Source organism: Euleptes europaea, chromosome 5 (genome assembly GCF_029931775.1).
Source record: "Euleptes europaea isolate rEulEur1 chromosome 5, rEulEur1.hap1, whole genome shotgun sequence".
In the NCBI taxonomy this organism is placed as follows: Eukaryota; Metazoa; Chordata; class Lepidosauria; order Squamata; family Sphaerodactylidae; genus Euleptes; species Euleptes europaea.
Window position 1 is genome coordinate 53,350,148 of NC_079316.1, and position 143,886 is coordinate 53,494,033.

Genomic DNA, 143,886 nt, shown 5'->3' on the forward strand with positions numbered 1-143,886 from the left:
GCTGTCATAGTACATACCACTTTGCTAGTGCTTTAGAAATAATCAGGCTATTTTTAACAAAACGTTTGCTTTTTGCTTATGAATGGAGTTTTACAGGGGAGGGACAGAGTATCTTATCAGCAGACTGACTGGTGGGGAGAAATGCTTCCTAGACTGCCTATGTTTTGAATTATAAATACAAAGGATGCAAAAGGCATCTAGTCCAACCCTTGATTCTCCACATAATGAACCTCTAACAAATTTGCCCCAGTCAGAAAATATAAGGATCCAATGTACATTATGCCGGTTGTTTCTATAAGACATTTTAAAATGTATCAGAAAGTCATTACGGTAATTATAATTACAAGGTTAGGATGAAACCAAGGAGTCATCTAGATAATTTATGACTTGCAGAGATTGCTGGTGAGCCAGCGTAAAACTAAATAATGGTCCATGTTCAGTTCAGTATAGGATTGTTGGCAACTGTGCTCCTTCAATCCCTTATATTAGCAGTGGTTTATCCTTTCAGAATCTAGGGCTATCTCAAATTGCCACATAGAATCACCTTTTAATTTATTAATTCATATGTCCATCTTCTCTTTATAGGATGTCCAGAGCAAAAGAAAACAGGGATTTGATTATAGAATATATACATGTCAACACAGAACTACCACAAAGTCTGTTAGATTTCAGTACACCTTGATGTCTCATGAATTGAAATTGTATATTAACCACCTTCAACCCAGTACAGTTTGTAGAGTAGTAAGTTAGGGCGTATGAGGATTTCCAGTTGTGTACTGAGATAGAGTCCTGGCCTAGATGGCCCAGGCTAGCCCCATCCCACCAGACCTCAGAAGCTAAGCAAGGTCTTCCCTGGTTGGTACTTGGTTGGGAGACTACCAAGGAAGTCCAGGATTGCTATGCAGTCAGGCAATAGCAAACTCAAATAGCAGCTTTCCTTGCCATTTAGCAAATCACTTTTGAAATTTTCAAAATCAGTAAAGGGATATGTCATAGGAGTTTACTTTTCAAAGAAAAAGATAACAAATCCACTGGGCATGCTCATAATCTTGATGCTCCTATCATAGCTCTTTTTATTCTCCTATCCATGAATATATAATAGGATACCAGTAAAGACTAGGGTAGGGGCTGTGGCTCAGTTTGTAGAGCATCTGCTTGGCATGCAGAAGGTCCCAGGTTCAATCCCCGGCATCTCCAGCTAAAGGGACTAGGCTAGTAGGTGATGTGAAAGACCTCTACCTGAGACCCTGGAGAGCTGCTGCTGGTCTGAGTAGTAGACAATACTGACTTTGATGACCAAGGGTCTGATTCAGTATAAGGCAGTTTCATGTGTTCATGAGATATTAATGGCCCAACAGAAGTGTGCAAGTCAAGCATGAAGGTAGTCTATGTTGGAGAACAGTATATGACTTATATAGAAAACAAGCGGTATAGAAATATTTCTTTTATTGTTAAATGTATAACAACATTTAACCTTTCATTTTATTCTTAAGGTTCTTTTGTGACCTTCATTAACCGAGCTTCAGTTTTAAGAGCAAGCTGATTATCCAATACAATATGCCCTCCATGTAGCCTCATGTGAGCTGCAAATAACTTACCATATATCTAAATAGTGAACCTGGCTCCCATGCAGATCAAAAAACCCACAGAACAGGGCCCGGCACAGTTAGGGGGGATTTTTCCTACTCCCTGACAGGTTTGCAGAAAAATATAAAAAAACTTAAAAGATTTTCAAAAAGTTTAAGGTTTGGCAGAAAAGACTAAGATCTTGACCCAATATTGCAAGATCTCAGCAAAAACAAAAATAAAAGAGAGGTCTCCGTATTACAACAAAAAAGGAACTACAAAGTCAAGACTTCAACAAAACACACACACATTCATGTAATAAATACAAATACAAAATTAGTGTGTCAGTGTCAATTTTAATATCAACAACTTGATTACATGTATCTGGATTACAAGAATCTGAAGGTTACATCGCTGTACAAAAAGATGAACTCCTGAGTGTCACTTGTTTTGGGGAAAAATCTTCTTCAGTTTACTCTGACCTTTCTCATTATTTAGACAGAAAAGTGGTTCACATAAAGCTATGTAGTCTTGACCTGGAATTAATAAAGAGGCATATGCCCACGGAATCAATGATGATGACTCATCAGCTGAGTAGACGGCCCTGTCTCAAATTTGCCTTCAAAGTATGAAATGCGAACCAAGTAGGCTGGGGAGGAGAAGCAGGAGCCGCCCTGCCCCCACCTGTCGCTGTTGTGAGCGAGGTGGGCAGGTGAGCAGAGCCAAGCTGGGCAGGGAGGAGAGGGAGCCTCTGCCCCTTCTCTTGCTATCACTGCAGGCAGATGGGTGAGGAGGTGCTGGCACAGCAAACTGGTGGTAGGCAGGTGGGTAGTGGAAGCAGCTGGGCAATTAGGCCAAACAAGTGGAGGCTGTGGTGGTACAGGGGGCCTGGCTGGCCTGTGAAATACGTAGGGATCTAGAAAAGCTAAATAAACTCTGGACCATGCACTTGCTCTCTCCTTTGTCTTCTCCTGCCCACTGGTGCAACCTTTTCCCTGCCCCCTCCTGTGAGGGGCCTGCACAGTAAGATAATTAGCAAGTGGGGTAGAGAAGGTGGGTTGTGAGTTCCCCCCCCCCATGACTCTCACATGTTCCCCACTTGTACAATTCTAGTTATGTTGGGAATAAGTTCTGAAAAGGAAACATAGCAAACAAATCCTCCCCTTCTGTTCACAAGCACACCTCACACAGATAATTATCTGGCTTTGTTACCCTTTCTGGATGCCTGTTCTATATAATCTTTGTGGGTTTGGGCTTGTGCACTTGGAGCAGCATGTACAGTGCCATCCTAAGCAGTTACATGCTTCTGAGGCTAAGAAGGGTAGACCTCTGCTTAGGATGGCACTGTGGAGATCTATTTATCTATTTAAACCAAGTGACCAAGAAGTGACCACAGTGACCAAGAAACAAAACCCACACTGTAGCCATGCAGACAGAGCAGTCTGGGGTTACCTGGGGAAAGATTTAGCTTCTGCCCAGCTGGTGTCTGTGAGAGCCACCTGTTTACTCTCTCCAAAGCAGTGAATGATTGCCATTCACTATTGTGAAGAAAGGAAAAGCATTGCATTTGGGGACATGAGAGAGCAAAAACTGCTGTCCGTTTTTGACATTGACTGGCTCTCTCCATACTGACTGAGATCCCATGGGGGGGTGGAACAACGTCCTGTGCATGGGGCTCCTTACAATATGCAAATCCTCAAATACTGCCGGTTGTTATAACAAGATATAGGATATTATTGATTTTCATTAGTTATTCTTTGCCTCTTCTGGTATGTGAAAACTCAGGAAGAATTTTTATCTACATAGAGGGAAGCAGCATTCAACACCTGTAGTTCATACAGAGATGGTAGACAAGAGTTCGCTGAAGATACATATTAATTTAAATCACAATTTGTTTGTTGCATGTGGCAGCCTATGTGTGGCAGTATATATCCCAGCCAATCTGATATATACATGAGGGAAACATAATTTCCCACATTTTTGTTATTTATTTAGAAAATGTATATGTTGCCTCTCTGAAGATATGCCATAAAACAAGGAGCATAAAAACAGCATAAACAAGACTGATCAGCCTAAAGTGATATCCATAAAACTCTCAGCAGGCAACAATAAAAAAAGCTTAAATAGATGGAACCCCTCAGTTAAAAGGCTTGGTCAAAAACAAAAACGTTTTGGCCTGGTGCCTAAATGACAGCATGGCAGGTGCTAGATGAGGCTCAAGGAGCTTTCCAAAAGTGAGGTACCACTGCTGAAAGAGTCCTATCTAAATAATTATTTTCTACAATGTTGTGTGATTATGTCATGTGTGAGACAATGTTTCTAAATCAGGTGGGAACACAGCAATCCTTCCTTCATTGCCCAAGCAAAATCTCATGCTGTCTTCTAATTAAGATTACTGTTAAAATTTTGTTAGCAGACTGCATTGTTCCAATAGCCCAATGAAGGTGTAATGTAATAATATCATTTTCTTAAAATACTGTAATAAACTATGGATTTCTATTCTACATGGCCTCATGGACCAGATCTCTGGAGTTACAGGGTGTCTGATGCTCTGAGTTGTTTGAAGCTGTCAGATTACACAGTAGAACTGTATTGGTTTGAAACAAGGAACAATGCTTTTTTTAAAAAACAATATCAATTCATTGACACTTGGTCCGCCTCCAACTGGTCTGCTCCAGATTAAAACGTTTATTGATCATAATATTGTCGAAGGCTTTCACGGTCAGAGTTCATTGGTTCTTGTGGGTTATCCGGGCTGTGTGACCGTGGTCTTGGCATTTTCTTTCCTGACGTTTCGCCAGCAGCTGTGGCAGGCATCTTCAGAGGAGTAACACTGAAGGACAGTGTCTCTCAGTGTCAAGGGTGTAGGAAGAGTAATATATAGTCAAAAGGGGATTGGGTTTGAGCTGAATCATTGTCCTGCAAAAAGTATCAAAGCTAATGTGCTAACCATTGTCCTGTAATTATCAAGATAATGTGCTAATGATCACGATTTATTGATCATGATTTGCAACGATTTTCTCTGGTGAGGGAGAAATGTGGGTGCACGGGGAGGAGGGGAGGGGGAGAGGGCCGGTTCAGTTCCCGTCCTCTGTCCTGATCGCCCCAGAAAGGACCCGAACTTTTCGCCAAGCCGTTTAATTAATTCATTACCGGGGGCGGGACACGCCCATGTGACCGGCCGGCCGGCCAGGCGGGGAGGAACCGCCGCCCCCGACAAGCGGCGGCCTACCCGGGCCCAGCGGCGGCGGCAGCTCCGGTGTTGTCGCTGCCGGGCCCGGCCGAGCTGGGCCGCCACCCCATGGGGAGGCCAGGCAGCCCCCCGCAGGCCGAGACCCGCTGCCCGCTGTGGGGGCTGCCGGAGGAACTGCTGCTGCTCATCTGCTCGTACCTGGACGCGCGGGCCTTGGGCCGCCTGGGCCAGACCTGCCGCCGCCTTGGCCGCTTCACCTCCCGCGACGTGCTCTGGAGGCGCCTCGCCCGCTCCTGCCTCAACGCTGGCTTCAGCGCGCTCGGCGCCGACCTGTAAGCGCCGAGGCCCGGAAAGGCCCGCTGGGAAAATACGAGGCGACGCGGCCTAGCCGGTTGCTAAGGGGGGTGGGGGCGCGCGCCCCTGTAACGAAGGCTCCGCCCGCGTTGTCAGAGGAAAGGGGGGCGGTCCGAAACCTCGGCGGCCGCGGGAGGGAGAGGAGAAGAGAAGCCCCCCCCTCGAAGAACCCCACGAGGAGCTTGGATAGCCCCGCGCGTGGGAGGAGGGCCAGGGCGGAACTCGTTATGGGCCTGAAGACCCCCCCCCCCTCAAGCAGTTGAAGAGCCGAGTTATGCTGGGTCGCTCTCATAGGAGACTGGGGCCATTGATGCAGGGGGGGTTTTGCCTTGGATTCGCTGCCCTGTAAATGCACGTTTCCCCCACCCGAATTCTCCAAACTCCACAACAAGCCCCCATGCAGAGTTTTGAGAATTCAGATGGGGAAACTGTGGGTATAGAAAGCGGCAAATCCAAGGCAAAACCTCCCATGCATAAATGGCTTTAGTAGAAAAGAGCAAGAGTCCAGTAGTACCTTAAAGACTAACAAAAATATTTTCTAACAAACAAAAATGGTTCTCGTAGGTTATCCGGGCTGTGTGACCGTGGTCTTGGTATTTTCTTTCCTGACGTTTCGCCAGCAGCTGTGGCAGGCATCTTCAGAGGAATAACACTGAAGGACAGTGTCTCTCAGTGTCAGGTGTGTAGGAAGAGTAATATATAGTCAGAAGGGGGTTGGGTTTGAGCTGAATCATTGTCCTGCAAAAAGTATCAAAGGTAATGTGCTAACCATTGTCCTGTAAGTATCCAGATAATGTGCTAATGAGGGTGTGGTATGTTAATATGGAACCATTGTATCCTGAAGTGATCTGTTAATGTGTGAAATCCAAAGCTAATCTGCATGGCTATTGTTGACTGTGAAACGTCAGGAAAGAAAATACCAAGACCACGGTTACACAGCCCGGATAACCTACAAGAACCAATGAACTCTGACCGTGAAAGCCTTCGACAATATAAATGGCTTTGTTAGCTAGGGCCTGTGCCAGGCTTTCGCGGGCATCATGGTCAGCCTAGGGATTTCACCTGGCAGCACTGTAGCCAGCTTTATTGTCCTGGCCTCTCCTAAATGATAATGGGTAGATCTCATGCATTTTCCTCCAAGACCTCATGCATTTTCCACCAGTGATACCCTAACACGACTGTAGTCTCAAATGTATCGCTTCAGAATGTATAGAAAGTAGGAGGAAATACATTCAAATTTTAAATGATTTTCTGGTTGTTACTTTTTTCCACGGACCTTTGTACTTACGTATGAGGGAAATTCAAATGTTGGCTTTGGTCACTAAAATTATAGTGCCATTTGTACATGCGCCTTCAGCTAGGGTTGCCAGCCTCCAGGTACTAGCTGGAGATCTCCTGCTATTACAACTGATTTCCAGCCGATAGAGACCAGTTCCCCTGGAGAAAATGACCACTTTGGCAATGGGACTCTATGGCATTGAAGTCCCTCTCCTTCCCAAACCGTGCCCTCCTCAGGCTCCACCCCAAAAACCTCCCACCGGTTGTGAAGAGGGTCCTGGCAACCCTACCTTCAGCCATAGTAGCCATTGTGAGTCTGCTGTGACTTGTTTATTCAGTATGCTTGCATCCTGGCCTTCCCCAAAGAGATCAGGGTGGCATTCATGGCTCTCTTCTCCTGTGTTTTATCCTTGGAACAACCCTGTGAGGTAGGTTAGGTTGAAAGAGCCCAAGGTTACCAGGCAAGCTTCCTGGCAGAGTGAAGATCTGAACCTGGATGCGGGATTAAACTATCAACCACTACACCACACTGGTGGTTCTAGGGATATATAGAGCTCTGAGCTCTTCAGCTGAGTAAACCCCCTTTCTTGTGCTGTGGTTCTGATCTGGATTGGGAATATGCGTGCCTAGGAGGTGCACAGAAAACATTTCTCAACCTGACCTGGGGAAAACGTAAGGTGTTGTTAGGCCCTTAGAGAGTTACTGCAAGTCAAAACAGATTTTATTGGGCTAGATGAACAAATAGTATAAGGCAGGCGGTATATATGTTTATATATATAGTAGTGGACTTCTTCAAAGCAAATGATTCCCCAATTACCACTTTACAACATAAACCTCTTTCCAAAATCTCTAATTCTGCTAATCTGTTTTAAAATCCTCCTGAATGGGACAGTAAGGACTTTGGGTTGAGGTAGTATAGAAAAAGGTAGTGAAATTTGCTTTACGCTAGTGTTTCAGGTACCAGGTTCATTGAAATTGGCAGGGTGAGAGCGTTATGATAGTTGTACCTTGCAGGGTGAGAGCAGTATGATAGTTGTACCTTGCAACTCCTGGGATCCGCTTGCTGCACTACATTGTTTTCCTTCTGAGGAAATTAATTTTAATATTTTTCATTAAGAATAAGCTCTATACTAGATGCAGGAGGGGTCAGGTGTCGAACACGACAGGTGCTGTAGCTAGCTGGCAGGACCTCTGCTGTTGTGTCCAAAGTGAAAGGGAAAAGAATAAAGTTTCAGTCAGCTATGGGGAATGTACAATTATTGGAGAAAGCATAATCTCTAGAGAGAACTAAAACATTCATGGAAGTTGCTGGGAGACTTCGTCTGATTGAATTTTTTGGATTTTGATTCCTCTTGAAATATTGCTGGGTTATTAGTAATGTGATAGTGTGAGCAGTGGAAATGAACAGGGGTTCAGCATTTTGCATTCAATATGAGCTGCTCATTGAAGGGGTTGCTTGGTTTGAATGCGTGCCAGGGCAGTAGTACTCCTCTTCCACATGTGATCCTTACACTGTTTCCTCTTTCCCTCCTCCTGGGTATCTCCATATCCTTACCTTTCCCTGCTTCCTTCTCTCCTTCCTACCCACCAGCCTACCTACCTTTTATCTGCCCTCTATCTTCACCTATTTTTGTTTTTTATTTACCTGATTTAACACCCCAGCTTTCTCTACTACACTACTATGGCTTTCATGGCGTGGCTGCTGTTGAACAGTAGCAGGTAGCCAGTCCTGGGTGAATCATTCAGGAATTCCAGATTGGGAAATTCCTGGAGATTTGAGGGTTTGAAGCTGGGGAGGGCAGGGTTCGGGGAAAGGAAGGACTCATTAGGGTATAATACCATAGAATCCATCCTCCAAAGCAGCTATTTTCTCCAGGGGAACTGATATTTGTAGTCTAGAGATTCGTTGTAATTTTGGGAGATCTCCAGGCCTCACATGGAGGTTGGTAACCCAAATTCAAGTCACGTGGTATCAAGTTGTCATTTCATTGCTGTCTGATCTGGTCCCAGTGAATCCTTCCTCAAAGGCTAAAACAGCCCTGCCCCTCCACCTGCTTTTTACTGACAGAAACCAAGGCTCAAAGATTACCAATACTGTTGTGGTTTCCTAGCAATCTCCACAATGGCCACTGCAGAGGATGTTCTTTCTTAAAGCTATGGACACTGCATCTATTATTTTTAGGGGAGTTTCACCCCCATTAATTTTTTTATTTGAGATTTTTCTGCAAACCCAGAGCTTTTTTCAGGTTTGTAGAAAGAACTGTCTTGAGTGTTCGTGGCTCTAGTCTTTGGGTTTAAGTGTCCATAGGTTCGGCCATTTTTAGAATTAGATATATTGATGATTAATAGGTATCATAATGAAGATCGAAGCTTTGGCATTCTCTGTTTACAAGTGTGGACTCAAGACAGGGAGCTGCTTACTGTTAGTGTATATTGATTATACATTAAATTGGTTAAGACCTAATGGGATTTATGTCTGCTTTTGTTTGAAGATAATTGAAAAGAGAGAATACATGTTGAGGATACGTTGTGGTGGTCCTAATTATTGGTGTCATGTTGGGAAAATTCCAGTGGGTTTTTTTTTTTTTAGTTTTAGTTTTGTATTGTTTTTGGCCTTTGAGCTAACCCAGGGCAACTGTGTATTATACTAGGAATTTAAACTCTGTCTCAGCTAGGAACTTATTGATACTTTGCTCAGGTAGCTCCTTTTCAACCTGATTTCTCAGTCTTTTAAAATAGGAATTAACAGTGCAATCCTAAGGAGAATGATTCCCGTCTAAGCCCATACATTTCAAAGGCCTTAGACTGGAGTAACTCTGCATAGGATTGTGCTCTAATTTGCTTATCTTGTACAGTAGTTCTAAAGATGAATGAGACAAAGGTGTTCAAAGAGATCAAATGTATTAATGTTGTTCTTATGTAAATCACTATGAAATAAAAAGCCGCAAGCTTCCAAAGCATCCGATTAAAAAACAACTGGACCCAGTAAAAACAGTAACTTGGAAACTTGCCAAGGCTTGCTTCATTATTTTTATTTTATTTAACTATGTATTTACATTATTTATAGTCTGTCTTTCTCACAGGGACTCAAGGCATAGTGAGCCAGTACAGTCACAAAAATGGGACATTCAGTAACCAATGCATTAGGATTTTAGAAGTCTGGAACCACTAAAAGGAACTGAAGCATGGAATAAATATCCACAAGACACATTGAGCAGACAGAAATTACATAAATAGGATCCTACTTACAGTAAGCTATACAAAGCAGTATAGGCCACAGACCCTAACCATTTATCCAAGCAAGTTTGTAGAACCATTTCGTGCAGTGCAGAAAAGCCCTCTTGAATAATTCAGTTTTGCATAGTTTGTGGAAAGCCAGGAGAGTGGGAGCTTTCCTGACCTCCTCTGGTAAACCATTACACAAGAACATTGTTTCCAGAAGCAATCACTAGTTGATTTTTGGGGGGAAGTTTTTGAAGCTCATCCATTTTCCTGGAAGTAAACTCCACTGAATAAAATGGGTCTTACTTCTGAGTAGACTTGCTTAGATTTGCTCCCTAGATGTCTGGAACTTTCCTAGCCTTCTCTATTGCTATTGACACAAACTATTGTATTGGTGTTGTCCTATTTTAGAATAGTAGAATGGCATTTGTTGACTTTATGGCTACACATTAGTGACTAATGATTTTCTTATGACATAGACCAGAGGTTCTCAATGTAGTGCTCAGGGTGTCATGGTGCCTGTCAGTACCTTTCCTGGCTCTCATCAAGTGTTAGAAGGTAGGCCCAGATGGAGCTTTTGCTCAGCAGGCCTTCTGAATGGCCACTGGAGATCTGGTTGGTTGTTCAGATTTTTAAAAAGTTGCTTCAACGGTATCAGCCACCACAGCACAAGGATCTTCACTTGTAAGACTGAATGTGTGTGTATGCAAGAAAAATATTTTTAAATAATATGTTCCTTTTAATAGGCATCCTGTCAAACAGAGCTTCTGCCTGAAATGTAGAAGAGCTGTTGTTAGAGTTATGCATGACATCACTCCCTGACATTTTGGCAGTAATTGGCAGCAATTTTGTGGTTGTACCCATCACACTGTGTCAGAATTCTGAAGGTGTGTCAGTCTCAGAAAGGTTGGTGACCCCCTAACCTAGACAGTCCCCAGGAACCCTCCCAAACAAAGGAATGCAATATCCTTTTGCTTGCCACGGTGAGTTGGCTTTCTGCCCAAGGAACCTAGGCAAGATCCTGAGGTCCTGCAATACCACTGGAGCCAGCAGCATAGGAGAAAGTGGTGGTGTGGCTTATGCCCATCGTTATCTCATGGACCTGTGCAGTGGCCATGGGTCTGAGATTAGTCTGTGGCAGTGGCAATAAGGCATGCCTTGCTCCCAGTGTGGCTGGCTAAGTACAGCTCTCATCTTTTATCCACCCTTTGTTTTCTGACACATCTTCACATGTAGATGTCTGCTTTTTTTGTTGTTGCTTGGGACAAAAAAGTTTGTCCCTAAGATTCAGAAATCAGAAGAGCTTCACTCCTGTGTACAGCTTTGTGTAGAATGAAGACTAGGGTGGTCTGCCTCCAAAACAATTTAGCATAAATTGTGCAGTACTGATGGCCCAGACTAACCTGATCTCATCAGATCTCAGAAGCTAAGCAGAGTTGGTCATGGTTAGTATTTGGATAGGAGACCACCAAGGAAGTTCAGAGTCTCTACGCAGAGGCAGGCAATGGCAAACCACTTCTGAACATCTCTTGCCTAGAAAACCCTGCCGGGTTCCCATAAGCTGGCTGTGTCTTGATGGCACTTTCCACCACCACATAACAAACAGGGTAAAATCTGCTGCTTGGACTAGTACTTGAATTTAAATCAAATGCGGGATTTGCAGGGTGAAGCTCAAAATGCTTGCTCTCTTATAAGGACTAGGTCCTGAAGTATAAGTATGTTCTTCGGAATTTTGTAAAAGCAGAGGGAATACTTCTTTCAGAGACAGGGAAATGGTCATTAATAAAAGTGTAGTTTCATAGGTGTAACCTGCAGTAGGGGTTAGGTTATAAGAGCAGTTATACACACTGTGTGGCAAATGTGATCTTTCTGTGTACATCATGTTTTATACAAATGTTTTATGTAGTGGTATGGATGACATTTATGTGACTGGCCCAGAACTCCTAGATGCATATATGTGGGTGTTCAAAGACGTGTGCATGTTTTGTGCACACAGCAGTTGTCTGTGTTTAATGTGTATAGCTGCCTTAATTCCAGCAGCTGGAAAATGTTCTATAAAGAAACATTTTTGGATGCATTTATGAGGTTCAGAGAAGGAGGACGTAGTTTCAAGTGAACATATATTTAGTTTTTTAAAAGCAAGGAGAAAGCTAGACAAGTGGATCTTGGGAAAGTAACTTATTATAGTAGATTTGGTAACATTCTTCTACTTGTGAAGAGTAAGTTTTGGTTAACAATTCAATAATAACAATTTCAGAATTAACAGTAATAAATAGGTGTGGAAAGGAACATACCAGGTTTGGGGTGCTGGTGACAGCAGCATTATTTCACAGTAAATGACAAGGAGACTAATACATCTGGAGCAACAATTACAGTTATGAGTGCCCATGGACATGTACTTTGGTTTAGGAACACACTTAGAGAAGGCCTTGCAGACATTCTCTGAATAGGAATATTAACACTTCTGTGCATTAATATGTAGGATTGTGTGTTTCTGGAAATGTCCATACAGATCAGAAGGTGTGGGATGGGAAGTTTCAATAGACTCATATAAATCCTTAATGACCGCCCCCCAATGGTTTGAGTTAGCATCTGTGGAATCTTGGCAAAACTTTGAAATAGCAATACAAATTATATTTTAGGAATTATGTAAGGAACCCTTTCAGGTTAGAGTATACCAAATGTGCAAGAAAGGTGGTTTTGTTTCTGCAGGCTGATTTTCCTTGTTGGCTGGTTTTTGAAGTCATGGCTTCTGGAAGGTAATCTCCAATTTCCACTGGTTCTGGCTTGCTCTGTTTCTTGGATTTACAAATATATACATTTCCTGATTGGGCAGAGATTATGTAAATTGGCTGTATTGTTTCTGCTGTTTCTGTGTTTTATTGTAGTGGTTATTGATTATTGGAAACTGCTTCAAGTACAGCTGAAAGTGGGAAAGGTTTGTTTGTTTAAAAAAAAAATACTGATCCAAATAGCTGGAGGCTGTCCTGCAGTTGCAAATTTTTTTGGAGGGGTAGGATAATGTCTAGCTTGTCCCTAAATCATTAGACATAACGACGTCCTTGTGTCTGCCACTGGCCACCACTGCCGTTTTAGAATATCACGAGCGCCAGATTAGGCCTCCTCAGCCCCCTGAGCTGCTGTCCCGTCCCCCCCCCCAACACCTTTTAAAATGCTGAAGTAGCCGTTGGGGGACAAGAGCCCCTCAGCCTGACACACTGCGGGCTCAATCCTGATCAGGTACTTGTGGCATTTTAAAATCACTTTAAAATGGTGGCAGTGTCCTCAAGGCAACCGTGGCTAGTTTGGCTCTAAGATCAGATGCAGATGGCACTTTGTTTCTGTGCTTACAGGGAACTAATAGGGGGCTGACTGTGCAAAATTGTTCTATAGTCTGTATAATTTCTATTAATATGCAGAAGGGGATTGCTGGGATGTTTCACATTCATCAGGATTGTGGACCTCCTGGTAGGAGACTGCATACTAATACAGTTGCAGAAGGGCCAAATGAACCTGGCGAAATACGCCTTCTTATATTTTGTACGGAGTATTTTTAAACAAATGCCATGATTCCAAGTGTACCTATTTGGGAATAAATTCAATGGGACTTAATTCCAGGTAGCAAACAAATTGGAAGTGGTGCAACGAGGGGTATTTAATGCATAGGTGTGGGAGCTGCCCAAATGCCATTAAAAATGCCATTCATGGGCGACTGCAACAGACTAGCACAGCTAGACCTCTGGGCATTATACTGTGATTCGTGTAAAATAACAGCCCCAAGAAAGATTCTAGCTCCAGTCATTGTTGAAGATTCATTTCAAAATGTGATATTATGTGATGAATGGCCTGGAAATAAAGAGGAAGAAGGAAGTCCTCTTTTTCATTGGCTCTCAAAACTCGTACATATCAGAACTGCTGTAAATAACCCAAGTGGTTGATTAATTTTGTTTATAGTTGTGTCATGCAGGTAGCAATTTTGGTTTATAGCCATGTCATACAAGTAATATACTATTATGTTTATGTATATATACACACACACACTATCCTTAGATATATACACAAACCAACCCTGTCTGTCTGTCTGTTGTAAGCTTTAGAATAAATTGACCATAATTGCAAGCTGTAATGCACAAATTAAGAGATGAAGATTCAGGATGAATACGATGAAGGTATCTTCCTTCATAACATGTTTGGTTACTGCTTTGAGTCATTCCACAAGTAAGCTGTGGTCTGAAGGGAAAAACTGATTTCCCCCCTCTCTGTGTGCTATGTCCTCTGCATTGCCTTTTTGTAGAATCTTTCACTTTGGGACATCTGCACTGTGTTGCTGCTTAAATATGGACCTTTAGAAAATCAAGAAATAGTTTTGAGCTACGTTGAAACTCAGCAGAACAGAGAGCTCTTTGGAGTGACAGGGTGGATAAATGATAGATAAGAAAAGCCTCTGCCTCTTCCTAATGGGGATAGCAGAATGCCTGAGGGCATGATAGGCCAGCACTCTTATTTGGTTCAAGTGCAATCCTGTGTCTGTAAACATCCTAACATGGTGCTTTGCTAGATTTAGGCTTATTTGTTGTCTTAGTATCAGCTTTTGGAGGAGGCGATGTGAGGAAAACATTTTTGCTGGTGAGAGAGTGCACAGGGTGCTTATGAAGCTCGAAAGCTTGTACAGTAGAAAAGTCTCATGGGATATTTGTGTGCTTGCTCAATTGGAGATAAAGGGGAAGAAAAGGAGGTCCCACCTGGGAAGGAGTTACCTCTCTTGTAGCTGTGTAAATGAACTGTTGCAGAAAACGGGGGTTCGGGGGGGGGGGAAGAGACCCAGAGATCGTTATCAAGAAAAACAGTTTTACTCCAGCTGGTCACCCAGTCGCTCTAACAAGCAAAAATAACTGGGCCCTGATTATACTGGGGCAAGAACTTTTATTCCATTTCCATGCTCTGACAGGACGTGTCAACATTCCACGCCTATCGGGTTGTTTTACATAGTCTGGAGCCTAAGAGCTTCAGCGGTCTCAGAACAAAAACTTCTAAAACATTTCAGGCATGAGGTGCCACCTTCAAAAAAGCCTATCTCTGGTTCCTTGCTGCAGACAGGCAGGAGCACGAGAAGAAGGTTTAGGAAGATGGATCAACTGGTGAGCTGTACAATATGAGAAGAGAAAGTTCTTCAAGTGACCTTCAAGTGTATCCTGTCCTGGTAAGACCAGCAGTTTGAATTCTGCCCCCAAACATATGGGCAGTTAGTGTAGCGCTTTCAGTATAGGGTGATAAAAATCCCTGTATCCAATTCTTGACAACAGCCTGGTCACCACATTTTGGACCAGATGAAATTTCTGGACAGTTTCCAAAGGCAGCTCCACATGAAATGCATTACAGTAATATTAACTTGGATGTAATCAGAGCGTGGATTACCATAGTCAGATATGCTTGTGGAGGAATGCTCATAGTTGCGTATCACCTGAAGCTGATAAAAGGATTATGTGCTCAAGAGGAGACCTGAGCCTCTATCAGTAAACCAGAATTCAGCAGCATCCCAACGCTACAAATCTGCTCCTTTAGAGAGAGTGCAATGTCGTTCAGGGCAGACTGACTTCTCAATCCTTGAGCAGTTTTGTCTTTGACCAAGAGTACCACAGCCTTGTCCTGGATTGAGCTTCATTCTATTGGCCCTGATTCAATCTATTGCCTCCTCTTGGCTTTTGTTCACAATCTCTTTAAACCCACCTGACTTCTCAGTTAGAGAGAAATAGGTAAAAGGTAAAGGTAGTCCCCTGTGCAAGCACCGGGTCATTCCTGACCCATGGGGTGACGTCACATCCTGACGTTTACTAGGCAGACTTTGTTTTATGGGGTGGTTTCACGACCTGAGTTTGATCCCGACGGAAGTCAGTTTCAGGTAGCCGGCTCAAGGTTGACTCAGCCTTCCATCCTTCCGAGGTCGGCAAAATGAGTACCCAGCTTGCTGGGGGTAAAGGGAAGATGACTGGGGAAGCCACTGGCAAACCACCCTATAAACAATGTGTGCCTAGTAAACGTCGGGATGTGACGTCACCCCATGGGTCAGGAATGACCCGGTGCTTGCACAGGGGACCTTTACCTTTAGTTAAAGCATTACTCCCAGCACAGTTAAGGAGAAAGAGCATGCAGGGTTTGAGAGCATGGGAAGTGGGATGGCTTGCAAGTGGGTGTGGGAAGGATGCACAGGTGGGGGACATGTGGGTAGGTGGATGGGAAGGGAAGCACAAGTGGGTGTGGGGGCAGAGGACACTAGGTGCCCAGGGCCCCCCAAAACTTGGAACCAGCACTGACAGAATGGACCATTGTGTGGGACCCAATCACATAAATGCCATGGGGTCTAGCAGCACCCGCTCGTAGTCCCAGGTAACTGTGAATAGGACTGCAGCTTTATTCTGCAGATGTGGGGCACGTTTTAAATTGTGACTTAATCATAATATATATGCAGAGTCTGATTTCTTGGAGTGAATGTAGGTAAGGAGCAAGTTATTGCACTATGCATGACTCTTCAGGGCTTTGTATTCTCCAACTCATTTGAAAGGTTGGGTATCCCTTTTGAATCCCTAATTTAGTTTCTGGCTGCTGAACAGTTGTCTGAAATGAAGGGTAGAGCCTTTGCAGAAATGTGTAAGATAAATAAGATCACATCCTTCCTTCTCACCTGACACCATTAAGAGGTGAAGTTGGGGATTCATATTTGGCCCAAAATATTCTCTTGTGAAATTCATGTTGAAAGCTGATATTCTTCCTTTAATTTTCACTAGACATAATGTTTGCCATTTTGGGTAAGAACAGGAGGTAAAGCACAGAGACTGCAAACAGGTCCCCTGTCTTTTCCTGATGGTAAACTTGTAGGCGAGTTTTTAAGAGATGAATATCTCTGTGTGTTTTTGTTTAAAGTGGGTCACATGCCCAGGAATGCAGTCAAATTATAATGGTGACAAAGTACCGGAAAGGGGTGGGAGAATTGAGGGGAGAGAGAGAGACAGCGCTCCAGGCAATAGAAGGAGAGCTGGGAACCTAGTCTGGCCAGGCCTCAGGGCCATGTTAAAGATTCCTCCATGCACTAACAGCTGCAAAGATGTTTGTTCAAGGGGGCTCGTCCCCCCCCCCTTGGGTGCTTTGTCATTTTTAAACAATGCTATTCCTTGGGAAAGAGAGGGATAGGTGAGAAGAGTAGCTACATTCCTTGGTGCACTTGTTCTTGTTTCTTAGGCTTCTACTATGCACCGTATCAGGCTTCTTCATGTTGTAGAGTTACAAACAATTGTCTTGAAAAAGAAATTTCGAGTTCCACTCTATTTGTCACTGTTAGCTGATTTTCTGAAGGAAAGCAAAAAATGTACCTTTTATTTTTGTGCCTGAAAAAGGATGCTTAAGACAATGGGAAGGGAATAGTTGCTTTAAAATCCTAGAGGAAAAGGTAGTAGGCATGCTTCATGTGCTCCTGAAAATTAATGGAGTATCGGGTTGTAAGCATCACTACTTTGTTTTAAAAACCTGTATCGTAGAACACTGATATTAAAAAGTACTGCATATCTAAGAAGTTGTTGTGTGGCAACTGTTCTGGTTTGAGTTGCATGGAACGTCAAGTTCCCTCACGGACAGTGATTAATACCTCTTTAGTATAATTTGGTGTAGCATGGCTTGTTTGTATAGGAAAAGAAATTGTTGAAAAGCAGCACCTTACTGTGCATTTCTGCCCATTGTTTTTAATCTATTCTGTGCCCCTCTGGTTTTTGAGTTCTCTCCACTGATGCATGAAAAGAGCTTTCTTCCTTGTTAGCCCCCACAGCTAATGGAGAACCAGACATCTTCTATTCAGTCTGTTGCTTGATGGATGGAATGGCTAGCAAATCTCAGATTGCAGACTTTTGTAGTTGTTGTTTGGGGGGCAGCACCCAGTTCATGTTTCTACTGCTAACTATAAGAATTAACTTACAATGTGGTCAACTGTGATTTGGTTGAGACAGAGCAAGATATAGTCTTCCATTTTCAGTAAAGGCCTTCAACCTTTTTGAGTCTTCAGGCACCTTTAGAATTCTGACATAAGGTATAGGGTGCTACTGCAAAATGGCTGCCAAAGGAGGCGGAGCCAACCACAAAATGTCAGGGAGTGAGGTTATACATATATCTAACAGTAGCTCTTCAACATTTCAGCCAGAAGCTCTGCTTAACAGGAGGCCTTTTAAAATTAACGTATTATTTAAGAACATTTTCTTGCGTGTATACACAGCTTTCCTTCAGTCACACAATGCTGTGCAGATTTTTTTTTAAAAAAACATTGTTTCAACAGCAGCTGCCACTGTGTGCTCCTTGTGCTGTGGTGGCAGCTGCTGTTGAAACAATTTTTTTAAAAAATCTACACAGTCAATCAAATCTCCAGTGTCCAATGAGAAGCCTTGCTGGGTAAATGTACCACCTCTCCCTGCTTATTTTCTAAAAACACTTGGTGGGCACTAGGAAAGTGGTGCCCATGTAGGGTTGCCAACCTCCAGGTACTAGCTGGAGATCTCCTGCTATAACAACTGATTTCCAGCCAGTAAAGATCAGTTCACCTGGAGAAAATGGCCACTTTGGCAATTGAACCCTATGGCATTGAAGTCCCTCCCCTCCCCAAACCACGCCCTCCTCAGGCTCCGCCCCCAAAACCATCCGCTGGTGGCGAAGAGGGACCTGGCAACACTATGCTCATGGGCACTATGTTGGGGACCACTAACTTTTAGTATGAGATTGAATTAAGGGTAGTAGTTGATCTCTCTTTGTCCTTTAGGAGGTAAAGAAAATCTTACTCAATTCAGCACATGTCCCATTGACTTCGGTGAGACTTTGATACAAATAGCAGTGCATTATATATTGATCTCTGTAAGCCAGTGAGAGTATCTTCTCTTAGAAGAGACTAAAGGTAGGTTGCTTCTATGTGCTTGTGAGCCCTTGCTTCCTGGAAGAACAGGACTATGAGGGCTTTGATGGAGATTGAATTCCCTATGTATTGACTTTCATCTGTACTAGAAATGAACTAGACTAGCTACTACTACTTTTTAGCAGCCTAGAAGACCTCTATAACCTTTAATATAATATATAAACAATATAATGTATAAAATTGGAGGTACTGTGGCTGAGTTACTATGAGAGAAATACAGTATGTTATCACAGTAGCAAAGAGTACTCGAGGGTCCACCCAAGATGGTGTTAGAGGTCACAATATTGTTGTTTATATATTGTTCCAGCAAATGTCTTTGAGAAGTCTTTGCCACAACAAGTTTATACTTCTAAAAAATTATCAATTGGGGAACAACAGGTGGGAGGGGGGAGGGATGAATGTGACCAAATACACTGATACATGTTTAGGCTACCACCACTGAAGTGGGCATTAGTTAATTAGCCTAAATTCACCTTTCTAGCTCCATGAGAACAAAAAGCTATTCCAAATTTGTGTTAATAATAAACAGCCACAATAGCTCCAATGCTGTAACCTGCCGTGCATTTGAAGGGTTGATGCCCATGAGCCTGATGCTGGAATTCACAGAGTCCAGACAAAAGCATTCCTTCAGTTTTATTCCTCCCACTGTTGCACATGCCTATTTTAAAGTAGCTTTCTTTCATGGAGAGTTCTTAAGGGATTCTCTTTCTGTGCTTTATCATTCCACTGGATACTAAATGTAGACTCTGGTTACTCTCTTGTTTTCAGAAATTAAATTTTTATGCCCCCATACTGCTTTGAGTAGCTACTATCTTGCTACCTTTATATCTGAGCCAGGTGGTGGTAGTTTTTGCCTCTGAGAGTTTGTTCTGGTCTTCTGCTTCTATATTAGGATTTGGTGCAAGTCTTACACATTGAGATGACAGCTGTTATATGCGATTTGAAACTGGTCTTTTCCTTGAATGAGGAAAAAAACAGATTTATATTTATTTGGGAAATGAACATTAAAAATTAGGAACAGCAGGATGTGCGTCAAAGCTGCTTAGGGCTATCATATTGAAACAGCTTCTGTATTTGAACAGAACAGTGTAGTTCTTTAATAAATGAGATGGAATAAGGACAGGTTTTCTGTATTTCACCAGAGCGCTTGATGCAGTATCTCATGGGGAATCATTAGATAGTAAAAGATGTGGTTTAATATCTTTATTTTGAGGTAACAGTCTTATTTTAAAAATAGTCCTATTTTTAAAAAGTTGTAAAAGGTGAAGGTCCCCTGTGCAAGCACTGGGTCATTCCTGACCCATGGGGTGACGTCACATCCTGACGTTTCCAAGGCAGACTTTGTTTACTGGTGGTTTGCCAGTGCCTTCCCCAGTCATCTTCCCTTTACCCCCAGCAAGCTGGGTACTCATTTTACTGACCTCGGAAGGATGGAAGGCTGAGTCAACCTTGAGCCGGCTACCTGAAACCGACTTCCGTCAGGATCGAACTCAGGTCGTGAGCAGAGCTTTTGAATGCAGTACTGTCCTATTTTTAAAAAGTTGACAATGGGTAAAAGGTGTTTTTCAAGGTAGAGGATAAATTTTCGCAGGATCCATCTAAACTTGTATAGTTCTTTGCCCTGGAGAGCTCCCCCAGCAACCTTGTGAGGTGGGTTAGCCTGAGAGATCATGACTTGTAGGCACTACAGCTGAATGAGTACATGAACTGGACTTTCCCATCTCTTAATCTAACTCTTCAGTTAGACCCAGTAGACCATACTGGTCAGCATGTGTTAGTGAACTGAGCAGTGGAAATGTGTTAATGGCTTATTTGCATAACCCTCCCGTCCATATTAGTAGTCTACTTGTACCTGGCAATGATATTTATGGAAGCCCCGGTGACAGTTTCATGAGTGGGAAATTCTATTATCTGAATGTACTGTGCTCACAAAAGTGACTGCATGGATTTTTTAAAAGACTATTCTGCTCGTATTATTTTTGTTCTTTTGTGCAAAAATGTGCTAGTAAAAATCTCTAAAATGGCCCTGAAATCATTTATATAAGTTGAGGATCATGAGCTCTCCGTTATTCTGGACATTCTTTTTCTTTTATTGGCACCGTTATTGTCTGGGTCAGGTCATAGCTCAGTTGTAGAGTATGTGCTTCATATGCAGAAGGTCACAGGTTCAGTCCCTGACACTTTCCAGTTAATAAATTTTAGGTAGCAGGTGTTGGGAAAGACACCTTTCTGCCTGAGACTGAGCAGTTGCATACTGTACTGTATGGACCAGTGGTATGATGTAAGGTAGCTCCATATATGTTCATTATGCTGTTGCCTGCTAGAAAGTTGTAGTAAAATTAACTTGTGTCTCTTTGATGACCTGCTGGGTAATTCTCACATATGAAGCTGTCTTATACTTCCCCCCCCCTTTATTTTCTATATAAAGGGGATACAGAAGGAAAAAAGGGGCAAAAGGGATATCAGCAATACAATTAAAAAGAAAACAAGTAGAAAGCAAATCAAACAGATTACATTGACATGATATTCAACACTATTGTGCAATTGAAATAGCTACCCAACTTACAGAAAACAATTTTAACGTTACTAATCATACAACCGAAAGCTAATTGTCTTATCAAACATATCGAGCATATTTAGTGTCAAAATAATTATCCAAATATGAAATTGAAAGGGGTTTGACTACAGTTGATTAGCATCTACTCTCTTATTTTGTTATAATTGTAATTAAACCTCAACATACTGATAAAATAATTTCCATTTTTCATGAAACTGCTCATATCACTGTTTACCATGTTAGTCATTTTAGCCATAATAGCATATTCTATTAATTTTTCTTTGCATTCTACGTCCGGAAGAAGTGCCTGTTTCCATTTCCTCGCCAGAACCATTCTAGCAGCCGTTGTAGTATATTTAAATAGATCTTCTGATGGTATAATACTTAACAACATATTCTTAGGATCTAGAGGAAATTTATGTTGGAGCATCTTTCAAAGTTCATGATGTATGTCTTTCCAATACGACTGCAACTTCAGACAGAAGCCTTCTTATACTGAATCAGACCGTTTGTCCGTCAAGATCAGTATTGTCTACTCATACTGGCAGTGGCTCTCCAGAGTCTTTCACATCATATACTCTCTAAGTTAGAATTATAGAATCATAGAGTTGGAAGGGACCACCAGGGTCATCAAGTCCAACCCCCTGCACAATTCCGGAAATTCACAACTACCTCCCCCCCACACCTAGTGACCAGAAGATGGCCAAGATGCCCTCCCTCTCATCATCTGCCTAAGGTCACAGAATCAGCATTGCTGACAGATGGCCATCTAACCTTAAAAACCTCCAGGGAAGGAGACCTTACCACCTCCCGAGGAAGCCTGTTCCATTGAGGAATCACTCTAACTGTTAGAAAATTCTTCCTAATGTCTAGATGGAAACTCTTTTGGTTGAATTTCAACCCGTTGGTTCTGGTCCGACCTTCTTGGGCAACAGAAAACAACTCGGCACCATCCTCAATATGACAGCCCCTCAAGTACTTGAACATGGTTATCAATCCTCTCTGTCTTCTCTTCAGGCTAAACATACCCAGCTCCTTCAACCTTTTCTCATAGGACTTGGTCTCCAGACCCCTCACCATTTTTGTTGCCCTCCTCTAGACACATTCCAGCTTGTCTACATCTTTTTTAAATTGTGGTGCCCAAAACTGAACACAGTACTCTAGTTGAGGTCTAACCAGAGCAGAGTAAAGCGATACCATCACTTCGCGTGATCTGGTGTCAAGGTTTCAGTAAACCCACGGCGTCTCAGGCAATAGAAGCTCGAATCCAGACAGAGCAGTGATTCAAAGATTTTATTCTGGAAGTCAGTGGTTTCAGCAAGACGAAGAAGGTTAGAATGCAGATCATTGGGAATTTGCTACATTTATAGAACGGACACAATGGTTACAGCAATACAAGGGAAACAATAGATTTCTTTCTCCTGGTAACGACTTCAGTGGGTCAAGTACCGGGTACTTAAGGGCAATCAGAGGTGAGGTTGGTGGAGTTCCTGGCATTGTGAGCGAGACCCGGTATCTGATGGAAGATTTACACGGGCGGGTCTCCATACAAGTGTAGATCTCTGACCAGAGCTAGTGGTTCATGTGCAAAACAGGAGGGAGGGGGGGAGTGCACGGAAGGATCATATTGTCTAGCCCGTGTTGCCAGAAATCCTATCTGACATCTGGACACTATACTTCTGTTGATGCAGCCCAAGACTGCATTTGCCTTTCTAGCTACCACATCACACTGCTGACTCATGTTCAGTGTTTGGTCTACTAAAACCCCAAGCTCCTTTTCACACACACTACTGCTCAAACAAGTCTCCCCCATCCTATAATTATGCATTTGATTTTTCCTACCTAAATGCAGAACTTTACATTTGTCTTTGTTGAAGTGCATTTTATTAGTTCTAGCCCACTTCTCCAGCCTGTCAAGATCATCCTGCATCTTGGCTCTGTCTTCTACCGTATTTGCTACCCCTCCCAATTTAGTATCATCTGCAAATTTAATAAGCATCCCCTCTATTCCTACATCCAAATAATTTATAAAGATGTTGAACAACACAGGGCCCAGCACAGATCCGAGGAACTCCACTAGTCACTTCTCTCCAAGTGGATGAGAAACCATTAATTAGCATTCTTTGGGTACGATCTGTCAACCAGTTGCAGATCCACCTAACAATAATAGGATCTAAACCACATTTTCCCAATTTGTCAACTAGAATACTATGTGGAACCTTATCAAAAGCCTTACTGAAATCTAGATAAACTATGTCTACGGCATTCCCCTGATCCAGCAAGGTAGTAACTTTCTCAAAAAAGGAGATAAGATTAGTCTGACATGACTTATTCTTGAGAAACCCGTGCTAGCTCTTAGTGATCAGATCCATCCTTTCTAAATGCTCAAGGACGGAGTGTTTGATGATTTGTTCGAACACTTTTCCTGGTATAGAAGTCAAGCTGATGGGTTGGTAGTTACCCGGATCCTCCTTTTTCCCCTTCTTGAAGATGGGGACAACATTTGCCTGCCTCCAATCTTCTGGCACCTCACCTGTGCCAGGGATTGAACCACTGAGCCATAGCCTTTCCCTAAATTACTAAACTATGGGTTGTGCTCCATTGTGTTAATGTTTTCAGATGGCACAAACGTGATGAAACTAAGTAGTAGTAAAGTGATAGAGAACTAGTAATACTTGGTATAGGCTAGATGCATTCACCTACCTATTTCCTGCCTTTGGCATCCTTCCTAAGCTATAAATTTTTACTATAAATGCTGGCCTCTCTACCTTACCTGCCGTTGCTGAACATCTGCCTGCAGGTCATGCTGTGGCCTTATATTGCAACCCTATGTGCTATTAGAATTAGAAACTGTGATTTTAATCTGTTAGGGCTGTTTTTAACTTATTGTTTTATGCAATTTTATGGTTTTATGGTATGTTTCGTAGTTTATGTGAGTTGCTCTGAGCCCGACTTGCTGGGGTAGAGTGGGTTATAAGATTGAAAAATAAACATTATTGTGGTATTAGGTGGCAAATGTGTCCCTGCTGTTCGAGCACCTGAACACAGTCATCAGATGCTCTTATACAGTGCCAGTATACTGATGGATTCCTACCTAGATCTGACTTTTCTCTTTTTCTCTCTCTCTGTCTGCAGAGTGCAATGTGTCCCGGTGAAGGAGAGAGTAAAAGTTTCTCAGAACTGGAGACATGGGCGCTGTCAGAGGAGCCTGCCCCTCAAATGGAAGCGCAAGCAAGTGACTCCTTTCTATTTCCTCTTACCCCATTCTAGCAGTATCTGAAGAAGTGAGCTGTAGCTCACAAAAGCTCATGCCCTGCCAGAAATTTTGTTAGTCTTTAAGGTGCTACTGGACACTTGCTCTTTTGTACTGCTATTGACAGACTAACACGGCTATCCATCATGATCTGTCTCTTATCCCAGGATCAGCCACCAGAATTGGCTTTGTATCTTTGGAGTCCATTACATTTTTGGTCTTCATTAAGCTTTAGCGTTTGTTAGCTTACAAATGCCCTGACCTGGATGGCCCAGGCTAGCCTGATCTCGTCAGATCTCAGAAGCTAAGCAGGGCCAGCCCTGGTTAGTATTTGGATGGGAGACCACCAAGGAATACCAGGGTTGCTGTGCAGAGGAAGGCACTGGCAAGCCACCTCTGTTAGTCTCCTGCCATGAAAACCCCAAAAGGGGTCGCTAGAGACCTTTAGTCTCGAGACAGAATTAGTTCAGGTGATGTTGCTCTGTCTATGCATTTATCTTTTCTGCTAGTACTGTAACATTCCAACTGTATTTAAGTTCTTTTTGTCCAGTTCTTTTTCATCTTCCCATCTTCTCTAATTTCTTTTATGGCAGTTGTTTGCTGCTGGCACAGAAGATCTGCATACAGAATGGATGGGATCTGGTTTAAATGGAAATGATTTAGGGGCATTGGGAAGCCTCTTCACTCCTCAAGCGTTCCCCCCTCCCATTTTTTAAAAAAGTAAACTTTGGCTAGGCTAGGCTCCTAACTCCCCTGCAGCAGTACTTGTCATTACATGGATAATTTGTTTGTACAATATTTTCAAATAATACTTTGAAGACCTCTCTAGCTCTGGAGGCCACATTTCCCCCTCCCCAAAATTTTATTTTAGATGTACCAAGCAGGCATATATCTGTCTACCCACAGCAAGGCTAGCCTCCTTCCCTATGACTCAGTGATTGGATCACCATTAGCATGGGATTTTTAAGTAGTTGGAAATGCCCTAAATTCAAAGGCAATCAAGAATTCCAGTGCATGATGTTTGTTACAACCAGCATATTTTCTAATATTAAAATATTTTTCCCCTCCAGTTTAATGCCCTGGATGCAGCTAGATAGCGAGTATCTTTACCTGTCCCAGGCAGAAGATATTCAGGCTTATTGGCTTCGTCCCAGTCGCACTGGCTTGCAACGCTGTCCTCAGGCAGTCTTCTCTGGGCACCAGGAGGACGTGTGCCGCTTTGTGCTTGCTAATGGTCACATTGTCAGCGGAGGAGGGTAAGTTCTTTGTTGGAGGGAAAAAGGGGAGGAGAGTAATGGTGGCTGAATGTCTAGCATTTGTTTATGGGTATACTTGAATTAGAGCTGGAAGAACTTTCTTCAAGAGCTTCTGTGCTGTGTGTCTGGCTTCTTTCAGAGAAGCTGTTTTGTCTAGTACATTTTTATCCTGCCCTTCCTCCAAGGAGCACAGAGTGGCATACCTGGTTCTCGCTTCCTCCTCATGATAACCCTATGAGGAAGCCATGGCCTTGATTTTGCAAGACCTGAGCAAGGCTGTCAAAGATAGCACATTTTGGAGGTCATTAATTTATAGGGTCACCATAAGTTGTAAGTGACTTGACGGCATGTAACACACACACAACCTTGTGAGGTGATTAATTCTGGGAGAAGACGATTGGCCCAAAATCTGTCATAAAACAGATTAATGACTGAGGCGAGGGCAGGAAATTGTGTAGTTTTGATATGCTTGCACAATTTTATGGGTAGTAGAATTTCATTTCTATTGTTCCAAAATTCAGATTGTCTGGGCACATTTTTAAACTTTTTAATGGGGGGTGTCTGTACAACCCTGATCAGGGTCACTGCCAAGATGATGATTGAGACTGCTTGTACATATGCAATGTTAGATTGCCTAAATGTGAGCCTTGGTTTTAGTATTTTTAAAGTTTCCTCCCCCTGAAACAGACATTTTAAGGCACATCTGCAGGAGCTGTACTCTACATACAGATGTCACTGACAAAGTAGGCCTTTAATATGTGTTTAGAGGAACGAAGGCACCAAATACCTGTAGAATACAGATCCTTGAAATAAACTGGAAGAGGCAAGCATAATTTGTGTATTAATTTCTGTTATTGTGGCTGTGGCAATGGTTTCTCTTTCCCTGTTCAGTTTCAGAGGTGAGCGCTTTCCCAGTCATATAACGTTGTCCTAGATTGAATGTAGGCAGATGAGGCCTAAAGCAGTTATGAAGTAAATTAATTTTGAGGAAAAGAGATTGGTATACATACTGTAGCTTGTGTTCTGTTTTCTGGAGCCCTTTCAAATCTAGTTTGTACATCTTTACTGATGGTAATCAAGAATAAGCTGAAGTGAAGTTTAGCAGGATAGTCTCCAGTGTAGAAGTAGTGCCATGTACCAGAGGCATGCACGCCTTGTGATGTTGGTGTGAGGAGATGGAACTTCTCATTTTTCTTTTTTGCTAGAGATGGCAATATTGCCCTTCATAAGCTGAACAGCTCCTTTAACTTCAAGTTCTTGGCACATGAGCAGGAAGTGAACTGTGTGGACGCTCAAGGGGGCATCATTGTCAGTGGCTCCCGGGACAGAACAGCAAAGGTGAGCTCTTATGCCTTCCTCTATACCTAACAATATGCGTTGGGAAAGAAAGTTGGAAGATAGTTCAGAGAAGTTCCTGTTCTCATTCCATGCTTCATGCTTTAAAAGGGTGACTTTCTCAAACCCCTTTCAATTTCATCTCTTTCAAAATCCAAGCTCTGAACTAAAGAACAATAAGTAATGCTGCATTTACAGGACAGAGCAGAAAGGTGTTACTTAGCATGGAGAATAAGTAGCGTGTACCATAATTAATAAAATATTCTTTATGAACACTAACAGAATACGTTCCAGAGTCAACACTTTTTAAGGCAAAGAATAACACCTTTATGGAAGGAATCAGTGCAAAGCATTGGTCAGGGCAGACAGTGGTAGCTTAAAGGGAGGATCATTGTGGTTCCAGAACTCAGCAAACTTAGGGTCTCAGTTCTGGTTGCTCCTGATTAGCATTTACCTTCATTGCATTGTTTGTAATAATCAGTGCATGATCTCTCAACTTGCTTTACTACCACAAGGGGAGAATGGCACTTCTGTTTCTTAACATCAGATCTAGCATGGCCATAGCTATCTACATAATGATAGTACATACTCAATGGGAGAGGCTCAGAAGGGGCAAATGAGCTTTGAAATTAAGCTATGTGAGGACTAAACTGAAGGTGTAAGCATGCTTAGCTTAGATATTTAGCATGTCTCCATAGAAAGGCATGAGAAGCTGTAAAGGGAAGAGCAAGATTCTCATAGATATGTGTTCATTTGTGATTTGGCTGGGAGGTAGAGTGCTGGCTTATCCCCTCCCCAAAATGATTGTGTGTGCATGCCAGCTGTGCTAAGGGACAATGAAGCAACATCTTTTTTTATGAGAATTTTTTTTATTGAGCCTGGGATATTAGACAAGAAAAATGGCAGAGAGGGGTTTGGTGTCTATAAACCTTTGCTATTAGGATTGGGGTTATTAGGATTGGGATTATTAGGACTGAACTGTATGAGTTGGTAAGTGGAATTTGTCCAGCTATAGATAATTATTCTAGTTTCTCCCATATTTTACTTCATAGCCTTTCCAAATCTTGGTTTAGGAATAGGGACATCTGTAGGGCCATTTTCCTAGAGCAGTAGACCCATTTCCATTCAACAATTCCTTCCCACCCAGCCAACAGAATATTGTCATAACTGATGGGGCACTGACCAAAGGGGTCTAGCCATTTGGAGAGCATGTTGGGGAAGATGCAGTTCATTCATCAGTAACTGGCTTGGAGTATTTGTTAATAGCGAGAGAAGCCTCATGGTATTTTTGATTCTCAAGTGAACAATAAGGTCTTCGGGCTATATTTTTTGAGGTACTCAAGCAGCAGCAAATGCATTTGGTTACAGAGTTTGTAAAGGAAAATAAAGGATTGAACACAAACAGAAGAGTCAGAAGGGTTTTAAAGTACAAGCTTATAGCAGAAATTCCCTGTTTGCATGAGCTGTATTTATTTATTGTAAATTATTTTGAATATATCTGAGAAAGGCAAGGTGGTAAACTTTCTTAATAATTGGGGAATTTGACCATGTCTGCCCATTGAGAGAAAATGATATTGCTGCAGATACTCTAGAAGATGCTATAGATGAAATATGTGAAGTGGTGGTTAGGTTTGTGGAGGCCATGAAGTGGGCAGATTTCTTTACTTTTGGCAGCTTGTCAAATTTTAGCAGGAGGCTCTGAACACATCAGGATGACAGACACTTCAGCAGTTTGACGGTCTCCTTTTTTGATAGCTACTGCTTCACATACTTTCTCCTGATGCCCCTCAATAGATCACTACAGAAGCCTGTTTCTGGGGCAGGTGTTAGGAATTCATGTAGCCTCTACCAATTAGCAAAATTCAAGTGATCTAAAGGGCTTGAAACTACTTCAGCTGACTTGAGCTGAAAGCAGTTAGATAGGCTACCCCTGGCAGAAATTCATTCATGGATGGGATGTATCAGCAAAGGTCCTTATTCTGAAGGTAGTGGGAGTAAATGAGATGAGGGGGTCTTCCACATGGTGACAATTCCCCTGTAGTTTTCCTGTTGCAGCTGCTAATTTATTGCAGCTGCAGTGGGTCTCCCAGGTAGTTCCTGTGCAACTACCAACCTCCTTGCACCATCAAGGGCCTTTAAAAAATAAAATGCAATAGCTAGATCATTATAGTGGTGTAATGTTATAATGATTATGTCCTCTGAACTCCCAGATTTCATCTTTAAAAAAAAAAGGTAGCCCCTTTTGTTGTAACATAAATCTCACCAATTAAGAGTTAGAAACTTAAAAAAAAGAATGCTGAGAATTCCGAGGACCCAATGGATAGATTGTTATATATTCTAATGTTATGGCAATCAAGCTATTGCTGATTTTTAAAAAAGCCCCCAGTGGTGCAGCGAGATGGAGGAATGTGGCAGGAGAAAACGTACCTTCTACATGGAAACAAAATATGCTTTGCCTGCAGGAAGCATAAGATCAAAGGTGGTTTGAGAAGGCACATGGAAACCATGGAAGGACAGCGGATGAGCAACAATGTTGTGTGGAAGCTTGGAAATAATTTGCTGCATTTGGGAGTCCAAAACAGAGCAAAAAACCCATATGGGAGCCACCTAGGGAAAAAACATCTGAAAGGGAGTAGTTAAAATGATACCAGATTCATTCAAAAGCAAAAATCTGGACATAGGATTTAAAGATGAGTGTGTTTTTTTAGCTCCCTGGAGGAAAAGAGATTGTTAATTTTTTTCTTTCTAATTAAAATGGTGACAGTAAGTGTTAATTTAAAGAGTTATTTCAGTATTAATGTAGTTCTTAACTGCAGGAACAATCAGATGATGGAACTTCTAAAGCAATTTCCTAGGCAATTCTGTAGAAGTTCCATCATCTGATTTTTTCTGCATTCTTCACAGTGAAGTATGTAAGTATCTGTTGTAATAATTTGGGTTTATTTACTTATTCCTTTACTTTATTTATATCCCATTTTTGTCCCCAACGGGAACCCGAATCAGCTTACACTATTCTCTTCTCCTCTGTTTTATTCTCACAACAACCCTGTGAGGTAGGTTAGGCTGAGAGTGTGTGACTGGTCCAAAGTCACCCAGCAAACTCCCATGGCATGAGTGGAGATTTGAACCTGGGTTTCCAAATCCTAGTCTGACACTGTAACCACTACACCACACTGATTTAGGAATTTGTGCCATCAGCCTCATGATGGCGAACCACAGGGAACTGGACTGAATGATCTCTGTTGCACTTCCTAGTTAATGGACTATAGGATTGTTTTCTCCTTATCCTTCCTTGTGGTGCCTTGAGGACAAATCCAGTTAAGTTACCTGGCAAAGAAGCTACTAGGGTTCTCTAGACAGCTTTTGATATATCCTGACATGTATGTTATTTGGGATTTTGCATAAACTGGTGGAAATATGGTAGTTTTGTTTGTCTTATATGTTTCATGGCCTACACTTGCTATTGAAATATTTATTTGTCATGAAGCAAAGCTGGCACCTTAATCTAAAATGCATTATGAGAAGATATGCCCCACTGAGTTAAATTGTGCTTTTTCCATTGAAGTGTGTTTTGAATTGGGTCCTAAATTATTTTCTAGTCTTGAGTGTGTGGGGTGCGGTTTTTATGTTTTAGGTTAGTGTTTGAATAAAGTAAACACAACTCTTAATTTCTCATCTGAATGAGAGTGTAACTCCTATACTTCAGCCTTCCACATTGCAGGAGGTTTTTTTTTGTGTGTGTGTTTTTGTGATGGCCAAGTGTGTCCGCCTTCCTGCAGCCGAAACTTTGAAGCATCTCATGACCTTGAGGGCAAAATCCTCAAAGTCGAAGGGAATTCAGCTTTAATTGTACTCCTTTTTTAAAAGCAGAAATAGAACCTGGCTCACCTAACACTCTTCCATCCTGATCCTTTTGAATAGAGAATTGCTTTTATTTTTACCAAGTGACATTTTCCTTGTGTTGACTCCTAGCTGGAAGGGAATCCCTAGTAGGTCTCTAATGGGAGTTGTAAGTGCATTGGGTGCTTTGGAGGGATAGTGAGTGTTGATTAGGGCTGAGCTTTGAGTAGCTGCTAATGCACATTCCTCATTGATAGGCACCAGATAGCATGCTCCCAGCAATATTTTTAACCTGTATGAGATAGGGGTGCATTAAAAGAGCTCAGCTTTTCTGCTCCTTTTTCTGACACTAGGTGCCAAATTCCCTACTGACACTGAATAGCCTACAATCCTGAGCATTATCAACAAACAAACAAATACAACACTCCCAGCTTTGAAGCTCCTTTAAGAGTTTTTTTTTTTTTTTTTTTTTTGCTTGGTGGGGTGGGGGCGAGAAGAGTTAGGTGGAAAGGAAGCCAGAGTCTATATTTTAGGATCCAGAAAATGAGATTGTTTGTTTGGCAGAGTTGGGAGAAGCACTGGAATCAGAAGGGTTTCAAGAACACAAGGTTATTTACTCGCCTGTAACAAGTTTCTGAAAGCTGATAAACTTCTTAAAGGAGTTACTTGGGTCTGTTCCTAAACATGGATTGTTGTAGAGCAAGTGCTGTCAAAATATAAATTAAGGAGTTCGTGAATTTTTTAGCAGAGAGTAGAACAAAAGCGTAGTGAGAACAAGACTACCCCGTTCAAGTGTTTCTGATGTTTTCAAAATATTTGGGAAGAAGGCTTTAAAAGTTTGTCTGTAGAAAGACCCACAAAGATGACAGATAAAATCTAAATTTATGCTTCAGTAGCATTTGATCAGACACATTTCAGATGACAATCCCTCTGCCTGTCTACAGCCTTAAATGAAACTGATTTGAACAGGTCTTGCTGCTAGTCTGTTCTGTAATTTCTTTGCTTAGAATAATGTATTGGCCCAGAACTTGTAATCAAAATGAGGTGGTGATGGGGAAGATTTCTGATGCTATGGTGGGGTTGATGGAAAGAGATTGTGCTCAGAAAATTATATCAGGAGGAAATAATTTTTGAACACTGAGGCCATTTATGCATGGGGGTTGCCTTGGATTTGCCGCTCTGTAGGTGCACATTTTCCCCATCGGAATTCTCAAAATTCTGCATGGGGGCTTATGTTTGAGTTTTGAGAATTTGGATGGGAAAAATGTGCATCTAGAGAGTGGCAAATCCAAGGCAAAATCTCCCATGCATAAATGGCCTAACAGTATTTACACCTGAACTTTGCACCTTTTATTGTCTAATTCTCTTTCTAGGTATGGTCTCTATCACCAGGCAGAGCTGGGAAATGTTTGCACACCATACAGACTGAAGATCGGGTCTGGTCTATTGCTATTAGTCCATTGTCAAGGTAAAAGAATGAATTTTAATACAAGATTGCTTCATGTTTAAATATGGTTTTCTTTATTTGCCAAGCTGCCTGTCACCATCCAAACATCTTATTGTTCTAAGAAACGTTATGAATTATGCAGGTTAAGAATTTATTGAGAATATATTTTGTGTGTTGATTGAAGACTATCTATTTTATGGCACTTGGAGGGTTTACATAAAAAGAGATGTGAGGAATAGAAATTATACATGTAGAACTCCATCGTTGCTCTCATTGGACGCCGTTCCCATTCTGCCTCTTGTTTATAAACCTATTTCAGAAGCTTCCTTATGTGTTCTCTCTCTGAGCTTTGAGGACATCTGATGATTGGGTTATTCTGTTCCTATACTCAGGGAGAGGCAGGATTCACAGATCTTTACTTCCTGTCCCTGTGCTAGGACGGCTCCCCAACTTCCAGTTCTAGTCCTGCCTCAGAGGGAGAAGCAGCTTTAGAGCGAGCTTCATAGCTAGGCCTTATCTTTGTCTTCTCTTTGCTTGCCTTTTTTCCTTACAGTTTTTCCCCACCTTAACAATCTAATCCCTCTCATCTAAGGATCTCCTTTTTCGCTTTTTCCTCCATTTTCCTGCCGGTCTTGTCTTTTCCCCTTCCTCCTCCCACCCCTTTACCTTACTCTTTGAGTGGTATGGTGGAGAGTAGAGACCAGATGGGGGAAGAGCTTATGTCCGGGGACGAGGAGCAAGTCTCAGGGTTCCTGCCCCGCCACAAAAACATTGCGGCGGGGAAGCCGTCTTCAAAGCCAGCGGGACAAGCGAAGTGGCACGAGCGCCTTGCCGCTGAGGCAGCGGCGCAGAAAAGAAAGCACAGAGACGACAAGAAAAATGGCTCCAAAAAGGTGCGCGCTGCGGAGAAAACGGAGGACGCGGCTCCCACCCCCCATTCGGCCCCTGGGAGTAACGAGGGTGCGGTGGAAGAAGAAACCTGTAATGCCGGCTCCACGGGAGAATCTGCTACAGGCGAAGCATGTGGTAATGTACAGAGTTCTTTTCCCCTTGCCCCTGGGGGGGAGGGGGCGGATGATCGAAGCATGCTTGACTTAATGAGAAGAGTTCTCAGGGAAGAAATGGCTCTACTTGCCGGCCCCTCGGGCAGGGGTCCCTTGAGTTCCAGAGCCTCCTCTCCCTCTAGAGACTCTATTCGGTCAGAGGCTATAGACAGGCCGTCCTGCAGCCGCTCCTACAACCCCTGGCCAACCAAGGCCGCCAGAAAGGCTCCTCTCTCTAGCAAAGTTGGGGCACAGCATGCTAATCTCTCCACGGAAACGGAAGAGAAAGAGGAGGGAGAGTTCTCTTCTGAAGAAGAGAGGGAAGAAGGGGAGGAAGGGGCCCCAGACCAAGACCACCAGTCACGCCTCTTCGCCAGTGAGGACTACCAGTGAGGACTACCTCTTAAGCAAAGCTGTGGCTGCCCTCGACCTCCACGAGGATGAGGACACAGAAGCCATTAAAAACTAAACTATATTTAGGGACACTAAGGAGTTCTTTGCCAGGGTTAAAACTAAGTCTAGTACTGTTCCCTTCCCTGAGTATTTTGAGGACCTCATTCGATCAGAGTGGGAGAAACCCATGTCACACAAACAGGTCCCCATTTCAATAAAGAAAATGTATACCTTAGAACCCAGAGCAATGGCCCTCTTGCAGGTTCCTTTGGTTGAGGCCCCTGTCACAGCCCTTCAATCGCCCAGTCTGATTTCAGAGGACGGTGCAGACAATATTAAAGACTCTCTGGACAGAAAGGCTGAGTATGCCACAAAAAGAGTGCATGAAGCAGCTGCCATGTCCATTCAGGCATCAGCCACCACCGCCCTGTTCGCAAGAGCTGGCATTATGTGGACAAGGAAAATAATTGATTTAGTTCCTCAGGACAACAGAAGAGTTCTGGATGGCCTCAAGAGGTTGCTGAAAGCCATTAACTTCATGGCTGATGCATCGCTAGATTCCATGTCCTTCTCAGCCAGGTCTCTGGTGGCAGCCTCCGCAGCCAGAAGGGCACTCTGGATACATCCCTGGTCAGCTGACAACGGCTCCAAAGCACTACTCCTGGGCTACCCCTTTGAGGGAGGCCACCACCTTTTTGGTCCTAAACTTGACGACATATTGGTTGAGACAAAGGATAAAAAGAAGGCCCTCCCTAAGTATACCAAATTAAAGAGGGACGGAAAAGCCTCTTTTTCTTCTTCCTTTCATCCCTTCAGAACTTCCCATTCCATGGCAAGACCTAGACAGGACGGCAGACGAAACGCCTGGAATTCCGGCTGTGGCTCCTTCAGGAGAGGAGCCAGATTCGGAAAAGGCTCTCAATTCCAGGGACAAGGTGACAAAAACAACAGGTTTGGTGACAAGCAGGCCAAACAATGACCACCCGTCCGGCCCAGTGGGGGGGGAGACTACAAGCCTTCGAGAACATCTGGAGATCGTCAAACCCCGATGTCTGGGTGTTCAGAGTCATCCAAGAAGGCTACAGAATAGAACTTGTCAGCACTCCTCCAGACCACTTCATACTCTCTCCCACATCTCAAAAACCAGAAAAGCGTCTTCACACTCACTTGGCAGTCCAGCATCTTCTCGACATCCAAGCCTTAGAACTGGTACCACGCACGGAGCAACACACAGGGGTCTACTCCGTGTTTTTTCACGGTCCCAAAGCGCAACAAGGACTGGCATGCCATCTTGGATTTAAAATTTTTAAATCGCTATGTCATTTACAAGCGATTCAGGATGGAGACTCTGAGGTCCATCATCGAAGCCCTAACACCACGGACTTATCTAACATCGATAGACCTCACGGAAGCATACATGCACATCTTAATTCATCCATCGCACCGAATATTTCTGCGCTTCGCACACGGTCCGTGTCACTACCAGTTTTGAGCCTTACCATTCGGCCTCTCGTCAGCCCTACAGACATTTACCAAGGTCCTCATCACCCTCGTGGCTCTGCTGAGAGAACAGGGAATCCACATATTCCCCTACCTGGACGACATACTGGTGAGCGCACCCTCTCAGTCCATAGCAATTCAACATACTCAGACTGTGATGCAGACATTGTCTCAACACAGATTTCTAATAAACTTGGAAAAGAGCAAGGTTTTACCATCCCAAACTCTTCACCACCTGGGAGCAATCATAAATACAAAGCGGAATATGGTTTTCCTCCCACCAGACAAGATAACGACCATAACAAACTTAGCAAGAACCTCCTTAGTCACAAGGTCGATAGGGCTCTCCATTCTGGTCAGACTTCAAGGACTCACGGTTTCATGCATTCCTATGGCTCCCTGGGCCCGACTACACATGCGAGATCTTCAATGGTTTCTAAAACCATATCAAGTGCAAATTGCTCGGAAGAAGAAGCCACGCCTGGCACTTATGTCCCACGTCAAAACCAGTCTGCGGTGGTGGACCAAGAGTTCCAACCTATCAAAGGGACTCGCTTACATTCAGGGCCCTTCGACTCAGATCTTCGCCGATGCGAGTCTAGAAGGGTGGGGAGCCACCCTTTACCACCATCTAGCCCAGGGGTCGTGGTCATCAACAGAACATCTCCTTCACATCAACAGATTGGAGTTGAGGGCGATCAAAAGAGCACTCCTGCAGTTTCTTCCGATGATCAAAAACCAACACATTCTGGTCAGAACGGACAATGTATCTGCAAAAGACCACCTCAGCAAGCAGGGAGGGTCTCGTTCCTCCTCCCTGCACGCCGAAGCAGTGGTAATTCTAAATTGGGCAGAAAGACACCTTGCCTCACTCTGGGCGGAGCACATCAAGGGCACCCTAAACACTGGCTAAGCAGGCAACAAGTGGACGAGGGAGAATGGACCCTCGACAAGAACATCTTTGTCCAGATTCAAGAACGGTTCGTTCCGCTGGCAGTAGATCTGTTTGCCTCGGGGCAGAATCATCAAGTCCCAAGGTTCTTCTCCAGGTTCATTCACCCAAGAGCAGAGAGAGTGGACCCCCTGGAATCTCCGTGGCCAAGAGGACGACTTTACACCTTCCCTCCCTTGCCAATCATTCCAAAGGTGCTACGGAAGTTGAGGAAGGAACAAGCACATGTTATCATGATAGCTCCACATTGACCCCGCCGTCAGTGGTTCCCAACGCTCAGAGAACTCTCAGTACAGGAACCATGGGAGCTTCCGGTATGCCAAAACCTATTGTATCAAGGTCCCATTCTGCACCCAGATCCGGCGTGGCTGAGACTGACCGCTTGGGACTTGAGAGGCAACGGCTGTTAGACAGGGACTACTCTTCGGATGTAGTATCCACCATGCTGGAGGTGAGAAGAGAGTCAACCAAACATATTTACAGCTTCACATGGAAAGCTTTCGCTAGATGGTGTAACAGAAAACATCTGGACCCACTCGACATGACTACAGCCGGCCTCCTTAGCTTCCTTCAAGATGGGCTAGACCAGAAGCTTAAGTCTTCAACTCTTCGACGACAGGTTGCTGCTATCGCCACCGTCATCCCTCTCCTGGATGGCTACCCCATCACTACTCATCCTCACATCGCCAGTTTCCTGAAAGGAGCCTCCACCTTGTCTACTCCTGTAATCCACCGATTTCCAACGTGGTGTCTACACCTTGTCCTGAACGCGTTAACCAAACCTCCCTTCTAACCACTACGGGAAGCATCACTGACCCTTTTACGTATGAAAACACTTTTTCTAACAGCAGTGACTTCCGCAAGAAGAGTATCTGAAATAGGTGCTCTCTCTTCCAGGAAAAGCCTCTGCATATTCCATTCAGACAAGGTAGTCTTACCTCCCGACCCGTCTTTCATTCCCAAAGTCAATTCTAAATTTCATTGGCTACAAGAGCTCCACTTGCCATCTTTCTGTCCTCACCCATCTCATCCGACAGAAAGAAACTGGCACACCACTGGACGTTAAAAGAGCACTTCATGTCTATTTGAATAGGACAAAATCCTTTCAGAAAACTGAAGCTCTTTTCATCTTGGTTACACCTCCTAACAAGGGATTTCGTATGTCGACCGCCTCCATCAGCAAGTGTATTCGTCAGTGCATACAACTCTGCTACAAACACTCTGGTATCCACATCCCATCGGGGATTACGGCCCACTCTGTTCGTAGTGCTGCCACCTCGGCGGCCTTCGATAAACAAGCCTCAGTAGAAGAGATCTGCAAGGTGGCAACGTGGTCCAGCCTGTCCACTGTCGTGAGATATTACAAAATTAATACCTACTCTTCAGCGGATGCGGCTTTCAGAAGAAGGGTACTTCAACACGTGGCAACCGTGACCTGAGCCCACCCGAGATTAAAACGGCTTTTGAAAATCCCAATCATCAGATGTCCTCGAAGCTCAGAGAGAGAACGGAGCCTTGGCTTACCTGTGAGGGCTCCTTCTTCTCTGAGCGGAGAGGACATCTGGCCCGCCCAGGGCGAAGATCCGCAGAAGAACTATAAAACCATACCACAAATACTCTCAGAGTATGGAAAGTTAGAGGGCATATTCTTACCCTTTGTTTTTTCAATTGTTGCCTTACTGTTGGCACTGTTATTAGCCTGTAGTTTTTTGACTAACTTCATGTTCTTCACTTTGTGTAGCTACCGTTGATTGTATTGTTTTTTCTTGCATGTTATCTTACTCCTGTCTTCAATTTCTGCTTGGGAAGTCCTCGAACTGGAAGTTGGGGGGCTGTCCTAGCACAGGGACAGGAAGTAAAGATCTGTGAATCCTGCCTCTCCCTGAGTATAGGAACAGAATAACCCAATCATCAGATGTCCTCGAAGCTCAGAGAAGAAGGAGCCCTCACAGGTAAGCCAAGGCTCCGTTTACCTTTTTCATTGTGCAGTTGTAGGAGTTAGGAATTTGGTTATTGTGTTGAAATTAAAACTGAAGGCCTTTTTATATGTTTACTTAAAGCTTGCTCCTGCCACATTTTAGCCCATCTACAATATTATCGTAACAAGTATTCTTTAGACAACTGTGGCATGATAGTCAATTGGCTTGTAGTGGATACAAGAATAACAGGTGAGGGGCAAAGAAGGTAAGATGGTGCAAGATCCATAAAAAGATCTCTAGCATGTTTTTCTTAGTAAATATCAGAAGTAGAGCCATCCTACTCAATTTGGATTAGAACCACAACATGGGAGGAAAGGTGTTAACTCCTGTGCTATTTTCTAGGTCTCCAATGGTCCAATTGCTATTTATCTTTGGAGGAAATAGACTGGCAACCTGTATGCATCGTCCATAAATAGGAGCTTGGGGGTGATGGAAGAGGCACTTGTGGTTAAAAAAAAACCCACTACATGGAAAAAGCTAAACCTTCTCCTCATGGTACCATGACCCCAGTTTGAATCTGTCCTCCCCAGACTGGCACTGTTTTTAAGAAAAGGAATTGTAGATCCGATGAAGGATCTCCTAGCATCTTGTTTAGTTTAATCTTGTATCTGTTTGGTCAGGGCAGGACAGTTTTGCTGCTGTTCACTTACCTTTTTAAAAACAAAATTGGACTGCAAAATTTTGTTTCTGCATACAAATTATGTAATGAGAAACTACACATATTCAAGCACCCCCTCCCAAAGATTGGCAGAAATGACATGATATGTTAGTAGAGTATGTATGAGTGTGAAAGGAGTATGAATGCTATCATTTATCACTGATTACATCACACACTATATTTGAGATTGATGCCACATGCCAATCTGCAAAGCTGTGGTTTTTCTTATGTATAAAATATAGTGCTTCACAGAGGCGATGCAAATCAAATAGGGCTTACAGTGAGGAACGAGATGGCCACTAGGAATTTTAAAAAAGTGCTTTGAGCGGGAACTAGAGGCACAGTAACAAGTCAGTTATTTGAAAGATCAGGTAACAAGGAAGGTGTTAAGGAATGCTGATTGTCACATAACTGCATGCTTTAAAAACAAACAAGCAAGTGTGATGTTTTAATATGCCCATTTGTTTCGTGGCTCAGCTGAAGGGAAGAATCGTGTAGCAGACTGAGGCAGCGGAAAGCTACAGCAAAGACAAACTGCCTATGCAGCCATCACACAGTTCATTACAGAAATTTTCTGTGTACAGTTGGAAGACAGGTGGAGTGAAGGTCTAGGGACACCAAGTCCATGGAAGGATAACAAAATGGAATGGAGGAACTCTGTCTTCTCCTAAGTGTGGCGCCCGCATATCTTGCTACTATTGTGAGACAGAGAACCAAATTTTTGCGAGTGTGTTTAATAGCTCAGCACTTTAGCTCAGAATATTGTGGTTTCTGTTGATACAGATAACTTAAAAGCCATTCCACCCTTTATGCAAATAATCCCTGTGTGAGATTTATTCAGGTAATAGAACTAAGATTGCAGTTCTGGCAACTTCTGAAAGAAAAATGAAAGATTTGGGAAGCAATCCTAAACAGGTCTACTCAGTAGTAAGTCATTATATTCAGTAGGGCCCAGGAAAGTGTTCTTAGTATTGCAGCCTCAGTTGTACGTACTATATTATAAAGGCTTGCAAGTTGGGTTCTCTTTCAGACTGCTTTTCTTGCTCATAATGCAAAATGAACATCTCTGCATTCCCAGAAGCTACAGTGTACTGCTGAACCATTTCATTTCATTTAGCTTTAAAATTAAACTAAATGAAATTAAATAGTTCAACAGTACACTGTAGCTTCTGAGAATGTACAGAGATGTTTTGAAATTAAACTACTGTTGTAATGACTGGAGGAGCACTCATTTTCTGTGAGAATTCTGGATAACATTAAAATTAATAGCGCCATCCTAAGCAGTTACACTAAGTTCATTGAGTCCAGTTCAGTGGACTTGGAAGGATATAACTCTGCTTGTGATAGCACCATCAGTCACTAAAACACACGGAGATATATATTGGCAGCTGTTATGATCATAAATAGGCACCTGTAAATGCAGTCTGATGTGTTAAGACTATGTTTATTGGGAAGATATGCATAGCAGAAATTGAACTGCCCTGATGAGTGATTTTTGGTAATCTCACAGCCATTATTCTGATGACTATTAAGAACTGAAGACTGATAAAGGACTGCCACACTCATACAAAAACAAAAAGGGAACTACCTAATGCCCATGCAATGTCTTGTATCATGAAGGATTCTGACAATTCTGTACTCTGGCTCAAGTTTTATTTTGAGGCCTGGTATTATTCACAAAGCACGTTGTAACAAAGCAATTCTATTCTGAATTAAACCAATTTTCTGTTTGGAATTGTAATTGATCTCTGAATTATGACCTGTCCCATGCTGCTGCTGTTGCATTTGGAGCAAGGCTTAACTTTTTAAAAGTTTTTGGAATCCTTGCAATAGATTGATAAGTATAAGAATTCCTGTATTTATTTTATTTTATTTTTTATTCATTTTTTAAACTTTTAGCCTGCCCTCCCTGGCCAAGGCCAGGTTCAGGGCAGATAACAACAATAAAACAATAAAATATAACAAATTCCAAACATTAAAACCAGATGGTGCACAGTACTTACAAACTGGCGGACAGGCCAACCCCTCCAGCGTAATTGTACTAACTACCAGGAAAAAAAGGGGGGTGGGAGGTAGATTTAAATTTAAGTGAATATTTGGCTTCATGGTAACTGTTCTACCTGTTCTGTATTCTGTCCTCCCTTTGCTGCTTATATTGCTTGAATTCATGAACACAGACAAGAGTCTCATTGATCTTCAATCTGTTGCGTGGGCACCCTTTGAACTTAAGAGCTGTGCAGTGGCTCAGTACAGCCAGCACTAACCACTACAGTGGCTCAGTACAGCCAGCACTAACCAGAGCTCTTCCCATTGAACGACACTGACTGTGCTGCAGTGGCTGGGAGAATCCTTTCATAGCACACTGCTTTATCCTCCTAAGCGATGACCTGCAGGGCTGGCCTCTTGTCAGAACACTGACTTCTCTCCCTGCAGCGAACACACACACTCTGTCACAATATTTACTTAGCGTATTTCCCCCCCCACTGGGTGATAAATGGAAGTGTGCAGAGTGGCTTCTCCATCAGCAACCAGGTTTGGATCACTAGCTTGTTTTATGAGACTGCTGATCCCACCGCACTTCTCTTCCTTCCCCCCTTTCCACCCCCAAGTATTAGAGCCGATTAGCCACGTCATTAATTCTTCAATTTGACGGCTGATATAGCAAGAGCTAGAACACACTGCTGACCCCATATAATAGAACCCTTGCCCCTTAATATATTGATGATGGGAGAAGTTAATTAAAATTCCTCAGAGCGAGGGTGTCAGCTAACCCATATACTTGTCCCTTCCAAGAAAATGTTGCTGCCAACCTAAAAGAAAGTGAGCTTGGGGGTAAAAAGGGGCTTTGCTAGCACAGGGTGAGAGTCAAATCCCGCTTCCATCCTTCTTTAATGCTTTGTATAGTCTTACTGAACAGAGTTAGTTTTGAAGTGGCTCAGGAGCCTTTAGGATCCTTCTTTCCTTTGCTGGTATGCGTAAATTTAGGAGGCTGCTTTGGTGCCTTTCTGATGGAGCAGAGCATTACTGTTCATTGGCAATTGTTGACAAAGCCATTTTTGTTTCACTCTAAAAAAATATTGATTGGTTCTCCCAGGGTTCACTGATGATCTAGATTAAGAGTAGGTTTGTGGGTTGTGTTAGCCTGACCCTGCTTGGTTAGAACATAGTACTGAAATCAATCAAATTTTATTTTGATACAATATCATCTCTGAATAAAAATCAAAGTTAGGTTCAAATAATAAAAAGTTGATGGTTCTGGGAGGAAAAATCTTCTATGGGGAAAGGCTTTCAATCAGCCATTTACGAATCCCACAAGACCAGAGGCAAAATTTGGCTACTTGAGTGGTTATTTCCTGAGAGGAGTCTGCTAAGAGAAGGGAAACTTTAGCTTCTTCAGATCTCCCAGGAAAGGATGACAATACCGAGAGAATGTACTGTGATCTTATATCATTGTAGAATGGATATTGCAGCAGAACATGTTCTATTATTTCCACTTTCTCTGTTTTGCATGGGCGTAATCACTGATAAAAGGCACTATGGAGATACCTGATCACAAGAAGGAGGAAAGATGGCGGCTGGCTTCTAGTACTGAGATAACAGCTGCAAAAGCATATTATCTGCAAGGCAGCAAGTGTTGCCCCTCACCTTTGGTACAGATGAATAGGGGGCTGGAGCAAGCTGAAGATCTACACACTGTACAACATAGATAGGAGGATGCGTCTGACTTTTGTCCCAAAAAAGCAGCGCTCTCCCTATTCACTGAGTAGAACTAGATATTTAAAATTCCTTATAGCCCTATGGTTGTATACTGTTAACTCCATAAAGGCAATATAGTGATAGGAGCATTTGTGCTTCTTCTCTAATGTGCACCTCTTCTCAAATGAAGAAACTGAAGCAATGTGTGTTATCTTAAGAAAGGTTTAACATGTCACTGATAGTGGCAAATCACCGTCAAGATCCCACCCGGATTTGCAGAGCTTGGGCTGAATTTCTAGAACAGGCTGCTCCATAAAATGGACCATAAATAGAATGATACCATTAATCTCACAGGGATGTCCCTTGCAGAAAGTTCTTCAGATATTTTCTTTATGATAATGAAATGGAAGAATTTTTCCAGCTTGGTTTTTCTCTTTTTTCCTTATGAAGGAAGGTAGTTGCATCCTTGACCCTGCTCTTCTGGTTGCTTGAAGCAATAGCTTTAGGTTTTTGGCATGACTGAGTCTTATGCAGTCTTAAATACTTAATTATATTGATTTTGCATTTTGGAGTGCATGCAGATGTGTGTGTGTGTTAAGTGCCGTCAAGTTGCTTCCGACTCATGGCGACCCCATGAATGAAAGTCCTCCAAAATGTCCTATCCTTGACAGCCTTGCTCAGATCATGCAAATTGAGGGCATGCAGATACATGTTCTTTTACCAAATCAACAAATTCAACTTGTTTGGAGAAAAGTATTGATTTAATTTTACTTTCTTTTCTCTGGTGAGATTATGAGTATTGTAAAAAGAAACTATGTTCTTTTACCATAATTTTTATTTATTTACAGAATTTATACACCGCCTTTCTGTCCTCATCAGGGCCACTATCAGCAAATTAGCTACTGTACCAACTTTTCCTTTAATTCAGTGCTACTTGTGTTATGACAGCTGCTGTGATTTAATTTCTTACTTTTGAGGGCAAGGAATCATGCTGAGGGCAGGGAAGAAGCCCATCTCTTGTACAATTTTGTGCAGGCAAGGAGAAAATGCCTGTGTTGGTTTCTCCTGTCACATTGATTACAGCTCAGGGGGCCAGCAGTCATAGGACTGCAGGTTTCCATTTCCAGTCAGTGATCTTTCTCCTCAATTTTTCAAACTTCCAAGGGGAGGGATGGAGAAGGTAATTTTCCTGGGCCATAGCTGCTGTTTACTTTTGCTTGGCTGTGCAGTGTGCCTTTGTTTTTCCACCTTTGATCAGTGTTTTGCTAGCAGATAATTTAGCAATTGCATCCCAGGGTGGAAGTGTGGAGTTAAAGTTAAAATTAGTTTTTTTTTTTTTTTTAACTTCACCGGCTGATGAAGCAGGGATAGCAAGAGGGGAGGCAGCGGGGGCCATAAATCGTACTGCTGGTGTATCTGCTTCTTGCAGAAAATGTAACCCTCTGATGTCTCCACAGCACTTTCATTAACATTTAAATTAAGGGTTTGTTTTTCAGTGACTGGGCTTTTCATGGCCTGACTCGTGCAAGGCTGCCTTACCAGCCAGTTACAATAGCAATCATTGCTTCATTTATTTTTTTCCCATCTTTCTTTGGGGAGGGCAGCGACCTGACAAATGTTCAAAGAGAATCCACAGCAGACCTGTGCAGGTACCCAGGCAGCAGGATGAAGCTTCTTTCCTTCAATTAGAGAGTTGTCCATGTTTCTCTCCTTTTTTCCCCCTTTTCCCCTCCCTTCCCCTTCAAAGACTTGTTTGGGGCCTGTTTGGAATGTGATTGCCCCAGGTGCAACCAGCTCTGGACACTTCTTACTCTTTAAACAAGAACTTCAGATGAAGGATGTGTGTGGAAGGTGGAAAGCAAGCCAGTAATAGACTATGTTGTTGAAGACTATCTCCATTCCCCTTCCCTCAGCAATGCTGGCAACGTCCAGTTTCATGTAGTAAAACTGTGGGGTCCATGACCTTTAATGAGAAGTGAATTTTGGAATCGTGTATGAGAGAACTGAGGAAATTAAAGAGCGGACTTTAATTTTGGTGCTTTAGTTAATGACCAATGAAGTGATTGAATTATGGCATATTCAACAGAGCATCTGTGGAGAGTTCCTCAGAGGTTCAAGAGTACATGACCCTTGATATAGTCTAGAAGAGAGTGTGTAAAACATAAACTGAGTGCCTCAGGGAGCTCAGTATGAAGTAGTACTACATGGCTGCATATTTAATATCTGAAAACAAAGGGCTGTTCTATCAAAAAGACCTTAATTTTGTGTTAGTTACTTGCCTTTAAGGGCAGCTTCACATATTGCAATAGGTGCATGTTAAAAATTTAGCGCATACTCTTATTTCTTGTCAGCTGCACCTCTTTTTTAGAAACAGGTACATGCCGAACTTTAAATGTGTAGCTGTTTCCAATGTAATGTGTGAAGCAACTCTAAAAGGTAGGCAAGAATATGGCTAAGGCCAATCGTACACTTTTCTTTTCTTTGGCCTTTGTGGCCCTATGATGCCAGTTGCCCTCTAAAGCAGCATCATTTAGTGAGCAGTATCATGTGGCTGAACTGTTTGAGGAGCCCACATGTTGCATCAGTTCTAGGAAACCCGATCACAAGTGCAGGCACTTACAGTAACAAGGAGGTGAAAGCTGCCAGGCTGTTTCTCTGCAGGTGCTAGCAGGATCAAGTTGCAGAGCTGCCATTAAAACTATCCTGGCTGGTGATTAATGTAGGACACGGGGCATACACATTCTTATTCTGGCACTGTGAAGACCTGCCCTGAAAACTAAGTTGGTCTCTGAATTTCAGTGGTTCCCTACCCTTTTCAGACTGTCAACTACTTGTCTGTGATGAGTGAGTCTCGGTGAAGATCTTTGTCTTCACTGGCTTGTTACACTTGCTGCAGAGATGATTTTGCAGTGGTTAACTAGTGGCTGGGGCATGTGAACAGCTTGCTCACATGGTATGTTTTCCATGCAACAAGTTACCATTGCTGTGTAGTATTCAGTGACTTTGAAGCAAGATAGTGATTCAAACGTTTCTAGAAGCTGCTGGTTTGTTATGAGATGGAACAGTTGATTCTGATTTCCTTTCTTGGAAAAATTCAGAGCGGGAGCTGTGGTAGTCTGCTATAACAAAACAAAAGTCTTGTGTCACCTTCAGGGTTAAGATTTACTGTGGCAGGAACTTGCAAAAACTAAAGCATACCCCATCCAATCCACAAAACATGTCCAGTTCAGGTATGCCTGCACAAGACATGACTCAATGGCCAAATGCAGCTCCATTTTTTATCAGATGGTAACTTGCCAGGTGTTGCACACAAGGTGGTTATATGTGGCCCCTCTATTACAAAGTGGCTGAGGGAAGCAGTTGATTAAAAACTTACTGTTCTGTATAAGATACATGGGGGCTACAGTGTGCAGATAGTGCTGGTATATACGTCCTACTATAGCAGTCACTACCATGAAATATACCCCAGACGCCTGTAACCAAAGCCTGGTGAGATGCTTCCTTCAGCCATTTTAGTAGTCATGTTTGGAGAGGAAAGCATGTTGCAACTATCTCTGCCTCTGGTCATATAATACCTCAGAGCAGAAATGTACTTGCCAGCAAGCAGCAGGTATGAGTAGAGCATGTTTGTCAGAAGTATCTCATGTGCCTTTTTCATTGAGACTCAAGGCAGAGACTTACAGTAAGTTACCTTCTGCTCACTGTAGGTCTATCTAGCTCAGTACTGTATACTCTGGCAGTGGTTCTACAGAGTTTCAGGCAGAGAAAGGGGTTTCCTAACAGCCACTACCCAAGGTCCTTTAACTGGAGATACCAGGGATTGAACCTGGAATCTTCTGCTAGCAATCCAGCCACTATTTCTCTTTCACTGCTTTTAATTACTTCCGCTTTGAGTTGATGTGGTAGGAAAAATAAAAAGGCATGGATCGTATAGTCCAGGAAATAGTAAAGAAAATAGTGTACTATTCATAGTTGCTGGGGCCATCCTTGGAATGCATCTTGAAGGGAGGTTCAGGAGTGGATTTTGGGACAATTCTGTATATGTAGTGGGTTATACTATAGCCCTGTTCTGTTCAATCATTACAATTCTGGCACTCGAGAGCATGCTACCCACAATCCTCCTGATATGTATGGTTGCCACTTCGTGTGAAGAGATCAACACAGGTATGATCCAGTTTTGGTATATGTGATCAGAAACCCAGATTTTTGGACGTATGCATTTGTGTATGCTGAAGCTGGAAAATAATATTTTGCCCTATTCACACAGGATGGTGATCGCATATGTCAAAAGGATTGCACACAGCACAATTTTCCCTTGCATTCTGCTGGATCACCAAAACTGTACTGACTGAAGAGGCTTAAAATGCCTACTTTTGTTCCTGATCCATTAGTGTAGTGATAGTCACTCAGTGGCTCTGGGAGCCACATGTGGCTCTTTGAGATGCTGCCGGTGGCTCTTCTGAGCACTGTTCTCCTATGTGGCACTTGCTATGTGTTTCAGGAAAGTGGTCAAGGCCCTTGCCTGGTGGGGGCTTGTGGTTGGCAGGTGGTTCCCACTTTGAAACCTCTTACGCCAAAGGAACAGGTAATGTGCAGGCCTCCCTGAGGTGCATGTATCATGGTAGGGATGGAAGTAAATGTGGCTTTTTTGGTTCTTGATAGTTGCACATATTGCTCTCTGAAAGCTTTGCAGTGAGTACCACTGCATTAGTGGATGCAACGTATGTATCAGTTACAACTGCTGAAACTTGTTCAACACCTCATATCCCTTTTGCTCAGTTGGCCAAGCGAGCAGTTGCCATGGATTTATTTCTGAACGAACCTCCCTGTTTTGGGGGGAGATGCTCTTTTTTCTGTTGATTGAACTCTCTGGTCACTCACCTTGGCGCAACTCAGATGACTGCAGCTGAGTGACTTCTGGAGAAGTAAGTAGAGTAAGGTTTTTCCCACTGCATTTGTGGGTGGGGGGAGAGATACACTTCCCCCACTGCTGATAAAACACCAATGAATCTTTGACGAGATGTAGGTCAAAATTTTCTACACTGTGACCTTAATAAGTGGGGTTGATTGGCAGGCAGCCTTGGCTGAAAGAGCGGCCAGTCCCTTTCATCTCCTTTAGTGTCGCTTGAGACAATGGACTCAGCATATTTTCCTTGTTGCTTCCCCTTTGAAAAGGGCCTGGTATCTCTACTAGATACCTGTGACATGGGGGTCTTGATTGGGGTCTCATGAAGGGTTTTGCCAGTGTGTCCAAAGGCCAAGAAGACAAAAGCGATCAGTAGGTGGAGGTCTCAGCTGACTGCTGAAGAAGGGAGGGGAGGGTTCTGGAGGCAGTGAAGGGAGAAGCGACTCCTGTTGGGAGTTCTTCAAGAGAGGAGGGGGCGCAGAGTGGCCCATTTTTGTCCCAAACTCAATCAAGCACATCTGCAGAATTGTCCCAGCTGCTGCCTCCCAGTTTCAAAAGAAAATGATCGTTTGATAAACCGGCCTGATTTACCGCTTTCTCACAAGGGAGGGAGGCCCACCTTTGACCTCTATGATTTCACATCAGACTCAGCTTTTCTTTTCCCTTCCAGTTCTTGGAGAAACTTTGAAATGCATCCCTTGCTTTCGCTCTGTCCCTTTACTATTCAACCCCCCCCCCTTTTCTCTTGTTTTGTTGAGGGGAGGAGGAGAACAGGCGCACGGCTTTGGATTTTAAGCAAGTAATTAGTAAAGTCGTCCTTCAGCATAATAAACCAACGGCACCCTTCCTGTGTATTCCCATCATTTACATGCTTGTGGGCATCGAGGGAAACAGGTGGCATTCTTATTGCAGCATATCTTGTACCAGCACCCTCCGCGCCTCTTTGCCTGCTAACTATAGGAATGCACATGAATATATTAAAATATTTTCACACAATGCATGTATTTTTCTAGTGGGAAGGGGCATCTCCTAGATGAAAGACGGCAGTCCCATTGGAACGCTTGTTTCCACTCAGGCACTTGTTCACATGGACTAGATAGAGATGGGGGAAGGGAAAATAGAGAAGAGTGAAGCTTTGTGTTCTGTTTCTTTCTGGAGGGGAGGAGTGTGCTGAGATTTAATGGGGATTTGGACACTGGAAACTTTTAGTTATTTTACCCAGGTTTTTTTTTTTTTTGGTGGAGTGGGGCAGCAAATTGAAATACTTTCATAATATAGCAGGTAATCATTTGGTGAGCAGAACTGGCTGGCAGTTGGAATAGCAAAATATATCAGGATGTCTTGGGGGCCTCTTAACAGTTTGTTGCCCTAGTAGTTTGGCACCCATGATAGAAGAGGAAATCCACAGAGGTTTTCATTCACATGGTTAGTAAGCATATAAACATACTTGTAATTCTGCATGTCATATCCAAGGACATGCAACTGTTCTTAAGTTCCCATTGTTTCATGTGTCCTGAAATCTGTTGCCAAGGTTGCCTAATGTAGGGCCAGGATGGTTTGGTTTCATTTAAAACTATTCAAATAACTAATTTGAATAATCAAAAGAAGTGCTAATTGTAAATGACTAATTCAAATCAAGTTTCCAACTTTCATCTTTATTGAACAAACATTCATGTAAGCTGCACATTACGATTAAAACATATCCACTGTTTGCAACTAAATAAACCAGAGATTAACCCCAAACCTCTAATTAGGCAGCCTGATTCGTGCTACAGAATTTATACTTATAAGCAATTTTGATTTCATTCCAGCTCTCTCTATATATATAAGGCAGGGCGTTTTCCAAGAAATTATAACTGGGTGTCCATTTCCAAGCTCTAACTTGGCACCTTTCTACTTCATGGAGTTTAATTTTTATATCATTAACATATCAAAATCATATATCTTTTAAATGGAGAAAAGATGAGACTGTATAAAAATACATACATTTGAGGAAGGGGAAAGTAATTATTGGTGGCACTACACCCCGTAGTGTTCCTATGGAACAAAAAAAATAGAGTTGAACAAAAATGCTTGAGCAGACTCTGATAGTTCCATCCGGTGCACCATGCTTCAATAGAAGCCACCTCCAAGATACTTACATGAAAGTAAGTTCCACTTAAGTCTATGGGAATTTTTCAAAAGTAAAAAAAGTTTTATGGTCTGCTTGCAAGCTTGCTCTGCCTTCGGGGAGGAATCTGATCCTGTTGTTTCAGTTTGTCAGATGCCTGCTTAAGAGAGAAATCTGCCCTAAATTTGCAATCGAAAGGCTAACCCTTGTATACAGTTAAGCCAAAGAGGGAGGTAAAAGATTTTGTTCACAAGCTTTAAGGAAGACTGGTGCTTTGTAAGAACCTTGGAAATTTGTGTAGTAGGCCTCTGTGTTCTACAGTTTTTGTTCAGTTTCATAAAATGTTACAATTCTAGTGTTCAGACTTTCAAAGCCATCTAATCTCAGTTCATTATGTGTGGACACTGGATTGTGTTCATGGTTAGGCTTGACTGTCAGTGTGGATACAGAACCACTGCTTTAAAATGCCCTGGCATAAGTATGCTAAGCGAGATCATTTACGTGGAAATTTGCAGAAGCAAGTTCTGGCAGTTAATGGGCTCAGAATAGAGCTTCTCCATTTTATGGAAGTAATGTCAATTTATTTATTATTTAAATTTATATCCTGTCCTCCCCTTGCATAGCAGGGCTCAGGGCGGCTCACAGCATAAATATAATACAAGTAATTTTAAAACTGTTAAAAATTTAAAACAGTGATGTTTTAAGGAGCGGTTTAAATAAAAATATCTGATTTTGATGTCTGTTTTAAAACATAGATGATGTGTGGGTGTCCATTCTATGTAGAACATCCTAAAAGGAAATTTTAAAAATGAACATCATGTATTCTAACACTGGGGAGGTCTACCATTAGCTCCAGAAAACTCCTGAAGGAATTCAGCCACTTACCTCGGCTAAGGATTTCCCTATTCATCCAGTAACAGAGCAAGAATTGGAACTAAGCATGACTTGCCTGTTCTAAGCTTAAATTTTCTTTTCCACTATGAATGGCTTTTGAAGCTTTGCTGGAAATTGTATGGGGAAATTAATGATATGTGTGTGTGTGTGTTAAGTACCATCAGATCGCTTCCGACTTATGGCAACACTGAATTAATGACCTCCCAAACATGCTGTCATTAACAGCCTTGCTCAGGTCTTGCAAACTGAGGGCAGTGGCTTCCTTGATAGAGTCAATCCGTCTCATGTTGGTCTTCCTCTTTTCCTGCTGCCTCCAACTTTTCCTAGCTTTATTGTCTTTTCACAATGTGACCAAAGTATGATAGCCTCAGGTTGTTCATTATAGCCTTTAGGGAAAGTTCAGGCATGAGTTCATCTAGAACCCACTTTTTGCGGGGTGGGGGGATGGTCCATAGTATCTGTAAAACTCTCCTCTAACACCACATTTCAAATGAATCAACTTTCTTCCTGTCAGTTTTCTTCATTGTCTAACTTTTACACACATACATAGTAATGGGGAATACTGTGGCATGAATTAACTTGATCTTGGTCTCGAGTGACGTATCCTTACACTTAATAATCTTCTCTACTCCTTCATGGCTGCCCTTCCCAATCTCAATCTCCTTTTGATTTCTTGGTTGCAGTCTCCCTTTTGGTTGATGATGGAGCCAAGGAATAGAAAATCTTTAATTAAGGGTACAGGATCCCTGATTTCTCCTCCCAGGTCTTGAAGAAGCACACTTGCACAGAAAGCGGAAAGGCCTACATCGAAGAAAGTAACAGTGTATAGATGCGTGTCTCCTTTTCACTGTTATTTTTACAGACTCCAAAAAAATGACATAGGAAGCTAACAGTCAGGTATCCAGTGATCAAATAAGCCAAAGCCGATGACCCACAGCTTGTGTTTTTCAAAACAGGGAACTATTTTGAGGAAACATTTTTAATGTTCTTTTGCACTCTTCTGGGTTGTAGTTGCAGCGCTGTCATGGTAGTCCTGTATACCCCAATAAAAACTGCCCAACTAAAAAAATTGCTGTCCTTATTTCATGCTTATTGGCAAATTCAAGAGCATTAGATCTGTCAGTGTTCCCCCCCCCAAATTATTATTGATTTATTTTTGCTTTATATTTTCCTGTCTTCTCTCTTCCTTGACCCTCCACCATGCAAGAGGAAAATAGCTTTGATTTTTGTTTAGGACAGGGGTTAGAAAGGTTGCAAGGGGCACATAGCCCTCTCATAGGGGTGTCTTGTCAGGGCGCAGCATGAAGGGCACAAACAGATCATAACCTTTAAATGAAAATGCAATGGAGGGGAGAGATGAAAGCATTGAAACAAATTAGATACATCTATAGGGGGTGCTCAACTGGAGAAAATTAGCATTTCTTCCTAATTGGAGTGCAGGGCATTCCATTACAGGGATTCATTACCAAGGGGAGAGGGTGCTGGGCCTCTTTACAGAATTCCTGTTTTATTTTTTAAACCTTACTGGTTTGTATTTATAAAAATTGAATTGGTGCCAGCTTGTATGTATCTACGGATATACATCATTAGTGGTGTGTTTGAATGGAAGAAGGACATTGGAATATTTCTCAGTTTTCACTGTTTATTTCTTTGTGCCTGGAAGAACCCACAGTAGAAGCTCATTTCTGTGACAAGTGAATATAAGGTAAAAGGCACTTTACCATGTAGCAAGTATTAAGCTTGCTAGCCATCTACCACATGTTTAGAAAACTGTAAGACTTTTGCCATGCAACTGGAGCCCAGTATGGTGATTACAGCCACTAGCCATACAAGATAATTATTAAAAGCTGCAGCTGATCAGTAAATGAAGTAGTGGAGTCTTCAGATTTTCCTACATCAGGGCTGTGTTGCATTGAGGGAAACAGCTATAGGTGGTCTGTTCCATCTGGTAGGTTATATCAGCAACACAAAAAAGGGGAACATGAACATCTAGACGACTTTCTGTCGTCACATTGAGTACTGTATCCTGGTTTTGTTGATGTGCCACCGTAAATTTAAAAAGGATTCTGAGAAATATCTACTTTTCTTCCTCTGTCCAAGAGTGACAATTCTTCCCTCTGTTCTTCTACACTCCCTTTTCCTGCCATCTTTTCTCATTCCTGTACCTTTGCTATATTTTTAATAGAAGCAGTCTAGTAGTGTGTGCCATAGAGGAGAGAATTTTGCGGTATTATGCAGAAATTATGATGATCAAACTTTTCCTGAAGTGTGGATAAGCTTATCTCTAATTTGCAAATCTGTTGATTTCTTCCTGTTTCATAAGATGGCAGTGTCTGCTTTTTTCGAGCTTTTCTACCTGTCAGAGGAGAGTTCAATGAGGACTATTCCATGGTTGGCAGGCACAGGCTGCTAATGGGGGTGGGGGGAGAGCCCATTTCCTCAAAGGAGCACAGACTGTGCAAAGGTGACGGTTGAGTTAGAGATTTATTAGCATATGGTTGGGGGCTTAAAAATTACCAGCAGCAGCTTGTTTCCTTCAGAAAAGAAGGCAGAAACCCTGCCTGTTGCTCCTCCCATACTCTAGAAAGAGGGATGAAGAAAGAAAACCAGATAATTGGAAGGGGCAGTTTGTTTGAACATAACTGCAAGGTTGCTTTTTAATTCTTGGGTCTGTTTTAGAGACTCATTTTGAAATTTCAAAGTAAAGGGCAGCTATTTAGCATCACACCTGTTCTTTGCATTATAATGTGTTTCCATGTGGTAGTGTTGGAAAAGCAATCTGCTTTCATTCTCTGTCTGTATTCTGTAAATTGACCTGCTACTATATAGTCCTAGTGCCCGGATAGCATTGTACTACTAGATTCCTTGAACAGTGGCTGGAAGAGTTTGTTACAGAAATGAAGGGAATATAGGTGACTTTCATATGTGTGTTTCCAAGTTCTCTGTTAGTGTGGGACAACCACAGGCATGGTAAACTGCGCTGGGAACACTGATATCTGTGTTCAGAAATGGGGGGCCCATGAGGACACACAGGAGAGGGGAAGTTCCATTCTCCTCACTGGCACCCCTCTCTAAGCTGCCTCAATTTCTCCCGCCTTTGCTCTGGTTCCTGCTTTCCCCCTTCTTTGCTGCCCCCTGCTTTGCGTCTTCCCAATTTTACATTTACCCTATGCTATGCAGAGGAAGGCACTGGCAAACCACCTCTGTTAGTCTCTTGCCATGAAAACCCCAAAAAGGGGTCGTCCTACCTACCTTTTTACCACTCAATTTTCACTCCTCTTGGCTTCTGCTTTTCTCCTATCTCTTCTCCCCACTTGCAGCCCTTGATGCTCTATCCCTCCCCTTTCCTATCCCCAATATGTTCCTCTTCATTTCTCATGGGGCCATGCAATATTGGGTGGCATTTTGGGTTGCTGATCTGAAGGTGAAAGAGTTTATAGTGCATCCTCACTGTCATGGCCAGATCATTACCTGGGTGTTTACTCTAAATGGTGCTCAGATCACTGGTAGGGTGGGATCTAATTAAAATGCTCTGCCACCAAAGAAGGACTTCTCGTCGGCTGTCCACTATCCGCATATATAACACCACTTGGAAGGTATTCCATTCCTGGTGTAGAGACAGGTCCATAGACCCCCTTAATCCAAAGGTGTCAGGTATCCTAGCCTTTCTTGAGGAAGGCCATAAGCTCGGCCTCAAGTGCTCTACCATGAGGAGGCAACGAGCAGCCATCGCTAACCTGGTCCCTCAGGTAGCGGGATACCCACTTTTAAACCATCCTTACATAAAAGCCTTCCTTCGGGGAGTCAGATCCACCTCGCCTCCAGTGACACATAGATTTCCGACATGGAATATACACACAGTCCTTACGGCTCTTACAAGGCCACCATTCGATCCTCTCAGGACTGTGGACCTGAAGTGGCTCAGACAAAAAGTTATCTTCCTGACAGCTATAACTTCGGCTCGAAGGGTTTCTGAACTGGGGGCACTCTCCATCGCTCCCGGCTTATGCGTATTTCATAAAAATAGGGTAATTCTACGACCAGATCCTTCCTTCATCCCGAAGGTGAACACGCGATTCCACAGGGAACAGGAGATTGTCCTCCCAACCTTCCACCCAGATCCGTCCTCTCCAAGAGAGAAATCGTGGCATTCCTTAGACCTAAGAAGGGCCTTAAAAATTTACATCAAGCGTACTCAGCCCCTTAGACTTTCGGATGCATTATTTGTTACCTTAATGGCTCCTAATAAGGGAAAGGCAATGTCCAGGCCTGCCATTAGCTGCAACATCAAACGCTGCATAGTTCAGGCCTATCAGGCTTCCGGCCTGCCAGTTCCCGTGGCCCTCACAGCCCATTCCGTCAGAAGTGCGGCCACCTTGGCGGCCTTCGCCTGGAGGGTTTCGGTGGAAGATTTGCAGGGCTGCCACCTGGTCGTCAATCTCTACCTTCGTCCGCCACTATAAGTTAGACCTTCTGTCCTCCGTGGACGCTACCTTTGGCAAAAAGGTACTGCAGTGCGTGAAGGAATCTTAATGCAAAGGTACCGCAATGCGTGAAGGAATCTTAATCTGACCCACCCAGGTTAATAAGCTCTTGTACGTCCTGAGCTGAAGATGCCCTTGTCTCTCAGGGCAAGAACAAGCCTTGATTACTTATCATGAAGGCTCCTTCTGCTCTGGGAGACGAAGGACATCTTCCCCTCCTGATTAGGAGCACTACTACCTTCCTTCACCACAAATTTACCTGGCACAGTACCAGTTGGCTCTCTATTGTTCTGTTATTAGGTCTACAAGTTGTAGTATTCCTCCTCTTGTCTTGCGACAGGAGGTGTTTCCACCTGTTATGTGGTTGACTTCGTTGCCCTGTTTGTTGTTCTATTTTTTTTCATAGTTCGGTCTTTCTGTATAAAAATGTTATTATGGTCAAAGCTCTAGAAATACTGGAGGAATAGGAGAGGGGAGGGGTTATTTCCTCCAGGAGACAGGAAGGTCCACAAGATTTTTTTTCCTGCCTCCCAGACAAGCAAGCACAAGAACCCGAGCTGAAGATGCCCTTTGTCTCCCAGAGCAGAAGGAACCTTCACAGTAAGTAATCAAGGCTCGTTTCCTTTAGTCACCATGGCTAGTTGCCACTGATAGACCTATCCTCCATGACTCTGTCTAATCCCCTTTTAAAGTTGTCTGTGCCTGTGCCCATCACTACATCCTCTGGCAGCAAATTCTACATTGTAATCACTTGTCGTGTAAAGTAATATTTCCTTTTGTTTGTCTTGAGTCTGCTACCCATCAACTTCATTGGATGTCCTCAACTTCTAGCATTTTGCGAGATGAAGAAAAAGTTCTCTGTCCACTCTTGTTTCCCTGTGTATAATTTTATAAACCACTGTCATGCCCCCCACCCACCCCCAGTCATCTCTTTTCTAAACTGAAAAGTCCCAAATTCAGCCTTTACTTGTAGGAAATTTTTTCTTACCTCTTAATCATCTTGGTTGCCTTTCTTTATATTTTCCCAGCTCTGCAAAGCCCTTTCTGAGATAGGGTGACCAGAACTTCACACAGTATTTATTCCAAGTGAGGCTGCACCATATATCTATGCAGGGGCAGTATAGCACTGACTGTTTTATTTTCAGTTTTCCTAATAATCTCCAGTATATAGTTTTCCTTTGTCGCTGCTGTAGCATACTGGTTTGACATTTTCATTGCACTATCCACTATGACCCCAAGGTCTCTTTCCCTTTTTGGTTTTGGCAAGGTCAGACCCCATTAGCCTATACTTGGTTGGAATGTTTTGTTCCAGTGTGCACCATCTTATACTTACCTATATTCAACTTCATTCGCTACATGGTTGCTAAATGACCCAATTTGTGGAGATCCTCCTGGAGCTCCACACAGTTGGCCTTGGTTTTCATCATCCTAAATAATTTTGTGTCATCTGCAAACTTGGCCAATACACAGCTCACCCCAGTTCCAGATCATTTATGAACAAATTCAATAGCACCAGCCCCAACACTGATCTTTGTGTGACCGACTGCTTACTTCCTTCCATTGTGAGAATTGTCTATTTCTACTCTTTTCCCCTTCATGTTTAACCAATTTTTAATCCATAAGAGGTCCCATCCTCTTATCCAGTGACTGCTAAGCTTACTCAGGAGTCTTTGGTGAGATACCTTGTCAAACGCCTTTTGAAAGTCCAAGTATATAATGTCTGCCAGGTCACCAGTATCTACATGTTTGTTCTCTTTCTCAAAGAACTCCAAAAGGTTGGTTAGGGAGGACTTCCCTTTGCAGTAGCCATGCTGATTTTCTCGCAGCAGGCTTTTTTTTTTTTAAATTTCTTTTTATACAAATTTCAAATATAAATTTCTTATTCTGCATACATTGTTTATATGTCATATTTTTCTCATTCCCTTCTCATTCGCAGCAGGCTTTTTTATCTTTCTGTGCCTAATAATTATATATTTCATTACAGTTTCTACTAATTTGCCAGACTACTAATTCTACTAATTGGACAGAAGTTAGGCTACCTTGTTTGTAACTTCCTGGTTCCCCTGTGGAACCCTTTTGAAAATTGGCATAACATTTGCTACTCTGCTGTCTTCTGGTACAGTGGTTGATTTTAGTGACAAGTTTCACATACAAGTTAGTAGATCACCAATCTCACATTTGAGTTCCCTGAGAATTCTTGGGTCTAAGCCATCAGGTCCTGGAGACTTATTGTTTTGAATTTAAATTTCCCCAGTAGGTCTAGAACTTCATCTCTTTAAATTTCCCCAGTAGGTCTAGAACTTCATCTCTTTAAATTTCCCCAGTAGGTCTAGAATTTCATCTCTTATCACCTCAATTTGACATTTTCTAAACAAATAAATTGGTGCATACGCTTCTTTGTTTTAATTGTTGCATCAAGGTTTTTGTTTCAGGAAAGAAGATCCAAAGTAGGTTAGTACAGATTTACTAGTAGAAAAGAGCAAGAATCCAGTAGCACCTTAAAGACTAACAAAATTTCTGGCAGGGTATGAGCTTTCGTGAGTCACAGCTCACTTTTTCAGAGCTGTGACTCATGAAAGCTCATACCCTGCCAGACATTTTGTTAGTCTTTAAGGTGCTACTGGACGCTTGCTGTTTTCTACTGCTACAGACAGACTAACACGGCTACCCATCGTGATCTATCTCCACAGATGTACTAGTTCTGCATAATATATTTTGCTGCCAAGAGTCAGGCATGCATAATTTTTTTGCTGCTTGGGGCCTAGGCTGTTTCCAGTCTAGCTGCACTCATGGTTGTCTTAGTGTGCCCATCTCAGATGAGCTGCAAACAGTTTCTGCCCCTCTTGCCTGTTGAAGGGTATCAGGTTGCCAAGCCTGGAGAGAGATTCCAGGACAGTAAGGAAATCTTGGCCAATCAATGGGCTGGATTCAGTGATGTGTGTGAGAGGAAAGTAGTGCAACAGCTGCAGCAAGACTAGTGCTTCAGTGTAATTTTTAATGAAATAATGTGCGTATGGAACCAACAGGTGCACAGTTTGGAATCAGTCGTGTTGCTGACCCAACATGCATGCCTATGTGATTGTATCAGAGCACTACTCAAAGTAACAATACCACTAAGTGATTACTAGTTTCAAGGGCTGAACTGAATGGTGTAGCACATCTCATCTGCCATTAGCGACTATCTTATTGAGGGAATGGCCCCAAACTATGAAGAAATCACTATCTGAATACCATGTGAAGTATGGAATGCATTTGCCAATTGAAGTTGGGGATTTGTTTCTGTGCATTATCTTGTTGGTACAGGATGGTGTTTTGCACTAAGGAACGCAAACTCAGAATAAATGGTACAAATTACATTAAATGCATGTATTTACATATTTTGTGTGGTTCTGATTTTGATTTTTCAAAGAACTTTTTATTAGGGCTAGCATGAAAGAAGGAGAGAAGATAGGGAGGAATAGGAATGGGGAGAGAAAAGTGGAAATTATGACTAGATGGCTATTAAAGAGTAGAGAGACAAGACCGTAGACCCATAAGAGAAGGACACACCGCTGTGCAGGGCACTAGACATCCAGAAACATGTTCTGACTTTTGAATTTCCCCCAAGCTTCTTTCCACATATTTCTTAGCTTTTTCTGCCATGGGTGACAAAAAAAATATCAAAACTAGGGTGTCAGGAGATCCAGTTACCGTATCATATGAGCATTTGCATGACAAATCATTACACACACAGGAAGAGTAATGCCACTCATACATTAGATATAGATCTACAGTACATGCATGTCAGAAATAGTGAGAGGCGGCAGGGAGAGTGCGCTTTATACCCTCAAATCTGTGCAGAGGTTCCATGGTGGTGGTGCATTGCTCTCCTCACAAGATGGTAATTGCTTGTTTGACATGAAGGCACTGGCATCATATCCTGCATATAGACATCTCACATGTCAAGATAAAAACTATAAATTAAAAAAAAAAAACCCTACTTGAATCATCTTGATTCACAGCTGAGGAGTACTGACTTTGCAAGCTCCGTTGCTCCAGCCTAATAGTACTTTATCCTAAATGCTGCCTTGGTAAGGATCAGGTAATTAATACATCCCCATGGGGGAGCACAACCATAATTTCTTCCTTTTAATCTTCTTTATTTTGGGAGTGGAGGGGGGTGGATTAAAGCCAGGACAAAAAACTAAGAGGGGGTGCATTTCTGAAGTAGTACCTGTGCTTTGGTTTTTGCAGAGAGCTTTTTGGATGGAGGTGCTGCTTTTCTTCGCTGCCCCCTCCCGAACAGGTTTGGACCCCCAAGAAGCTTTTGTCTGCATATTGCATGCATATCTGGTCCTGCCAGTCCCACATGACACACCCTCCCTTGGCAAAGTCCCACCATTCCGTGATGGTGGCTGAAAGAACCTTGGCTAATTATGCTGGACTGGAAATTACCACTTTGCTGTGTGCTCCTGCTGCTGGGGCTATTTGTTCAGGGACTGTATTTAGTGTGAACAAAGCACCCCTGCAGAGGGAGTCCAGCCCTAAGTGTGAAGCTACAGGTAGGAGCTTAAAATAAAGGGGGTAATTACCAGTGTCTCCAGGTGAAAGCCCACTAAAGTTCAATAAACCAATTTAGTCTTGGGGGTGAAGAGAGGGGAGAATCCCCCTTCCCCAAATAAATGATTCCCACCAGGCAATTAAGGGAACATAATTTCACCCAGGGAAGGGGGTAGTGAACTGTGGCTTAGAAATTGTGGCTTTTTTTTCCTTGCCCTTGTTTGGCATTGGGTGGGGAAGCAAAATGCCTTCATTGAGGAGGGAGGGATGATTCCCACATATACACGGCAACCTCCCTGCTCGTTAAGCGCCTTGAATGTACCTAGTGGGGAGCAGGGGAGGGAGAGAACAAATAAGTCTCCAAAAGGAATCGCTGGAGCTTTACACCTGAGCAAGCTTTGAAAAATTGAACAATGCCATTCAGAGCCTCTTTAAGGTGCTTGTGTGTGGGGGCTTTGGGGACCCATCTGAGCAGTGGAATGGGAATTGTGTCCTTTGTCCACAGTTCTATAGGACTCTTAGTTCAACCCACATTCCCTCTACTGTCCCGTCTCTGGGTAGCTGCTGGAGGAGAAGGCATTTCTGTGAAAGATATATTGAGGCTTACCCAAGGGCCTGAAGGTTGACGTGACATATTGGGAACTGAAGGGATTCTTCCTCTTCTGTGCATTCGGCCGATGAGGGGAGAACATAGCAAGGTCCTTCATGTTTTATCCAGGCAGTTCGACGCTGCATACGTTTCATATGCGAGCTCTTATTTTATGTCAGAACCTAGACATTAGGAAAATAATTACAACACAGCTTTATAAATAAGAGCGCAACTGAACTTTCTCGTTATGGGAGACTGAATGCTTTGGGAGTGCCATATTTCAGTCACTCCAGTATAAGAAGTCGAGTGGCACCTGGCTCCTCCCATCTTGGCTTTTGGGACAGTCAGATCTTTAGCTCTGGTACAAAGTGGCTAAGGGTATACTGGCCAAGTGACTGCCATTTCAAACGTAGCAATGGATGCTAGGAAGAAAAGTTAATATTACATTTTTAAGATTTTGTAAGTCACTTTGAGGACCTTATGTCAAAAAGTGGGAGGTATATAGATCCAATAATATTATTTTGCAAATTATAGTAGACAGTTACAGAAACAGTATTTTGGAAAGCTGTGAAACAGCTTTATTTTCTTTATAAGATATAAGGAAATATTAGGTCCTATACCTAGTTTCTTGAAAATTAAAAAAAAAAAAAATATTTCAGAGTCATAACTTTAGCAGGCATTTGCAGAGCAAAAGTCAAGGTAGTTTTTAAGTACCGTATTTTTCGCTCCATAAGACGCACCTGACCATAAGACGGATCGGGGAACGCCGGCTCGCGCTGTCCTGACGCGCCCAGCGGGCTCTGTGCGGCCCCGCCCGCCTCCCAGCGGTCCGTCCCGACGCACCCAGCTCTGTGCGCCCCGCCCGCCTCCCAACTGGCCGTCGGGGCGAGGAACGCCGGCTTGCGCCGTCCCGATGCGCCCAGCTCTGTGCGCCCCGCCCGCCTCCCAGCGTGCTGTCCCAATGTGCCCAGCTCTGTGCGCCCCGCCTGCCTCCCAGCGCACTGTCTCTTTGTCTCCCTCCGTCCTTTTCTTTCTTTCTCCCCCTCTCTCTATTTCTTTCTCCCTTTCTCTCTCTTTCTCCCTCTCTCCCTTTCCCTCTTTCTCTGTTTTCCTTCCTCCCTTCCTCCCTTCCTCCCTTGCCGATCGACTGTGGGCTGCGCCCCCCTGGCACCTCGTTTACTCGGGCCCACCGCTGGCTGCCCTCCCGCCTGGGAGGGGGGAGCGGGGGTGCCCTGCAGGCCTTCTCTGTGTGGCCTCCCCTGGGGTTGCCAACCTCCAGGTGGTGGCTGGCGAACTGGCAACCCTAGCCTCTCCCCCCTCCCCCCTCCCCCCTCCCGGAGATCTACACCTGGTATGGCCCCTGAATGATGTTATAAATGTGCAAATGGCCCTTGGCAGGAAAAAGGTTCCCCACCCCTGGACTAGGAGCTGGGAAACTCAGGTTCAAATCCCCACTCACACCATGGAAGCTTGCTGGGTGACCTTGGGCCAGTCACACATTTTCAGCCCTGACCCTGGCAAGTATTTGGAGGGGACACCTCCAAGGAATACCAGGGTGATGCGGAGGCAGGCAGTGGCAAATGGCAGTTGACCACAAGCAGGATTTTTAGTACTTGTGTTTGATGTTGGAATTTGAAAGCTAAACTTTGGTACCATAATTTCTCTGCAATGTTAAAAGTTTGAAATGCTTTCAGAAATTAAAGTTGTGACACAAAATTCTCACAAGACTGTGGGCTGCCAAAAAACCCAGCCTTGAAGAAGATCATAAATTGGTTATCCATGAACTGTAGGAATCACCAAGGAATGCTATGCTTGTGGGTAGAAGTTTTGACCCTGGCGAAACAGTTTAATATTTTCATAGGACTAGAAAAATATTTCATATTCGTAATGAAGGCTTGCACTGAATAAAAATTTCAGATTCCTAGGAGGTGCCGAGTCTTTTAGACACTTGGACAGTGGTGCCCCTGAGACTTTGGGGATTAACGCATGGGCAGAATGTTCTTGGTTCGCTCCTCCCTTATCTCACAATATTTTATTCCGAGACAGGATAGTCAAACGCATGACGCTCGTCCATCCCACTATAAGTCCGAAGCAAGTAGCTGCTGGAGGCTCCCCGTGCGTTTGAGCCACCCATATAATGTGGGATAGTAGTGGAGTGACCGCCGTGTCATTGCCCAAGGATTGGCTGAGGGGTTATCCAATCAAAGGCCGATTCTCCCCCTTTTTTTCCTTGGGACACCAGCGTTCCGGTATACCATCGTGACAGTGTGAAGCACCCCCCCTACAGGGCTGGTCAGGGGGGGGGGTGTCTGTCTGGCCTGGAGAGGGTCGGGGCTTGAGGCGCCTCTTCAGCCTCAGACCAGTCCGAGGGAGAGTCTGAGCTTTCCTCTCCCTCGGAGACCTTTTCTGGGAATGACAGCTCATATTCCTGTTTGGAGATACCAGTAAGCTGGTCTGCACAGCAGCATTACGTTTGCTTAGCCAGTGGATGCTTTGTTGCCACTGAGAATGTTCTGGCATTTGCAGCGACAACAAAAGGAAGGTGGAAAATTGTTACTGTGTGGAAGCAGAGTAGGAGAATGAGACAGTAAAATGGAGTGTACCCGTTCAGGCGGTAGGGGCTTTTCTGCAGAACAAAATTCTCTGTAAATAAAGGACCAGCAAATCAGAGAACCTTTTGCCCCTTATCACCTTTTTTTAAATTTTCAGGGAGTATTTTTTTAGGTAGAGGGCATTAAAACAAATAGCATCCTGTAACTGCAGTTGTAAGTAGTGCAGTCCATTCTACCATCACCTTATGCTGTTGCATGTATAGACCAGACACTGATTTTGGCTGGGTCCAAAGTAGTTGTTGCTTGTTACAGCATCCAAATGTAGTATTTTGTTTTGTTTTTGTGAAAGATTCTGACCTTTCAGAGCATATCTCAATCAGAAGAAGAGTTGGTTGTTATACCCTGCTTTTCTCTTCCGTAAGGAGTCTTATATCAGCTTACTATTGCCTTCCCTTTCCCTCCCCACAACAGACACCTTGTGAGGTAGGTGGGGCTGAGAGAGTTCTGAGACAACTGTGACTGGCTCAAGGTTACCCAGAAAGCTTCATGTGGAGGAGTTGGGCAACTAACCCAGTTCTTCAGATTAGAGTCCACCACTCTTAACCACTATACCATCCTGTCTTGATGCCTTTTTTTAAAAGTAATGCCCTTTCATAAATAGAGGCAGTTTAGAATCAGTCCATTAAAACTAAACTGATGATAGCTCCAGTTGTCCCAAGTGTTGGGTGATAGTTCCTGGGAATGCTCTCTTTTTATCACGTTGTCTCTGGGTGTGCTTGCACAGTTGGAAACTCTCCATAGTGAGTGAGTTCTGCTGGGGGCCATCCACTGAGCTGTGCCTACCTGTACTATTTTTGCAGTTTTGCTACTGTTGGGGCCCGTCCCCGTCACTCTCCAACAAGGGAGACGCAGAAAGTTTATGTGACCTTAGCACTAAATTTGGAAGGCTGGAGTTATCTTCTGTAAATGATGTCAACTGATTAGGTTAGTAGGGCTGGTGGCAGGCCCAATAAGATATGACATGTTCTAATGATTCACTTCAGCAGGGGCATAAGAGCGGTGAGGAGGAAGAGGCTGGATAGGCAGGGGGCCCCACAGGTGCCGACAAAGACTTTGACCTTTGCTGCTATAATATCAGTGTTTCACAGGCCAGGCGGTTCGGTAACCCACTTCCAGGCCATCAAAAATTGATTTAATTGCAATTTCCCCCCCAATTCAGAGCACTGGAGCTTAACTAATTGGAGTAATAGAGAGTAATAAGGCTCTGATTTTTTAAAAAAGCTTTCCTCTGCCTCCTTTTGTATCCTGTGTCATTGCCTGTCAGAGGTCAGGGAGCCTGCATATTCTATTAGGCTGAGTTGCCTTCATTTGGACAAATTAGTTTACCCAACAGTAATTAAAATGCCAGTGCGGCTCTGGAAGAACTGAATGCAATTGATGGGCACGTTGGTGAAGGATTTGACAGCTTTGGTGGCCGCCCTTACCAGAGCGTGTTGACGTGGACTCAAAGGTTGCACAAGTTTGGACCTATGTGGCTGATGTAGCTCTGTAGTTGAAAGAGACGCAAGCGAAATATCCTTCTCTTTGGTCTCCTCTTTCTGTACTCAGCTCCTCCCCTTGTTCTTTTATGACACTTTGGTTCATTTTTCCCCCACGCCCAGGGTCTTTGTTCCGACAAGACCACTCTCAGCCCCCTCTGGTGTACCCCCCATTTCCCAGCTGCAGGACTCTGCTAAGTAATAGCTTCTTTGTTTCTTGGTTCGACGATTCTTCATATAGAATAATTTCCAAAATGGGATAATAACATCCAGTTTAAAGAGTATAGGGATGGGAGTGGGGTGGGGTGGGGGTTGAGGAGGACCAAGAATGAAGCTTGGTTGTATTGAACCAAGTAAAGTAGGCCTGGCTGTGTGTGGGGGAGAGGCATTAGTCAACAGAATAGGATAGGGTAAACTGGATGGAATGGAGAAATGGTTAATGGATATGTCTGAAAAATGGGGTTGTGCATTCAACAAGTTCAGAATTTAAAAAACGCCCTGGTCCTGGAGCAAATGATAGCTGGTCTTGGCCTATGTGTTTTGGAAATGAAGCATGATATCTGTTCACATTTTAGAACACTTGTAGCGGGGAAGGTGGTGTTTAAATCCATTCTATTATTTGTGTGTGTTTTTTTAATTACCGTGTGTTTTGCTGTGCATTGGGTCTTGTTTTTTCAGGACTCCATTCTCTTCGGCCTCAACAATAAAAACTTTCTGATTATGAGAACTACATAACTTCTTCTGTAGCAATATAGCAGGGTGTATTGAAAAACTATGGGTCATGATTGGCATAGCTGGAGGGAAGTGACCCTATGGAGCAATTTGGAAGCAGGCTGCTGAGAAATTTCTAATCCCTACCACAGACTGGCTTGGAGGTTGTACCTGCAGAGAGTTAGGGATTAGCACTGGTGGTCTCCACCCACTTCTTCTTTCCTATTGACATACCTTGATGCTAATTTAGACCTGTTCAGTCTTTGGAGGGATGCTGCATACCTTCTTCTGAAAGCAAAGGAGAGAGCCAAGGGGGGAAAAAAGAGAGTAAAAACCCAATTGCCCACTTCAGTGATTTCCAAGCAGCTATTATGTTTCTAACCACGGTAATTGGCTTTACAATTTCCTAATGGCTTATGATAAAGAGAACGAAGAGACAAAACTCAGCACCTAGCTTTGTAGTTCCAAGCGCCATTGACCACAGTGCTGCTTGCTGACTTGGAGGTCAATTAATGTGCCGCTCTATACTTAGGAACGTATTGGTGTACTGACATCTCCATCCTTGATAACCAGCTTGGGCCTCCAGTCTGTGGGTCAAGAGAATGTGCTGTAGGCCTACACACAAAAAAAGCAAACTCTTTGTTCTGGGTTTTAAACTGGCACCTGGCTGATGTACATAAATGTTATATTAAAGAGGCTTCCCTTGAGCCCACCCGAAGTAACTCTTTGAATTCCATTTGTAAAGCTTCCTTTATATCTTGGAGCTGGTCCATGAATGAATTTGCTTCAGTCATTTTTCTAAATGGATAACTGCCACAGAACTGTACAGAAACTTGTCCTGTTGGACCTGGAGCCTCTTCACACTTTATTTTTGCACTTCTGTATGGAAAAGGAGCTTAATTTGTAACGTCTTTTAAAAATGTGAAATGTAGATACATTATGAAGCCAGTACAATAGTTGGCCTTGTGATTCATATACCTGTGCTTGCTCTACCATGCAAACACTACAAAATTGATATTTTTTTTACACAATAGAGTTGGAAAAACTTGGCTCATGAAGCAGTCCTTAGCAACATCAGTTTAAGATAAGGAGGTTGAGGGAGCAATATGATGGTTCCATTTCTCTTTGTTTAGATATTAATACCCCACTTTTCTCCCCAATGGGACCCCAAAGCTACTTACAACATTGTTCTCCCCTCATCCATTTTATTCTCACAACAACAAAAACAACAACAGCAGCAACCTGTGTGGTAGGTTAGATTAGTCACTCTGTCTCAGTGGAGATTCGAACCTGAGTCTCCCAGATCCTAGTCCAGTACTCTAACCACGACAGCATGTTGGCTTTTACCATGCTGGTAAATTATTGTGTGCTTGTGTAAAACTTCCCATCTAAACTAATGAGAATCAACATGAACGATGCTGCAACTCAGAAGAAAGGTCCAGCTATTGTGTGGGGGTTGTGGGTTCCAGACTGTTCATCTTTAAATGGATTTTGCAGATCTGCATTTCTGTCATCTAAAGGAAAAGGCCTGGGTAGGCTGGGAGTTGTTGGTTTACACTGGCATTGTCATGATGATACTAGGCACATAATTTCTCACTGTTTTGCTGCCATGACTGATATACTTCCAGGATTTCAGTGTCATGTTGAAGCTGGTGTTACTTTTCTGTATTCCCAGTCATAAAGGTACCAGTGTGTTGGCGTGTATCTGCATCCCTGTTTAGGTTGGTATGCTTTTGCCTTTGATGGTCAGGATGTGGAGGTTGAGTGTATGGTCCGCTTTGCACCTCTGAAATGTCTTGGCAAATGCCCTTTGTAATGTTCATCAAATATTTACTGTTGGTGCAAGAAAGATGTGCCTAACCTCGTTTTGTTTTCTTCCTTTACTGATAGTTCATTTGTGACGGGAACAGCTTGCTGTGGACATACTTCACCTTTGAGAATCTGGGACTTGGGGAGGTAAGAATCTCCTCTAACTTTGGATATGACTGAACAGGAAAATCTGTCTGTGGTATGAATGCCTTGAGAAACCATGTGAGCTGACAGTAGTGCAGAGATAATGCTTACTAATGACATTGAAATATATGGACAATAAGCCATTTAGTTTATCTCTGAGCATTGAACCCCAGACCTGAATCCTAATGTAAAGGTTCAACTTGTTCTTGAAAGTGTATACACACGTGCACACACAGACACTCACATACATAAAATGTCACAGTTTGCTTGTGCATTTTTTTCTGCTGTCCAGCTATTCTTACCATTAGGACATGTTTCCTGGTTGTTGTCCCCCCCATCCCCGATCTGTCTTCCTGCAGTTTAAACCCATTTCATCACCTGTTGTAGTAACAAAGATAGGCATTTGACCTTACCTCTGAATTTTCATTCTCAACAGAGAGCAGCCATCTAATCCTGGATGGTTTCTCTTCGTGATTATTTCCCCATTAATGTCTGTGAGAATTTTAGATCTGATCCAGTCCTTTACAGTTAACTGAACCACATTGGTCATAGCTGCCATTCGCCTGGTCCCTTTGTGCAGAATTATCTGGGCATAAAACAGATGGGGCAGTCCCTTGTTGCAACTGGCTTGTGATCTGCTGAATATGCTTTATTTTAAGGCTGCTGCCCAGTGATATAATTAGAACAATTCCTTCCCTATCAGCATGCAACCAATACAGCTTACTTCTGTCAGAAGTGGGACCTTTTCTGTGTGTGTATATATGTTTTGTTATATTTATTTATTTATTTTTACGCCCCAGTGGGGATCCAAAGCAGCTTGCCCTCCTCCATTTCCCCCCTCATAACAGCCCTGTGTAGTAGGCTCATCTGGGAGTGACTGGCCCAAGGTCACCCAGCACGCTTCCATGGCTGAATGGGGGATTCAAACCAGGGCCTCCCAGATGGTAGCAGCTGTTTAACCACAGCAGTCAGGCAATGGCTCAGGACCTAGTCTACAGCATCACCAGGCAGTTTAGATAAAGAAATATAGAGCAGGGTCCCGTCAGCAAATTAATGACAACCTACTCCAAAACCAGATTAAATAGCATGGGGGATAATACTGAGCCCTGTGGTGCCCCATAGGATAAGTCCTACAGTGATGAAAACTGTTGTGGGGAGAGGAAGGGATTGTAAGCTGCTTTGTGTGTGTGTGTTAAGTGCCGTCAAGTCGCTTCCGACTCATGACGACCCTATGAATGAAAGTCCTCCAAAATGTCCTATCTTTGACAGCCTTGCTCAGATCTTGCAAATTGAAGGCTGTGGCTTCCTTTATTGAGTCAATCCATCTCTTGTTGGGTCTTCCTCTTTTCCTGCTGCCCTCAACTTTTCCTATCATGACGGTCTTTTCCAGTGACTCTTGTCGTCTCATGACGTGACCAAAATACAACAGCCTCAGTTTAGTCATTTTAGCTTCTAGTAAGCTGCTTTAAGATGCCTTAAAAGGTAGAGAAAAGCGGGGTAGAAAAACCAAATCTTCTCTTCTTATATCCTTTTCCCCTTGTACCCAGCCAAATTGTTGAACTCTGAGTATAGTTTCCTTAGCTAGTGGTTCAAATAGGCAGAGCTATAAAATTTAGATGCCCCAATATATAAGCATGATCTAGTGGCTTGTGTATTAGACTACAGTCTATGAGACCCAGGTCCAAATCCCCACCCTTCAAAGAAGCTCACTGGCCGCTTTGGGCCAGTCACTATCTCTTAGCCTAACTCTACCTCACAGGGTGGTTGTGAGGATGAGATGGGGAGGATGGTGCACACCACCCTGAACACATTGGACAAAGAGTGGGATAAAAAATATGCCAAATCACATACCCCTCACTACATTTGGTGTTCTTATCATACGTTGTAGCATATCAATTGGGCTTTTTCATTCTATCAGATGTATGATTCAGGGGATAATTGGGCAGCAATTTGAATCGTTTCCCAGCCATGAAAAGTCACTTGTGTGGCTCTGGGCAAGATACTGTATCTTTGCCACATTTCCTAATCTGTAATCTGTAACACAGGACTACATCAGTGTTGTGAGAATTAACAGTATTTTCACTCCTTCCTGCCTTTGTGGACTAAATTGTTGGATATAACACTTTGGTGCAGAGGTGTATGGTCAGAGGAAGCTTCCTGTAGCTTGGTGTCCAAGTAGAATTTGTTTAGCAACATGTCTTACTAATTTAACATTTTTTAAAAAATCCTTAATGATTGTATGCACTTTGTGTTTAGATTGAAGAATAAATGACATTCAGCTTGGCCTCTACTCTTTCCCCCCTCCTCCCCTGCCTGCTTTGCTCATGAACTTGTCCAGGGTTACCTCAAATACAAACAGCTCTTAGGAGTAGGTAAGGAGTGGCCATGTCACCTTCTCCGACTTTCTCAAGGAAGCTTCCACAGATAATAAAGCTGGGCAGAAAATAGGATTACGGTAATGAACAGGGAAGATAGAGTTTGATCTTTCAATAAGGCAAAAGCCTGACTGACAGGCAAAGCTAAAGCCGGGAACAATCCAACCAATCAGATGCTACCTACAAGGGCTGCTGAGTGTCACGGATTCCTCCCTTTTTGCTTGTTGTAGTGGAATGTGGTGTGCCACTGGGATGCCCCTCTCAGGCCTCACATGGGGAGGAGCGGAAGTCTACATAGCTTAGGTGTCTCAAATACACATATTAATTGGAAATTGGGGCACCTTCCGTGGGAATTGATTGATGGTGGCCAGCTACAAAGGGAAAGTATCAGAAGTTCGACTCTCTACACTAGTCCCCACAGAGCGGAGTTTTTTTATATGCAAAAACTGTGGGAGTTTTTGATTTTTTTCCTCATTGTTCTTACATTGCATCTTCCAGTCAAAGGCTGGAGATTTCTTCTGAGCTCATCTGTGTTGTCATTGCTGAATAGCTGCAGACATTCACCCATGTAGGCTTTTGTTCACTTACTGTGCTCTGGAGTTGTAATGCATCAACTGGTGATTTTGATACCGAACCCTTCTCATTTCATATAACATGAATGGACTACATGTTAACTGATTCCACAATCCCAAAAGTTCTTGTTCCTAGAAACAAAGGAGCATGCTATCGGGTGGTTTCCTTGCATTGGAACATTTAAGTCAAAGTGTGTGGTAGGCATTAATACTGGCTTATGACATTGTATGTTTTTTTTCCATGCCATGAAGCCTTGTCAGCGTGATTCAGCTGCAGAACTCAAGAAGAGATCCAGGGACAATCGGCAAAGTAACAGGCATCCTAACCAAAATGTTTAATCTTACCTCCTTATTCTCCTCCTTTACCCTATGAAGACAAACAGTAGCCTTAATTTCTGCTATCTTACTTTGTCCTTCCTAGGCAACGTTGCTGCTAGTCTTTCAACTGAATTATCCTTTGGTGCTATTTTCCCTGGATATGGTAGTGTCCCTCTCTTTCTGACCCATTGCTTCAGGAAGTTAGAATATCCTACAGAATTATACCAAATTTGTAGCTTCTGTTTGTGGCTTGTTTGGTGATGAGATGACCTTTGCTTTTCTCTGACCCTGTGTTTCCGACACTTCTAATGTGTGAAAAGCTATGCTGTGCTGTTTGGACACCAAACACCATCATGTCTTATGGGAATTTAGGAGGCTCCCACCCTCAGGGAATTGGGAAGCATGCTGCTTCTGAAAGTTACTATTTAATGCTCTGTGTGCTCCATTACCCTTTGAGGTAAACATGCAATGATTGTACATTGGGCTAAGCATTCTTTTTAGTTCTCTGTCACTGATAACCTGTATAAGACCTTTGCCATTACTGTTTTTCCAGTAAAAGTATGGGGTAAGGATATTTTCCCGGGAAAAAAAGTTCATAGATATGTTTGGATAGCCATTTGTGCAATTTACATAAAATGGTGTAGTTATGATCAGCCGATGGCTGTGAGATACTCAGGTACTGTACCATGTCAGATTTAAAATGTTCTGGTTTGCATAATATAATATTTTAGGCTGCTGAGAAACTGAACATTGAATGATGCAGATTATATAGCCCTTAGCTATATCCACAGCACTATGAATGTTTGGGCCCTTTTTTTAACAGGTGATATTTGAAATGGGATAGTCCTTAGAAGAGTGTGCATAAGTATTAGGCGTACAAAATTTCTTCCACTAGAAAACAGGGTTAAAAGATTAGTACTTGTCAGCTTAAGAAATACGTGTTTAATAGACAAATGTGTACAAGCCTTGTATGACTAAAAGAGTGAAGATTCCCCCCCCAGAGGTTTAAAGTTGTCGTGCAAACAACTCTCTTGTACTATGACATGAAACAGTAAACAGCAAGGTTTTTGTTCCTTTTTTTTTTTTTACACTTCCCAGATTTATTTTCCTGGATTATATCAGACTCCAAAAATATCCAGACAAGTTCATGAATGCTAGGAACAGTAGCAATGTATCCTCTTGCAAGAGTCTAAATTTAAACTTTCAGAGGTGTTGAAGGTTAATTAGAGAAAGCTATGTGAAGTGTGTGTATATGTATGCATACTTTAAAAAACACTACATGTAATTAGAATATGAAATATCTAGGTTACTGTTGAAGACTGAATACTAGGCTAGATGGAGCACCAATGTGATCGAGGGATTTTCTTGTATTCTAAAGCGCACCTGTGTTCCGTAACTCAGTAAGAGACCTGTGAACGCAAATCAAGAGTTCGTTTTATTCTCTCCAAACAGACATTTTCTCTCTCTCTTCTAAATAATCTTTTTCTTAAAAGTACTTGTGACAGCTTTTATTTTTTAAAGAACCCTCTAATTTTTCCTCCTCAGTTCTCAATCTTTTTAACTCTTTGAAATTGACTTCATGCCATCTCTGACACCAAATCGACACCTTTGCCTTTCCCCAGTTCTTATCCCTTTATAGCAACAGATGTTGAAATTTTGTATCCCTTTTATCTGCCCCTCTTTAACCTCTTCCTGTAATTAGGTTCCCCTTGTTAGCAGTACAAAGTGGGCTGGCCCGCTACCTACCCTGCCTTTTGAGTCATTGTGTCTGAGCACATGTGGTTTTGGGTTGTTTGGAAATGTCCCTTCCCCCTTAGGTAATAGCGGTGGGCGGATGGACAAAGGTTGTTGAGGCTTTTTTTTTGTTTTTCATTTATCTTTGCCAAGGAAAGGAGAAAAAAGGAGGAGGTGTGTGGAGCACATGTGAAGGGAAATCTTCATTTCTCATCTAGTTGGGCTTTCCTGTTCCTTGGCTCTTTGGTGTCTATTTTTTTCTCTCCTTCAGGTTCTTAGGGCAGGTCCTTTTCATATCTACAGGGAGCTGATAATAGTACTCACAGTCGGTTAAAAGGTGGTGTTTGCGTGTGCATGCCACGAGTATATGCAGGTGTGGATTGAATAAAGCTACAAGGAGAAATTCAGGATGGCTTTTTGTACATACTTTATGTACTACAGTTGAGCAGCAAAGGTACAAAAAAACCTCAAGATATTTAAATAAATACAGAATATTTTATGTATTTTAAATAGTTATATATATACCACCTTTCTCCCAATACTGTCAGGACGCAAGGTGGGTAACAACAATAGATACTATACCAAAAAAATCTACTTTAATAAATCTAAATATTAAAATTAATATGTTAAATAATTAAAACACATCATAAACAACAGTGGTGACAGATGAGGTCCTGCAAGGTTCCATCACGTCTCCTATGCTCTTTGACATCTACAGGAAGCCACTGGGTGAGGTCAGACAAAGATTCGGCCTAGGTTGCCACCAATATGCAGATGACACACAGCTCTATCTTGTGCTTCCTGCTGATCTCAGAGAGGCTGTAGAAACCATGAAACAGTCAGTGCCTGGAGGCAGTTTTGGAGTAGATGGGGGCTAATAAAATGAAGCTTACTCCCAAAAAAAAACTATGCTACTGGTAGGTGGAAAGTCTAACCCAGAATTTAAGATGTCACCCATTCTGGATGGGGTGGTACTCCCCTTGAAGGAACAGGTCCATAGTCTGGGGGTGTTCTTGGACCCAGGCCTACTGCTGGGTAAGCAGGAGGCAGCTGTGGCCAAGAGTGCCTTTTATCAGCTTTGACTGGTTAGCCAGCTGCAGCCTTTCCTGGACAGAAAAGATCTGGCCACTGTGGTGCATGCCCTGGTTACATATCAATTACTGCAATGCACTTAATATAGGCCTGCCCTTGAAAAGTGTTTGGAAACTTCAACCGGCATAGAATGCTGCAGCCAGTATGTTGACTGGAGTGAGTTGTTAAGGCCATATCACTGCAGTCTTGGCCCATCTACACTGGCTCCCAATCTGTTTACAGGAACAATTCAAGGTCCTGGTGTTGACCTTTAAAGCTCTATATGGTTTGGGACAAGCATACATGAAGGACCACCTAGTCCCTTATGAACTTACCCGATCACTACTGTCATTTTCCAAGACACTGCTTCAGGTGCTCCCTCCTTCTGAGATCAGAAGGGTGGTAACCCAGGAGAAGGCCTTCTCAGTTGTGGTACTCAGACTCTGGAACACTCTCCCCAGGAAGACTCCTCTGTCCCCTTCTGTTGCCATCTTGCTTCATTTGGCATTCTCTCAGTGATCCCTCCTTTCTCAGCATTTTAATTGCTGATTTTATGTTTTTGTATGTATTTAAGCTCTTATTTTAATTGTTTTAATGATGTGTTTTTGTTGGCTTTGAAGATGTGAGAGCCAGCGTGATTTAGTGGTTAAGAGCGGTGGACTCTAATCTGGTGAATCGGGTTTGATTCCCCACTCCTACACCTGAAGCCTGCTGGGTGACCTTGGGCTAGTCACAGCTCTCTGAACTCTCTCAGCCCCACCTACCTCACAAGGTGTGGGGAGAGGAAGGGAAGGAGATTATAAGCTGGTTTGATTCTCCTTAAAAATGGTAGAGAAAGTCAGCGTATAAAAACCAACTTGTCTCATTTTCTTCTTCTTTGTACGTTTTTAATATATTAGCCACCTTGGTGGCCCTTATATGGGCAGAAAAGTGGGGCATCAATTTTGTAAAATAAATAAGCCAGGGTCCATTCAAGCTGCTCCATAAACACTTTCAAATATTTCTGTCTTACACTGTGCTGAGGTGAGGTTTGCATGTGATGGAAGTAGGAGAGGAAGATGCACAAGTGTTTCTTGCATTCACTTTTCATGCTTTTGGTATATGTCTGTGAAGAGGTAACATTTGTATCTTCCATGTGGAAAGATCAGTGGTGCATTTGTACATACATCTGAAGTAAAGAGATGTGCAAATTCACCCTTTACATGCTATATCAAAAGCATGAAAAGAAATGCCCAAGTCCTTGTTGCATTCTCTGTTGCTCATGCTTACAGTATGCAACATTGCTCTTAAACAGACCTTCGAGTATGAATTGCAGGAGAATCTGCTATATGCATAATCAGGCACAGGCTTCGTTATGTCTTTTCATGGCATTGGGATATAGCATTTTTGCAAATTGGGGCAGGAGACCTTGGTTCCTCAGAAGTTTATTTTTATCATGTTGCTTGTTCTTGATTTCTAATTGTTTAGTTTAGTATTCTTTAGTTTAGTTTAGTATTATTCAAGTTTAGTATTATCTCTTAAATATGGCTCACTGTTCTTCAGAGGAGTTAGGACTGCCACTTCCTTCTCTTCTGACACACTATGTGGTAGTGTGTAATGAACAGTATTTGAATTTGCTGAGTTTTCAAACTTAATACATTTTGAAGATAAAAGACAGAACAAAAGCTTTGATTTGTGGTGTCCATTGTATTGAGGATTTTTTAGGATCTCTAAATATAACATTAATTAAACGTTTAACTGATTTTCATTTTGGTAATACTAGTTGAAGCTTATTCTGATTTTGTTTGTTATAATGGAAAGCATAAGTCTCTCAACCCTAGCTGTACAGTGGACAAATTCTTTAAATGTGTAGGTGCCATCAAGTCACAACTGATTCATGGCAACCCTAGCAAGAGGCTTTCAAGGTAAGTGAGTAGCAGAGGTGGTTTGCTATTACTTTTATCTGCTGAGTCTGCCTCGGTGGTCTCTCACCCAAGAAATGACCCCTGCTTAGTGTCTGAGATCTGACGAAATTGGGCTACACCATGCCAGTCAATATCTTAAATCTTTAAATAGTTGACTGTAGTTGCACACACAGGTGTTGAGTACTGTGTATGTTCATGCTTTTTCAGAAGATGCATATACGGACTCCCAAGTTTGCTTTAGAGTAGGGGTAGGCCACAGGGGCTGAATCTCCATGTTAGGTCCAAGGTAAGAGAGAGTGTAATTTGCTGTGGCATTAATGTATCCTGCATGCCAGGACATGTATGAAAAGTTTTTCTAAAAAATGGATGTACCTGCATTGTTGTTGTTGATGTCAGTGTTCATGTTAATGGGTGAAGAATCTTGACAAGAGTTTATGTACATTCTTCTTTGTGACTAAATCTGATTCAAGGACCCCTTGACCTTTGGATTGGTTTTGTGCTGGTTTGTAACCCCATTTGATGCTTTAGATATTAGGTATTAACCGGGCCTGGATGGCCCAGAAGCTAAGCAGGGTCATCCCTGGTTAGTATTTGGATGGGAGACCACCAAGGAAGTCCAGGGTTGCTGTGCAGAGGAAGGCACTGGCAAACCACCTCTGTTAGTCTCTTGCCATGAAAACCCCCAAAAGGGGTCGCCATAAGTCGGCTGCGACTTGACTGCACTTTACACACACACATTAACCGGGCAGGGTACTGGGGTTTAGCCAGTAGATATCTGAATCCAGTCAAGAGGACTCTCAGGCAAGCGCTTTCTCAACGTATGTTATTCGGAAATGTTGAACAAACTTTGCTGAAGTTGGTGAATCATCAGTTAGTACCATATCTGCATTCTAAGGACATTATGTGAATATATGATTTAAGTAGACTGCATCTGCAATAATCGTATAGGCTCCTTGAATATCATCAATATTGATGTCCAGGACGTAATACAATATATGCCAAACCCCACCCCCAGAAATTAATTATATCCTTAAAACAAAGTGTTCACATGTGCATAAGCGTCTCTTTTTGCAAGCTTATTTGGATTGAGTTATTTATATTGCCAAAATATTTAGAAACTTTTGACAAGATCTGGTATCAGAGAGGGGGAAAATGTAGAAGGATTAATTGAGAGTAGGAGTCAGGGGAAAGGAGGCAATGGAGGGAAACTGAGAATTGTAAGATGCACAAGCCATATTCCCTGACCAATAGAAACTCTGCCTAAAGCCTCCTTTAGAGCCGTTTTCTCTATAACCGTGAGGAATAGAAACAGCATCTCTCGGGTACATAAAACTGAGGAGGCGTGATTGTGCTAAGGTCATCCTGTTTGCTTCATGGATCAAGCAGGGAATCAAATCGAGGTCTCCTGGTTTCAGTCCAGCACTCTAATCACTGCACCACACTACTTCTCTGTGCCTCAGTCCTCATCACCCCTTCATCTTTTATTTGATTTTTTGTAAATTGCTTGGAATCTCAGTTTTAGTGAGTTAAATGTGGACTGAGCTACTTGAGCTGTTCTTTGCAGCCTTGGAAGTTTCTGCTGAATCTGACTTGGACTTTTGATTTCTGGCCCTTTTATGCATCTCTTAACAGCATCTTTGCAATACTTGCAACAGAACCTTCCAGTATCTGTTGGTCAAAATTCTCAGCTCCAGTCTGTTTTGTGCTTATGAATCCAAGACAATCTTTCTCCCCCTTTAGGCTGCAAAAGAATTGACAGTCTGTAAAGAATAAGATCCCTTAAATGTGACACACATAAACACCCCAACACCCCCCCACACACCTTTAGTTTGGGCTGGCTCATTTAAACAGATGGCTTTGTTTTGATTTCGAATCTCCATTTTTCTTTTTCTTTCCTTTTTTTTTGTCTGCCAGCCGAAGGAGACCTCCAAAGTGCTGCCTGTTCAAAAAGAAGCTATACAGTGGCTTATTCCCACACAACTCCCCGCCGGTTCTTCATGCTGCCCCCTCCCAATCTGAGAGAATTTCCCCCACCTTCAAGACATTCTTCACATTCTTTGCAGAGAAAAGGGGTTAAACGTCTGAATTTGGGGGTCACCATGTTATACAAATTGCAATCTAATCGTTTTTACAAGAACACACGTGTGCTCAGAAAAAGAACCCTGGGCAAGAAAGACAAGGAGACAGACAGCTTGCTTTGTCCGTTTCTCCCCTGAATGTTTCGTGCTATTGTCATATTGCCGTGTCTCTCTCCCCTCCTTGCCTCTGGGAGGGAGAGAGTTAGTTTGATAGTTAAATTGGCCCGTAAAGCAGAAGGGCTTGGTGCCATTTCTGTTTGTTTTCCCAAATAAAAGCCCCAGAGGGGTCTCTTTTGCATCGTTGTGGCTTTATTTGAGGAAACTGGCTTTTTCCCATAGCTAGCATGTCAGTTTATCCTCTGAACTTAACCTTATGACAACCCGGACAACAAAAAACGTCCAGGGTCCCAGAGCCAGGAAAGGTAAAGAAATTGTATCTCTTTATTGGACCCTTTAAAGTGTGTGTGGGCCAATTCAGAGTCACCAGAAGAAAAGAGGGGAAAGCTTTCTCTGTCCCCACCGCCGCCACTATCATTGCCACCCCTGCTGAAGCTGAAGGCACACATGCCTCCAGCTGCCTCAGGGAGTGTTATGGGCAAGGTGCTCTCCAGAGTTAACTTTTAAAAAAAAAAGCTTCTCACAGGCAGCTAGTTATTCTTACACCCCAGAGTGCTTTTCACACTGGTTCATTTATAAAGACAACTTTTTGTCACTGATGGTGTTAGTTGGCTTGTGCACATGATTTGTGTCTCACTGGTGCACTGTAAAACTTTCCCCCCTCAATATATTGGAATGTGTCGAGGTAGAGAGATTCCCCTAAGAGTAAGTGAAATGTGGCTAAAGGTGGTGATGCATACAGACTCTTGTTAGAATCCTAAGAAACCCAGTTTAATTTTTATTTAATAATTTGGGGCATCACTGTTTCTAAATTTGGTGGCTTCCTTCCTTCCTTCCTTCCTTCCTTCCTTCCTTCCTTCCTTCCTTCCTTCCTTCCTTCCTTCCTTCCTTCCTTCCTTCCTTCCTTCCTTCCTTCCTTCCTTCCTTCCTTCCTTCCTTGTAAAAAAAGCCATTAATTAAATTATGCTTTATTAGTACAGTTGTTCCCTGCCTATTTTAAACCACTGTTGACATGTAAAGTGGTTTTTAGAGCTTTTACAAGCTATCTTAAGACCAAAATAATACATCTTTAAACAAAAGTTGAAGTTACAACATACCCAAACTGTTCTTCTTTTTCTTTGTTATGCTGCTTGAAAACTTGAGGAACAAGGATAACAATATCCTCACTCCAGGGTCTGTGTTGCTGTTGTGCTTCATTTGCCTTTGTTATCACAACTAGGTACCAAAACACCTGTGCCTAATGACACAATGGGGAAGGCCTACAGGTCTAGCTCATGTAAACTAGAATGAGTTGTCCAACTGACTCCCCATTTGTCTCCAAGCATCAATGTTATTTAAAGGTTATCTTTTCAAATAAACCATCAGTTTAATCATGCAAAATGTATCTTTTTTATTTGGATAAGAATTTTTCTTCCAGTGTCTGACAGACAATACAAGCAGTTGTCGAAGGCTTTCACGGTCAGAGTTCATTGGTTCTTGTAGGTTATCCGGGCTGTGTAACCGTACTCTTCAGAGTAGTAACACTCCTATTTTCAGGAGAGACACTGTCCTTCAGTGTTACTACTCTGAAGATGCCTGCCACAGTTGCTGGCGAAACGTCAGGAAAGAAAATTCCAAGACCACGGTTACACAGCCCGGATAACCTACAAGAACCAATACAAGCAGTTGTTATTCCATATAGGACCAGTTCTTGAAGAGAAGATGGGATATAGATAGCAAAGTTTAACAATCACAGTTCTGGTGTGCAAGTGATTATATCCTCTATCTGTTGAAATCCTTGCTACTCTTACTTTCCAATATTTTACAGCTCGCAAAAACTCCCACCACGTGTGAAAAAAGTAGCATTATCTTTGCCACAAACTGAACAATTATTTGTTGTATTATAAATTTTGGAGAATCTATTTGGTGACAGGTACCATCCCTTTTTAATGACATTCTTTCTCAAAGACAGATTCACTAAAAAAAAAAGTTGACCCTCTTGTAAACAAGTGATTTCATGAGACTGGATTTACTTGATGGCCTAAATTAGTCTGCCATTTTTTTAATAGACTCGTTTTCTAAGAAGGAAAAAGGCTACCAGCACATGATAGATGCTGGAAACCAGCTTTGTTTTTCGTTGTAAAGCCAACTCTTCAAATCTTGTCAGCCCTCTCAAGAAAATTCCTCTCCTTAGAAATATGGAAATATTTGTCCTCCTATTTTCAGCACTACTTCAAAGGGATCAACTCTGTTATTCACTATTAGTGTGTGGTGTCTGGCACATCAAGAGTATTCCCAATGCTTAAAGGCACTAGGGTCATGGTCAGATATAATTTTTATTAATTTCTAATAACTGAAGAAATGAAATTTTCGGTTTTGACTAGATATCTATTTTTGCCTTAATTTCAGAAATTAATGGAGTAAAGTTATATTTGAAGAGATCTTTATTTTCTGTAGAGATGTTAACTTTTAAGTATTTAATCATCCCCCCCACTTAATTTGGCTGCATAGTGTGTCTGCCTTCAAGTCTTATTAAAAAGAGCTTCTGTCATATCTACATTAAGTTTATAACCAGATACTGACCCATATTCATAAAGTATTTGTTTTAATCCTTGTTCAGATACTAGTGGGTCAGTTAGAAATATGACAACATTGTCTGCATATAAATTGATGTTATAATGATACCTCTTCTGACTGCTTCACCATCAAAGCAAAAGGTTCTGTTGCTAATGCAAATAGCAAAGTAGATAGGGGGCAGCCTTGTCTAATCCCCCTTGGGCAAATCTCAGTTGTTTTGGGATAGAGTATTGTGAATTGCTGTTTTAGAGACTGAGTAGGAGTTATTTTACTCCATCCAATGAATGAAGTAGTTATTAAAACCAAATTTTCTTAAACATATTAATAAATAATTATTTTCCACTGGTCAAATGCTTCATTTTATTATTAGGTATATTATTTACTGTGTAAACTAGGGGTGGGAATCATATTCCTCATTGCTTACAAATATTTTTAAAATACAGAATTTCATTAGTGGAAACATTTCATATGATAACTAAACAGTAGATCCCTGCTATGTAACTTTGAAGAAGCTGTACTTGAGGCAAAGGCCTTTGATATGTTAGATCTAATTTGTTACACCTGTGTCTTTGTTTTGTATCTTTACCTATCTCCCCTTGTGGTTCAGTGGTAGAACACCTGTTTGCCATACATAAAAGTCCCAGGTTCAATCCCCAGCATCTCCAGTTAAAGGGACCAGGTAGTAGGTGATGTGGAAGAGCGTTGCCTGAGACCCTGGGGAGCCACTGCCAGTCTGGGTAGACAGTACTGACCTTGCTGGACCAGCGGTTTGATTCAGTAAAAGGCAGCTTTATGTGGGTTCATTTGTTCTGTCTGAGAGTTCTCTTTCCTTCCAGTACTTGGAGGTAGTGACTATATTGATGATTGCTTTAGCTATAGTGACTGTGACAACTGCTTGACACAAAACTTTTTTTAGAGAGAGTTTCCATGAAGCAAAAGAGATGCTTGCTTTTGTGTTTGATGGCTGTGCTAGTATATTTGGGAAGTGAATGTGGAATGGTAAGCTGTTTGCATGCCTTTATTCACCACACACACACATTTCCACTCATTTCCATGTATCTGGGAGAGTGGTGACACACAGAAATGGATCATTAACTGTATGTTCCCATAGCAGTTATCATACAATTGCCTCTGAGTGAAACTGCCTGTAAAAGGGGCCCAGAAAGTGTAAAGATTTGAAGTCACTGGGTTCCATTCCTTCAAGTGGTTAAAGAATGTGCAGGTCTTATGAATTTGTGACAGAAGTGCCCTCTTTTTACCATGAGCCTACATGGTTTAGTTGCCCTGGCACAGTATTTGGGAGAGCAGTCCTAGACAGTCTGTTCTCGCCCATTAATTGACTAGTTATATAGGCAGTGAAAGGTAAAACCTTCTGCAAATTGGGAAGGCCTGACAGTGTCCATTTGTACCATGTTTTCAAGTGAGGAATCACACCAGCTCTCAGGAGACACTGCTTTTATGAGATTTCATTTCTGATGTGGGGCCATCCATAAGTGTGTCACACTTCTAAAGCCACCCTTTGTTTACCCCATGTTAACTAGTTCTAAATCTTTCCTTTGTTACAGCCTGGGTACAATACTAGTACCCTTGCCCATTTGATATACTTTATGGGTGGTTCCAGTGAGGAACACTTCCAGCTGGAAAATGTGATTGTATTGAGTAGAAACTTGTAGAGACTTGTCGAGAAGCTTCTAGAAACAAGCTTACTCTTGACCAGGTAGCATTTGCTCAGCTACCTCCTCAGACTTCCTGATGTCCCAGTTTTCAAGTGCCTCCATTGGTCAAGTAGCTGCCAGGTCTGCGATTAGCATTTGTCAGCAGTGTTTGCAGCTTGGGAAATTACTGAGTAGACAGGGGCAGGAAGCTAATATACAATCCAGCCAGATAAGGGAATTAAATTTTTTGGGAAAGCACCATTGCTTGAGCAATTGCTGCTTTGCAAGCATTTTTAGACAACTTTCTCAGACTGACAGCAGCAGCATAACTGCTGTATTTTGGTCAGTGCGAACAAGCAGGAAAACATCCTCACCTTATCTGAATGTCTGAACTACTTTGTCCCGCAGTTTAAGAATCACCCTCTCAAGTATTCCTCCTTTTTAAGGAAGGATGCACTCACAATAGGAAACTGAGGTTTAATAGTTCAGTTATTTGGCTGAGGAATGTTGCAAAACCAGGGGTTAAGTCTACATCACACTTCTCACAAGAACCACAACTCCAATGATGAGTTTGTGCTGATATAGACAGTCATCTTCTGTGTGTATTAATGAATATATAATCCTGACATAACTGAGGTGATAGTCATCTTCTGTGTGCATTAATAAACATATAATCCTGACATAACTGAGGTACTTCTGGTGGGCGGGGTGTTACCCCAAGTAGGCAGTCTCCACTTTAGTTGGGGGAATTAGCTGGAGACAGAGAGTGAAAGGGGTTAATTGGGATCCATCACCTATGTATACCAGGATAGTCCTTGGTAAAAACTCTCAAATGAGCAGGCAGTTGTATAATTAAAATATGGTTTTATTACATAATAAAAATAGTAAAACAAGAAATATATTTTAAGCAATGACTATATGCACACAAAGAATACAAGAGCTGACTAAAAGAAAAGAGAGGAAGTTGGATAGGGTTTCAGGGATGGGTGATAGATACTAGTCATGAAGGCACATCCAGGGAAAGCAGCGCTGAAGAGAAAAACTACCAGAGTTTCCAGGAGCAAAGAGCCTACATGCAAGTGGGGGTGTGCGCACGGATCCAGAACACAATGCCCAAAGGACCAATATATATACCTCAAAATGGGTCTTAAGGTGTTATGAGGTGAGCTGACAGGAAAGCCAGAGACAAAGAATTGATTGCTTTTCTGGGGTTCAAACAAAAAGATAGGAGAGGTTTGATGAGTTGTCGGGACCCAAGAGAATGCCTGGGCTATTCTCTTGAATACTGATTGATTACTGGGATGGGTTCAGGTAGGGTCTGCTTGGAGTGCTGATTGAATCACCTTAGGGTGACACAATGGGAATTAGCTATCCCCATTGTCCAGCCAGGCACACCTTAGGGCCAGGTTGGGGGGGGGGGGAGAAGTTCAGCAGTCATCCTTCCTGCTCAGGCTTGACACACAACATAGATCCCAAAACTCTCTGAGGCATCCATTTTGTGGAGAGCAGTGACAGACAAGTTTTTATTGCGGCATTGCCATTCTAATAAATAAATAAACTTAGTAAAACTATTTACATTTCACAATTATAAATTAATTTAAAAAACAAGTACAAAATACAGTACAAATCCATCAATTTGAGTTTTACTTTTCTCCCTAATTTAAAATTGAACTCATCTTTGCGGAAACCTTTGAAGGGCGGACTTTAAGAGCTATTGCACAAAACCCAGCAGTGGCTAATATAACCTGTTCTCCCCCCCCCCCTCCAAAAGTGTCTGCAATACTGCTGATTCTGTGAGCTCCCTGGGGCCCTTTAACGAGGGGAGGATGTGCTTGGAACGCGCTTCTTCGTACCAAGGACATCTTAATAACACATGAGCCACTGTTTCCATTTCTCCAGTTTCACATGGGCAAAGTCTTTCACTAGTCGGAATCCTTTTAAAACGCCCCTCTACCATTGCTGAAGGGAGAGCTTGAAAGTGGGTCAGTATAAAAGCTCTCCTTAAACTTGGACGGTCTAACTGATATAGGTATGATGCTGGAGCCACTTTATACTTATTGTTAGCTGAGATCCTATATTCTGGGCATTTCCCCAGATCATGGAGAGCAGTGTCTTGCTCTGATGCCTGTCTTTGGCCCCTGTGCCTTTGTGGCACCCCTTAGCCAGAGGAGGGGTCCAATTGCTTACCGGGGGGAGAGGTCTGACCTGGGTAATGGGTTATCCTCAGTTCTAGGGTTAGGGGTTGCAACCCCTAAAGGAGTAGGTTCATAGCCTGGGGGTGCTCCTGGACTCAGGCCTTCTGTTGGACAAACAGGTGGCAGGGATACCTTTCAATAGCTTCTGCTCGTGAATTAGCTGCTACTCGCCCTGGGCAGAAAAGATCTTGCCACTGTAGTGTATATCCTAGTAACAACTAGGTTAGATTACTGCAATGTGGTCTATGTGGGACTTGCTGCAAGCTATAGTTGGTACAGAATACTGTGGCAAGAGTGTTGACTGGAGTGGGTCGTAAGGACCAAATCACTCCAGTCTTGTTCCAACTACAGTGGCTTCCAGTTTGCTTCTAGGCTCAATTCAAAGTGCTGGTATTGACCTTTAAAGCTCTGCTTGGCCTGGATCAACATACTTTAAGGTCACTCTGGTCATCCTTGGAGGTCCTGCTTCAGTTTTCCCCACCATCTGAAGCTAGGTGGGTGGCATACAAAGAAAGGTCCTTCTCCCTTGTGGCACCAAAACTTTGGAACTCCCTCCCCAGGAAGATTCATCTGTCTCCCTCCATCAGTGTCTTTTGCCAGCAGGGGAAGACTTTTTGTTTCATCTGGCATACCCCCCAGTAACCATTATTGGCCTTCCTGCTAGTGGTGTTTTAATTGAATTTGTGTTTTAATTGAATTTTATAGTTTAACTGTATTTGTAATTGTTGAAATGTTTTAATGTTCCTTATGTTTGCTGCCTTGTGGACCCTGGTTGGGTGGAAAGGCGGCATAATTAAAAGAATAAATAAATATAGCTGGCTAGCATCACTAGGCTTGGCATCTGTAGCTTACATCAACCCCAATTGCCTTTTCTCCCTTTCTAAGCTCCTAAGTATTAGCGTAGTTTCCTTTCTCATTCCTGCCCTGATCCTGTAAATGCCTTCACCTCCTGACCTACCTCTAGATACAGACAAATTGCCCCCTTTCTCTCCAAGGGTTAATGTCTTAAGAACTTGTCCAGCAATTCCCTGCCTTGAGAAACACAAAGTAAGTGCAATAACACAGCACCCCTGGACTCAGGTTTTAGGGGTGGGGAGGGATGAGGATTAATTCCTGCACTTGATGTTAAAGCTTGTCCGAGAGGTTTGCCTTGGGGGGAGCATTGCTAGGGCCGACTGGTCTTGTTAAATGGTTGCTAAGGCCCTGGCATTGCAGCCCGATGGAGTGGCCCACAGTCACGGTCACGGAGGGAATTACACAGCCACAAAGAAATTGTTATTCTCCATAATCTGCTCTTTGGAGAGTGACTGGGGGAGATGGGCCGGCCCCAGCATGCCGCCAGTACTGTGATCATGGAAGCGTGTTGGCTCTGGGGAGCGGAGCAGGGCTCACCTTCTGATCTGGGGGGACACCAGTGCTGCTGCTGCTGCTAATCTGCTTTCTCAGCAATTTTGCTCCTCTGACACAACGGTGTTTACTTGTTTGAACATCTCCCGGGACTCTATTTTGCCTATTGTGTGGTCTTTATCCCCCCCACCCTCCACCCCCGATGGGGCTTTAGCCCAGATTACAGATGGAATTAAGGCCTCGGCTCGGGTGCCACAGAAAGACTGATACAGGATCAAGGAGCAGAAAGTAACAAAATAACTGGGAGGAGGGGGAGGTGCCGGTTACTTTAGGGAGTGGAGGCGGCCATTGTCCCACGAGGCAGAGCCAGGGCTGCAGGCTGAAAAGCAGGCCTTCAGTGCTTTGTGTCCAGTTCTGATTAGACCGTTAGGGAGGAGGAGAGAGGGCTGGGAACATGTGGGTCTTTAGTGGCTGAATGGGCTTCATTGGATGCCGTTGTCTGAGTGAGAAGCGGGCTTTCTCTTGTTGGGCAGGGGGAGGCAAACAGGGCATAGTGGTCCTCAATTATGGAGTATATATTCATTAGATTTATGTATTATGATTTATTTAGTTGATTTGTAGGTGCCTTTCAGTCCCCTCGGGGGCCCCCAAGGAGGCTCATGACAGTTTTAAAGAAATTTAAAATATTAAACAAGAAGGCACAATGGGCTGTCCTCTGTCAGCTCATCCAAACGTTTGCATCTTTCTACAGAAAAAAAAAGAACCTTGTTTATTGATCTCAGGGTTCAGGCAGGTTGATGTAGGAGGACATGTTCCGTTGGGTACTGTGGACCTATTTTTTAGGGCTTTAAGGATCAAAGATGGCACCTCAATTGGGACTGGAAGCCAGTTATCAGCTGTGTTTGGAATTGTCTTAAAGGGCGGCCTCACAAAGAGCATGTTTCAGTAGTCACAGCTGGATGCTACCAGGGCATGCATTCTGTGACCAGGTCAGTGTTTTGCAGAAATGGCTGCAGCTCATGAACCAGCCTGAACCAGAAGAACACACCTCTAACCATTTTTGCTGGGACAGCAAGGTATCAAAGATCACATCATACACATTCCTTCAGGGGAGTGTTACTCCTTCCAGGGCAGGCTCCACACCAGTTCCCACATCTGCCTGATTTCCAACATGGAACACGTCCATCTTTCCAGATTAAGTTTTAGTTGTCTGTAATAAACAGAACCTGTAGCTATAAGGAGCAAAGGAGACTACTCGGTGCCTGCCTTACCCAAAGCACATACATGGATGGGGCAGCCCCATTCAGATGTATCCAGAAGCCATTGCTGTATTTCCAATTCTGCAGTTATCTCTGTGAAACTATGTTGCTCTCAGAGCTCCAGAAAAACGCAGCAATCTGAGTCACAGCTGTGAGACTGGGTGTTTTTGAAACAGCATCGGGCAGTTCTTCTGTAGTAAAACTGCTTGATTAAAGGCTGGTTCAGATGATGGGAATGTGCTCAGACTCCCTTCCAGTGTCCTTAGTACAGGGCCAAGGCTTAGATGTCTTTGCAAGCATTCAGGTAATTCCCTTAAATTTGGCGGCTTGGCATGCACAGAGAGATCTCACCACTGAGAAGGATTTGGATGAGGGTGACCTTATCTTTGGAGAACTAACATTAACATGCAAGAAGCTGCTGGAAGGACAGAATTAGAGGGCCAGAAGGAAGGATTTCTCTGAATGCATGAACTGTCTCTGGAGAGTGTACAGCCTGACTCTATGAGAGTTGTGAATGCAGTGGAAAGTTAGAAAGTCTTGAAGTAACAGGATGCCTCAGGAATATACTTCTGAGTTTTGGGAAAACAGCCTGAAGTGTAGTAAGTTGGGAGATGTTTCTTAGGAACAGCACCGTCTCTTGAATCATTCAGAAGTAGACAGAACTAGAAACCAAGGGCTGCTTGACACACTGCAGTGGTAAATACACGATTGTTGTCCAGATATGTTTATGTGACCATGGTCAATCCCAGTTCTTTGGCATGTGCATGGGCCTGGTAAATATTTCCAAACATTTCTTTGCCGTATTCATAGAGTTTCAGGTGTGCACATACACTTATATAACTGTGCTAAGAATGGCTGCAGAAGGCAACTCACCACTATCACACACAGGACTTTTTGGGAGCTGTTTTTCAGTTTTCATCTCTTGCTCTTACAATTCATCAGTGACCTCCTAGCTGTAATAAGGGATTTAGCTGACTCTTTCCTTGCTGGGCAGGTATGTATAGACAAGAGAGGAGAGCTTAGGGCTATTAGTGCAAGGACAATGTACGTAGAACCCCTGGAGAAGCACAATTGTTTCCAACACATTCTGTTTTTTCACCATATTAAGGAAGTGTTTCTTCAGTCTACCAGGGAGGTCTTTTGCTGTAGTCCTTCCGATGTTGAGGCCTTTACTGTCCTTGGTGAAGACTTTTCTCAGACATAGTTGCACAGTTGCCTGTTCACCAAGCAGTTGAACTCCCAGCTAGGGGAGCAGACTGTTGCTACAAATAGAAATGTGTGTGTCACCCACAGGTATAACTGTCCTCCAGCCAAGTGTGTATCTTATCCCTTCTTCAGACTTGCGAATTAAGGGAGCAGCTATTAGGTAACGCTATCCAATTTCAACTTCTTTTGGCTACTTATTGTCTCTGCCTAAGAAGAAGAGTTGGTTTTTATATGCTGACTTTCTCTACCACTTAAGGAAGAATCAAACTGGCTTACAGTCACCTTCCCTTCCCCTCCCCACAACAGACACACTGTGAGGTAGGTGGGGCTGAGAGAGTGTGACCAGCCCAAGGTCACCCAGCTGGCTTCAGGTGTAGGAGTGGGGAAACAAATCCTGTTCACCAGATTAGCTTCCACTGCTCATGTGGAGTGGAGAATCAAACTCGGTTCTCCAGTTCAGAGTCCACCGCTCCAAACCACCGCTCTTAACCACTACACCATACTGGCTAAGGTATCTAAAGCTCCGCTTGCTGCATTAAATCTGCTCAATCAATTTGATTTTTATCACTTAGCTGCCTTCTGTACTAAGGTGGGTGGTAAACAGGGATGGGGCCTTCTCCACAGTGGTGCCACATATTTGGAATTCCCACTTGGAATCTGCTTGGTTGGTGTTCAGGTACTGGTTTTTATTCCATAATGCTGTTTATCATCTGGGTGGTTTGCTAGGTTTTTTTTTTCCTTCCAAGTGTTGGCCTTCCTTGGAAAAAAACTTGTTGCTGCTGGTTTCTATTATTTAGTTTATCATTTTCTATGCCAATAAAGGATTGAATTGATAGTTTATCATTTTTCTTTAATGTGTTGTAATTGTTATTTTATAATGGTATAAACCACTCTATTCAGTGGTTTATTTTTGGACAAGCTGGATGTATTTTTAGTAAAACCAATAATACCTAGCAAGTTGCCGAAAATTAATTTCCAGCTTTGCTATAAGGACTACACATTTCCCTTCCCGTATGTTCTGATTAGTGCAAAGGACAGAGCCAAATAACTTGAGTTTTTACATTTTCAGAGAAAGAACAGCTGTTTCTTCTTTGCCTTCATGCAATGTGTGATTTTTTTTGTACTAGCCAAAAACGAACCTGAACTTCTATCATATTTGGCTGGTCATCTAACTTTTTGGTAGATCTGCACTGAGAGAGAAGCTGTATTTAAACAAAAGCCTGCCAAGAACTTTGACATGTAGATAACTGGCACCTTAGTATATTCTTTTTTGTGTTCTCTTTTCAGTGGACAGCTGGTCACAGGCCTTGGAACAGACTTCCACCGAGGGGCTGGAGTCTTGGATATTTTCTATGAAACGCCTTTCACTTTACTTTCTTGTGGGTATGATACCTACATCCGGTATTGGGATTTAAGGACAAGCACAAGGTTAGTGTGTGAATTTACCTGGTTTTCTGAGCTGATCGGAAAAACTATTGTAAACAGATTTCTAAACTACCTATAGAGGAGCTGAACAACAAGGGCTTGGTGAAGAATACTCTAAAATACTCCGTCTTACAGGATTGTATTTTTCCCCCCAAAGGGAGTGTGTCAAACAATGGGAAGAGCCTCACGATAGTGCCCTGTACTGTATAAGGAGCAACGGGAATCACATGATTGCAAGTGGCTCTTCTTATTATGGTGTGGTCCGCCTTTGGGATAAAAGGCAAAACAGGTGCTTACAGGTAAGGCAGTGGCAAGTATGTTCCCAGAAGTGGGTTGCGGATTGAGCTGTACGGAGGAGCCTCTTAAGAGGTAGTGGGCTCTCCTTCTTTGGAGGTTTTTAAGCAGAGACTAAATGGCCACCTGTCAGCAGTTCTGGATCTGCAGATCATGAGAGGGAGGGCAGGAAGGGCTGTGTCAGTGTTTGATTCTTGTTGCCCTCTCTTACATACCGAGGGAAATGTTGATTGCCACTTAGGGGTCAAGAAGTGATTTTCCTCCAGCCCAGACTGGCCAGAGATCACGGAGGGATTTTTGGTTTTGGTTTTTGGCCATCTTCTGGGCATGGAGTAGGGGTCACTTGGGGTGTGGGAGATAGTTGTGAATTTCCTGCATTGTGCAGGAGGTTGGACTAGATGACCCTGGTGGTCCCTTCCAACTCTATGATTCTGAGAACAGCGAGGGAAGTTACTTCCTCAGATTGCTTCTTGAAACCATGGTGGAAGAAATCCATGGAGAAGAAAGGTCTGAGCTCAAGTACATGCTCCGCCTTGGGCCAATCTCACTATCAGTTTAGCCTGCTTCAAGGTGGGAGAGAAACATGCATATATCACTTTGAAATCCTTGGAGGAGCGGTGGGATAGAAATGCAGCCACTGTAAGCATGCTCCTGTCTTACAGGGCTAGGGCAGCTCTTCTAGCCGCTTCATAAACTCCTACAACAGAGAATTCTTTCTATGTTGAACTCCATACAAACAGATAGGTGCAGCAATTAATTGTCCCTGGGGACGACTTGATGTGACAAGTGCCTTTGGCTCTTAGTCTAACACCACAGACTTCCTAGTGGTCATTTTTCAGGCTATTGCCCGAAGCTAGCTTTGTTCAGAAAGAGGTCAGACAGTGCCCTCTGTCTCTGTAGAGTAAGATCCATAGGAGCCTGCTGGCCCCGCTCAGGACTGAACTTTGCTGCCTCAGCTCAGCTGCCTTCTCCTCCTGCCATAATGGCGATCCCCTTGTAATGGTAGCAAAGAGGCAGCGCAGCTGAAGCGTAGTCCTATGGGAGCTGCAGGGTTGCTTTTGTTCCTCACCAGCTGTTATTGCTTTGCAGTTTAAATCTCTTACCTAGAAAAGTTTTCTTGCTACTTTGCAGAGCGTTTCTTTGTCATCACCAATCAGCAGTCCTGTATACTGCCTCTGCTTCAGCACCACCCACCTCTATGCCACCCTGGCATCTGCACTGCATGTCCTTGATTTTACCACCTGAAATAGACAAGGACTGGCCTGGACTGCAGAACTGATACCCATCATGAAGAGCACCAAGAAGGGAGAATGTTTGTGAGACAAGAAGCCACCTGAAAGTCATCCTAGGTGCTGAGGAGAACTCATGTAGGAGTTCATCTGCCTTTTGGATTCAATAAAGGCTAATGTCCAGCTTCTTATTTTGTACATTTTTTGTGTTTTTAAAGAAGTAATTTTCTAACGAAGAAAACTTGTTTGGAGGTATGCGTGCTGGTTTCTATGTATCTAGTATGGGCTTCTGCATGCTTTAAGTCCAACCATAGGGTACAAATCTTGTGCTGGATTTACATTGGCAGGAAAGTGCTATAACCTGGACACTGAAGTGGCTAAGACAGTGGAAGAGCTTTTTCCTGCTGCTTTACTGACGTTCATCACTTCCTCTTAAATAACTATAGGATTGTAAGCTTGAAGCCTTAGCTAGATGGATAAATTGTACCAGATTTAACCATCGGTGTCTGGGTACCCACAAGAAGTACTTCACTGGAATGATGCTGTCAAGTCAATGTGCCGAATAAATTGTTAGAGGAACACAAGAAGTCTGTCGTCATGAACCTTGAAGTTCAAAATCCATAAATGGCTATTGGTGGGTTTGCATTGATGTCTATGATTACATTCTTTGATTTTGGTTATGCGCTAATCAAGTAATTCCTTCTACAGCATTGGTGCTCATTTAGTGGTTTGGCAGCTATTTGTGGCTCTTCTGAGCACAGCTCCTACCACGTGTTCCTGGAAAGTGGGGAAGGCCATTGCCTGACGGGACTTGGGACTGGAATGTGGTTCCCCATCTTGAAACAGCAGTACACTGGAGAATACGTAAGCTGTGAGCATCCCTGAGCTGCGGGTCTCATGCTAGAGATGGAAGAGCCCATCTTGTCCAACACGCCCCCCCTTTCTCTGCAGTTCTATCTCTTAGCACCTTGGGTGGCTTTTGACATGAAGCATTTTTTTTAACACTTCACCTAATAGTTCTGGAGAACTTGAAAAACTTGTGCACTGTTTTGTGTCATGAGTCTGCCTTGCAAGGCCTTCCCTTCAACCTAGAGACATGAGGGTTGGCTAACGTTCAGGTGTGGTGGGGACAGACAACCCCACATGCTTAGAAGTACTTGGGTAATTAACAACATTATAGCTGTATATTTAGTAATGGTTATGTGTGATGTTATTGTGGTGGGGTGTTATACGGGGCTTACAGAAGTCATGTGGCTCTTTTCTTTGAAATTAACTGCGAACATGGCTCTCCATGAGTGATGGAGTGAGTATGACTGTTCTACAGAAATAAGTACAGAAATAGTTGAACAACTCTCACACAGGGTAGAAATATGTATCTTTGACATTCAGCTGCAAGATGAGGATGGAATTTAGTAAGACCTAAAAGCAGCCAGAAAGGGTCAGAGCAATGGATCATTTCTCCCCAGTATCTGGTACAATACCTACTCCCAGGTACAAGAACCAGTCAGTCACTTATAGAAAACACCTCAGCATTCATGTAATATATTCCTTGAGTATCCTACTGCTGATGGTATGGGGCCTAAATTTGCTTTGACTATCATATGGCAGGAGTTCCACTTAAAGTAGGAAATGGCTGTGCTTGGAGAATTGGTTTTGAGGCTTGGACTTCTGGACTGTGCAGTGTATGATGTAGGCATGCATCATGTACTTGTGTGTCTCTGTTCATTTTTTTTTAATCCTTAAAAAATATTTGCATTAATATAGTGTTTTTGGTTGAAGAGCAGGTACAAGGTTTTGTAGGTTGATATGTGTGTGGAATATGGAACTTGCGTGAAATGCTGCACATATGCTTTTGTTTTTAAAAAGAAGACATGAAATTGTGGTCAAATGAAAGGTAATGGTTTACATTGAGGGAGTAATGCTTTAGGTTTGACATAAGTGGGCTGGTATACAGTGTGGAGCAAACAGAGAAAACCCATCAATTGATAACTGTAGTTAGTTAAATTTCCCTTGAAAAATCAAAGGTAATTCTGCCACGTTTCAAATACACTTTATGTTCTTACTTGACTGTTGTCTTTGAATCAACTGGAAATGTTCTTGAGGGAAAGAGTCGTCAGAATAATCTCGGCCCAACCTTTAAACTCTGAAAGTGGTGTTAATATGCATAAAATATGGAAACTCTTGGCTACCAAGAGCATAAAGAACACACTTATAATGACCTTGGCACCTAAGACACTGGCTTCTCACCTTGGCTTGGTGCCAGGAAGCTGCTAAGGAGGGTTAAACATTTTTTTATAAACTTTTCTTTCCAAGTACTGATCTAAACTCACCAAATTGTTCCCCAAAGTGTTCCTTGCCAGTCAATGTGTTTATTTGTAAATGAAAATCAGCAGAATATATACAGAAAGGAAGTTTTGCAGCTATTGTGTCTTGCACTCTCCATCCCCATCATTAGCTGCCTTGATCTTTTCAAGCTCCTTTTGTAGTTCCTTCTCTGCAGCCAGAATCTCTGGTGGTTTCTGATACTGTGAAAGAAAAATGACTTGAACTACCACAGCACAAATACAACTGCCATTAACTTAGCAAACTGTTTTAGAAAGTGGCTATTAAACATGGCAAAAAAAGGGGGTGAAGACACTAGGCTGCCCAGAAATATACCTATACCTCTCCCCACATCTCTTAAGACATCTGAGATTTGATCACAAACTAAGTAGAAGACTGTACTTCAAATCCAACTTGTCTAACATGCATTATCACTTCTGTCTTTGGGAATTTGCCTTACTTTTAATCCCAGTTAGATTACTACACTTTGAAACATCCCAGGACAAACTGTACACCTTAACTTAGATTAAACATATATAAACACGTTCATATATTCCAAGGATTTGGATTGCTACAGTAAATAGTATAGTTTAAGGAGGAAATAAGTTTTAAAAGGTGATTGCTGGTAGTCAGAAGAAAATGTATATACAATTTCTGAGGTACTACTACTTTAACTCTAATGCAGACCCAGGAATAGTATTCTGTACTTTTTCCTTGCTATGTCACCCCTCTTTTACTAAAGGTAAAGGTAGTCCCCTGTGCAAGCACCGGGTCATTCCTGATTCTTGGGGTGACGTCACATCCCGACGTTTACTAGGCAGACTTTGTTTATGAGGTGGTTTGCCAGTTCCTTCCCCAGTCATCTTCCCTTTGCCCCCAGTAAGTTGGGTACTCATTTTACCGACCTCGGAAGGATGGAAGGCTGAGTCAACCTTGAGCGGGCTACCTGAAACTGACTCCCGTCAGGATCACACTCAGGTTGTGAGCAGAGCTTTTGACTGCAGTACTGCAGCTTACCACTCTGAGCCATGGGGCTCTTCTTTTACTAATGAGCTGATGCCAAAAGAAAGGCTAAAGTAAGTTTTGTGTTTGGTTGGAAAAACAGCTGCCAGAAGGTAGTGTGCTGAAAAATCAGCCTTATTGATACTTACTGTGATAATTAATGTGCTGTTGGCGTGTGTGAAGCTCAGAGCATTGCAGTCCAAAGGCAGTTGGAATCTGTCTAGGTCAGGAATAGAGAACTTCTTGTAATACCTGAAGGCAACCATGAGAGAGAATGTGAGGGGAGGCTAGTCTACTAGTCTTCAGCAATGAGAGCACTAGGTTATAGATTTACTTCTTTACACAACCTGAATTATATTTTGACATAAAGAGGGTGATCACTGTACATTCAAAGAAAAAAAATTATTTTACTCATTCCATCTCAGGCCAGCAAGGATTAGGGTCTGAGTACCTTCCGAATGTGATTGTAGAATGCTGGGTACATGGTGAGGCAGCAAACTGAACAGAAAAGATGGGCAGAAAGAGAACTCTTTGAGCTGGAATGTCAGCTTATTCATCAATTGAGTCTTCACTGGTGTGTGTAAATGCCATTGTACATTTACCAAACTTTCTTGCCATCTGTAAACCATAAGCACATTTTGTTTTATTGTGTCTTCCAATATTGCTTCCATTTGGTCCCTCTGATATCTCGAAGTCTTTCTGGTATGACCTTTTCTCATATCAAGATGTTTGTGGTGTGCTGAGCAGAAGTTCATCTTTGCTGATGTCTGATCCAGAAGCAGGCCTTTTCTCTTAAGCCAGTTTTGCTTGGAAGTTGACTGCTTGAACTACTATGAACCCTTTATTGTCCAAGCCTTAACGAGAATGCATACAAAGGCCAAACAGCCCTGGCTGCTTTGCTGGCTTGGGAGGAATGTTACCGCAGGGCTCAGAGCCTTCTGCGTGTATTTGGAAAAGGTGGCAGACATGGATAATAATGGGGGTGTCAAAGGTTAAACAGCAAAGATTAGATGAACACAAAGACATGTTAAGGAAGTGTTAACTTCTTACTGATTGAGACAATAAAAAAGCAGATCCTAGGAGAAGCCCAGTGTTTCAAAGAGCCTAGGGAGTCATCATTTGGAACACCAACTTTGCTCTCCCCCCCAGGAGGGTAAAAATACCTGGTCTGGCTTCCAACTAAAATCCGTGAAAGATCAAAGGGGAAAGATCTGCTGCTTCCAGTATAACGTTAACTGCTACCTCGCCCTGCAATAATTGATTCTGCTGTGGCCAAAAAGGCTTTGCCTGTTTGGAAAAGTTTGGTTTAATGGATTTGTTTTACTGCAAAAGGGCTGGAGCAAATCCCACTTGAGTAGCCTTTTGCTGTGGATGGAGGGGAAAACAATGAATGATAAAGTGGATGGCAGTATTCTCTTTTTGGAGGACTCTTAGGGCAACTGTTTTCTGGCAAGTCTTCTGTGCCTTTAATAGCTGCAAAGTAGATGCTCACTGTTCTCTCATATCACATCTCCTTGCCAAGAACAGTATTATCTGTTGAGTTTGTCTGTCGTAAAGCTGTGAAAGGCAAAGGAGAACTCATCTTCACTGCAAAAAATGTATCTTTGGTCTCTTATAATGTTCTCCTCAGCACAGGAAAGGAACAATTATTTTCCATGAACACAAGAACTTGTATGGCTTGCAATTCTGTATTTGGGTTTAAACAAAAGCCTGGTTTCAGTAAAAGTACTGAGTAGAACAACTGTATGGAAGACCAAAACCACATTTACACTATTTCTGTATTTTTCTCTAAAAATTATACCATTAGCACAATGGTCAGGTGCTTTTGGAACATAAACTCAAGTTATTTTTACTTTCTTTCCTCCAAGGTAGATTCAAAAAATCGAGATATATCATAAAATGATGATGTACAACTATAACCATAGCACAGCCTTGTGACTTATAAACTCAAAAGAGAATTGAGGCACAAAACTGATAAGCAGCTGCAGTCTTAAAAGCTTCCTGAAAAAATTATAGAAAGCTGCGGAGATGGAGTCTAGCGGGCCTTGCTAGGGATTGAAGTCTTAAGAACATGCAGGATCAGAACAAATATCCAACTTGTCCTGCATTCTGTTTCCAATAGGGGTAGGAAGACACATTAGGAAGCCTGTATACATGGAATGAAGGTGATGCCCCCCCCACCATTCATCTCCTGCCAACTGATATTCAAAGATAAACTGAGTCTGAATATGGAGGTTCCTTTTAGCTTTCATACCAAACAAGTTGATAAACGTATCCTCCATGATATTGTCGAAGGCTTTCACGGTCAGAGTTCATTGGTTCTTGTAGGTTATCCGGGCTGTGTAACCGTGGTCTTGGAATTTTCTTTCCTGACGTTTCGCCAGCAACTGTGGCCGGCAAAACGTCAGGAAAGAAAATTCCAAGACCACGGTTACACAGCCCGGATAACCTACAAGAACCAGTATCCTCCATGAATTTATCTAATAACATTTTAAAGCCATTGCCCCATCTTGTGACAGCAAATTCCACACATTATGCGAATACTTTTCTGCACATTCTGAACCTATTTTTTGAACCACTTTTTAACCCTAATATGGTGTAAGGGTGATTCTGTAGAAAGGTTAGGATACTCATCAGTTGTTCAAATCAACAAGTACTACAGCATCTCAAGAAGAAAGACAGGGCAGCAGGAACCTGATCCTGTACCTGCCCAGTTCTGGTCAGACAGCCAGAACACTAAGTTGGAGGGCCCAAAGGGTTAATCTGTTCTAGGCATCACATCCTTGGTCTTTCTCCATCCCTCATTAATAGTACACCTTATCCTCTTTCTGCCCTCAGAACAACCTTAAGTTATATGCATAACTGGCTAAACAGCAATGAAGACCTCTTTGTCAACAGCACCACCTCTAGGTGATTATCGGGAATAGCACAAAAGCAGGTAATGCATCAGAAAGAAAATCAAATGTATTATTCCCAAGTTTCTGTATTATTTATCAAAAATAAGGAGAAGGGGGCAGAAAATTAATTTGTTTCAGTTATACTGTCAGCTAGGATGGTATAGTTTTGCAATAATGATAGCAAACTGTTGCCTCCAGTCCCTGGGACACGTCTGAGTTGGCAATTTGCACCAGCTCCATCCTACTCTGAGTTAACTCAGCCCACTGTGCTTACTAACTTCTTGTTCGTTGTGTGGATAACACAGCAGCGCTGATCCTTTTCCACTGAAACACTGTAGACATCCTTAGGATATGGCAAGTTCCGAATCCGCCACTGGAAGCTGTTCTTGGTATCTTTTCGCATAAAGACAGGCTACAGAAAAAGCACATGCAGGTTAGCCCCCTGCTGCTCAGAGGGAACAAACAGTAATCTAAGGTTTCCTTGGGATGGCATACGTGGGGATTCTTAGCTTTGTATATTTAGGTGGTTGGTCTTTTTCCTTAGATCCACGTAGCAGTATTAAGGCTTTAGCTACTCTGGGCCACAACAATGTGCTTACATTTTGGTTATGTACAGCATGCATGTGGGATGGTTTCCACTCTTGGTGCTCTGCACTTATCATCATTTCAAGGCATCTAGGGCCTGTTCAGGATACACAAATTATAGAGTCTGACAAGAGATGAATTTGTGGGAGAAAGGAAACCCTACCCCCTCCACTCTGCTAGCTCCTGCTTCTCTCCTCTTGCTTCATCTGGCTTGTCCTGCTCCCCCCTCTCGCGCTTGTGTTCTTCCATGCCCCTGCTGGTGATCCATCCTGCCAATATTTTCCCTTGCCTATCCACCCACCTGCTCCTTCCTCTGCTTGTTGTTTTCTTCCTTCTTAACCCTTGCAGCCCCTGTGGTATCTCTTTCCCAAGCTCTATCCTCTCCCTGCACCCAATTCCCTGTTTCTAGCCTCAGTCTTTCACATTATATATGGTACAGAGGAAGGGGCAGGAAGGAAGCTATCATAGATTCACAGCAGAAACAGGGAAAATAAGGTATAGCAACATGAGATGTACTGAGGATACAAATATTGTCTCTTAACATAGGTGATAGGAGCCTATTCCACAAGGAAAATCAATCAGTGTGCTCATTCCTAATCCTGAATGATATACTATGGTATTGTTGACCTCATGTTGAACAGTGAGGTCAACATACACAGAATCCCCCTTGGCTAGCCTAACAGTGACAACTGCTGCCATTGGGAAAGCTAAGTGGCAGAAAGAACACTTGCCCTGCATGGAGACAATCCCAGATTCCTTTCCTGACAGTTCCAGTTAAAGAAAAGTTGGTACTGGGAAATTCTTTGCTTAAGCAATCCAATGCCAGTCAGAATAGACAACATCACCATACACAGTATGTTCCAACTTAGTGTAAGGCAGGTTCATGTATTCATACCAGAACTTGGGTTCTGGATTAAGATACCACCTAGTTAGTTAGCAGGGTACTCTGTGCAGTTTCTCAACCAAGGAAGTACTATCTGAACCATCCCTTTTCTCTCCCTTAAGATCATGACACAGTTGAGCTACACAATGCCACCCTGAAACTTATGTTTTACCCCTAAAAATACCATCTTAGAATCATTCCATGATAAGACCTGTCTGAGACATTACAGTGATATAAATAGAAGTATGGTATACATACATTGGTACTACTCTCCTTTATGAGCTCATGATCCAGGGTTCCCACTGCAGGCACGGTTGACTCTCCCACCTCGACCTCCCAACTGCCATAAGCCCCTAGAGCATTCTTCTCTCTCCATTTCCTCACTGCAGAGGATGGAAGGGGGGAGACTTTAGGTGGATTTCCAGCAAAAGCCAACTCTATCTACTGGGGTTCATTTGATGCTTTAAGAGATGCTACTTGGGCAGGAATTTTGAAATCTAGGTAAAACCATCTGATAAAGAGCTCTACTAGATAAAGCACAAGCACATACCAGAAGAAGACCCTTGCCTTGGAGTATATACACATTATTCCCATGATGCTAAGTATGAATTTCCTCCTGACATTAAGGATAATTCTACTCTGTGTCTTCAGGACTTAAGATATTGCTGTTTTAGGTGGACAGTAAAACAAGCCACACAACTTTCCTTGCATGGTGAAGAAATGGACACTTCTCTTTTGTAGAGGGTGTTCTTTTTGAAGTGAGCGCATTAATGTACTGTTCTTAAATTATGTGGTATAATTGCTGGAATTTTTATTGCAAATGTATTGGTATTTTAACATTTCTAAACCTCCTTGATTTTAAGGTGGTATATAATAGCTCAAATAAAATAAACATTTGCATGGAACCCTGCAAACCTGCATTATGTGTAGTAATGACAAAATGCTAAATTGCTGCGGTTGCTCAACATCCTACCCTGTGTTATGCATAAGTCAGGCTCCCCTTGTCACTATCCCCTCTCTAAACAAAGAAAGTGGCTTACGAAGCAGTTGGTTGGTCTTCATGTCATACTCCTCAGCCATCTCCTTCCCATTGTCAAACAAGTAATGGATTTTTCGCTTGCCTAAGCAGAACAGAAGGTGGGTGAGTGCCGAAAAAGATGGGGGGGGGGGTCCCCGCCGGCCGCATCCCACCATCACCTCATCCACGCCCCAGTCCCGCCTACTTGAGGTTTAGGTGGAGGCTGCAAACGGCCTGGGACGTCTGTGACCCTCACATGCCCATTATGTCCCTCTCCCCGCTCTTCATACAATTCTAACCTGTGCATTCCTAGTCGGAAGTAAATTCCCAGCGAATGCAATGTTTGTATTTCAAAAGGGCCAGAGTCCAGTAGCACCTTAAAGACTAACAAAAATATTTTCTGGCAGGGTATGAGCTTTCGTGAGCCACAGCTCACTTCTTCAGATATCTGAAGAAGTGAGCTGTAACTCACGAAAGCTGATACCCTGCCAGAAAATATTTTTGTGAGTCTTTAAGGCGCTAGTGGACTCTTAGTCTGTCTGCAGTAGTAGAAAAGAGCAAGAGTCCAGTAGCGCCTTAAAGACTAACAAAAATATTTTCTGGCAGGGTATCAGCTTTCGAGCTGTGGCTCACGAAAGCTCATACCCTGCCAGAAAATATTTTTGTTAGTCTTTAAGATGCAACTGGGCTCTTGCAGACAGACTAACACGGCTACCCACTATGTATTCCAAGTCAGCGTAATAGGCTTCAGCAGAAGTCAGTCCCATGTGCTCAATGGGGCGTATTTCCAGGTAAGCACAGGTAGGGTTCCAAGCGGAGAGGTGCAAAACCGGGGCGGCTGCCCTGCCGCCTTTCCACGCCCCGCAACGACCGGCGCCTCGTGAATTCCCAAGGGCGTCCGGCTCCCCCGTGACCCGCACACGCCCGCTTCCGACCTCTTCGCTCCGGCAGGGTCGCGCCCAGCCCTCCCCGCTCCCTTCCCGGCGTCTGCCAGCGCAGGGCCCGATCCCAACTACCGTCGCCGAGCAAGGCGGTCTTGCGCGCCGCCCGCAACTGCGCCAGCCACTGGGCCCCAGCCATGCTGCACAGGGAAGCGTCTCCAGGGCGACACTTCCGCCTCCTCTGACCTAGCCCGGAAGAGAATGCGGGGCTCCAGCCGTTCCTTCCCCACCGCCCCGCCCTCGGTAAGTGGAAGGACGTGAGCAGAGGTTCCTGCGGGCTCCTGGTCGTTCAGCTTTCCCCTCCTGGGAGGGGTTTGCAGCGGCACCAGGTTTGGTTCCCGGCCGGACTGCTCCGGTGGCCACACCGGGCCTCCTCTCTGCCGCATCTACGGAGAGGCGCCCTGGCAGCGCAGTAGCCTCCCCCCCCCCCCGGCTTCTCTGCTCATCCTGGCCCATTGGCCCTTGACCTGAGGCCGGGCCCGCAGCGTTTCATCGGCCGGCTCCAGCTGGGAAACCGGTTAAAAAGAAACAGGAATTAGGCTGCCCGTGCCGGAGAATAAACGAGGCGGAAGAACGGGCAGCCGTTATTTCGGACGGGCGCAAGAAAGAAAGCCAGCAGGGCCCTCGGTTTGCAAGGCTGTTGGCGATAGGACGTTTTGGAGGTCGTGAATTAACAGGAGCCCCGTGGCGCAGAGTGGTCAGCTGCAGTACTGCAGGCCAAAGCTCTGCTCGCGACCTGAGTTCGATCCCGACGGAAGTCGGTTCCAGGTAGCCGGCTCAAGGTCGACTCAGCCTTCCATCCTTCCGGTGAAATGAGTATCCAGCTTGCTGGGGGTAAAGGGAAGATGACTGGGGAAGGCACTGGCAAAACCACCCCATAAACAAAGTCTGCCTTGGAAACGTCGGGATGTGACGTCACCCCATGGGTCAGGAATGACCCGGTGCTTGCACAGAGGACCTTTACCTTTAATTAATAGGGTCACCCTAAATCGAGAGCGACGTGATTTCGGACTGGCGAATTCCAGCTTTGGAGCAGGTCAAGAGAGAGTGAGATCGCCAGCGTGCCCAGAGGAGGAGGGCCAGCTGTTCCTAGAGAAAGGGGAGTAATATCATCACAACCCCCCTGTGGCCAGCGTGCTCACAGCTTAGCCATCTTCCAGTACCTGTCTGAAAGTGGGAACCACTTGACAGCTACAGATGCTTCAGGGTAATGGCCTTGCTCACTTTCCTGAAACATGGGGCTGATGCCGCATTGGGGAATGCTGCTCAGAAGAGCTAGCCAAAGAGCCATATGAGGCTTCCGAACCACTGAGTATCACTGCTCTGGGGTTAACTTGTTTTTCAATAACACTTGCATTCATCCACCACTGTTGTTTTAATGCCCAATGACATCAAACCAATTTTCCTACACTAACACCACTATTATGTAAGTGAAACATAAAAAATCATGCCGACTGATCTTTGCATCTGTGTGTGTGTGTGAAGTGCTGTCAAGTTGCAACCGACTTATGGCGACCCCTTTTTGGGGTTTTTCAAGAGACTAACAGAAGTGGTTTGCCAGTGCCTTCCTCTGCATAGCAACCCTGGTATTCCTTGGTGGTCCCCCATCCAAATGCTAACCAGGGCTGACCCTGCTTAGCTTCTGAGATCTGAGGAGATCAGGCTAGCCTGGGCCATCCAGGTCAGGGTGATCTTTGCATCTACCACATTTTAATCTTAATATGTTGGATCTCACATGGGAGCCCCTCCCGCAAAGACTTCTATAGAATATATGTAGCACCCTCTAAACCAGGGGGGTTGAACTAATTTGTTGTGAATGTCACAACAAATGGCCTGGCCATACCTCACCGGCCCATATCGAGAGCTGGGTGGGTGCCTCGGCTGGTTCGTGGGCCGGATAAGAGCTCTCAAGGGGCTGGATCTGCCCCCCAGGCCACATGTTTGACATCCCTGCTCTAAATACTCGGGTGAACTGCAGTTGCAGCATTACTGTAGGGTTTGCCATTTTGCTGGCTAGTTGTTTGCCATTATAGTTGGTCATAAGCTAAGATCATTGCAGTATGAAGTTATCCCATTCATGTAGACATGCTGAAGCCTTCCAATTCATTAATTTCTACTGGCCTTAAGCTGCCTGTAGGGCTTTGTGAAATACTTGTCATGGATCACAAAGTGGCTGAATTTTCATAGAGAGAAAATTCATTCTGATTTGGAAATTCCTTTAGCATACATATATGATCTTAGTAACTAAACTTTTGTATCTTCAGGACTTTTTTTAGTAAGGCTTTGGGAGAGAGAGATCCATGCTCTATGGAGCTTCAGGGAATTGTCAAAGCTTTCCCTAAACGGAAGAAGATCAAAGATGATTCACAGAAGGTGGGCCCTGCAAAAGTCTTGAAAGGAGAAGAAACCAGCAATGTTCATCGTAAGTCCTCTGTTTCCTTCACCTGCTTTGTCCTGGGACTTAGGTTATATGATGGCCCACCCCTGCTTTGTCATAGTTTAATGTAGGCAAATAGCTTGCTTTGCAAGTAGCTAGTTAACCCCTGAAGAGTTCAATCTAATTGTTGTGCGGTAACATGTTGGCTATGTGCTGCAGAGCAGTTAGCCTCCTATATGTCAGTTATGGATTCAAACTGCCAGATTTGCACAAACATGAAAACAATCTCCGCTTCACCGAGTCTCTTTTCTCTGTGGCTTTCCTTAGCAGGGTGGTTGGAGCCCATCGTGGCATATGTACTGCAAGCAGGAATGGGCCAGGCCAGGGCTGAGATCTTCCGCAAGCAGATCATTCATAATGGGGGTAGTGTTTGCAGTCAGCTTTCGTCAGACGTAACACATATTATATTAGATGAAGGAATGGATTGCGACAGGGCTTTCCGGCTCCTCAAACTAGCCAAGTTGCCCCCAGGACTGCAACTGGTGAAGGCTTCCTGGCTGAGTTCATGTGTTGCAGAGCAGAAGATGTTGAGCACGAGTGGCTACAATCTCTTCATCCCAGACAGGTAGGAATCCTTCCTATATACTTCCTCCATTCTCAGTTAGAAACTGAATTCTTCTCATGGGAATGCACAAAGTTGCCTTGTGCCTCCCTGGCAGTAACCCCAAAGGGCCTTCTGCTATTTTGCTTTTGCATAGTTTGTGAAAAAGTCGGGTGCCTGCAAAACCCTGCAAAAAACACATGTGTGAAATACAATGCAATCACATGTGCTGAGACTTTTATCCACAATCTAATGGGTCAGTGAAATACAGTTGATTGTATTATTCAACCACATTACCAATTGAATAATCTATATAAGCTATGGTAGATTTGCAGTTCTGTTTCTCTGCTTGTGAAAATTTTTTTTGACTTGCAGTAAACCGTTCATCTGATTTATAAGCAGACACACTGTTTACTCCAAGCCCCCACCCCCCAAAAAATTGGGTGTTCTGCAAGGCAAAACCCACAAGTATGAAAAGTTCATAAGTGTCCAGGTAGCTGCATGTTACAGTTGAGAGGTATTGAATAAAGGAAGCCAGGGTGGGTTAACATTGCTAGTAGCGTGCAGGGGTGGATGGGCATGGACATCCAGCCACAGGGAGAGTGTACAACCTCCCTGTTTTTCTGCTTTCTTGGGCCTTTGAATGTCTTCAGCTCCAGTGACTGAGTTCTTCTGTATATTGATTCCTGGCAGGTACCTGGATGTGGCAGACCTTTCAAAGAGGCAACCACACTGCCTGGATGAGGAGAAGATCCAGCCCCAGATGGATAGTGCAATCCTGGAGCTGAAGGCTGAATCACAGACAGGGCTCAGCTCTCCTTGCAGTGCCGCAAATTCCACAGGACAGAAGGGAGCCAAAGGGGCAGGCCTTTGCACACTGGTTAGTGGCCACCCCACATCTGTGGCTGGAAGCATTTTTGTAGGTTAAGCCAGGGATTTCCTAATAAACCAATGCCAGGCTCCACCTAGAGTAAGAGGATAGTCTCCGAGTTTGGGGCTGATGATGACAGACTCAAGTGATTTATTGTATAGATGCTGCCACCTTTTTTCTTCTGAATGGGATGAATGAAATGAGTCCTGGGTGTCCTTGTAGAAGGTGGGCCTTAGTCCTGCTACCTCCTTCTGGGCCTTCTCCTGAAAGCTTATCATGTGTCTTTTCCTGAATTATTCCAGGTGTGGATCTGCATCTGGTTTGGTTTTATCTACCTAATAAACAAGGACTCTAGGATAATGTATAAGGAATATTTAGCAAGTTGTTTCTGTGTTTAAGATGCATGACCTGCTATCTGGGTTTGCAAACCTGTTGAGGCAGTCCTCTTAACCTAATATCAGTCTCTTTCCATTGTGGACTAAGAGACCTACATATTAATTTTGCGGTGAATATAATAGTAAACGTGCTATATAACTAACATATATACCATCTTGACTAGGCCTTAAGGGGTATGGCTGCTGCTTGGCTTCCTAACTACTATTGCATCCTTTATGTTCCGTTGCTAATGTAATGGCCTGTTTGTTTTTATGGAATATTGATGCCCTCTAGTGGCTGCAGGATGCAGAAGATGCAGACTTCCGCTGTAGTTGCTACTGCTAGCTGGGACAACATTCCTCACTACTTTTCACATGCACACTCAACTTCATTAGCTTACAATAGCCACAGCATTTTGTTCACCCAACAGCCAGTTGCGTTTCATGGCTTTACTTATTTGTTTATTTAGAAAATTTACATGCCGTCTCTCCAGAGACCTGCTTAAAGCAGTTTATGATTCTTGAAAATATTTGCTATAACCGAGGGAAGAAAATGGGAACGCACAAATGCTAGTTTGGCTGATGTTTATTGTCTTTCACTCTGGTCATACCTAAATATTGGTATGTATTTTTTGGGACTGAACACTTCCTAGCCTTTTAGTTTCTGCCTGCTTGGAGCGTTGTGAGCCTACTGCAATGGCTGTGTTTAATTGCTTTCTGTACTATGTTTCTGTAAAGAGGGTCTCCGATGATGAGGGAAGTGAGGGGGAAGACCCTGACATCACTCAAGGAGAGCTGGAGGCATTGAGGTCAGGCCGAGACCTGAACCTTTCTTCTGGAGACTCTTCAGTGGCATTTCCGACTGGCAAGTGGGTTTGTGCTCAGTCTTCTGAACGCAAGAAGATTAATCAGAATCAGAGTATTACGGAGAAGCTGGAGGTGCTGGCAAAGGCCTACTCCATCCAGGGGGACAAGTGGCGGGCTCTGGGTTACTCCAAAGCCATTAATGCACTCAAGAGCTACCCCAAGCCAATCACTTCCTACCAGGTAACTAGGACAGGAGCAGGGGCTTAATTTTTCCCCCCATGTAGAGTTCTGCTTTTCTTTCATTTGCTGTTGTGGTGAGTAAGTGCAAGGCAAAAGGAGTAGCTGCTGAGTATGTGGGGTCGCTGGCTTCTTTGTCTCCTTTGTCACATGAGTATCAAAGAATGGATGGGCTGCAGGGTATGGAGATCACACAGTGACAGAGGGACAGAGGCTGGGTTAAGTGGCCCAGGGCCGCACTGCAGAGGGACAGGTCAACTCTGAACTAGGCAACAGCAACCTCTGCCCCATTTGGTTATGCTAATGAAGGGACAGAGCAAGAGAAAGACATTGAGTTCAGGCTTTAGTAGGGGGCCATTTGCAAAAGGGATCAGTGCCATGGCCATTGTGCACATCAGGCGTCTGGCTGGCACCCTTGTCAAAAATGATGACCATAATGATAAATGTGTTTGCAGAGGGTGGTGCTGAGGGTGGTTCCAACCGCCTTTGGTTTATCCCGGAGCCCAGTGCCTTCAACGTTAGGAGCACATACACTATGTGAGGTGGGTGTCCGAGACTGCACCTTGGAGGGATCAGCCATCCATACAGATGTGCAGTTCCTTCCATGGCCCTCGGCTCCTTAATTAGAGTGGCTGGATGCTCAGGAAGGATTCCGTTCTTCAGGTGTCCTTTGCCAGCACAAATAAACCCACAAACGGTTGAAGTGGAATATTTGCTGTTCACAGAATTTGGGAATTCCTAGCTCTGAAGTCACTGTCACCGCATCCTCTTTTCAGGGGAACAAAACAAATGCAGGAGCACAGCCATAACTTTCCTTGTGGATCAGGGCTTCAGCCTTTCTTCTGAACAACTTTCCCCCCCCCCCAGGAAGCCTGTAAGATCCCTGGAATTGGGAAGCAGATGGCAGAGAAGATTGTGGAGATCCTGGAGAGTGGGCACCTACGCAAGCTGGACCACATAAATGAGAGTGTGTCAGTACTGGAAATATTTTCCAACATCTGGGGAGCTGGAGTCAAGACGGCTCAACTGTGGTACCAGCAGGTAATTCTCTCAACAATAACAGGCAGTATTTGTTGCAAGGTTAGGCCTCTTCCAGGAACTGTGTGGGAATTGGCATCTTACCTACAACAGTTTGCCTTGCCAGGAAGAGTGGAGATTTGCAGCTCAGTGGATTAAGCAGCAAATCTCTCTTGTGTCCATCCTTGCTATAATTGAGGCTGAAAGTGAGGAGGCTGGGAAGTTTTAAAGTGTGTGTGTTAAGTGCCGTCAAGTCGCTTCCGACTCATGGCGACCCTATGAATGAAAGTCCTCCAAAATGTCCTATCTTTGACAGCCTTGCTCAGATCTTGCAAATTGAAGGCTGTGGCTTCCTTTATTGAGTCAATCCATCTCTTGTTGGGTCTTCCTCTTTTCCTGCTGCCCTCAACTTTTCCTATCATGACGGTCTTTTCCAGTGACTCTTGTCGTCTCATGACGTGACCAAAATACGACAGCCTCAGTTTAGTCATTTTAGCTTCTAGGGTCAGTTCAGGCTTGATTTGATCTATAACCCACTGATTTGTTTTTTTGGCAGTCCACGGAATCCGCAACACTTTCCTCCAACACCACATTTCAAAGGAATCTATTTTCTTCCTATCAGCTTTCTTCATTGTCCAGCTTTCACACCCATACATAGTAATAGGGAATATGATGGCATGAATTAATCTAGTCTTGGTGGCCAGAGTCACATCCTTACACTTCAAAATCCTTTCTAGCTCCTTCATGGCTGCCCTTCCCAGTCTCAATCTCCTTCTAATTTCTTGGCTGCAGTCTCCCTTTTGGTTGATGGTGGAGCCAAGGAATAGAAAGTCTTGAACAATTTCAATTTCCTCATTGTCAACCTTAAAGTTGTGTAATTCTCCTGTAGTCATTACTTTTGTTTTCTTGATGTTCAGCTGCAGTCCTGCTTTGGCACTTTCTCTTTTAACTTGCAGCAGTAGTTGTTTCAAATCTTCACTATTTTCTGCCAATAATGTAGTGTCATCAGCATATCTCAAATTATTAATGTTCCTCCCTCCAATTTTCACTCCACCTTCATCTAAATCTAATCCTGCTTTCCTAATTATATGTTCTGCATATAGATTGAAGAGATAGGGAGATAAAATACATCCTTGTCTGACACCTTTGCCAATTGGAAACCATTCCGTTTCTCCATATTCTGTTCTAACTGTGGCCTCTTGTCCAGAGTACAGGTTGCGCATCAAAACAATCAGATGTAGTGGCACACCCATTTCCTTTAAAACCAGCCATAGCTTTTCATGATCCACATAGTCAAAAGCTTTGCTGTAATCTATGAAACACAAGCTGATTTTCTTCTGAAATTCTCTCGTATGCTGCAGTAACCAGCGTATATTTGCAATATGATCTCTAGTGCCTCTTCCTTTTCTGAAACCAGCTTGAACATCAGGCATTTCTCGTTCCATATATGGTAACAGTCTTTGCTGTAAGATTTTGAGCATCGCTTTACTTGCGTGAGAAATTAATGCAATGGTTGTTGCAATCTTTGATGTCTCCTTTCTTGGGAATTGGAATGTAAATGGATCGTTTCCAGTCTGTGGGCCATTGTTTTGTTTTTCATATCTGTTGGCATATTCTTGTCAAGATTTTGATGGACTCCGTTTCTGTGGCTTGAAATAGCTCTATTGATATCCCATCTGCTCCTGGTGATTTGTTTCTCCAGATTGCTCTCAATGCAGCTTTCACTTTACTTTCTAAAACTGTAGGTTCTTCTTCAAAAGATTCTTCTTGGAAAGAATCTTTTATCCTTTCATCTCTTCTGTATAGTTCTTCAGTGTATTGTTCCCACCTTTTCTTTATTTTGTCCTGTTCAGTTAATGTATTTCCATGCTGATCTTTCAGCATGCCTAACCGTGCTTTAAATTTCCCTTTGATTTCTTGGATCTTGTGGAACAGTTTTAAAGTACAAGAAGCAAATTCCATTTAAGAAGATACACCGCATGATTTAAAGTTGGGCTGGGATTTGTAGGGTTTGTGATCAGAAACAGTAACAATGAACTATGCATAATAATTTTACAACATCACTGTTTATTTATTAAAAACAGTTTCATGGTGCTTTTTCACCTAAATAGGGTCCCCAGGGCAACAAACATCACAATATTAAAACATCAACACATTGAACCAACATTTAAAATACAAGTGCATATAAAACGTTTAAACTACTCAATAGAATATAAACATGCATAACACCACAACCAGGGAGAGGGCCAATAACAGTTAGTGGGAGAATGCCAATCAAGACACCCGCTAGTGGAAGACGATGATAGAGATAGATGAATCTCCTTGGGGAGGGAGGTCAAAGTTTTGGTAACATGACCAGGAAGGCCCTTTCTCAGGTCACCACTTGTCTATCCTCATATGGCGAAGGCATACGAAGCAGGGCTTCCAAAGATGACCAGATTTGTCTGGTAGGTTCCTATGGAAATAGGCGGTCCTTCTTTGCCTTGATTTCTTTGTTATCAGTAGCAACATTGCGTCATTCTTGGGTCTCCTAAGTATTGCAGAAGAACTGTGTGGTGTCCCCATCTTGGTTAATCTTTTTTTGCCTTTCTTCCCTAGGAACTCTGTCGCCATCTTTTTGATAGCGTTTTGTTTTGGTGTGGACCTAGTTGGGCAAAGCAGTAACTCAAAGACGGGGAGGCACCCCTGTCACTGCTGTACGTAGCTTGTAAACACTAAGCTGAAGATAGGGTGATCCCATAAGGAAGTCTGTAATGATTCCTTACTCCTAATCTCACATTGTAGAGCTCAGGTCTATATAGGAGCAAACAGCGTCTTTTAGAGGAGGAATTATCAGAAGCATATTTCCTCAGTCTGAGTGTCCCATGTGCTCTGGGCAGGGTTTTCGCAGTCTGGATGACATCCGCACGAAGGCCTCTCTCACCAACCAGCAAGCCATTGGCTTGAAGCACTACAATGACTTCTTGGGGCGCATGCCACGGGAAGAAGCAGCAGAAATTGAGCAGACTGTGAGTACCTGTTTTGCATGTGGGGACTTAATTTCCTGCATTGGGCAGGGGGTTGGACTAGATGACCCTGGTGGTCCCTTCCAACTCTATGATTCTATGATTCTATGACTTGTGAACAGGGCCAGAAAAGGTCACATCATTTTGTCAAAGTTGAGTGGTGCTTGATTCACAAATATCTTTATGTTCATGTCTTGGAGACATTAATTTTACAAACGCCTTCTACTTTCCAGTTTGGTAAACCCCAAAGAGAACTTACTGTCTTCTGGATTTTTTAAATGGCCGTGATGGCTGGTGACTCAATTTTGCATGGAAATTGTTTGCCTGTTTGGGCTGCATTTCTGATCTCAAACAGCTTCGGGCGGTGCGTGCGTGCATGTGTAAATCTGGGGTCTGCTCTATACTCTTGGAGGCATAGATGTGACATCAAATGAAAAAGCTGTATCAGACCGGCTTCTTGAACTGGGAGCTTGACTATTAGGCACAGGGCGCAGACCAATTCTTGTCTTGCACCAACTACTCCATCCATCCTGGCTGTCAAGTGTTGCCCTCACTGATGCAGGATACCCCATCTCTAGGCCTGGAACCATTACTCTTTACCAAAGTTCTTACCAAAGGCAGGACAATTTCCTAATTTTCTGAGAGTGAAAGAGAGTGACTAAGATCTCCACGTGGACCCAATCCCATGGTCACTGCAAGAGATCATTTTCCTATGGGAGCCAGTATTGCAGCATACGTCAGGAACAATTGACTGTTGCAGCATGCTGGATCCTGCAGTTTAGTGTTCTTACATGAGCAGTAGTTAATGTGAAGTTCCATATGGCAAGATTTCCTGGTAGATGAAAGGAGAAGAGCTATGCCCTGTCTTCCTCTTCATTTCAGCTGTTGCACTGCAACATTCTGTGCTTTGCAGAACCTGTAATCTTTTTGTGAACTAACCTAAAACTTGCTTTACCCCAGCAACATTTCCCTTTCCTAAGCTTGCTGCGGCAAACTGGCAGCTTTCATCCTAGTCTTTGTAAGCCCTTGACTTGTTGCACCATATTTCTGCAAAGGGAATCTCGGATGTAGTCTAAACATGATGCTGGCAAGTAAAATCTTACCCGTGTGGTCTTTCACGTGTTCAGCATTTCATCACACTGGGCTCTGAGATGTTTTGCGTGCATCTTTAGCACAACAAAGATTCATAAACTGAGCAGGCATTGCACTGGTTTGCTAATGGCACACATACACCATAGAACAGTTTAAATGAGTTCTTGTCTGCCAGCATCATGTTTAAACTACATCTGAGAATCTCTGCAGAAATATGGCGTAACATGTCAAGGGCTTCTCCCTCTCCTGCAATAATAGAACTCAGGAACATTCAGTGAAGTTGTTGGGGAGGTAGGTTCAGGACAGACGAAAGCAAATACTTCTTTACTCATGGAGCAATTAAACTGGAATTCACCACCAGTGGAAGTAGTGGTGGCCACAAGCATAGATAGCTTTAAAGGGGGCAAGACAGATTTGTCAGGGAGACAGCCATCAATGGCTACTGATCATGGTGAGTCAGGAGAGCAAACCTCTGCATAGCGGAGGCAGCATCAGAGGCCGGCCTCTGCGTGGTGTACTGGTTAACAGCAGTGGTTTGGAGCGGTGGACTCTGATCTGGAGAACCGGGTTTGATTTCCCTCTCCTCCATATGAGCGGCAGAGGCTAATCTGGTGATCCAGGTTGATTTCCCCTCTCCTACACGTGAAGCCAGCTGGGTGATCTTGGGCTAGTCACAGGTCTCTCAGCCCCACCTACTTCACAGGGTGTCTGTTGTGGGGAGGGGAAGGGAAGGTGATTTGTAAGCCGGTTTGATTCTTCCTTAAGTGGTAGAGAAAGTCGGCATATAAAAACCAACTCTTCTTCCTCCTCTGTCTGTTGGCTGTCCAGGGCAAATGGTTGGCTACTGTGTGAAACAGGATGCTGGACTAGATAGACCACTGATCTGATCTAGCTGGCTCTACCTACATTCTTATGTTCAGGGTGAAGAGAATACGTTTTGCTAGCCTTGTCCCTTTTCCTTCTTTTTGAGGGTTCAGCTGAGATTTGGCCCTGGCCTCATAGAGGCTGTTCGGCAATTAATAGAAAAGGTTGCACCGTAAGGTGTGGGCTCTTGGACCGAAGCCACCAGGGCTCTCCCCATTGCTCCCCCTGTCTGCCAGAATTACCATGGAAGCACTGGGCAGCGTGATGCTGTCACTCAGTCACAGTGCTCGCTCCTGAAGAATACCCGGTTGCCAGGCTGGGCATCACCCCCTGTTCAGGATTAAATTCCTTTTGGGAGCTTCGGCCCTTGGGAGTTGGCCTATTGTGGGCCTGATGGGATTACCCATCTCTTTGCCCCCCTCAGAGAAGAGAGGAGAGAATGAGAGGATTAGCTGCTGTCCGTCGAGTTCCAAGGTGGCGGGATGCGCCAGGGTGATGCCGGCTCGCTTTCAAGAAAACCTCATTGATGATGTAAAGCAGGCTGAAGGAAGAGATCTGCATTAGAAAAGCCGGGAGGCTATTCCAAATGTTGCGGGGCAAAGGTTAATGGGTTTATCCCTCACTAATGAAGGATGATCCTGGACACTGACGAGGGGCACTCAGCATCCAGTGCCCCCCCTTCATCCGCTATGTTCTGAACTGGCAATCATGTCTCTGTTTAATAAGATGGATGATTGGCAGCTGCCGGTGTGACTGGCATCCTAATACCCATAATCCTGTGTACCGAAGTCACCTTCCAGTGCTTCTTTGATGGAGCCATCAGAGCCGTGTCAGTGAAGGGCAGCTGCTGGATGGGGGCGGTGGTGGCTCCTCTGCTTATGAGCACAAGGGCTGAGAGTACCAGCTCTTTGCCTGCTCTAGAGCGTCTCTGCTGCTCTGAGGCTCTAGGGCTTCCCCTTGGTGGGGTGTCAGAAAAGCCCTGCAGAAGGATAGTGCCTGAGGCAGCCAGGTTGTCATTTTGGCCCGTCTGGGTAGCCTTGGAGTGGAGGTGTGATTCCTGTACCACACGCACCTTGCTGCTGCTCTTCTCTTCCTGCGTAAGCAACAACAGCAAAGTTCTGCCTGTCCCCTTGTGCGCTCTTTCTTCTCTGACTGCCTGTTATAACTTTGGACAGAGCACTTTGTGTGGAATCTGCTTCTTCAGCTATACAGGCTGGATAACATCCCTTGTTTGGAAAGGGGTTTTTTTTTGCTATCAGGCCCCCAGACAGCAAAGGAACATCATTGAAGAGTTCTGTGATTCAAAGGTTTCAGCATACTGAATTGCTTTGTTTTGAAAGGAAAATCAGTTTTAAAGATAAGCTTGCAAGCTTTGGGGGAAATTGTGAATATCCTGAAACCAGAGTGGGGCGCAACAGAATTTTCTGTGGTCAAGGGGCAAAGCTCTGGGGCAGTGTCTTAGCCCTACCCCATGCCTTGCAAAAGTGAAATAAGAAATTAAGTATACTTTTGTTTTATTTGTAAACCCTCCAATCTCTCTTCTTTTCTTGGAGGTCAGAGAAGCTGCCCAGTCTATCAAACCTGGACTGGTGTGCATGGCCTGTGGCTCATTCCGACGGGGCAAGTCCACCTGCGGTGATGTGGATGTGCTGGTAACCCACCCGGACGGCCACTCTCACCAAGGAGTATTCAGCAAGCTGCTTGACAGCCTCCGTAGAACTGGTACGGGTGGGGGGAGTATCAGCTAGGACAGCAAAATGGCTCGGAGTACTGAGATGACTGCTTCATCCTTCCGTACCTGGGAAGCCCTTTGAAATAGCAAGAATAAGAATCCAGAGCTGCCACTGGTGCTGCTGTGTTGAGTTGTTCTAATAGCTAATTGTAGGGCTGAAAGCATCAATCTCTGTTGTTTTATTAGGTGGAGATTGTCAAAGGAAACAAGGCTGTCATATTAGTGGTTAGACAGCATCTAGATCTGAGGCATCTAGATGATGTAATGGCCTGGAAAGTCCCTAAGTAAACTACCCTAAACCAGATGAGGCCAGAAACTGATGCAATGCTTTGCAACAAGTGAATGACTCGGCAAGTGGTCTCATTGGTCCCTGGTGGTGACAATGTGTATAAATGTCCATAGTACTGTAACCCAGTGTGGGATGCTATAGTGGAGAGAGAGTGTGTGTTATAGATTGCTGTTATATCTGTGCACTGTAAATAAATCAATCACTGCTTTTCTTGTAGCAAGTATCTCTGGTGGTTTGTCCTGGATCGTCTGCGTAATCTGCTAGCTCCCGCGATAGAGATACCTTTTTCCCTTCTTGAAGGCAGGTGGGACAGAAAAGTAGCTGTTGATATGGCAGCTGGCCATGAAGTGCTGTAAGAGCATACACAGGATGGCTTCACATGGTTTGCCATAATTTTAACAGTATATATTACTCAAATTTTTGCAGTTTTTCTCTGTGGAGGTGTTAAAGCCCCCTGGAATCTCATCTTTTCTTAGCCTCTAACATTCTGCTAACGTGAGGCTCACCATGACGAGAACACGGCTTGATTAGCTACCCAGTTTCATTCTGGTCTCTCTGCGCTGGGACCACATGGGCAACTGAGCTGTCTCTCCATCTAGTCGTTGAAGTCTTGCCCATCTCCTAGGTAGGGGCCTAAAGGTGTTCCTCAAGGGACAGGAATGCTGGTAATTCTGACAGTGTAGTATAGGACATCATACAGGACACCATGAAGTGTTTCTGGTGACATTGTATCTCCCAGGATCATGTCAGAAACGGCATTGGTCAGGCAAAGCCCAGTACTAGTGCTAGCAAGTAAGGAACCCTAGCACAAGCTTACAGGTGGGGAAGGGTTGTAGCCCTTTGCAGTCATCCAGGTAACCTGTCATCTCCTCTGTGATTCATACCTTTCTTCTTAGGGTTTCTGACAGATGACCTAGTGAGTCAAGAGGACAACGGCAACCAGAAGAAGTACCTGGGGGTGTGCCGTCTGCCAGGACCCAACCGTCACCACCGGCGGCTCGACATCATCGTTGTGCCCTACAGTGAGTTTGCTTGTGCCCTGCTGTACTTCACCGGGTCAGCCCACTTCAACCGCTCTATGCGGGCCCTGGCCAAGACCAAGGGCATGAGTCTGTCTGAGCACGCCCTCAGCTGTGGTGTGGTGCGAGGACCCGGTGGCCTCAAGACAGTGCCTGGCGTTACTTTACCTGCTCTCACTGAGAAGGATGTCTTCGTGCATTTGGGGCTGCCCTACCGGGAACCACACGAGAGGGACTGGTGATGGAAGGAAGTGAAGTGCTTGCTCATGTGTTTCCCCTAATGAATTCTTGTATGTGCTCAAGCCAAACAGCGGACCCTTCTTTGGGCATTGAGTTTCTTTTCTGGGCAAAGCCCAGGGTTCTGAATGTATTTAACTGGCTTTGATAGATTGTACTGAGAGAGGTCACTAATCTCACTCTGGTATGAGAATGAATGAGACAAATGATTGTAAAGCACTTTACACACTGGAAATTCCATGTAAAGGGTCTGATAGAAAGTAGGGAGGAGCACATAGATTTTAAAGAATCTATTTAAAGGCACTGTGCAGAAATATCATTATTTTGAAGGCTGCTATTATCTCCTAGTGGGAGAGGCTGCTTTCCAATTGAAGGATGCACAGCTCAGGGTCTGTTGTCAACGTAATTTCCTCTTTTTAGCTGGAAACTATATCTGGCCACACTCAAACTGTGTTTTAAAGTATTCAGACAACTGAAGACTGGCCAGATGGTAATATTGTCCTACCACCGGCGTAGATATGTTTATTTGCATAATATAGGCTGACCATGGAAACTGATATCATTGCAGGATTAGGAACTGTTTTATTAATATATCCATGAGGAGGGTGAGGACAGATTGCTGTATGGAGTGAAGACCTGCAACTAGGCAGATTAGGACAGAGTAATTAGGAAGATGCTTTCTTAACACTAAGAAGAATTGGCAGTGGGAGATGTTGAGAGATTCTGCTTCTCTGGCTATTTAAAGGAGACCAGAGGAGCATCCTTCACGAATGCTTGAGGTATCGCTTGTGCTAAAAGTATTCTGTGCTAAGGTAAACCAAATTCTGCACAAATTAGTTAAAACTAATTAAATTAGCATGCTGATCTGGATGGCCCAGGCTAGCCCAGTCTCATCAGATCTTGGAAGCTGAGGCGGTTTGACCCTGGTTAGTATTTAGATAGGAAATCACCAAGGAAATCCGGGGTTACTATACAGAAGGCAATGGTAAACCACCTCTGAATGTCTCTTGCCTTGAAAACCCTACTAGGGTTGCCTTGAATCCGCTGTGACTTGATGGCACTTTCCACCACTGATTAAATTAGCAGGGCTCAGATTCCTACCCTGGCCTCCAGAAATGCTGCTCAGACATGTACTTGCACTACTGAGGCTTGTCCAGGTATTGCCCACACACGTCTATGCCTTGCTTTTTTATTTACCTCTCTAACAGCGCATTCCTGACTTCTAAGGATGAAAGTCCTCAGGAGGCCAGGAAGGGGCTGCGTCAGCATAGCCCCCACCCCCGGCATCTGGACTACTTACGCCTCCGTAAGTGGCCCCAACGCAAGTGGGGAGGCCCAGGTGCCAGTCTCCCAGCGCTGCTGTGCCAGTGCCACCCCGGGATGCTGGTGGGGCCTCCTGCTGGTGTCCCACCAGCGTAAAGGCCCATGCCGGTGTTCCAGGAGGCGTTCCAGTGTCTTGGGGGGGGGGGCGGCGCTGCCTGTAGGCAGCCTCCTGTCCCCTTTCGCCCCGGATACGCCGGTGGGGAGAAGAGCGAGGCTGCACCTGCTTTTTAGCAGGCACAGCCTTGCTATTCTCAATGTGGCAAAAAGTCCCATTTTAAAAGAAAAAAGCCACGAAAAGGTTTCAAGGTTTGGGCGGGTGGGGAACTGCTTAGGAGGCGCAATGGTGGCGCCTCTGCCGCACCGTCCCTGCACGCTGAAAGCTCAGGAATGCACTGTAAAAAGAGCTACAATTTTAGCCCAGCACCATATTCTGAACGTTTGTGATATAATCAGGATGCCAACTGCAAGACGCTTTGCCCTGGATCATATATAGAATTTCCTATGTTATGGACAAGGAGGGAAGGTAGTATTGTATAGCCTGATCTTGTCAGATCTCAGAAGCTAAGCAGGGTCAGCCCTGGTTAGTATTTGGCTGGGAAGCCACCAAGGAATACCAGGGCAGCAATGCAGAGGAAGGCACTGGCAAACCACCTCTGTTAGTCTCTTGCCTTGAAAACACCATAAGGGGTCGCCATAAGTCGGCTGCGGCTTGACGGCACTTCATACACATACGTTATGGACATTGGTTTGGATTCACTAGATAACCCTTATAGTATCTTCCAGTTCTGGTTTTCTGAAAAATACAGCTCTTTGATCCCTGAGAAAGCTAGACAGGATACTGCCAATGCCTTTCCCCCCCCCCCTTTTTTTTTTTGAAAAAGCAATGAGAACTGAAATTCTGAGCCAGGGGGGTGGGGGATACAACTGTGTTCCCTGCTCAAAAGCTGGAGAAAGTAGACAGTGAGCCTTTTCTTCTTCTCCCATAGCAAGCTCTTGGTGTCACCCATGGTTAGCAGCAGTTTCAGGGTAGGCAAAAGAAAGTATGTCTTCACTCAATATGTCATTAATGTATGTAATTTGCTGTAGTAAGATGAGCTGGTGGCCCCTGACTTAGGTGACTAAAAGAGGGGGGGTGGGGAAATTAGATTTGTGGAAGGTCAGTCCTGCAATGGCCATGAGCTCTGATGGCTAAATGGAGGACAGTTGCCTTCTGGCCCTGTGTGTGGGCTTCCCAGGGCAATCAGGTGGGCCGCTAGAAGGTAAGAGGGTACTGGCCCAGACAGAGCCTTGGTCTCATACAGCTGAGCTATTTCTGTATTCTTAAGTCTCTAGACTTTCCTGAATGTGCCCTAACTCTCCGATATATCACTAGTGGATGTACGTAACAGGGTCCTTTATACTAACTACTGTCGGAAACAAAAAATGCTGTGATCTCTGAAAAGCAATAAAAATCTTTTCCCAAGTTTTTACTTTCTTTAATGAATAACACTCTTTCTTGGGATAATGATGGAGTTGGGATGACGTTCGAAATCTGTATATGCGTTTAGTGTGAGTACTGGCTGGCTACTGGCTGCATATTCCCTTCCCTGCCCCCAGTCTTTTGGAAGGTATTGAATGAAAGAATTAAAGGCCAAACTTCAGGAGGAAAACTTGACAAAAGAAATACAACCCATTTAATGTAACAAACAGACTGAAAGGTTGGCTTGATCTGGTTGTAAAAGAAGAAATCTTTTTCCCAGGGAGGAGAATATTGAAAAATCAAGGGACTCTTTGATCTATCAGGGAAATGCAGAACAAGAGTCTATATAGTCAAGATAGTCTAACGAAGACTAGTCCTTGTTTGCAACTGGATTCTGTGGGCTGGCTTGCTTGGGGCTGATGGTACCATATTGTCTCTTCCGCAGCCCCTACCATCATTTTACACTGGGAAAGTTTGCTTAAACTGCTTGCTATCTGAACGGTTCATTTTTATTTTTGTAAGAAAATTAGCTCAGTTGAATACATGGGAACTGTGGGAACTGGAAAGTAATTCCTGGCCTCCCCAAAGGTGTAAGGCTAGATAGTTTCATTGATTATATTCCTACTAGCCCCCCCCATCCCCTTGATCAGAGTTCAGAAGGGATAGCTCTTTTGCCTGTCCTTTGTCAGTCACTCTGTGCTGGTGGCAGGGAGCCACAATTCACACCCAGGCACCAACCCTGGCCCTCGCTCATCAAAGCCTCCAGCTCCTTGCAATGAAAGGGTTTTTTACAAGTGACTGGGATGGGCAGTTGGGCAACCAAGTGGCAAGTCAAGCGAAGGGAATTGGGGGGGGGGCAGGTGGCGTGCTCACAGCTTTCCCAAACCTCAATGGAGCCTCTGCCCTGTATTTTATGAGGGGGCTCAGTTCATTCCTGATGGGTGTAATCTTCTTTTATAATGGATTTTTGCTTCCAAGAGATTCGGCCTAGGGCGAGGGGTGGTGGTGGTGGTGGAGATCTTGTCTCTGTGAGAAAATTCACACTGCTAGATCACACATAGTTGTGAAAGCCATTAGCCACTAGTTGTATTTTTTCTGTATCATAGGCCTCTCCTCCCCATCTCTTCAAGGAGCAGCTCCTCACACATTAGAGTAGCGAAGCCCAAGGATGTTTTAGTGGCTGCACAGGTTACATGAGTATTGCTGAAGCTCAGAAGGATGTGGACCCCAAAGGATGCACCCCAAAACCACAGGGCAGACCCCACATTTGCACTTCCTTTCATTCACTGTCAGCCTTTCTTACTGAATGTTTGTCTGTGCAGAGTGCGGTGCTTCCCGATGTGTTAAGTCATGTTTTATTGTCATTTCTCCTTAAAGAGCCCCAAGTATTCTAGAACTGTATGGTTTGGAAAAGCATGAAACCAAAGCCTCCAACAAAGAGTTTTCAGCCATTAAGCACCAATTTTCCTTTTAACATTTGCCACCTTGGGGACCATAATTGTGTGGAAAGGTGGCATATAAATGTTTTAAATAACTAGATAAAGGTTCCTGGGACTAACAGACCTCTTCTGAAATGCTCTATTAAAAGGAATCCTGCAGTACCCTTCACATATTCAAAGCCTCCGAGCAGCTGCGTGTGGCTTAGCTAGGCAGGTCCAGAATCCTCATGAAGCAGAAGGAGAAGAAGAAGTTGGTTTTTATATGCCGACTTTCTCTACGACTTAAGGGAGACTCAAACCGGCTTACAATCACTTTCCATTCCCCTCCCTACAACAGACATCCTGTGAGGTAGGTGGGGCTGAGAGAGCTTTCCCTCCCCTCCTCCCTTTCCAACCCTCCCTTCCTGTTTTCCCTCCTTGAGAGCCAGACAGCATGGTGTTGTGGTTAAGAGCGGTGGTTTGGAGTGGTGGACTCTGATCTGGAGAACCGGGTTTGATTCCCCACTCCTCCACATCGGAGGCTAATCTGATGAACTGGATTCCCCCCCACTCCTATACACAAAACCAGCTGGGTGACCTTGGGCCAGACACAGTTCTCTTAGAACTCTCTCAGTCCCACCTACCTCACAGGGTGACTATTGTGGGGAGGGGAAGGGAAGGTGATTATAAGCCAGTTTGAGTCACCCTTAAGTGGTAGAGAAAGCCAGCATATAAAAACCAACTCTTCTTCTTCCTCTTTCCTTCCTCTCCACCCTCGGATTTCTTGTCTCCACCCCCTGAGGATTGTTATCCAGACACTTGTTGGTCCTCTGCTTACAACTGTCCATTATGGATCACCTCACCGTCAGGAAAACATTAGTATCAGCAGTAGGTTGGAATTAGGTTGCCATCTTTTAATTGACTTGTGAAATGGCTTTAATTCCATGTTTTAATCCTGTGTTTTAATTTATTCTATATTGTATTTATGTATTGACTGTTGGAAGCCGCCCTGAGCCCGACTAGAAAATAAAATCATCATAATAACTGCTGTAATCCCCTGGCCCCCTACTTTTGCCAGGTGACACTAGCTGGCGCTAACCCCATTTGCTACCACACCAAGTGTAATGTGCAATGAAAGGGGGACCTCTTGTGGCCAATACCTGTAATGACATGACAAAATATGCACCCTCTCTATCTCAGAGGGATCCATTGGATCTTCCTACAAGCCTCTCTGGAGCTTCCAGACATTCATTGCTTGTAAGTCCTAGAAGATAGTGTTTACTAATCGCTCATTATTTTACTGGTCCCACATCCTCCCATTTAACGTGTGTGTGAAGCCGCCTTTGAATAAGAATGTGCAGAGCTCAGCAAAGGGACCTTAAGCGTGCTGATGTCACCAGTTCTGGTTCTTGTTTTTAATCTGCTGCTCCTCTTGCAGTTCTGATGCTTTTACTAGGTAAGTGAGATGGAAAGACTATAGGGGGTGAACTGATCAAACCTGAATGGGCAAACTTGAAATAATGGTCTTGGTGACCTGGTGAGGAGAGGGAATGATAAGAGACCTCCAGTGCTGATAGGATTCAGCTTTCCTGGTTTCTCAGACTTGGAATCTAAACATAGTGTTCCTCTCCAAATGTTTCATGCATATCTTACTACTTTGGTCCTTTACAATCCAAATTCTATGCAAAGTCACTCCAGCCTAAACCTATTCATTTATTTAGTTGACAAAATCTGTACCCCTCCTTTCTGCCCTCACAAGGGCCACCAAGGTAACTTGGCTTTAGTAAACCTAGACTGGAGGAACTCCATAGGATTGCTCTGTCAAAATAGCTGTACTTTCTTTCTGTAAACTATTGCCAGGCTTTGCCTCATCCCTACTTTGATGACCTGAAATATTTACATGTATCCCTTAGGGAATCAGTTGCCCCAAACTGGATGATATTGAGGTCCTGTTGACTTTCCACCAAGAATCGTTCTGTGACCTTTTGGATAGTCAGCACTGGCAGCCTGGTACTTATGCAGTTCAAATGGGGCACATATCTATTGCACAGGCTCAGAGTGTCCTACAATGTTTCCTGATGCATAAACTCTCCTGACGCCACTTTCTCTCCCAAGCTTTGAAATCTTGCAGCTCAGCCTGTCTAACTGGGTCTGCAGGTGAGGCAGGTAGAATTACTTCCAGCACTACACAACTACATTTCCCAGTGTTGTTGGACCCAAGGTGTACCATGACTGCTTACTTGCACTGTCTGCTGGCCCATCAATACCGTGCATGACAAAATTAACGTGCAGTAGATTCAGAACAGCATAATTAATTTTGCATAACATTCAACAGTTTTTATTGTTTTGTATAATTTATTCTGGTTGTGCAATTAAATCATACTTTTGCAGTTCTTATCCAGACACTTCACCTGCTTTTTAGATGATACCACACATTACTCATAAACATCCGAGTATATCCTCCTAGCTCTAAAGGCAAGAATCCTTTTAAATAATGAAACTGGACATTCTTAGGAAACTGAATCCTGTGCTCAATACTGTATCTCCCTGTGCTTCTGGAATCCCAGCACACACTCAGCCTTGGCTGCTTTACTCTGCTGATCTAAAGCAGACGTTCCTAGAACTATGTTAATGGCTGCTTTTTACATACCCCTCACTAGAGACTGCCTCTCTGGCAAATGCTGACCATAAACCACCCCCACTGTATTTTGGCCTGTCTTCCATTGTATTGGAGATGTGTTATACTATCTCTGCTTGAGGGAGTATTGAAAGAGCAATTCTTTTCCAACTTAATTTGCTTTGGCCTTTAATAAATATATACTCTCTTCACACATAACTTGTAGCGTCTTACTTCTGAATTCATTCCTCTGCGTCAATATCTATTCCTAATACAACAATCAAAATTGGATGCCTTTTTTATGTGAGAGAACCAGAGTTCTGTAAAAGCAGCAGTATTATTTCATGTGTCTTCAGTCCCATATTGCTTCTTGTTTATCTTCCAAAACAGTATTTGAGTCAGCAAGCCAAAGCTGTTATCAGAATGGCACTTTCCAGCTTTCAATAGCCCCTAGATTGCCTGCCCCGTGCAGTAATCAATTCATTATGTATAATCCCCTTTGGCTTAGATAAGATTAGGTAAAGGTAAAGGTCCCCTGTGCAAGCACCGGGTCATTCCTGACCCATGGGGTGATGTCACATCCTGACGTTGACTAGGCAGACTATGTTTATGGGGTGGTTTGCCATTGCCTTCCCCAGTCGTCTACTCTTTACCCCCAGCAAGCTGGGTACTCATTTTACCGGCCTCAGAAGGATGGAAGGCTGAGTCAACCTTGAGCAGGCTACCTGAAAGCGACTTCTGTCGGGATCGAACTCAGGTCATGAGCAGAGCTTTTGACTGCAGTACTGCAGCTTACCACTCTGCGCTACGGGGCTCCTGAGATAAGATTACATGCACAAAATACGAGAAGCATCTGAACAATTGAGAGGATTTGGCTGGAATGGGACACTGTTTACCACGTAACCCGGGATGGAAGACATCCAATACTGCAATTATTGGATTGGGTCTTGTGACTATTCCATGAATGGGGGAGCTCTCCTCCCACAAAAGAGACCATCCACTAGTGGAAAACCCTCTTGTGATAGCAGAAGGTTCCTTCCACTGTAAGGAAGCTCCACCATTAGCAGGATAGAGTTGTAGGATCTACATACATTTTCATACATTTGTTTCATTCATTTCCATGGCGCTTTATGAAAACTGGAACGATTCCTACCAAATGGAATGAAAAGAAAATTTGGCAAATAGTATAGTGCTGTATTAAAGGTAATTTAATAATCATGAATAGCATTTTGAAGTTAAAATATTTTTAAAAGCACATCATTCATTTGGAAAGGACCAAGGAAGCACATTCATCTCCATTGTATGATGTGTTCTTAGGAATCACAGCAAAAATCTGAGTCAATGGGGTTGCCCTTGTACATGAGAGTTTGGTGTATAAATTAGTGCTCCAGTTCACGAAAGAAATTGCTGGATTGAAGTTTGGATGTCCTTGTGGCCCGCATGTACATGCCTCTTCATTTTGGGAAAATATGGCATATTTCTGGCAGCGACTCCTGAGTTTTCCATGTTCTCTCCAAGATAGATTCTCCCAGTTCAAGGCTATACTGGGAAGAAAGCACAAGAGTGTATCTTTCAGGGACAGCCAAAGAGCTATAAATTCATGTTGTCCCTGTCAGAGAGTGTCTTTTCTTCTTGGGAGAACATGGAACCATCACTATAAGTGCAACGGAGCTAGCAACCTGAACATCTGTCAGGTACATTTTTATCCCACATCTTCCAAGGAGTTCAGGGCAGAGAACATGGTTGCCTCCGTTTTATTCCCCCCAGCAACCCTGTGAGGTAGGTTCCAATCAGCAAGGATGATGGGCCCAAAGTCACCCAGCAAGTTTCATGGGGGAGTGGAGATTTGAACTTGGGTCTCTCAGATCCCTAGTTCAGCACTCTAACCACTACACTGCACTGGCTACACACACTCCTTACAATGGCTGCCTCTTCCTACCGTGGGATATCTCTGAGGCAAACTGTCTTGATTACCCATCCCGAAGTATTTCCTATTGTCCACTTTGGCTTTCAGTTTTGGAAGGAATATTGCTTTTTCTCCAAGGAGGCACCTGACTGAAACTGCCTGCTGCAAGAGGATGCAAGATGTTCACCAGCATGGATCCATCCATTCATTCTGAAGTGTCCAGGAATTAAAACCAGCAACAAAACATGACTGTTCCTGAAATTTCAATTTTGAAGGGGTTTCCTACATTGAGGAATGAGAAACTGTGCTGGGCCTTATTGCCTGATTATACTTTTCTCAGGGGAAGGGTAAAAGGATCTGAGAGGAGGGGGAGGAGGAGGAGGAGGAAGGAATGCACCTCAGTTGGAAGGCCCTAGTCATCAATAGGATAAATAACACGAAGTTGAAGGTAGATAGACTGGCAGTGCTTTCCTGCAAAGTTCAAGAAATCAGGTGTGTCATGTTGCCATAGAACCCTTGCTAGGGAGGATGTGAAGCGCCGTCACTGGAGTACCTACTGGGGCCAAAGCAGATCAAATGGAACACAACTAAGGAAGGGGTCGGAACAACTGGTGTCTGAGGCAGAGAGCAATGCTGACTCGTGGGAGAGAAGATGTTGCATTGAAAAGTCTTAAGGTAGAAATGATAGTTCTTAAAGATGGATGACCGTGTGAGCTCTGTGCTGCTTTGTGGAATACTCCATAAGGACCGTGGGCCTTGCTGTGAAATTGACACCAACGAGGAGTGAGATAGCAGAGGAAGGACCCCATTCAAGTCAACTGAGAGAGTGGTAAGGACAGATGACCAGATCCTGCTGAAGGAACTGAGAAGGCCATTTGTAAATGTATGTGGCCAGTGCTTCTCCCTGATTATTTTGGACCTCCCAAGTAAAGAAGCATAAAACTGGAGAGTCATTGATCCTTGGAATTAGGTGCAAGTTTGAGCCATGCTGTGTGTTTGTGTGTGTGTGTTCAGAAATTAAGATGGGTTTAAGGAGCTCATTAGGTGGCCTTCGATGATGGGCTGCTGTTCTTTGTCTAGGAAGCTTTTACTTCTGCTTATAGACTGTGAGTCTGATGATCCTGAAAATTAAAATTCAGCTAGATTAATGGGAGAAGGATTCCATTGCAAATGTAGACCAGAGCTTCCTGGGGTGGATTAACAATTCTTAAGATTCTGCTCCTACATAAAACAGCACCCTCCCCTCTAGGTCCATCCAATAGATATTGCTTTTTTCTTTTAAGCGCCCAGCTCTGCAACTATTGACAAAACAAGCCCCACACCAAATAAAATTACATTTACTACATCACAAAGACCATTTGCTAGCCCGCTTGTTTAAAAGAAGGAATGAGCGAGCACAAGCTTACTGCACAGGGTGAGGAGGGGCCTGAGGCCTCTGCTGAGCGGCACCTTCAGGCCTGGCTGCTAATTCTCCTCGTAGGCCGCCTAATACTGCACAACAGACTCTTCCAGCACATGTTGCTACACAAACTATAACGATATTCAATTGCTGATTTAAAAAGAAAAAGCCCCCGAAAAAGCCCTGGGCATTGGGGAGGGGGTGCCCACTGCCAGAGATAGGGTTGCCAGCTTTGGACTGGGAAATACCTGGAGATTTTTGGGGCAGAGCCTGAGGAGGACAGAGTTTGAGAGGGGAGGGACTTAAATGCCATAGAGACCAATTGCCAAAGCAGCCATTTTCTCCAGGTGAACTGATCTCTATTGGCTGGAGGTCAGTTGTAATAGTGGGAGATCTCCAGATACTACCTGGAGGTTGGCAACCCCAGCCAGAGATGGGGCAGGGAAACTTGAAACGCCTAGGCCCAGGCCCTCGCGGCTGCTCTGTGTTCGGGCAGCGACAGCAGCGACGGGGATTGGGAAACTACACGTGGAGAACATGGCAGGCAACCATTTCTACTGCTGTCCCTCCACTCTGGCTCGCAGCCCCTTGGCTACTCCACCATAGTGCTGACAAACGGTCCTTTCCCTCATGGAGTAGTCTGAGCGGGTGCAACAAACCATCCCTGGGCCTGTGGAGGATGAGACAGCAATGCCTGTAGTTGTTAGGGTTGCCAACCTCCTCCAGGTAGTAGCTGGAGATCTCCTGCTATTACAACTGATCTCCAGCCAATGGAGATCAGTTCACCTGGAGAAAATGGCCGCATTGGCGATTGGACTCTATGGCATTGAAGTCCCTCCCTAAGCCCCGCTCTCCTCAAGCTCTGGTGGCGAAGAGGGACCTGGTAACCCTAGTGGTTGTGTCTGCAGTTACAAGTAGGGTTGCCAACTCCTGGCTGGGAAATATCTGAAGATTGGGGGGGGGAAGGTGGAACCTGGGGAGGGTGGGCTGAGGGGAGGGACCTCAGCGGGGCACAATGCTGCCATAGAGCCCCACCCTCCAAGGCAGCCGTTTTCTCCAGGTCAATTGATCTCTGTTGTCTGGCGGTCAGTTGTAATTCCCAGAAATCTCCAGCCTCTGCCTGGAGGTTGGTAATCAAAAAAGGCTACAAGTACCAAAAGGAGGATGAGAATTCAAAGCTATGCACTCGTACAAAGCCCAATAAAGCCACATATACACAATGCTAGTTGCAAAAGAGTCTATTCAGAGGAAAAACCTCTAAATAAAAGAACGATATTTGCGAATATTTACAGTCAAGAGCAAGGTCGTGAAATATTCACAATTCGAACATCCAGCCAGGGAAAAGTATACATACAAAAAGTTAATTGTCACTCAAGGACTTATATTTTGCGGCGCATAGGCACTTGAGTGACAATTAACTTTTATTTAGAGGCCTGTCTGGAGGTTGGCAACCCTAGGTTCCGGACCCCCTTCTTTCTCACCCTCGCCTCCCCTCCCCTTTGGTCCAGCAGCAGCAGCACGAGCCGGGCCCGTTGGCCATTTATTCATGGAAAGTTTTGCCTTGGATTTGCCACTCTTGAGATGCACTTTTCCCCCATCCCTATTCTCAAAACTCAACAATAAGCCGCCATGCAGAGTTCTGAGAATTCAGATGGGGAAAATGTGCACCTAGAGAGTGGCAAACCCAAGGCAAAACCTCCCATGCATAAATGGCCAATATTGGGCGCCGTTCCGCGCGCATCCACAGGCGGCGCTGCTGCCCCGCAGCTGCATCCCTCGCCGGAGCCGGACAGCCATCAATCGCGCGCGCTTAATTAATTTGATGGGAACAGCGGGGAGCGCCGTTTGCGCTTAGCGAAGTTCCCGGAAACTTCCAAGCTCATCTCTGTAATTGGCCTCATCAATTTGAGGAAAGAGAGAGCTCAGCAAAGCACGAGGGGGGGGGGAGGGGGGGAGGGAGCACCACGCCGTGGCGGCCTTAGTTAATTTTATTGGAGAGATCCATCTTCCCTTCCCCTGCCGCTCGCTCTCCCTCCTGATTTGCCTAATCATGATAAACTCCCATTCACATGCGCACCTACTGCACAGCCGTTCGCGGCCTTAAAATATTGTCTCATGAATATTAAGCGCCCTCATTAACATGCAAAACCGGCGGGCGCCGCCCCTTCTGCCTATCGGTCATGAAAACCCGAGCGAGGCGGTGGGGCCACGCTTTCGGCCCCCAGGGCTAGGAAAGGGAAGGCTGCGGGGCTCATATGTAGGGTTGCCAACCTCCAGGTACTCGCTGGAGATCTGCTGTTACAACTGGTCTCCAGCCGACATGGATCAGTTCCCCTGGAGAAAATGGATGCTTTGGTAATTGGACTCTATGGCATTGAAGTCCCTCCCCAAACCCCGCCCTCCTCAGGCTCCGCCCCCAAAACCTCCTGCCGATGGTAAAGAGGGACCTGGCGACCCTAGCCGTACATACTGCTGAAAGTGTAAAAACGTTAACACATCAACACTTTGTGACACGTGCGCCGCACTGCAGGGAGATGGCTGGAACTAGGTTAAAGTTGGGGGTTCTTATTTTAGGAGGACAGCTCAAAGTAAGAAAGGCAATTATTATGAGCCAAGTTTCTCCATCTTCTTCCAAGGAAGGAATTATACACCAAAGCACATTTCCTTCTGGTTCAGAGCTATATTGGGATGGGATGGGATGGGATGGGATGGGATGGGATGGGATGGGGGAGGCATTCTGAGAGAGGCCAAAAGCAAAAGATATTAGAGAGGGTTGCATATTCTTTTGTTTGTTACTGCCACTTTGAAAGCTCAAGTCACTGCCTAAGGCAAGAAGGCTTTTATTTGGCCTATTTTAATAGACTGCCTCCCAGGCCTGAGGCTCTTAAGGTGAAGTACTGAGAAAAAATATTTCACCCAAGGTTGGGTGAAAAGAACATATATATATAAGTCTATGTATAAATACTGAAAGCATAATTTATTAGAAGCGCTATATAAAAGTTAAAATTATTTTAAAGCATTAAAATAGCACAATGGCAATGCCATTGTGCTATTTTAATGCTTTAAAATAATTTTAACTTTTATATAGCACTTCTAATAAATTATGCTTTCAGTATTTATACATAGACTTATATATATATGTTCTTTTCACCCAACCTTGGGTACCCAGCTTTTGTTTTTAGGTTGGGTTTTATTCCCCTCCTTTTTTTTCTTCCACTACTGTTTTAATATGAGCACCAGTACTGGAGAACCAGTGTGGTTTTGGTGGTTAGAGTGTCAGACCAGGATCTGGGAGAACCAGGTTCCAATCCCCATTCTGCCACGGAAGCTTGCTGGGTGTCCTTGGGCCAGTCACACACACTCAGCCTAACCTACCTCACAGGGTTGTTGTTGTGAGGATTAAATGGAGAAGTATGTAAGCCACCTTGGACCCTCATCAGGGAGAAATATGGGTATGAATGAAGTAAATAAATAAATTGTGCCTCAGGAACTGGCAACCAGAGAATCTCTTTCCAAAATTATGAGATACGTTTTCTCTGCAGGATAGCAGCAGCATTTTGCAATCTTTGAAGCTTCCAAACTGTCTTCAAAGATAGGTCCATATAGAGTGCAATGCACTAATCACAGCTTTGGATGTGATCAGAATATGTGTAATTGTGGCCAGATCTCCCTTTCTAGGTAGGGATTCAGCTAACAAATCAACCAAAGTTTGATACGTGGCCATGCCATAGTAATAATCTCTGAAGGCAGGGGCATGGAGCAGAAAATTGATTGGCAGGCTTGTATGAAGAAGAGGAGTTGGTTTTTATATGCCGACTTTTTCTGCCACTTAAGGAAGAATCAAACCGGCTTACAATCACCTTCCCTTCCCCTCCCCATAAAAGACACCCTGTGAGGTAGGTGGAGCTGAGAGAGTGTGACTAGCCCAAGGTCACCCAGCTGGCTTTATGTGTGGGAGTGGGGAAACAAATCTAGTTCACCAGATTAGCCTCCGCCACTTGTGTGGAGGAGTGGGGAATCAAACCCGGTTCTCCACATCAGAGCCCACCGCTCCAAACCACCACTCTAAACCACTACACCACGTGGGATCTCAGTATTTGATCACATAGAAAATTCATCGCCACATTTTGTTAACTAGTGGAAGTGACTTTATAAAGGATCAGACAAAATTGAAGAAGAGAGAGGTTTATCAACAGCCACAAGTAGAAGACTTCCGGTTATCAGATGCTGACAACAGTAACTTGAACACATGAACATGATTTAAACCGTGTCAGACCTTTGGTCTATTCACGTCATTGCTCTGGGAGCCATGCTCCATGGTCTGAGGCAGAGGTCTTTTACATCATCTACCACACAGTCCTTTTAGCTGATATGCTGGGGGTTGGACATGGGACCCCCTGCATACAAAACAGATGCTGTACCACTGAGACACAGACCATCTTCTAAACTTCCTAGCTAATCTGGCTGACCTCTGCTGGGCAAGTAGGACTTAGATTATTTGATATAGCAAAGCCAATTCATGTGTTCTTTAAAAAGTGAGGCATATATGGTAGCTTTCCCACATCAAGCTATAGATGTAATGGCAGGTGCAGCTACCCACATTATATAGTGTGGTGTGTGGAACGATGTCAGTCATATCACTTGCCTTAACTTCCTTTGTATTTGTATGCTCTGATGTGTGTAATCTCCATTGGATGATGACTCTTCACAACTTCCTGTCTGTATTGATACACCCACCACTACACTTCCTCACCTGCACAGCTTCAACTTTTGATTCTCTCCCCTAATCCCTTGCTTAGTGGTGTGGCGGCTTCTGGGATCAGAATGAAAGCTAAGAGCCCAAAGCCTCATGGCCTGAACTAGCTTGTGTAAACAAGACACTTTACAAAGCCTCTTTGGTTCTGCAGAAGTCAATGGTGCAGGCCAAGCCATGGTAACTGTGTAAAGGTGACTCTTTTTCACCTTTTTTACATTTGTTTTAAATATATAAGACATGGTCTATAAAGCAGTTCCCAAACTGTGCTCCAAGGAGCACTTGGTGCTCCGTGAAACATCTCCTATTGCTCCGTGAAGAGACTGGAAAGAAAAATACTACTGTCGTTCAGTTTAGCATATAGGTACTAGGTGAAAATTAGTGCTCCGTGATGAATTTCTCTCCTGAAAAGTGCTCCATGACTCAAATGTTTGGAAAACGCTGGCCTATAATATACAGTAATACTGGGAATACATGTAAATATAATTAAACTCATCGGTGATTCTTAGGTTGGAATTAAGAAGCCAGATAGGGTGACTGAGCACAAATGTTATCATACGTTAATTTTTCTGTGCTCAGAATACTCGTGTTAATTTCAAGTCAAGCCCCCTTATAAGTAGTGGTAGGAAAATTGCCCACAGCAGCCTGATTCACAATTGGCTTGCCAATTATAAATAAAGTCTGGGAACACTTCATTGAGAATTCATAACTGATCCCTCTCTTTTGGGCATGCGTGTTCTCTTGTAGTCAGTGCAGGAGTGAGGAAAGGCCTAGGCACCTGTGCAAGGCTGCCATTCTTTGTCCCATATGTGCCCAAATGGGTCCCTTTGCTGATGAGGCGGCGGCAGCAATGGTAGCTCCCGCAAAGTGTACCATTTTATTTTCAAAAAGCCAAAGTCAATCTCAACAAAGCAGAATAGTTTCACTGAGGGGTTGAAGTAATCAAGTTCTGAAGCAAGCAGCACCAGCAACAACGACTGGCCTCAGCTGCCTAACCTCACTCGTGCCAACCGCGCAGGCACAAAAGTGCCCTATAAGCTCCAAAGAGATCTCCTGTTTAATTACAAACAGAGCAGTTTCAGGGCAAGGAGGCTCAACTTGACATTAAAACGAATATTCCAAGCGGAGAAACTTTGTAGGGCAAGCCGTTTATTTTCAAACTTTGTGACATCATTTTGTGCTGAGCCACCTTATGTGGAGTCTTAACTCTGATCTGCGGGTCCTTGGGAAGGTGGCTGAGAGTTTGATTTCCCTGACAGGCAGGGATGTCTGACCCCTGACCCCCCCACAGCTTCTTTGGCCCAACTCAGCCGCTCTTGACTCTCACCAGTGCCCATTACTTCTCTCCGTCTTTCTGGCCCCCTTTTGTTTTCCTTTCCTGCCTCTGACAGCATACCCACCTAGTGATCAATGATTTCTCATTTTGCCGGGAAAGTGGCACAAACAGCAGAGTGTACAAACTCGTAGCCTTTCCAGTCAGGACAATAACTCAGCGCTTTGTCATCACAGGAAATGGGGGCTACAGCACAGGCACCAGTGATGGCTGCAGCAATATTTTCGATGGTTCCCCCGTCTCGTAGCAAATATGTTACTGGGGTATAATTTACCTGTTTAGGCCTCAGCTCAATAATAAAGCCGAACAGCTTTATGCATCTGCTGGCATTGTGTGTGTGTGTGCGCGTATCATATGTTTGCAAGGATACACAGCTAGCAAAAAACAATCTCTCTTAAAAATCAACTGTTGAGTGCAGTTTCTTCCTCTTCCTGTTCTAGTTCATCAACAAAATCATCTGCCTCATTGTTCCAGCATGTTTATTATAGCTGCCTGTAAAAACAACACCCAATTAATCTGAAAACATTAGATGTGAAAGAAAGCTGAAATGAATGAGGATTTTTTGATTGGTGAATCAAGGTCAATTGTTTGTTTATTGTAATACTTTGTTTTCTTTTGGGGAATCCAGACTGGGCCTTAGAAGCCAGACAGCATGTATAGTGGTTAAGAGCGGTGGTTTGGAGCTGTGGACTCTGATCAGGAGAACCAGGTTTGATTCCCCACTCCTCCACATGAGTGGCGGAGGCTAATCTGGTGAACTGGATTTGTTTCCCCACTCCTACACACGAAGCCAGCTGGGTGACCTTGGGCAAGCTACAGCTCTCTTAGAGCTCTCTCAGCCCCACCTACTTTGCAGGGTGTCTGTTGTGGGGAGGGGAAGGGAAGGTGATTGTAAGCCGGGTTGAGTCTCCCTTAAGTGGTAGAGAAAGCCGGCATATAAAAACCACCTCTTCTTCTTCTTCTTCTTCTTCTTCTTCTTCTTCTTCTTCTTCTTCTTCTTCTTCTTCTTCTTCTTCTTCTTCTTCTTCTTCTTCTTCATCTCAGACAGGGCATTAGCACTTGGACTCCTTGGGAGCCAGGGTTTTGTTTTCTTCTCACCCTGCCCAGTGACATCGCAGATATTGCCAGGAGCTGTGATTCCAGTAGGGGCATCTAGCAGCCATGTTTCCCTATAAGGAGGACGCCAAGGGGCAAACATCCTATTTTTCGCTGTGGAAAGACAGGCATCCCATGATCCATAAATAGGTCAGTGATATCATGGCATAAAGGAATGTGAACAAGTATCCTATCAGGGCTACCCCCTCAATTTATCTAAGAAATTTAGCACACATAAGCACATCTGAATCAGTTTAATGAAAGATACTTATGAATTCATCGGATTGAGAGGCAATTTGTCTGTGAATGCTAATATTCTTGAATGGGTCCTCTGAGCAAGAGGAACAAAAAGAGCAGCAGACACCAGCAGCTGTTACTCACCCGTGTTTTGGAGGGAGAAGAGAATCTTTCCTGAAACCATTCCCACAGTCCTAGCAGCCTCACTGTGGGCCTGTGCACTCTTTTGCGACCCTCTGAAATCCTTTCCAAGACTGAGACCTTGTTGAGCTCCAGCAGTGCCAAACAAACCTTGAAGACACTAGTGGATGTGTGAATGTGCATAACATCTCAGTGTTAACTGCTCTCTCCATGTAACAATTTGCTGTCTTGGACATTGGTACAGAAGTGTCTGTCATCATCAGTATAGCTAACAAGTGGGAACCTACAAGGTCTTGCGGGAGGCATCTCATTTCCACCTTCCCCACTATTTCCTCTTTCCCTTTCCTGAAAGACTCTATAGCCTCTCACCCTTTCCTACTTCCTTCTCCCCTTCCTACCCAACAGCCAGCCTACATTTATCTGCCCCTTTGCCTTCAGGTCCCCCCCCCACGCCAGTAGCCTCTACCTAGGAAAACTATGGCACAGTTGTGTGGTGGTGGCCTCTGGGCCAGGCCCACTTGCATAGTATGGAACCCTCAAGGACTTGTAAGGGGACACCTCACATCCCCCTGTATCCCCCTCACCATACTATTTTCTCTTTCCCTCCCCCTGGCAACCCCCAAATCCTCTCCTCTTTCCCTGCCTCAATCTTGCCTTCTCAGCCATTCACCAACCTACCTTTTATCTGGCTCCCATCTTCAGCTATATTTATTATTTATTTACTTCATTTACACCCCATCTTTATCTACGGTGGGGTCTAAAGCAGCTTACATTATTCTCCTCTCCTCCCTTTCAATCCTCACAATAACCCTGTGACATAGGTTAGTCACTTATTTTCTACCTAACCTAACATCACCCACTGAACTTCCACAGCAAGATGGGGATTCAGACTGGGGTCTCCCAGACCCTACTCTGAAGCTATAACTGCTACACCACGCTGACTTTCATTGGGTGGCTGCTGGGTGACAGACAAGAGAGATCTGTCCCTTGGACAAAACAGCTGCTTTGCAGGGTGGACTCTATGGCATTATATCCAGCTGAGGCACCTCCCCTCCTCAAATTCTGCTCTCCTCAGACTCCACGACAAAATTTCTCAACCTGGAGCTGGCAACCCTAGCCAGGTCTGGCCCCTATGAGTCCTCCCTCAAATGCCAAAACAGCCCTGGAAAGGACCCTGCCCCCTTCCCCACCTTTACTCACTGAAACTCACCCTGGAATGCTGTGGTTGTCTAGCAACAGCCACTGAAGGAAACGGTTTGTTAAAGCTACAGACAATTATTTCATTATTGTGGGTTTTTTAAAACTTCCCAATGTATTTTTTTTTAAAGATTTTTCTGCAAATCTGGACCATTTTTCAAGTTTGTAGAATGATCTGTCTTGGCCATTCACAGCTTCAGTCACTGGATTTGAGTATCTTCAGATTTGGCCAACTGCTATTAGAATATAAGATTCTCAATGTGGCCAAATGTGTGGATACTTAAATCCAGAAATTGGAGTCATGAAGAGACAAGACAGATCTTTCTACAAGCCTGAGAAAGCCCCAGGTTTGTAGAAAAATCTGAAATCTTTTAGACACTGGAGGGTCTTCCCAAATAATAGAAGCAGCACCTGTAGCTTTAAAATGCAAATGCCTTTTTGCTAGGCAAACACAGCATTGCCAGCCTTCAAGCCTTAGTGTCTATCAGTAAAAGGTGGGGGGAAGAAGGCAGGGCCCTTTCCAACAGTGGGGGAGATGTCTAGGATGCCTCTACCATAAGTCCCATGGGTCCCCCATTTTTGTATTGTCTAACACAGAACTACACAACTTGCAAGCCAGCCATGTATTGTGGCTTGCCAGGTGCTTGACACCCTCCCTGAGTGCCAGATAGGTAGCTGAAATACAAAGTTTAGTAAACCCCTGGTGTAGTGCCATTGTTGCTGGGCACTGTTTGCCATGATGCGTCACTCATAAACTGCAGGCCTGGAGCCAAAATTTCCCCTCTGGCCATCGGGTGTGCTGAAGGGATATGAATCTGTAGGGAACACCCTGAGAATTATTCCATTTCCCCCAATTCTGGGAGCACATGTAGATTGCTGCATCGTTACTGCTTCCAAAGGCCAATGTCCCTCCAGTTTAAAACAGCTGCTGGAGAAAAGGAGAAAGTCAGGTGTGTGTGACATCCCATAGTAGAGTGATAAAGAGTATACTCTCACTGTTGTTTACAGCAAGCATGGAAAGGACACCAGAAACTGATTCATCGCAAAGACACTAGAGAGATCGTGGTTCAGTAGTACAGCATGTGTTGGTATGCAGAAAGTCCCAGGTTCGAGCTCTGGCATTCCCAGTTAAAAGGATCTCAGGGAGCAGGTGCTGGGAAAAGAGCTTTCTCTGCCTGGGTCTCTGGAAAGCTGCTGCCAGTGGCAGAAGATAGAGCTGAGTTAGACAGCCCAACAGTATAAAGTCTTAGGTTTACTTCACATTTATGAAGCCACCTTAGTCTGTTGAAAACGCTTCTCATGTATATCAAGTAATTTGTACACCAACTCTGTAAGCTAGGTTAGTATTACTATCATTATCATGTGTGTGTGTGTGTGTGTGTGTGTGTGTGTGTGTGTGTGTGTGTGTGTGTGTGGAGGAGTGAGACAGGCTGATTGGGACCAGTGACGGTGCCCTGCTTCCTCCACGCACAACTGAAACCATACATTCTTTTTAATCTTTGCCAACTCTGCACAGAAATGGTGCCAAAGAGAAACCTCCTACAGCCTCTGTGGCCACCAGAGGGAACCAGAGGACAAGGTAAGGCTGAGCCAGCAGTCGTGTCAGAAATCTGCTCATGCCTTTGTGATGGCATACCCCAGTAATCCAGATGCCATTATTTGTTAAAGAGCATTAAGGGTTACAACCATGCTGAAACAACAGGAAAAAGAAGCCAGACACCTCCTTCTCTTCTTCCTGCTGCATGCCAAACTTTAAAGGCAAGGCATTGGGGATAGTCCAGCAAAACCATGGATCATTTCAGCTGAGGGCACTTTTCTGATTTCGACGGCCAAATTCTCCCAAGCCTTGTGGTATTTGCAGGTTCACACTGTATCACCACACCAGTTATCCCACATGGCTCTGAGGATAGCAGAAATTCACCCGTCCCTTTCTTCCTTTACCTTCAGCAATAGCAGAAATGCCTCGCGACAAAAGCAGACAACGCGAGTGAAGAAGGTGACACAATTCTACTCTTTCTGGAGCTCCTTAAAAGCAGCAGCCAAAAGATGGGCCCAGCCTCCCAGCCGGCTTCATACTCCAAGTCTGATGGGGCAGCCAACACAGCAACCACTTCTGAAAGGTGAGTGAAATCATTTTGCGGCTCAGTTCCTAACTTTGAGCTGTCTGATGCGTGTCCTGGGTTAGGATTTGCTTACGTTTGCCATTTTTATGAGGGGCAGACATGCCATTTCTATGCCTTCAGAAATACAGTGCTGGTGTGCTTGGGCTCATTCTGGTCTCTTGCCTGACTGCACTACATCCAGGGTGGATGATCCCAATGCAGACAAAAATTTCTTTGTTTTTTCAGGGAACAGCTGTGGCTATACTACACTACACATATACATTAGTTTTACATCAGCTTGACTGCCATGGCCTCCCTCAAAGAACTCCACTTTCCTAAGGAGAAGGAAGGACAAAACCACTTTACACCTGTAATTTATACTCCCCCATATATCCAGGTTTAGTGCTCTAGTCCTAGACTATTACTATGGAATGAGTTCTTGGCAGATGCACACAATAGGACAATAGAAATAAGGGAAAACATTGTAATGTTTTGGGATCTGGTGCACATCCTCAATTCAAGACCAGATTTTGAAAGTGGAGACAAATGATTTACAAGAAGAGGTTTTTCCTTTTTTGAGACCTTGGGATTCACTCCCTTTCCACAAGATGATAAATTGCCATGAACTGTAACCGTCTTGCACCCCCTATACCTGCAATGAACTTGCACCCCATGGCAACCCGTGTCCTTTTTGCATCTCCTTGTGACCTTTCTTTCCCCCTACCCCAGATTCATTCCCTTGCCTGTATGCAAGTGATTTATTACATTGGTGCCAATCTGCAGTGACCTTGCCCTTTGCCTGATGTGTACTAATAAAGGCTGACCTGCAGGTCAGCAGCATGAGAGGGGCATGAGCTGAGATTTGAAGATCAGCAGTTGTACATGTTTGTGCAGAGCCTTCCTGCTGTGGATTTCAGTGATGGTGGTCTAGCTGACCTACTTACTACCTGGGGGCGGGGGGAGGAGTTATATGAGATACCCCAACGCGTAATGGCTAGCAATGAATGCATGCTCCATTAGCAGTCGAGTATACACACATGTATTCTTTGGTGTTTGTCCCTTTAAAATACACATATGTGGCAATCAGGAAAAGACAAGGCCTTTGTTTGGGTACAGTTTTAAAGAACAAGCACCAGAAAATACATGCCTGTGCACCTTAAGAATTTTTTGCACTCTGGCATTGAACAAAAGTCTCTTACGAGAAGACCCTCAGACCCCGTAGGGCATCTATTCACCCAGCTGCCCTCATTTAGCCACTCACTGGTGCACCAGGTGCCTGACTTAGGGCAAAAACACATGGTCGCTTTATCCTCTTGTAATCCCTGTTTTAGCCAGGATCAAATGCACATTAGGCGAAACGCATGCGGTCGATCCTGGCTGAATCCTGGCTGAAACGGGGATTAAAGGAGGATAAAGCGACCATGCGTTTTCGCCCTTGGTGTCCTGGGAGAGGGAACAAGTCACCAAACTGACAGCAATTGGGGGAGCAAGACGGGATGAAAGGGGACAGGACACGTCGCAACAATCCCATGAGCTTTGGGACTTTTTGTTGTGTGGGCGGGATAGTTGCCCTCTTTCAAGTGGGGCTAAATGTTAGAAGGGATGAGAGCAGCCTCAATTTAATTGTATTTCACTATTAATTTTTTTTTTTTTTTTTAGGTAAGTGACCTTGGGGAATGTTTCTATTTGAAAAGGTGTGGTAAAAACCAATCAAATGCATAAATGCACAGTTCTTCAGTGCTGCCACTTAAGCTGATTCTGTTTTACCCATGCTGCAGAAAGGGTCATAATTGCACTACAGTCTAGGAATATCTATTGACACCACTGGGCTGAAAGTTATGGAGTATAGTCTTTTGCAAATTCCAGCTCCATGCAAACTGTAGTCCAGAGGTAGGCACCAGAGGCCTGTGGAGAAAAGCTGGTCAATAGACAACAGCCAAGGGCCCAAACCTCTTCTTGGGCCTAGCCAATTTCTTCATTGCTGGCTTTAGGAGGTAGGGACATGGCGCCTCCTGTATGTTCCCTGCATTCTTCTTCCTAGAACAGCAAACAGTCATCATGGTATGCAGTGACAATAGATGAGGAAAGAGGAAGAAGGGAAAGGACACCCTAGAACAGTGATGGCGAGCCTTTTAGAGACCGAGTGCCCAAACTGCAACCCAAAACCCACTTATTTATCGCCAAGTGCCAATACGGCAATTGAACCTGAATACTGAGGTTTTAGTTCAGAAAAAACAACTCATACATTCACATATTTTGCTTTAAAAGAAAAACACAATAACAGAGCTTTCAATGATACAAACAACTTTTTATTGAAAGGTAAAAGTTTGCATTTGGCATGCATCTCTCCAGGACTCGTCCTCTGCTCAGCCACCGGACATTATTGTACATAAGTAAACAATTATACTGTGCCTGAACCTCCTCAAGATGTGCTTGAAACTGTCGACAATTCAGAGTACGAGCCATGATGTAATTCACCATGTTTGTGACATCTTTGAGGACATTGTCAAATTTTTTGAACAATTAATGTGATTTTTGCTGTTGTGTGCATGCTGATAATTTGTCTACCCTTGGCTCATACTTTGCAAGTTTGAGAGCAACACATGCAGCACTCAGGTCATCTGTTAGCATGTTTCTGGTGTCAGATTTGATATAATTCAAAGCTGAAAACAGCTGCTCACAAGCATAAGATGATCCAAACAAAGTCAGGAAAGCAATCCCAACTGCTTTCATTGACTTAAAATTATTTGGCAGAGAATTCCACACTTTAAGGATTTCATTTTCAGAACTAACTGTGCTGTCCTTTGGCATCCCTTCTATCTTCTCAAGTGTTTCATGCAGGTCATAGAATTTATTTTTCCAGATAGAGCTTTCTTGAAATTCTATTAGCTCCATTTCCAGATTTTCTAAATCTAACCAGTGTAGGCAGGAAAGATCAAGTTCTTCAAATTTGGCTTTATCTGGAGAAGTAAGAAAACACAGGGTTGTCTCCATCTTACGGAACTGTAAAAATCTGTTACTGAAATTCACCTTTGCAGCTGCTACAATGCTAGAAAATTCCTTGTAGATTTCCTGATGGCTTGTAGGATTGTCTGCAAATGTTGTAGAATTTTCTAAATGCTTTTTTAGACAGGCGGGACCCCAGACAAACTGAAGACGGGCGGGGGGCCCGCAGCTCAGCTGAGAGGGGGGCGTGGCAAGGTGCTGGGCCACAGTCTCCCGGTCCAAACTGAAGAGGGCGGGGCCCAGTCAAACAGCTGAGCTGTGGCCGCAACTCAGCTGAGAGAGAGGGAGGGCGCCAGCGCAGGCTTGGGGGGCATGGGCTTGGGGAGGAGCACCGCCCTCAGCGCCCTCACCACGGCAACACGGCACAGCCCTCGGCAGACGCAACGGGTCCGCGCATGCCCACAGAGAGGGCTCGGAGTGCTGCGGCACGCGTGCCATAGGTTTGGCAAGATGGCCTAGAATAACCTGCTCACCAAGTGTGGTTTGCTGCCCATTGCTGCTATATTGGCAATGTATTGTTTTAATTGTCAGCTACGTCAAGCAGGACTCTGATGAGGGGATATAGAAAATAGAATTAAGAAATGCAAGCTGCAGTATAGCCAGAGCTGCTTCTCTAAATGGGCAGAGTTAGGCTTCTACATGCTGTTCCTCTGGCAAAAAAAAATTCATGTCCACATGGCTCAACATGTTCATAATGTTTCAGCATAGACACTTTCCCCATGGATCTCATCTGTTTCTCAGTTCCTGTTTCAATGGATGAAAACAATCCCTCAGTATCTGGGGCGGTTGAGAGGAGTTTTTTTTTTCTTTGAGAGGAAATCATTGTATTTACATCAGTAATCCCAAAATGAGAGCTATTCAGGCAATGATGTAGTGGTTAAGAGCGGTGGTTTGGAGTGGTGGACTCTAATCTGGAGAACCAGATTTGATTCCCCACTCCTCCACATGAGCGGCAGACTCTAATCTGGTGAACCACTGTGGTTTCCCCACTCCTACACATGAAGCCAGCTGGGTGACCTAATACTAATCACAGCTCTCTGAGAGCTCTCTCAGCCCCACCTACCTCACAGGGTGTCTGTTGTGGGGAGGGGAAGGAAAGGTGATTGTAAGCCGGTTGGGTTCTTCCTTATGTGGTAAAGAAAGTCGGTATATAAAACCCAACTCTTCTTCAATGTAAGCTGTCCTTTATTTTATTATATTCTATATCAGTGTATCTCTTTTTACAAGATCCTTTTTGACCATTTAAAATACAACCATCTCCACTGGGATTGCACAGGAAATATAATTGATCTCCCAATACAGCCAGTATAGTTAGTGGAGACCAGAGAGACATGGGTTTAAATTTCCAGTCTGCTATGAAGTTCACTGGATTATATTGGGCCGCTTGTTCTTTCAGAGCCTAACCTGTGAGATAGTTTAGGCTGAGAGAGAAGGATTGGCCCAAGATGATCCACTGAGCATCTTGGAAGAAGAGCAGTATAATCTTCATAATCATCATCATCTCAGAAAGCTGTATTCAAGAAGAAGGAAGAAGAAGAAGAGGAGGAGAGTTGGTTTTTATATGCTGACTTTCTCTACCACTTAAGGGAGACTCAAACCGGCTTACAATCACCTTCCTTTCCCCTCCCCACAACAGACACCCTGTGAGGTAGGTGGGACTGAGAGAGTGTGAGTGAGAAAGTGTGACTAGCCTAAGGTCACCCAGCTGGCTTCATGTGAAGGAGTGGGGAAACAAATCCAGTTCACCAGATTAGCCTCCGCCACTCATGTGGAGGAGGGGGGAATCAAACCTGGTTCTCCATATCAGATCCCACCGCTCCAAACCAATGCTCTTAACCACTACACCACGCTGGCTCCCACGAAGAAATAAGACAGAGATGATATAATTACAGTATACTTGCGTTCATAATATCGCTTTCTGTGATGCTGTGTTTTACCCAGGTCTTCCATTGCAGTGACCACAGGGCCAAATCCTCCTTGGTGTATCTGGCTGATGGTGACCATATTATGTTATATTAGTAGTAAAACAGCTGGATCACTCACTGTGGTTACTAATTAGAAACCTCCCCAATACTTACCTGGGTCTTTAGTGTCACTCTTTATGATGCTCACTCAGTGTTACTGCTAAGACAAGATTGTGTTGGGGACAAATTAGATTTCCTTTACCCATTCCAGACATAATTACATTTCTCCCCTGCCCTCCTACATTTTTCTCCAGATAGTTTTCTTTGCTTGCAACTTTTGTTCTTAGGCATGCTTTCAAGGGGAATTTCACGTTAAGCACAGGACAAAGGGCTTGATGTTACTTAGGATGAGTTAATAGCAGGGTTGGTGTAATTTGCAATTCTGTACATACAAATCCAGGAAAAGAACAGCATTTGGCACTGCAATATGCCTGGTTTCAGCCTTTATGGTTAAAAATGCAGGTTTCATTGTATGAAAAGAATAGCAGGCGCAATACGTGACGCCCAAGTTTTGTAGGATTTATACTGGGTGGCACTTCAGTACTTAATTCCATGTTCTCCTCCCCAAGACTAGCAGAATCAGAAGTAATTAGGCAAAAGTAAACATATATGCTAACTTGCACAGTTTGTACAAATTTCTCCACTCAGTTTTCCTTGGCACAAAATTTGGTTCATCTTGATGCAGAATTTCTGAAGCACCGAAGGCACACACAGAAAGTCTTGTTAGACAACCAAGATTTCTGGGATTACTAACAGGGTTACCTTGAAAGATATGGCTGTACTTTGGGGACAGTGTTCTTTACAAGGTAGCAGTTCCAGCAGCTGAAGCTGGTGACATGCAAGGAGGAATGCTAAGCCAAGTGATCATTTTGGAAGGCTGGCTAAGTCTTAAGCCCAATATTATAAATCTTGGAACTGAAGTGGCATTTTACTTCTGTGCAGCTGTTTTGGTTTCCTTTCATCTCCCCTCACCCCATCATTTATAACCACTTTTACCATAATTTGAACTCTGAAAAGTGTGTGGTGTAAATGGATTTTGAATTAATTTAAATTTGCTAATGCTGGGAAGGGGGGCTTTTATCCCATGGAGTCAGCAAATCACAACTGTTTTCAAATTGTCCTTTCTGATTTACCCAAGGAAACTGATGCACAGCTAGTGGTAACCCAATAAAGCTGGATTGCTGCTCTGCTCCCAGTTCAGAGATAGGCAGTCATGCTTACGTTTAATCGAATTTTTTTTCCTGGATTAGGGCCCATGAGTCCTGGCATACAGATGAACTCAAATGGGGATTGCTCATGTCAATTCCAGATTGCACCAGGATGAAATCCATAATGAAGTATGCCAAGAATTAAAGTTCTCCAGCCAGCCCATTGCTTTTGAGGCATGAAAAAACCCCAATTAAGGACACAACTGCCTCATAAAATATAATATAACCTAAGCAAATCCATGCAGTCATGTACAGAGAAGAATGAGTATGAAAACCAACAAGATTCCAGTTAAGCTACTCCTAGGGTTCCACCATCCCCCACAAAGGCATTTTGGGGATAGTTTTCGACTGTTGTGAGTAGTAGGGAATCAGCAAAAATTGCCCTCCCTCCTTGCACCCATGAAAATTGTAGGCAGGATCCAAGCCACCAAATGTAACATCTAAAAATGCTTTTGCATTTCATCATTAATAGAGGTGACATAATGCAATAAAAATCCACAGAGATTCATCATTAACAGCAAACTAATTAATATCAGATGAAGTTGAGTGACATCAATTGAAAGTGCTGCAAATACACAAGGTAGGACGTCTAATATTTTAAACCCTGACGGTGCATTAGTACTTCCCAAGTCACCCACTGAATATGAACAACTTTGTCTGCAAATTAGATGCCAGGCTCATGACAGCAGCCTGGGTGCTGACTCAGCTTAGGTTCACTAGACTGGACCATATGGCATTCATCCATCCCAGAGCATCTCTGGTGGATGACAATTGGTAGAGGCAGTGCAATGGAAACAGAGAAGAGTTCGGTGCCTATTGCCACTGAATAGTCCTTTAAAGGCAATCTGTGCTGCAACCTATGTGGTTTAGCGCTGGCTGAATACCATTGGCATTCTGTCTATTTCCTTCCTTCACCCTCCTTGGCTCTCCTGAAAGCTAGGGAGACGTGTGCAAGTGTGTCAAGGGACAAAGAATCTATCAATTAATAAAGTTAACCTGCTATTTTATAGTGATATGCTCTCCCCAACAGCAGGAAGTTCCAGGGGAAAATGCTACCCAAGCTTTATTTCCTTGGGATGAGAGAGTGCATTTGGAGACATGATGTCTTTGCAATATTTACTTTAGCTACAAATACAAATAGGTGGTGGCTAAGAAGCACTCCCACAAAGCAATAAACTGCTAGCTCACCCCAGTTACCGTGAACGGGGGAGGGGGAGAGGGAGGGGGAGAGGGCACATGACAGGTGTTTGATTTTCAGCCAAATCACAATTCTTTCCATAACAAACTCAAACTTTATTTTTATTTGGAAAATGTCTATTCCTCCTCTGCTGAAGGCAGCTATTGCTTTTCCACACATAAACTCCTTCTTCCCTGAACTGGAAGTAGGGTTGCTATTACTTTTAAACTGGTTCCGCTAGCTGTCCCATTAATATCAGTTTGATCTGCAGCAGTTATAAGATGATGTTATTTAGCTACATGGCAAGAAAAGATTTGGCTGCCCAGTTATGCATATTAAACCTCTGTGAAAGGGACTGGACACTTCTTTCCTGGTCAGCTGGCAACATTAGTTGGGAGGAAGGCTAGTGCTCCCTATTCTAATGTCTCACTGAAACAAGATAGTTATCTGGAGTCCATTTCTTCCATTTGAGGAAACATCTACAGCCAGAGGCACCATTAGGGCTGGACTCCGGGGCGCAAGTCTGAAGTCCCATACCAGTGGCTCAGTAGGAATGCCCCAAACGTGTAAAGCGGGGTGAAGTTTAAAGGGGCAATGAGGTACTGATCCCTTATCTCATCTTGGTGTTTTCCCCCACAGGCCCTCTGCCCATGTTACGTTCTGCCAACTAGGCTCGCTTTCAGCATCAGAGCTGGGCTAGCCAATGAGTGGCTGAATAGCCAAGTGGCCAAGGGAGGGGCATTTAGCACCCTGTGCTTCTCTGGCCCTTTAAATCATACCTGTACCCCCTGCTTTATACATGAATGTGATTGTGGTGAAATGACACTTCACCTCAGGTATCTGTGTAAAAATGTATATCTCTGTGAGGTAGATGTTGAATTTGCACTCAGAATCCTCCAAGTCGAACATAGAATCCCTTTGCCAGGTAGTCAAAAGGCTGACAAACCAGTACAGTTTCTCATAAAATCCTTCTAAATTCCAGGCTGCAGAAGGTAGCAGGATGTCCATTCATATATTGACAGAGCTGGCCAGAAAGACAGAAGACTCTGGCCAGATAAAGCAGAAGCTGCAAGTAGGCAATGGAGATAAAAGGAAAACCCTAGAAAAGTGTATTTCTTTTATGAGTCAATTTTCTGCTGGCAACAGGGGAGGGGTCTCCTAGTAGAAACTATGTATTTTGTTAAGGAGATATGTGGTCAGAGCATATGGTGGACACCCTTCTTCTTTGCAAACATCTTCTCTCTTGGCCTTTCCTCATCACATCTCAGTTCTTTCAACAGGGTAATTCCAGTGTTTATGATTCCTTT

The 143,886-nt window shown here is 43.8% G+C and overlaps 3 protein-coding genes across 4 annotated transcripts; 2 read left to right on the forward strand and 1 right to left on the reverse strand.

Annotated features, from left to right (window-relative positions):
* Positions 1-4,865: 4,865 nt before the first annotated feature.
* FBXW4 (F-box and WD repeat domain containing 4) lies at positions 4,866-90,242 on the forward strand. Its single transcript, XM_056849512.1, has 9 exons — positions 4,866-5,091; positions 24,247-24,342; positions 25,435-25,620; positions 26,826-26,958; positions 32,169-32,263; positions 66,677-66,742; positions 88,414-88,554; positions 88,709-88,850; positions 89,977-90,242. The coding sequence occupies exons 1-9, from the start codon at positions 4,868-4,870 to the stop codon at positions 90,088-90,090; spliced, it is 1,197 nt and encodes a 398-aa protein (XP_056705490.1). The 5' UTR covers positions 4,866-4,867; the 3' UTR covers positions 90,091-90,242.
* A 2,216-nt stretch (positions 90,243-92,458) lies between these two features.
* On the reverse strand, positions 92,459-99,880 carry DPCD (deleted in primary ciliary dyskinesia homolog (mouse)). The gene is made up of 6 exons (XM_056849513.1): positions 99,798-99,880; positions 98,804-98,884; positions 98,022-98,146; positions 96,574-96,707; positions 93,548-93,650; positions 92,459-92,599 (listed from the first exon to the last, which is right to left on the reverse strand). Exons 1-6 carry the CDS (start codon positions 99,859-99,861, stop codon positions 92,495-92,497), a joined length of 612 nt encoding a protein of 203 aa, XP_056705491.1. The 5' UTR covers positions 99,862-99,880; the 3' UTR covers positions 92,459-92,494.
* Positions 99,881-102,015: 2,135 nt separating this feature from the next.
* POLL (DNA polymerase lambda) lies at positions 102,016-114,249 on the forward strand. Of its 2 annotated transcripts, none has more exons than XM_056849514.1 (8): positions 102,016-102,144; positions 102,427-102,724; positions 103,394-103,580; positions 104,684-104,992; positions 105,857-106,030; positions 108,886-109,014; positions 112,521-112,689; positions 113,885-114,249. In XM_056849514.1, exons 1-8 carry the CDS (start codon positions 102,030-102,032, stop codon positions 114,247-114,249), a joined length of 1,746 nt encoding a protein of 581 aa, XP_056705492.1. In that variant the 5' UTR covers positions 102,016-102,029. The 2 variants fall into 2 exon arrangements, with proteins under 2 accessions (XP_056705492.1, XP_056705494.1); XM_056849516.1 differs by having other exon boundaries at positions 102,430-102,724; positions 103,394-103,562.
* Positions 114,250-143,886: the final 29,637 nt, after the last annotated feature.

What these genes read in the sequence shown, in the direction of transcription:
- POLL (XM_056849514.1), top strand. Translation starts at nt 102,030, where the DNA reads ATGGAGCTTCAGGGAATTGTCAAAGCTTTCCCTAAACGGAAGAAGATC. An exon ending in AGAAACCAGCAATGTTCATC is followed by an intron (nt 102,145 to 102,426) that starts GTAAGTCCTCTG and finishes GGCTTTCCTTAG; the next exon opens with CAGGGTGGTTGGAGCCCATC. An exon ending in TGACAGCCTCCGTAGAACTG is followed by an intron (nt 112,690 to 113,884) that starts GTACGGGTGGGG and finishes CTTTCTTCTTAG; the next exon opens with GGTTTCTGACAGATGACCTA.
- DPCD (XM_056849513.1), bottom strand. Translation starts at nt 99,861, where the DNA reads ATGGCTGGGGCCCAGTGGCTGGCGCAGTTGCGGGCGGCGCGCAAGACC. An exon ending in GAAGACCAACCAACTGCTTC is followed by an intron (nt 98,147 to 98,803) that starts GTAAGCCACTTT and finishes CATCCTCTGCAG; the next exon opens with TGAGGAAATGGAGAGAGAAG. An exon ending in ACAGCACATTAATTATCACA is followed by an intron (nt 92,600 to 93,547) that starts GTAAGTATCAAT and finishes TTTCTTTCACAG; the next exon opens with TATCAGAAACCACCAGAGAT.
- FBXW4 (XM_056849512.1), top strand. Translation starts at nt 4,868, where the DNA reads ATGGGGAGGCCAGGCAGCCCCCCGCAGGCCGAGACCCGCTGCCCGCTG. An exon ending in AGCGCGCTCGGCGCCGACCT is followed by an intron (nt 5,092 to 24,246) that starts GTAAGCGCCGAG and finishes CTCTGTCTGCAG; the next exon opens with AGTGCAATGTGTCCCGGTGA. An exon ending in CCCGGGACAGAACAGCAAAG is followed by an intron (nt 26,959 to 32,168) that starts GTGAGCTCTTAT and finishes TTCTCTTTCTAG; the next exon opens with GTATGGTCTCTATCACCAGG.